The following is a 108177-nucleotide window of genomic DNA, read 5'->3' as shown; positions in this document are numbered from 1 at the left end:
TAGCTTGTAGTTATGAGATTCACTCCACAAAAGAATCAAATTTAACAAATAACCTTCAAACTTCAACCTTCCAAGCAGTCTAGAAGATCTTGTGTAATGTATGAGACCGTCTGACAAACAATCATCATTGTCCCTAAAGACATTTGTGTCGATTGAAAGTGAATTTTGCTAAAAGCAAGTTTGAGGGGTTAATGTGGATTTAATTTCTTATGATCTGTTGCAGAATTTTTGCACTATATAGTAGGGCAGTTACCCTTTATTTATTTGGGTCTTCTGACCATTAGGTATGGATTTTGCCATGGGGGGCTCTACAAAAAGGGATTTCAATCCAAACTTATTCAGTTGGAAGTGATTCACTCACTTTTAGCACAAGAAGAATAGGATCCACAACATGGGACAAGTGAGACTTGCTTGGATTTCAGTTTGGCAACCACAGTGATCAATATCTTAAATAATAGATTGCACTATTAGTGAAATAAGCATGTTAGTCTTGGAGGTGGGGTCATTTTACTAAACTTTATTTTGGTGGCGATCTCTATCTTTTATGAGGAAGTTGACGTAAGTTTGGAAGGTGATAGTCAGGTTACATAGGACCTTTCTTTGGGGTAGGCATGACAATGGGGGGGGGGGGGGGGGGGGGGGGGGCGGGGACGGGTTTTACCTTCCCCAAACTCAAACCCATCCCAAATTCGAGCGGGGATAAAAATGATAACCCAAACCCATACCCAACGGGGATCGGGTATCCCCATCGGGTTTCAAGTATCCCCATTACGCTTCTTTCCACATGAATTTAGATTATATTTTAGTATTTTTTTATTAAAAAAAAGTTAAATGTCCAAAATTATTTTTCTCTCAACAATATTTTTTAAATAAAGAAATAAAAAATAGAGAAAATGGTTTGTTTAATACTCAAATTAAAATAAAAAATAGGCTTAAATGCAGTTTTACCCCCTGTTTTGAAAAATGCGGAATTTTACCCCCCTAATTTATAATTTGTTGGATTTTGCCCCCCACCAAAATTCTGCACAAAATCTGCTTCTGAGCCTCAAGTTCAAAGCTTCGCACAGAACTCAATTTGGATCAATAATTCACAAAAACTATACCGAAACGACCGTAAACGAGTTAGCTTTCCACAGAATCAAACCCCACTAAATTTGGAGTTATAGAGAGAGATTAACTACCGTTTTAGTGAAGGTCTGTCCAATTACTAATTCTGCAGAAATCTACTTGTGACATTCAAATTCAATATCGTCTACCGAACGCATTGTAACTCCAAATTCGACGAAATTGAAATGCCAACAAGGATAATTTCGTTAGCTTTCCATAAATATAAATAGTATTAAAAAATGAGCTACAGAGTGAGAGACATGACGAAAATACCAGTAGTAGTTTCATACGATAATTAATTTGAACATACATTCACTAAAACGGTAATTAATCTCTCTCTTTAACTCCAAATTTAGTGGAGTTTGATTCTGTAGAAAACTAACTCGATTGCGGTCGTTTCGGTACTAGTTTGGTGAATTATTGATCCAAATTGAGTTATGTGCGAAGCTTTGAACTTGAGGTTCAGAAGCAGATTTTGTGCAGAATTTTGGTGGGGGGGCAAAATCCAACAAATTATAAAAATAGGGGGGGTAAAATTCCTCATTTTAAAATAGTGGGGGTAAAATTCCGCCTGCATTTAAGCCTAAAAAATAAATATATGAACGTAATTTAAGAGATTGTTTAAGCGTTTCAAATTTAAAAGAGGTGAAATCTAATTTTTAGTATAAGTGGGGCGGGTTCGGGGACGGGTTAGGGGTGGGTATCAATGTACCAATTACCCGCCTCAAACCCATCTTTTGAAATCGGGGAAAACCCAAACCCGAACCCAAACTCAGTCAACTCGGGTTTTCCCCGTCAAAACGGGTATGGTTTGGATGGGTACCCGCATGTATGGGTTTTATTGTCATGCCTACTTTGAGGTGGTGCGGAGGGAAATAAGAAAATCAATTGGATGGAATGAGGTGATATTTGTAGGCCAAAGAAGGAAGGGATCTTGGTGTCAAGGATTTGAGACTAATGAATTTGACCTTACGTGCTAAATGAAGATAAGTTTCCAGTCGATGGAGATCTCTTACGGAATAAAGTAATTTAGGCGATGGAGATCTCTTACGGAATAAAGTAATTTAGGCTAAGTATGGTGAATGTGTGGGGTTGAATCCGGATATTTCTAGCTTTGGGACTTTTTTGCAAGGTGTGGTGGTGGTAGAGGGACATGTGTAGGGAGAATATCAATTTTCTCTAACTTTTTGGTGGAAAAGTTATATAACTTTGAAACAGTCTCAACCACTTGATTATTTAGACGCACCAGATCTTGCCACATGTAAACATTTTTTTAATTAAAATCAGTATATATCCTTACAAATGCAAGCTTCCATCGCAGCACATTCTCATCCATCCCGCCAAGTTCTCAACGTCAATATCGTAGACCCACCGTCCACCATCGGTCGTCGGCGATCGAAAATGCGCCCTCTACCTCTGAACTGTCGCTGTTTATTGTCGTCAACCTCCCATACACGTGTTAACCCTAACTTTGCTGCCTTTTTCAATTAACTTGTAGTTGTGACTCATGATTATTTTGTTTTGGTTCAAGGTTTGTGTCGAAAATGAGATTTTTAAGAAAAACGTTGTAAGTAATTTGTAATTTTTGAGTTACTGAGTAAATGATCATTCATTCCCTACTTGATTTTTTTCCTCCTAATGAAATAAGACTGATTGTTTGTATTGTTACTATTACTGGTGAGGGACATAACTGGTGTGTGGCCTGCAAGTAATTAATTTGTGATTTTGGTAGCTGGATTTGCACAATGTAGATGTATCTGAAATTGATTTTTTTTTTTTGTACAAATCTAAAATTGATTTTAACGTGGCTTTCTTGTGTTGTAATAGTAGTATGTCTATTAATTAAAATGTACTAAAGTTTGTGTCTTGGACAGGTTGAATGGTTAAGAAGAAAATGATATGTACAATTTTTGTTTTTTAAAGTATAAGTATATACTGTTTAAAAAAAAAGTATTAGTATATACAACAAATACATGGTCTTCCACTGTTTTTTGAAATCATGTTCAATTGTTTTATGCATTTGTCAGGTTCCTTCATTTGATAAACTTGATCAAACATGACATCTTTAAATTTTGATTTGAAGTCAAAGGTTGGTATGTCATTTGAGAACTTAAATGAGGCTTATGAATTTTGGCGCGCATGTAAGGGTCGACTTTGGAGTTAGAAAACGTTATACAAACAAGAAAAAGAAAGACAACACTATATGATCGTTTAGGTTTATATGAATCAAGTGCATATATTTACATTAACATTTTAGGCTAAAGAATTATCAGTTCAATTGCTTGATGGAGTATCTTGTTCGGCACCTCCAACTTATGAGACCCCACAACACAAGATGGTCAATTTATTTTCACAACATATTTGATGGTAATTTCCTTCTTTCTTTTTTTTTTAAAGGAACAATTCTTACTTTTACACTTATCATAGTTTTTTTTTATTATTATGCCGGGCCCCCTTAATGATACAAATATTGGAGATATTGAAGTTGATCTTCTGTAATTTCATGCTTTTAAGTTTTTTGGAGTTGATTTTTTGTAACTTCATGCGAAAAATTGGAGCAAAATTTGAGATAATGTAAAAGATTTTTTGGAGCACAATTGAAGATATTGGAACTATAGTTATTTTGAATGTTGTAGATATTTTATACTAGTATTGTCTCTGGCATAACTATCTGCTAGCAGCTTTTGTTCTGTTATGTATTATGTATTTTGATCACAATACATGTAGTTTTGTTTTTGTCTTTGTACATTCACTTTGTATCTTGAACACACTACTTTTGGTACATCAATATGAACCAATATTTTACTACCTTTAATTATTATGTACATTTTGAATGAATAGTTTTATTATGTATCTTTTGAATAGTTTAATTAAATAGACAAAAAAATGATTGTAATGAAACAAAGAATCTCAATTATGTATGTTCTAAAATAGTTACAAACTTATGCAAAAAGAATATATTTTCTAGTCGAACTACAATTTGTAATATGCATTGTGTTAATACTACTTTCTTTTATACATTAAAAAATATTATTAAAACTCAACTTTGAGTATAAGACATACACAAAGAGAGAAAACAAAGGTACAACTTCGTGAAACAAATCAGGACAAGAAAACCAACACAGAAAAACAAAACTCTAAAAAACTATACCAACAAACACCCATACAAACAAGGCTCAAGATTGTCAAACGATAAGCCTCAAATTTCTCCTAATACTACTTAATGGAATTTTTGTCAGTCTCAAATGATAAGCTTCAAGTTTTGTCTTTAGATTGTCAATGTCATGATCTTTTACTTTGTGCTTTGTCTTTCATGCCTAATGATATCTCTTGAATCAATTTGAGTGTTCATATCTCCTTTAAATCCAATTTCAAAACACTCTAGTACATATATTGCACTTATTATGCATAAATCACCAAGCACTTATATATAACTAAACAATTATACGAGTAATAATATTAAAATTTTGGGGTGTCACAGTAACTTTATTCATTATATAAAAATTTATATTTATCTTAATACTCATATCTTATTCTTATACTTTTTACAAATGGATAAATTTTTACTCTTGGTCATCATCACTCTTCTCTCATTTATTCTATTATTTGTTGTTATTATCAAGGTTGAAGAAATATCTTATGTTCTACTAACAATAAACACAATTACTAATATTCCTTTGTTAATATAAGCATGGAATGTTGATTACATGTATCTAACTTGATTAAACTATTGTTATCACATTTATAATAATATTATTGATTATCATTATTGAAGAAATGAGTATTGATGGTTTTTTTTAACAAGGAGTATTAATATTGTTATTGAACAATATATGAAATAAAATCAAATCTTTGTAGTGTTTATTATATTCTCATGAATCTTATTATATTCTCTTTGATTTTATTCTTTTTATAATATCATTTGATTCTCACAAATTAATTATTAAATTAACGAGTTATGAAATTAATCATCCATTTTATCATTACTAATATTTTTAATAATATGATTGAAAATAAATGGATTTTAATTCAAAATGATATTTAAACCCGTGCATCAGCACGAGTTGAACACTATTACACTCACAAAGAAGCAAAAATACCGCCCACAATTTTAGTGTGGGTTGACACTTCATCAACAATATCACAACAAAATAATTTACTACATAACTTATAATTGGTACAGGGAGAAAAATATAAACTCTCATGTAATTTATTGTCATAACCTTCCAAAATAATTTACTACACAACTTGTAGCTAGAGAATCAAAAATTTACCACGACAAGCACACATGTAGCTAGATAATCAAAACATCATCATCAGTATGTAAAACCAAATTATAGACATGTCTGATTCAAAGCTGATTCGAGAACTCTATAGTAAACGAGTGGATGAGACCAATAGTAAGTTTGGAGCTGCTTCCAAAATAATTCTCAAATCGAATGATGAAATTGCATGATTCAATACTACAACAATATCCAATTGCAACAACAAGAACACAATCTCAATCAACAATAATGAATAACCAGTTTTGCAACCTGTTCTGGTAAAAAACAAGGGGGTTTGTATTATTGATCAAATGGTGTGAATACACTCAGTTCAATCCCCAACAACCCTGGGAGTTTAATCAGTCAGAATCCCCCCCTCTCTACAAATGAAAGTAAGGTGTTATTTATAGAGCTTCTAGTCTTCTTCTCCAAGCAAGGGCTCCTAAAAATCCGATCTTCAGCGCCTTTTCCGGTGATGCAGCGTGAAAGTAGGAATAAAACCTTGGTCTCCAAGCCATGGCAGTTTCAAGGAGTTGGTTTCTTCATTCCCAAGTTAATCGCTAAGGCAGAGAAGGATGAAGATATTTTGTTATCGTACGTAAATCCATCTTATGGGCGGTATCCTTACATCGCCAAATGGACACTTAGAATTTACTTGTTTTGGGCCTGTTTCCTTTCTCATAATAATTGGGCTAGTTTGATTTTGCCTTTAAGCCCATTGCCCAGTCCACAGCCCCCCAAGCATGAGATCCGTAGGAATGAAATGCTTAGGTACAATTCGAATTTCCCTCCATAATTCTTGGCGCGAAGTTACATCCTCTCCCACTCCCTGGCGCACGTTCCTCTGTTCGTGTATAATTCTCCTCAACCGTCTCCCCACTAGCTACTGCCACGATGAGATTTCTTTGTCTATAAATGAAGCGTTCAGTGCCCCGATTAACTCATTCCTTGTTGTTCGCTAACCTTTTAGACTTCTTTTCCACATTATGTCTCCCAAAAATCCTCCTTTTGAATGCGGTCAGTCTCCCGCCTCTCCGGTTATCAAGCGGCTCTGTCGCATGCTGACCATAAATACTGAAGACTTGATGGAAGATTTTGGCGAATTTTCTGAATTTGTCAAGGAGCTTAACGACTACTGCTGGAGGTTGACCAAAGAAGAGAAACGCTTTCTCGATAGTGTGCTTCGTCTGGAGAAGGAACTGAAGGATAGTGCCTCCTTTGTGATCGCTGTGGAAAATGTGAAGGAGTGCCACGCCGAAGTCACTGAAGCTGTTGACAGCCAGATAGAGATTACGAAGGAGACTATGGGTGTGCAAGAGGAGATCTTGGGGATATGCTTCAATGAGGAGCGCAGAGTGGATGATCGTTTGGCGATGCTGAATAAGGAGATGAAGCCGCTGGTGAAGAGGAAAAGGGCTCTTCAAGGCGAGATTAGGGATGACATTGCTAAGTTGATTTCCCGGCGCCATTCTTTGGTGGACCTTCTGGACAAACAAAGCGAACTAAGGGAGGATCTGAAGCCTATTGACGAGAATATGGTGAAGGCGAAGAGGGTGAAACGGGCATTGGAGGAAATGCACCGTATCGCCGTTGCCGATGCTGGTGAATTGGGGAGTTCTACCATGCCATGAAGCTTTTTGTTTGCTCATCTTTCCGTTTTGTGTTTTTCTTTCTAGTATTTGTAATTTGCTTTCGGATTTTGGGATCTTTGTTATTTTGCTTCTGTTTTCTTTGCTTCCGTTGTATTTCCTTTGTACGAATTTGAATATTTAAGCAATTTCCTTTCTTTCTGTGTTGCTCTTCTGTTCCTTTTAGTACCGCCTCTTTTTGCGGTCTTTCATAACTAAAATGGGTCAAATTTTGACTTCTGGGAAACGTAAAAATGGCATTTTTCGAGATAGTCAAAACTTGGTGGTTGCAACCGTCCAAGCATTTGCTACTATCGTTAATAACGATGTTAAGCTAAACACTGACTATAAATATCGCCTGCTGAAAACTCGAGTTTTTATCCTCTTGTTTTGAATCTTGATGATGGAAAATAATAATGCGAAAAAAACTGTTGCCAGAAATACTCCGCCTCAGCGGAGGAAGAAAAGAGTTGAGGTTTCAACCTCTAACTCCACTCGCTCCCGAAGGTCTAAGGATGTCAAAAAGGTGGAGGTTATCGTTCTTTCCTCGGATACCTCCGATTCTGGTAGTGGTGACGAGGATTACGTTTCGTTTCTGGAGACCTATGTTCCTCCTGAGCTTCGCGCTTCCTCGTCCGGTGAAGAAGAGGGGTCCCGGGTCACCGTGGAATCCAAGATGACTTTCCCTGAGCCTGTGCAAAAGGATTCGGAGTCTGATTGATAGGATTTTAGGATTTCTCCATGTAGCCTTGGTTTCTCCTCGTTGTACTTTCCATTTTCTGCTAATAATAAAGATTTCCTTTCTTGCTTTGAGTAGAATGCGTTACTTTGTGTCTTGTCTTTGCTTTTATTTTATGTCCTGCCTCTCCTTGATTTTTGGCTTTTTTCACGTTGGGCGTTGTTTTGGATATCCTCGCCGCGCCCCACGGGCGGATCGAACTTTTTCGGCGAGATAATTTGTCCTGGCGTGGCCTTCCCTTTAAAGGCGTTATAGTTAGACGTCTCGCCTATAGGCGTTGTATTTGAACATCTGACGATAAATCTTCTATGATTTACCCTTGGGATGTGCGCTTTGACACGTACTTGATCCGACGACCCGTATGACACTACTCGTTCGAACCTTATACCTTCGAATCGACGTTAGGACTAAGGTTTATAAATAGGGAGTTTTTGCTCTTTTCCTTCCTTCCATTCCTTTTGCGACTTCTAACCTAGTTCTGCCCACTTGTCTTGCTTTTCGTAACTTCGGTATAGCTTCATTTCTTCCTCTTCAAACTTCGGTAGGGCTTCTCAGTCGTTTTTGAAGACGTCCGTTTCTCTCGGCTTTGAAGTGTTACCCGTAAGGTATTTTATTTCGTACCTTTATTCTTTTTCTTGATTTAGTTTCGCTCAAAGGAGGAAAACCCTAATTCATAGGTTCAGAGGATGGTTATCCTGAGGGAGTTAGATGAGAATGAGGGGAGAATCTCGGCCTCTTCTCCTGGTTACTTTGAGTGGGCGCGACAAGTTCGCGCCCATTATACTAGGGCAAACGGCGTTCTTAATAGCCGGGGATTTTATTCGGAGTTGTGGGGTTTTGATGTTGGAAGCAGTAGCGATAGTGACAGTGATAGCGATAGTAGTAGCGGTAGTGATAGTGATTGTGTCATAATTTCCCCTTCCTCTTTCACAGGAAAGCGGAAAAACCCTTGCCGAGATTTGGTGGTTGCTGGCTATACTCCCGTCACCATGGAGGTTCCTTCAAAATACACTAGTGCGGAGATGGTGATGAGCTTTAGGAAAGCCGTCAGGCTTACAGAGTCCAGACATGAGGAGTCTATCATCACTGAGCCTGTCCGAGAAGATGAGTTTGTCTTTTTTAAGAACGGCACCCCGCCGGATTACTTTTATCTCTATACTGGCGTTATCCAACCTCTAAACCTCTGGCTTCCTTTTACTTCTTTCGAAGCGGAGATGTTGAGGGTTCTTAATGTCGCCCCCACTCAACTTCATCCTAACAGCTGGGCCTTCGTAAAAGCCTTCGAGGTGATGTGCCTAGGTTTTGAACTGGTACCCTCGATTGGTGTTTTCTTCTGTTTTTACCATATCAAAAACCTAAAACCCCAGACTATGGTTTCTCTTAGTAGTCAACCCAATCATCGCCTCATGAGTCTGTATGCCTCCAACTTCAAAGGCTTCAAGGACTCCTTCTTTAGGGTTCGCAGTAGCGACCAACTTCCTGATCTAATGCATGATGAGATAGGAGATCCCTTGTTCCCTTTCTACTGGACTGACAACCCTAGGCTTATAAAGGGAACCATCTTTGAAACTTTGAGTGACTTCGAGCAGGACATTGTCCACTTTCTTGATTCTTTTGCTCTTATGGACACTGCTGATATCCTTAGATGTGAGGGTAATAGCGAAGCTTTGACAGAGTATTTACGTAAGTGATGAACTTGGCATGTATGCATATTTCTTTTTATTTTAATGTTGATCTCGCCTTATTACTAACCTGTGTTTTTCTGATTCCTTTATTTTTCAGAAAGAATGAGGACCATTTCGAATGAAGAAAGACTGGCGTTCTTGGCGAAAGCTCGTCAACAAAAAACCAATCCTGCTGCTGGCGTTGCCGATCCTCTGAAGCAGCTACAAGTGGAGGAGGCTGGAGTTAAAGAGGGACGGAGTAAGAGAAAGCATGACGGGCGCATCCCTGTTGAGATTCCAGGAAAGGCTGCTGCTAAAGAGGGTGTCGTCCCGCCACCTAAAAAACAAAAAACTGAGAAGACTATCCAACCAGCTGGAGATGCCGACAAAGGCAAAGGCGTAGCTTCTAGTTCTTCTCAGCCCCCCTCCCAAGACGCCGATGCCGATGCTCCTCTTACCTGGAGCTCTTTTGATCCCTTTGATTTCATTGAAAGGGGAGTGACTATGGTTGGCGATATGACTCGCTTCACCAACACTCCTACCGCAGATCTTAGGAAGAAAGCTTTGGAATACGAGGTGAAGGGCACTCTTCTCAATTACTTGCTGACAAATCGCCAAGAACAAGAGGTCCAAGAGGCGAAGCAGAAGGTGAAGACCGTTGATGACAACCTTGCTGACATTGAGAAGAGATATACTGAGACCAAGACTAAGTTGGAGGCAGATATTAAGAAGCTGAAGGATAGCCAGGAGAGCGAGGCTGAGAGGTTGAAGAAGGAATATGAGGATAAGCTGGCGAAGGTGAAGGAAAGTTATGCCGCCTCCGAGACCAAGCTGAAAGAGAATGCTGCTGCTCAAGATGAGGTGATTTCTAAGCTTTCTAAAGAGAAAGATGCAGCGGTGTTCTCCGTGGGGAGCTTGGGCGAAGAAAAGGAGAGGTTGGAGACTGACGTGAAGGAGCTTCAACTGTATGCTGCCAACCAGTATGAGGAAGGCTTCGCCTATGCCCTTGAGCAAGTCAAGCTTCTTTTCCCAGACCTCGACGCCAAGCGCTTAGCTGAAGCTGATGCGATGAACCAGATTATTGACGGAAAGCTTGTTCCCTATGTACCTCCCAGTGAATGATATGACTTTGTTTGTAATGATTTTTGTTCTCGCCCTTCTGTGGCTTTTTGTAACTATTTTGTATGCCCTGTTGTGGCTTTGAACAATTTGCCCCTTGGCTGGGTCCTTTATAAATTTCTTTATTCGCCTGATTTCTTCTCTTTATAACTTTATGGATTACGTTGTGGGGTAACGCCTTCTGTTGTTCTCGTCTAGGAAACTTTGTTCTTGCTCCTGTGACATCTTCTACTTTCTATAATAATTGTAAATTGATACAAATAACTTTATACCTGTTGTCTTTTGGCGTTATAATGAATCGCCTGCTTTGGTTGTGTATAAGCTTCTTCTGGCGGTGTTGATAATCTCGCCTTTTTAATTTTTCTTTTTCTGACGTACCCAACTCGTAGGTGACGCCAAGGCACTGTAACCCTTGTTTAATAAAAATTTTTTTTCTGACGTACCCAACTCGTAGGTGACGCCAAGGCACTGTAACCCTTGTTTAATAATTTTTTTTTTTTTCTGACGTACCCAACTCGTAGGTGACGCCAAGGCACTGTAACCCCTGTTTAATAATTTTTTTTTTTCTGACGTACCCAACTCGTAGGTGACGCCAAGGCACTGTAACCCCTGTTTAATAATTTTTTTTTTTTCTGACGTACCCAACTCGTAGGTGACGCCAAGGCACTGTAACCCTTGTTTAATAAATTTTTTTTTTCTGACGTACCCAACTCGTAGGTGACGCCAAGGCACTGTAACCCTTGTTTAATAATATTTTTTTTTCTGACGTACCCAACTCGTAGGTGACGCCAAGGCACTGTAACCCCTGTTTAATAATTTTTTTTTTTCTGACGTACCCAACTCGTAGGTGACGCCAAGGCACTGTAACCCTTGTTTAATAATATTTTTTTTTTCTGACGTACCCAACTCGTAGGTGACGCCAAGGCACTGTAACCCCTGTTTAATAAAATTTTTTTTTTTTTTTTTGACGTACCCAACTCGTAGGTGACGCCAAGGCACTGTAACCCTTGTTTAATAAAATTTTTTTTTTTTTTTTTCTGACGTACCCAACTCGTAGGTGACGCCAAGGCACTGTAACCCTTGTTTAATAATTTTTTTTTTTTCTGACGTACCCAACTCGTAGGTGACGCCAAGGCACTGTAACCCTTGTTTTTGGTTCAGCGCTCACATCTGAGTTGATCTTTAAGTAAAGATTCAGAGCTCAAGTTTGAGGTAACCATTTTTGTTGGTTCAGAGCCCGTAACTTAATCAGGTTGACCTTTATTGACGCAAATATTTTGGGATATGCAGGAAGATATAAACTACTAGAATTTTGAAATTCAATGAGCCTCGATAAAAACCCCCGTTGAAACAGGGGAAAAGAGTGTCTCATTGTTTTTTATTCATTTATGAAAACGGTTCTTATACATCATTTGAAAATATTGCTAAAAGAAGAGAATGGTTTTACTTATTCTTCCACCGATAAAGTGATGCTCCGTGATTAGCTATAGTAGTACTTTAGGTTTGCTACGTTCCATGTCCTTGGGAGGATTTTTCCTTCCATGGTCTCTAGGCGATATGCTCCTCCTTCGAAAGCTTCTTGCACCCGAAAGGGGCCTTCCCAGTTTGCTGCGAACTTTCCTCCTTTATCCTTTCCCATAGGTCTTTTCAGCACCAGGTCGCCTTCTTGAAAACTCCTTTGTTTGACTCTCGTATTATAACGCCTAGCGGCTCTTTGCTTTATGGCGAATTCCCTGAAATGCGCTCTTTCTCTTCTTTCCTCGATCATGTCTAGGTTCTCTTCCAGAGCTCTGTCGTTCTCTTCCTGCGTCGTGGTTTCTCTGCGCCAACTAGGAGGATTTATTTCCACCGGGATCATCGCGTCCGAACCATAGACCATTGTAAATGGCGCTTCTCCTGTCGAGGATTGGGGAGTGGTGTGATACGACCAGAGGATGGGTGAGATGTGGGCTACCCAAGCTTCGCCTTTACTATCTAGCCTTCTTTTTAAGGCTCTTAGTATCACCTTATTTGCTGACTCTGCTTGTCCGTTAGCTTGTGGATGCTCCACTGATATAAAGGTGTTTTTGATTCCTTTGCTTCGACAGAATTCAACGACCTTTTCGCTGGCGAACTGTGTACCGTTGTCGGATACGATGTATTTGGGCAATCCAAATCTGCAGATGATTTTCTTCCAATAAAAGATTTTTACCTGTTCCGCCGAGATGCTGGATACCGGCTCTGCTTCAATCCATTTTGTAAAGTAGTCTACGGCGACGATGATCCATCGCGCTTGTTTATAGCCAACCGGAAATGGACCAACGATATCTACACCCCACATGAAAAAGGGCCAAGGGGATAATACTGACTTCAGTGGCTCCCCCGGAACGTGATGCAGGTTGGCGTGTCTTTGGCATTTGTCACAGTTTCTTACATACATGGCGGTATCATCATGTATATCTGGCCAATAAAATCCTGCTCTCAATATCTTTCCTGCTAATGCTCTTGAACCGATATGACTACCACATGATCCTTCGTGTACTTCATTCATGATGCGCTTGGCTTCTTCAGTACTGACGCATAAAAGGAGGGGGGACGCGAATCCTCTCTTATATAGCTTATCCCCTACCATTGAATACCATGCCGCCATTTTCCTTAATTTAAAAGCCTTTTCCCTTTCTTTCGGGAGCTCATCCTTTTGGAGGTACCGGATAATGGGCGATCTCCAGTCTTCTTCTTCTATTACCATCATTACCTCTTCCCCGTTGATGCTGGGAGTTTTTATGGTTTCTTGGATAACGGTTCTATGGCTTCCTGGTTTTTTGGTGCTCGCCAACTTTGACAATAGATCTGCTCTCATGTTTTGTTCGCGGGGAACGTAAACTAATTCGAACGAATCGAAATGCTTAGCTAGGTTTTGCACCTTCTCCACGTATTTGATTAACTGCGGCTCTTTCGTTTGAAACTTCCCTGATACTTGGTTGGTTACCAGCTGAGAATCACTCATGGCCTTTAGCTCTTTTACCTCCATATCGCTTGCCAACTTCATTCCTGCTATCAAAGCCTCGTATTCCGCTTGGTTGTTGCTAGCTTTGAAGGCGAAACGTAGTGATTGTTCTATCATCACGCCATCCGGTCCTTCCAGTACTATTCCGGCTCCACTTCCTCGCACATTGGAGGCCCCGTCAACTGAGAGTGTCCAAAACGCCGTTTTCTCTGTTGTTGGCGGAGTAGACATCTCCAATACAAAATCAGCTAGTCTTTGTGACTTAATGGCCCCTCTAGGTGAGAAGGTGATGTCAAATTCCGATAATTCCACGGACCACGCCACCATCCTTCCTGCCAAATCTGGCTTTCGGAGGACGTTCTTGATAGGGTAATCTGTTTTAACAACTACCTGGTGGCTTTGAAAATACTGCCTTAACTTTCTTGCTGTGACAACTACCGCGAGAGATAACCTCTCTATTCTTTGATACCTTGTTTCTGCTCCCCTTAAGGTTCTACTTACAAAATATATAGGTTTTTCTTCGCCCTCTATTTCTTGAACTAGAGCTGAACTCAAAGCTCTATCCGAGACTGCGAGATATAGATAAAGGGTGTTACCTGGTAATGGGCGTGTCAAGATGGGCGGTGATGCCAGGAACTCTTTTAGTTGTTTGAAGGCTTCTTCGCATTCTGGCGTCCAGGAAAATCTCTCATTTTTCCTAAGGGATGCGAAGAAGTGGAAACCCTTTTCGCCCGCACATGATAGGAATCTGGATAGTGCGGCTATTCTGCCTGTCAAGGTCTGTACTTCTTTCACGGATGTAGGGCTCCTCATGTCTATGATGGCTTGGCATTTTTCGGGGTTAGCCTCTATTCCTCTGCTGGTGAGCATAAACCCTAAGAATTTTCCGGCTTGTACCCCAAAGGAACACTTTGCTGGGTTTAGTCTCATGTTGTACTTTCTTACTGATCCCATGATGTCCAACAGATCATCATCATGGCGACTCCCCTCGGAAGTTTTTACTACCATGTCGTCGATATATACCTCTAAATTCTTCCCTATTTGCTCAGCAAAAACCCTGTCCATCAACCTTTGGTATGTTGCTCCCGCATTCTTCAGTCCAAAAGGCATGACGTTGTAAAAGTAGTTGCAGGTATTTGACATAAAGGCTGTATGGCGGGCGTCGGAGGGGTTCATCCTTATTTGATTGTATCCGGAGTAGGCGTCCATAAAACTCAGCATCTTACACCCCGAGGCGCCATCAATTAACCTGTCTATGTTAGGTAGGGGATATGGATCTTTGGGACACGCCTTGTTTAAGTCTGTGAAGTCCACGCACATTCTCCACTTCCCGTTGGCCTTTTTCACCATGACGACATTTGCCAACCATGAGGGGTATTTTATTTCTTCGATGAATCCTGCTTCCTTTAGTTTCTCTACTTCCTCTGCTATAGCGACTCGTCTTTCTTCTCCCACCTTCCTTTTTCTTTGGGAAACTGGTTTTGTGCTGGGTGATATTGAGAGTTTATGTGTTATCACCCCTTCGTCAATCCCTGGCATATCTGAAGGTTTCCATGCGAATAGGTCAGCGTTATCCTTCAGGATTTTGATGATTCGTCTCCTCTCCTCGCTGGGCAACGCTGTTCCCAAGCTAGTTGTCTGGTGAGGGTAATCGCCAATTTGAACCTGCTCCAGGTCTTCTATAGGGCTTACCCTTCGATCTTGGAATTCCTCCCTTGGATCCATATCTGCGCTCTCTATCATGTTTATGCCGCCTGGAGTTGCGGCTTGTCTTCTTTCGAATTTCCCGCTTGCGCTGGAAGTTCGGTGTCGTATCTTTAAGCTAGACTCGTAGCACTTCTTGGCGAGAATCTGATCGCCCCTTACTGTTCCTACTCCCCCATTCTCGAGGGGGTATTTTATTGCTAGGTATAAAGTGGACATGGCCGCCCCTAATGCGTTAAAGGCGGGTCTTCCTATAATAATATTATAGGAGGTAAAAGGAGTTTTAACTACCAGATATCGTACTTTGATAGTTTTGGCGTTGCTGCCTTCTCCAAACGTGGTAAGAAGGGAGGCGTAACCCATTACGTCCACTTGTTCGCCAGAGAACCCAACCAGGGTCCCGGAGTATGGTTGCAATTGCTCTTCTGCTAATTGCATGGCCTTGAAAGCTTCCCAGTACATAATGTCCGCTGAACTCCCCGAATCTATCAATACTCTTTTCACATCACAGTTTAAAATTTGGACTTGTATCACTAAGGGATCATCGTCATGGGGTGCTACCTCCAAACCATCCTTTGCCGTGAATGCCAAATCCGGTACGTCTAATGGCTGAGGTTGACTTACGAGGTATATCTCCGAGATGGCTCGGCGTACATACCTTTTCCTTGCTGAGCTTGATTCGCCCCCGCCTGAGAATCCCCCCGCTATTGTATTCACGGAGATCCTCCCCTTGGGAGGCTCTCTGTTTGGCCCAGGAGGGTCTCGTGGCTCCTGCCGGGGAACTTTTGGCACGACAACCCGTCCTTGGGCGGCGTCGTCAATAAATTTGCGAAGGTGTCCGCTTTTGATTAGTTCTTCGATTAAATCTCTTAAGCGGAAGCATTTCTCCGTGGAGTGACCTCTACACCTGTGATATGCGCACCAGGCGTTATCGTCCAGCCCCATGGGGATGTTACTGGTTTTCCTTGGGGGAAGGTTTGCCAAACCAGTGGCCAGAATCTCATTTAAGACGTAAACCTTTGAGGCGTTTAATGGCGTGAAGTCTTCATTGGCGGGATGATTCCTGAATTCTCTTCTGGGCGGTTGGCGGTAGGGCTTCCCATGGTGCCTCGGCCATGGGTCTCCTTGGTGGCCCCCCGATTTTGGTCGTGGGTGTTCGGGCGCTCTAGTGGCACGGCCCACGTATTCCTTCTCCTTAACGTCTCTTTGCCTTTTCTCGGCGTTACTTTCTTCGCCCTTAATATAACACTCCGCCCTCTTGTTCACCTCTTGCATCGACGAGGCTGGCTTTTGGGCTAAGGACTCATTGAAATGTCCCGCTCTTAGCCCATTGTGGAAGGCTGCCACAAACATCTCCTGATTTGGATTTGAGACTTTGATGGTGGCTTCGCTAAATCTGGCGAGGAAGTTACGCAATGACTCGCCAGGGTTTTGGCGGATGGAGAAAAGACTGGTTGATGTGACTTTCACGTGTTTCGATCCAGCGAACTGGTGAATAAATTTTTTATGAAAGTCAGCATAACTTTCAATTGAGTTTCTTGGAAGGTTCATGTACCAGCGCAGGGCGACATCCTTGAAGGTGCCGGCTAGTAATTTACACTTTAGATGTTCCGGGGCATTGATTATGGCAGTTTGTGTCCCAATTGCCATCAGGTGCTCCCTTGGATCCGTCTTTCCGTCGAAGGTAGGAAGGTGAGGAACCTTGATTGTTTCCACCACTTGGGCATCCCACAGGTGCTGTGCTAAGGGTTGTACGTCCATGACGCCCTCTCCCTCCTCCTCCTCCAAAATCAACTTCGCTTTCTCTTTCTCATTAGTTCTTTCGGCTTCTATGGCCGCAATCTGAGTTTGTAAGCGCCGAATCTCTACGACGGCGGCTTGCAGGGTGTTAACGTTAGAGTTGTCGTGGTTTTCGTGTTCTCCAGCCATGTGAAGATGTTTGATTTTTCGTCTAGTTGCTGTGATAGGCTGGAATCAAATGATTTTACCGCAGCCCCACGGTGGGCGCCAAAATGTTCTGGTAAAAAACAAGGGGGTTTGTATTATTGATCAAATGGTGTGAATACACTCAGTTCAATCCCCAACAACCCTGGGAGTTTAATCAGTCAGAATCCCCCCCTCTCTACAAATGAAAGTAAGGTGTTATTTATAGAGCTTCTAGTCTTCTTCTCCAAGCAAGGGCTCCTAAAAATCCGATCTTCAGCGCCTTTTCCGGTGATGCAGCGTGAAAGTAGGAATAAAACCTTGGTCTCCAAGCCATGGCAGTTTCAAGGAGTTGGTTTCTTCATTCCCAAGTTAATCGCTAAGGCAGAGAAGGATGAAGATATTTTGTTATCGTACGTAAATCCATCTTATGGGCGGTATCCTTACATCGCCAAATGGACACTTAGAATTTACTTGTTTTGGGCCTGTTTCCTTTCTCATAATAATTGGGCTAGTTTGATTTTGCCTTTAAGCCCATTGCCCAGTCCACAACCTAAACCATCATAACCACATGTAGGGAAAGGAAAGAAAATGGTTGAGATAGTAAAATACCCATAACAGAGACAAATTGATTTTGTACCTAGTTTCTTCAGTGATGAGAGTACCAACACGACTAATAGATGAATCCAAAACTCAAGAATCATCAAATGCGAACCCAATGCGAGATCAAAATCAACTACAATCTCACCAATAACTACTGTCAATGTTGTGGAACTCGAAAATCAAAGGAACAACGAAGCATCATAGAAAGAATCATCTAAAATGAAACTCTCAGCCTCGTCGTCTTGAATTGGTACCGAGAAATCATAAGTAAGAGAGATTCCAAAGATGTGAGGTCGGAAGCAGAAATGAATGAATCAATAAACTGAAATGCAGTCGCAAATGGAATTATAAACCCTATAATTTGAGGGAAAAGATGTGATTAAAAATTGCGATTAAAACAAAATCACAACAGAAAATGGAACATGTATCAAATAGAATAGAAATCAAGAAATTAGATCTAGAGCATGAATTGAAATAATGAAACAGAGTTGGATCGAACATGAATTGCAATAATCGTATACAAAACAAAGCAAAGACGAAAATTGAAACGGAAAAAGAATCAAACCAAAGTATAAATAAAATTTAGAGAACCGAATATAGAAGAAGATCTGAAATGAGCAAAGAACAAAATTGGAATTCAATCAATCATATATTAGAACCAAAATCGAACAACAACAATATGCAAATAGAGAAACTGAATCAAAATGTAAATTTGAAGCAAAGTCAGAAAATGCAGCGGGAAACTTCCATTCAAGGTGGATACCGATTTTGCTCTGATACCATATTAAGAAACATGTCATCTATGGAAATAAGAAAGAAAAACTTAAAATGCAATTGTATTGACTATGATGAAATTTTTACAGATGAGAAAAGCTACGTACTAATGAGTTGGTTACATCTACATAGACACTACTAAACACCAATTACTATTATCCCACTCCCACTAACATCATCTTATAACTAACCTATATCTTTAACAATATGGTTGATATGAATTGACAGAAGGTGTTTGATACAATGATACAATTTATCATTTTGGTACAATGATACTTTATTTGGTATAAATAAAAGCATTAAATTTAGTATGAATATTTTTCCGATTCATCTTTTTTGAGCAACATGTTAAAATTATTGAAAAATTACTTGAGACCGTCAATGTCACATGAAATGTCGAATGATCCAACCATTTTATATATTGAGAAAGATATGATAGAACATATTGATATAGGCACAATTATTAATAATTTTACATCTAACTTTTTATTAGTACTTCCGTGAACATTTGTTTCAATTTATTGTCAAATAAATTTTTGTCTTCATCCAATTTCTATCACAATAGTCTTTGATATTTACAAGTTACTCTTAAATTAGTCCTTTTTTTTTGTTTGGGTCATACATCAATCCATAACTTTACCCATGTTTATTAATTGTTTTTTTTTATAAGCAAAAATTGAATTATAAGGAGTACAAGAGTACCCAACCCTTACAATTCTTATAGCAACTATTACATGCTAATAATGCATTTTAAAGGATCCTTACAACAATCTGAAAAAACACAAGAAGACTTACTAACTATTTTACCTATAAACAAAAACCATGAAATATAAATAATCTTGTCTTCTAAGGCTTTCCAATTAATAGTTTCTCCTCTAAAAACCACATTGTTACGCGCACAAATAATAATTGTTTTAAATTGACCATTGACATTGTGAGATGTTTTTGTTCATGTGACACTCAACACTCCACATCAACACATTTAATACCGTTAGAAAATCAATGTCAACTGAAAGATCATACTGAGAAACATTTAATAGAGACTTCTCACAAATATTAAAAGAGTCAAAGACATACTTTAAAACAAATTACGAAGACAAACGAGTGGTTTACTTGATAGTCTTTTGTGAAGTATCAATATCATATTATTATTTTGTGGTGTATCAATTTCATATTATTAACATTACTAATTTAAAGACACGTTCGTTCGCACGATTTATTGACTTTTATTCGATATTTAAATTTGTCATTATATTATGGTAGAAATTTTATTTAGAATAAAATATTTAAAAATTTATTATATAATATTGTTAAAATATAAGTGAAACTATCGTGCTATTTTTCGTAAAACTTATTAAATAAATAAATTTGATTATAATTATCGATGATAAAATATAAAACTTGAAACGTGGTTAAAAAAATAAAACTAATCGATTGGACAAAACCCGAGGTGAAATTGGATATTTAGTCAAATTACTTTCACCTCACACAAAAAATATAAATAAAAATTGACTCTAAATTTTTTTTTGCTAAAATTATCTTGTGAAATCTTAATCCAATACACCCCCTAAAATCTCATAAAATCAATTAAATCTCACAAAATCTTTTAAAATCTTCAAGATTTTTTTTTCTAAAATTCTCTTGTGAAATCTTAATCCAATACAACCCCTAATATAAATATTCACACAACACCGTGTTCTTGATATATTGATTCTTCACTCGTTTTGTTTATTAGAAACTCGAAAACTCTCTCGCTTCGATTCATTTTTCTCATTCTGTATCCCAATCGCATTCATTCCATAACTGCATCGTTCGATTTCTCTTTCGCTACATCCAATTTTGCATTCTCTCTGCGTTTCAATCATGCCTAGAGGTGTAATTTCTGACGACGAAGGTGAACCCTAGAATTTCCCCCTATAAATTCTCATCTTCGATGCGTTTCTAGGTTTTTTGTTGGAACCCTAATTTTTTCGGTTATTCAATGTCTGCAGATGAGGTTGAGGTCGCTATGGAAGAGAGAGAGCCTGTTGATGGTGAAGAATTGGAGGAAGAAGGTCGTGAGATGGATGACGATGATGAGGATGAAGAAGAGGGTATGAATATGAACTTTGATTCAGTACAAATTTATGTGATTTTCGATGTTTGAGTTTTTTTTTTGTTTGGTTTTTTGGTTCGATATTTGCTTTTTTGTGCTCAGTGGCGGCGTTGTTTTGGTGATTTTTGAGAATATTAGGGTTTCGGCATTCAAATTAGGGTTTTCTTATGTTACATTGTTTGATGCTGGTACGGACTGTGGCTTTTGGTGAGTGCTGGAAAGTTGTTTTTGTTAGATTGGCGTGGTGTAAGTTTGGAAACGGAAGCAAATTTGCAATTTTGATGTTTTGTATGAAGAAAACTGAAAATACATGTAAAATGGATGCGGCTATGTTGGTTTTTTTTCTGTTGGGATGAGATTTGTTGTATCTGGCTATGAAAGGTGAAAGCTAAGTCTCATGCATTGTGCCAAGACTGGTTTGGTATGTGGGAACTTGTGGGAAACGAAGGGAATTGATTACTTCCATTGGAATCCTCTCTATTTTTCTCAACCATCAAAGTCAATCTCCATTTTTGTTAAAAATTGCATCTCTCTCTGTTTCATGTTTGAATGTTTGAGATATTTCATTTTGTTTTTGCTGCTGCTATATGAACTTTTATTCGGATGGTGTCTTTTTGTGTGGACTGTAGAGCTAGTCATGTGCATGGAATTATCTCTACATGGGGTTTATTTGATGCTATCTTATTGTGCTGATATTATTTTTTCTTTCCCCCCTCACTTCAGAAGGGCAGGATGAATATGAAAAGGATGGATTTATAGTTGATGACATTGAGGAAGAAGAGGAGCACGATGAAGAAGAAAGAGCAGAAAGTGACGAAGAGCGTCAGAAGAAGAAAAAGAGGAAGAAAAAGTTGGTTCTTTATCCTTTATGTTCTTTCCACCTATCCTAATGGTTGATATTAATAAACATGGTTTCAGAAAAAAGAACAATGCTTGATAATATGTAGATAGTTTTTATATTAATCTAGATAAGCTGTGAGTATAATCTCTCTTGCATCATGTAACTGATAACTCTTTTTCATCCAAACTTTTTCAAGTGTTTTTTGTATTATCTTATTCTTTGTTCTACTATTTATAAAATCATGGCATGCATGTCGATTGCAATGCGCATGGTCTGGCATCTGCTCTTGTTCTTTTTCTCTCTTTCCCTCTTGGAGCAGATGGACATGTGATTGACAAATGTTGGATGTATATTTTCATATGCACCTTTTGTTTAAAATTGTAACACATACATTTCATTTTCTAATCAAATTCGTTCCTGCTATTTTAGGGAGGAGTATGTCCTTGATGAAGATGATTATGAGTTGCTGGAGGACAATAATATCAATATTCATCGTCGAAAGGTTTTCTAACTTTTGTATATAGTTTTGTTATTTATTGATGTTGGCCTTTAAGTTGCTAATACTTTGCTTAATGAACATTTTATTGAAAACATTTTCCGTCTTGCCTTTATTAGGACAGCAAAAAGTTCAAGCGACTGAAAAAGGGCCAAAGGGACACTGAGGAGGGGCACTCTGGACAAGATGATGAAGAGGAGTTTTTTCGAAGTGGTAAAGTTGGGCGAACTGCCGAGGAGAAGCTTAAACACAGTTTATTTGGCGATGATGAAGGTATGTCCTAGTCCTGGTCTGTCCGTCTGTGTTATTGGCTTTTTATTGACATCATTCGATAGTTGGTGAAAATTAGTTCTGTGTTTGATTTGACTTGTGTAGCATAATTTTTAATGTGAAATTACTTAAAACACAATTAGTATAAATTTATTTTGAAATGCATTGTTGAAATTGTATGCTGAAAAATACACCAAAAAACAAACATGCTTTTCAGGATCTCATCTTGAAGACATTGCTGAAGAGGAGGAGCAAGTAGAAGAGGAGGAGGATGCCGACATCGGAGATGAAGATGAAATGGCCGACTTTATTGTGGATGAAGAAGAAGTTGATGAGAACGGAGCCCCTGTGAGGTATTTTAAATGCATGATTTATTCTTTATCATTAAGATTATCATCATTATTATTGAATGTTCTGTTACTGCAATTTTAGTAAGACTAGGAAGCCGAAGGGTGTAAGAAGGATTAGGCAGGCGCCTGGAGTCTCATCTTCAGCTTTACAAGAAGCTCAAGAATTATTTGGCGATGTCGACGAGTTGCTTGAGGCTCGCCATCAAAGTCGAGAAAAGAATGATTATAAAGAGACTAGACTTGAAGATGAATTTGAGCCTATTGTTCTCTCTGAGAAATACATGACAGAGAACGATGATCGGATTAGGGAGCTTGATATTCCAGAGAGAATGCAGGTCTTCTTAGATTTCTGTGGAATAAGATAAAAAATTCCGTGTTAATTAGGTGCGTTCTTGTTAGATGAGCTTTTATTTTTCCTTGTAGATATCGGAGGAGAGTACTGGTGCTCCTTCACTGGATGGAAGTAGTATAGATGAAGAGAGTCAGTGGATAGTTAATCAACTTAAAGATGGGGCAGTCCCTTGGATTGGCAAGAAAGATTCAAGCTCTCAAGATAAGGAGCTACCAATTGACAAGGATGATATTGTCAGATTTTTGGAACTGCATCACGTGCAAAAATTAGATGTCAGTATTATCTGATCCATGAGATTTGCATCTGTAGCTTACATTACCCTTATTTTCCTAACATGCAATTATTTTCTTCTTTTAGATTCCTTTTATTGCCATGTATCGGAAAGAGGAGTGTTTAAGCTTATTGAAAGACCTGGAGCGGCCTGAAGCTGGTGATGAGAATTCGGATAAGAATGACAAGACACCTACTCTAAAATGGCACAAGGTCTGTTATGATTTATTTTTCTGTCTATTATTTTATTAATATATATTTTTTTATACTTATAACATGATAATAACTCTTCAAATTGATTCCTTGTGCATTGTTCAGATACTTTGGGCTCTACAGGACCTGAACAGGAAGTGGTTGCTTCTTCAGAAGCGGAAGAATGCCCTCCAACAATACTACAATAAACGGTTTGAAGAAGAGTCTCGTCGTGTATACGATGAAACAAGACTAAACTTAAATAGGCAATTGTTTGAATCAGTTATGAGATCACTGAAAGAGGCAGAATCAGAGAGGGAGGTTGACGATGTTGACTCCAAGTTCAACTTACATTTCCCACCAGGTGAAGCTGGTGTTGATGAAGGACAGTACAAAAGGCCAAAACGGAAGTCAATGTACAGCTCTTTCAGTAAGGCGGGTCTGTGGGAGGTTGCAAGCAGGTTTGGCTGTAGTTCTGAGCAACTTGGATTATGTCTATCTGTAGTTCAGCTGGTAAGTATGCTTGAATTAAGAACTTCTCTTTTTTTTTTTTTGGTATAGAAATTAAGAACTGCTCTTTATTTTAACCATAAACTAAAGGTTTTGTCTGCCCTCTTTTGCAGCAAGAGTTGGAAGACCCAAAGGAAACACCAGAAGAGGTGGCTTCTAACTTCACATGTGCTATGTACAATACCCCTGAAGAAGTACTTAAATGTGCTAGACACATGGTATGTATCTGTGACTGTTTATAATACTAAAACGCGTCCATTGTCTGATGATATGGTTATTTTGTTCCAGGCAGCCGTTGAGATAAGTTGTGAGCCTAGCATAAAGAAACATGTCCGTAGCCACTTTATTGACCACGCTGTGGTGTCAACTTCCCCTACTGCCGATGGAAATATAACCATAGATTCATTCCATCAGTTTTCTGGGGTGAAGTGGCTGCGAGAGAAGCCTTTGTCTAAATTTCTGGATGCCCAATGGCTCCTTATACAGAAGGCAGAAGAGGACAAACTCATTCAAGTTACTATTAAGTTTCCTGAAGAGCATCTTAACAAGTTAATAGACCAATTCAATGAGTATTATGTTAGTGATAGTGTTAGCAGATCTGCTCAATTGTGGAATGAACAGAGGAAGCTGATACTTCAGGATGCAATTTTTCGATTTCTTTTACCATCAATGGAAAAAGAAGCAAGGGGCGTCTTAGCAAGCAAAGCAAAGCATTGGGTACTTATGGAGTATGGGAAGGCCTTTTGGAATAAGGTTTCTGTGGGGCCTTATCAACAGAAGGAAAATGATCTTAGCTCGGATGATGAGGCTGCTCCTAGGGTTATGGCTTGCTGTTGGGGCCCCGGAAAGCCACAAACAACTTTTGTTATGTTAGATTCTTCGGGAGAAGTGCAAGATGTGTTATACACTGGGTCACTTACTTTAAGGTCTCAGAACGTCCATGACCAACAAAGGAAGAAGAATGACCAGGAACGTGTCTTGAAGTTTATGACAGATCACCAACCACATGTTGTTGTTTTAGGAGCAGCTAACTTGTCTTGCACTCGTTTGAAAGAAGATATATATGAGGTATGAGGTTGTAGCTTGGTTTATATGTTTACATCTATATTATGGTAAATTTTGTGATGCAATTCCGGTACCTATAATTTTAGGAATGCTTACTTCTGTATCACCTTACCGAACATGGAAATGATATTTGATCAGCTGTCAGTCTTATTCCCATTTTCATCCCCATTCTGTTCCCTCCAATCTTTCTTTCACTTAGTAGTTTGGTATACTTCTGTGTTGAATTTCAAAATTACTTTTTGGGTTAGTATAGGAGTTGGTGTAAACTTATTTCATGAATAAAATCAGTGCATGTTTACTTTTTGCTGGGTAACATGTGATAGTTACTGTTAAGCTTTAGAAAATGGCCTGGTCATGGTGTCCTTAATCGGAATTATGATGATTTTTTTGCCCCCAGTGAAAACAACTTATGTTATTGTATTGTGGGTTTATCTAACATGTGAAATATTGTACATGTTAAAGTAACTAAAAGTAGTAACTTTTTATTGAAAAACAACAATCATCTATTAGAAAATTATACATTTAATATAAAATGCACAAGTTCCAATACAAACTTACTATTTTGAACTTCTTAATATGTGCAAATGTGCACATGATAGAAAACCCCTTGTATTGTGGGTCTCATCTGTTGGTTTGCTCTTCTATTAGGTTATTTATAAGATGATCGACGAAAACCCTAGAGATGTTGGGCATGATATGGATGGGCTCAGCATTGTGTATGGAGATGAATCTCTGCCCCGTCTTTATGAAAATTCTCGAATTTCCTCTGAACAGCTTCCTTCGCAGCAGCTAGGTAAATATTGTGTTGGGTGTATGCTGCCCCTCTTTAATGAATTCTGTACCTTATCCTGTTTTTGTTGCTTTGACAGGTATAGTGAGACGGGCTGTTGCTCTTGGTCGATTTCTCCAGAACCCATTGGCAATGGTTGCGACATTATGTGGGCCCAGAAAGGAAATATTATCATGGAAATTGAGCCCTTTGGAGAGTTTCCTCAACCCGGATGATAAAATTGGGATGGTTGAGCAGGTTATGGTAGATGTGACCAATCAGGCTGGCTTAGACATTAATTTAGCAATAAGCCACGAATGGTTATTTGCTCCGTTACAATTTATTTCGGGGCTTGGTCCACGAAAGGCTGCATCCTTGCAAAGATCACTGGTTAGAGCTGGCGGAATTTTTACCCGGAAGGACTTTTTGACAGAACATAAACTTGGTAAAAAGGTGTTTGTCAACGCGGTTGGTTTCTTGCGTGTCCGGCGAAGTGGATTGGCTGCTAGCAGCAGCCAATTTATTGACTTGTTGGATGATACACGAATTCATCCAGAATCGTATATTCTTGCACAGGAGTTGGCCAAAGATGTGTATGAGGAGGATGGCACAGGTGATGCAAATGATGACGATGATGCACTAGAGATGGCCATAGAACATGTGAGAGATCGACCTAGTTATTTGAAAAACCTGGATGTTGAGGCATACGCTGCTGCAAATAATCGTCAAGACAAAATTGAAACTTTCTATGATATTAAAAGAGAATTGATTCATGGTTTTCAAGATTGGCGTAAGCAATATGAAGAACCAAGTCAGGATGAGGAGTTCTATATGATATCAGGTGAGACTGAAGAGACTCTTGCTGAAGGTAAAATAGTCCAGGTTACAGTTCGCCGAGTGCAAGCTCAGAAAGCAATATGTGGTCTTGAATCGGGAATGACTGGAATCCTTATGAAAGAAGACTATACAGATGACTGGAGAGATATAATTGAATTATCTGATAGGCTACATGAAGGTGACATGCTCACGTGTAAAATCAAGTCAATTCAAAAGAACAGGTATCAAGTCTTCCTTGTTTGTAAAGATAGTGAAATGAGAAGTGATCGGTTACAGAGCAACCATGATTTCGATCCCTATTACCATGAAGACCGGAGCTCCTTACCGAGTGAGCAAGACAAAACCCGGAAAGAAAAGGAGCGTGCAAAGAAGCATTTCAAGCCAAGGATGATTGTTCATCCACGCTTTCAGAACATAACTGCAGACGAAGCAATGGAGGTTTGTTATTTTAGTAAATTTGTATGTTGTGAATTTTTCTTAACTCTGCATATACACATGCCAATCTGTCCTGCAATATTGCATTGAATCCTTGGTTACAAAAAACTTATTTGACTCCTAGACTCAATGGGTTGATTCATCTTTGTTTGTAGCACAATATTCTTTGGATACTTATTGGTTTGGATGTACCTACTTTCTATAGATTTATTTTGAGGAAGAAGCATACATACGGCACCTAGGACATTTGCCACTTATTTGTTGCTTGTATTGAAGAATAAGCTGCAATATTTGTTGCACCTAGGGAATTTTCTTCTCTTGAATCTTGTAATTAGATGCCTTAGATACCATAGTTCTAGTTCCTAAAGTTGGTATGTTCTTGGTGTTAGAACTATTATTGTTAATATATTAATCTAGATGATAAAAAATAACAAAACTTAGGAAAAACATTTATGCAATACTACGATTTTATCTCTAAAACACTGTCACTATCTTCTAAGCAGCATGTACTAATTACAAGGAAAAAGGTTAAATTGGTCATTGGATTTGTGTTTGATGATATGATTTTGTGCATGCTTAACTTTACCTCTGTCTTTATGCAGTTCTTGTCGGACAAGGATCCTGGTGAAAGTATTTTCCGTCCTAGTTCCCGGGGTCCTTCATACCTTACTTTGACTCTTAAAATTCACGATGGAGTATATGCCCATAAAGATATAGTTGAAGGTGGGAAGGAACTCAAGGATATCACAAGTTTACTTCGAATCGGAAAGACACTAAAAATTGGAGACGACACTTTTGAGGATTTAGATGAGGTAAGGTACTCCCCTGTATTTCTGGATACCTTTCTTGTGACACTATGAGTTACTCTTTCCTATTAATTATTTCCTAGGTTATGGACCGATATGTTGATCCCTTGGTGACTCACTTAAAAACAATGTTAAATTATCGCAAGTTCAGGACGGGTATGAAAACAGAAGTTGATGAACTTTTGAGGATTGAAAAGGCAGAGTATCCCATGCGCATAGTTTATAGTTTTGGCATCTCCCATGAACATCCTGGCACATTTATATTGACTTACATAAGAAGTACAAATCCACACCATGAGTACATTGGTCTTTATCCCAAAGGATTCAGGTTTCGCAAAAAGATGTTCGAGGATATTGACCGGCTTGTGGCATATTTTCAAAGGCACATTGATGATCCACAAAATGATTCAGCACCTTCCATTAGATCTGTAGCTGCAATGGTGCCAATGCGAAGCCCTGCAACTGGTGGCTCATCAGGGACATCTGTGGGTAGTGGCTGGGGTGGTTCCAACAGCGAGGGTGGCTGGAGAGGTCACTCGTATGATAGGGACCGATCTTCTACTCCTGGTTCCAGAACAGGTACATGGGATTTTAATTTAGCTCTAGTTTGTTGTTTTACTATATTATTGGTGAAAATAGTTGGGTGTTGAGCCACTGGGCGTATATGTGCTCTAGCAGCTTTGCGGCATGAAGTGAATTTATTTTTTTTGTTTGGATGTCATCTGCCAGTATTACACCTGCTTTGTTATTATATTATACATGATTAGTTATCACAAATCTTCTCTTGTTTATCAACATTACTGATTTCCTCTTCTGTGAATATTGTTTGTTGTACTTCTACCTTATGTCCTAGTCTGCAGTTTACATGTCATCCAACTAATTGCTTTCATTTGTCATTTCTCCAGTTCTTTTTATTCAAAATTTTACTCTGCTCGTTTCTTCATTTTTACAGGACGGCCTGATTACAGAAACAATGGGAGTCGAGATGAACACCCTAGTGGAGTGCCTCGTCCATATGGTGGTGGACGAGGGCGTGGTCGTGGTTCTTATAACAATAGCAGTAGAGGACACAACTCCAACAATGAAAGGCATGATGGTGCAACCAGATGGGGATCTGCTGCTACAAAAGACAGGGATGATAATTTGAGCAACTTTCCAGGGGCTAAGGTTCAAAATTCCCCCGGAAGGGAAGCATTTCCTGGTAGTTGGGGTGGAACCGGTGGCTGGGGAGGTGGAGCTAGTACTGGCGACAAAAGTGGCTGGGGTGCTGGTCCAAGCGATGCTGAACATGGAAGCTCTGGCTGGGGAACTGGTTCCAAGAAGGCTGCTGACATTGGATGGTCTGGAAACTGACTGACTGTGGCGGCTCTGGCTGGTGAACCTTCAGAACTTTGTTTAGCTTACAGGAAGGGGTTGTCGTTTGATTTGTAGTTTGATTCAAAGGAACAAGGTTGTCAGTATCTTTCTATAGTGGTTGGTTGGTCTTGAGTAAGCACTTGCTCAGACTTTCCAAGTCTCATTATTGTAACCAATATTCCACAAGGTTTTCAATATCTAGTTTTTACGTAATTTGTTTTGGCTTAGTAAAATCGAAATGTAGATTTAAGTCGTAAATGCGTAGAATTTATGTCAAATTAAAATAAATATATATAATATATATTTTAACTCGTTTAATTTTGAATGTAATATGAAATAAATAATTTTATTTTTAATTTAGAAATATAAGTGTTATGAATATTAATTAAAGAAAATATGACAATTAATATTTTATTAATTTTAAATATTAGAAAAAATCACTTGATTTTTTCTTTCTAATTTTAAATATTTTAATAATTTTATTTAAATATTAGACCTATCGATTTTTATTCGATATTTGAGTTTGTCACTATATTAATTAATATAGAAAATTTATTTTAAATTAAATATTTAAAAATTTGTTATATAATATCTTTGAAATTTAATTTGAGTTATTGTGGTAATTATTTCTTGTAAACTTTTTTATTCAATTTTTTATGTTTTAGTGACAAATATTGGTCATGTGTATATTTTTAATAAAAAAAATTAAAATTTTTATTAGGAATATTTAAGGTAATTTAGTAAGTTTGATACTAATTAATTTTATTATATTATTATTTATTTATTTTTCTTCCCATTTTTATGCATACGTTGTTATGTTTTGTTACTATATATATATATATTTTGTTTTTATTTTTAACCATATCATTTTTTATATTTTTCTATATATATTTTTTTTAATGAAATTATAATGAAGGATATAAAACTTGCAACGTGATTAAAAGTAATAAGGATAATATAGTAAAGTAATAGATTAGTATGACTATAGCTATGGATTTTAATTAATAACACAATATCTATATTGTCCATCAATATATTTTATAAAGAAATCATATTTAAATAAATTATTACAATAAATATATAATTAATTTTATAAATAATTTAAAAAAAAAATTAAAATTTTAATAATTCATATTTTTCATTGAACATTAATCCGTGCACGGGTGAGTTATACTAGTTTAATTAATAACACAATATTTATATGTCCATCAATATATTTTATAAAGAAATCATATTTCTCTTCTTATTTTTTTTATGTATTGAATATAACTCTTTTAATTATGCATGTACTATTGAATATTATATATGGTTTTTTTTTTAAAAAAAAAAATTTGTTTACAATGAGCTGGGAATCGATCCCATGACCTATAACATACTACCCAAACCCCTCACCACTAGACAAAACCTAATGGCTGAAATACTATATATAGTTGAAATACAAAGTGATAGTATATTTTAGTTTTATTTTATTTTATTTTTATGAAACCCATATTATATGGAATATTATATTTAAATATCCATAAATATATTTACATGTCCGCGTATTTGTTTTATTTTATTTTCATGAAACCCATATTATATGGAGTATTATATTTAAATATCCATAAATATATTTTCATGTCCACATATCTTCGTGCAACAAGCATAAATGTCAAAATTGCTAAGTCGGACGCAATTTCGTCTATCTACAATTTTTTTATTATATTTAAATAATTGCATAAAATTTTGCAATATTAATATTATTTTATCAAAATATAATTACTTTTTTTTTGTTTCTCATTTGTTTTCATTTTTTTTTTTGCATTAATAAAATGTCTACTAGATTTGAGAGTATATTTTAGATGTTTTTTGCATTAATAGGTATACCGGAATAATAAATAAAAAAAAACCTAAAATTGGTACATTCTTATATGTACCAATTTTAGGCTCCATGTCTTTTTGTGTGTCCTGCAAATTTATCAAAATATCTTGTTCGCAACTTAACTTGCGAATATAATTTGTACCTTAATTAGCGAACCTTATAAAAATGTATCGTTTTGTCCCCCCTCGTGGTTTTTATAAGGTTCCTTAATTAAAACACACAAAATTAGCTTATTGTAAAATACTTAATTGTGTGGTTACATTTTTTGTTTGGGAGTCACTCAAACATTGTCCGCCACTTAAGTAGCGGAGGTGTAAAAATAGGGCGCGCGAGTAACCAGTAGGGTGACAAAAGTAGCTCCCTTTTTCTTTTTGTGAATCGGATATGCTTTGCGCATAATTTTGAGATGTTTTCAATATAGTGTATTAAAATTACAAAAATATTTTCAAATGCGTCTTTTATTAGTAATGTTTTGGACAAATTGACCTACATTAAACACATTTGAGGAACAAACTTACGGATAGAGATACATTTGAGAATCAAAATGACTAACAAAAAATTACTTTTATATTTGCATTTATGAATATATTAATATTATTATAAAGATATACATTAGTTTTATTATATTCTTCTTTCCGGCCCTCCGTATAATAAGTTTTTGGATCTGTCCCAGGCTGCATTCTCAAGACTGTATTAAAGTCCAAAACCTCTAGTTAAACTTAAGGGTCATGCTAACCGGTGCCCCCGGGGCACCGGTTAAGGAAACCAAAAACAGAAAGTTTTGAAAAGAAAAATACATTTTTTAAACTTTCGAGGAGTTGACTGCACAAACTCCAATGCCAAATTACTATTTTTACATCCTTAACTAGTGCCCCGGGGGCACAGACTCTTATCATCTCATCCAAATGCTGATTAACAATACTTCCGCTTATCCTATATATGGGGACAATTTTTGTGACCTTTTGGAACTAATAATATAAGAAAAGTACTAAAAATGTTATCAATTTAATGGACTATTGGATTCAAAATTTTGAACGGTCTAAGAATATCAAAACTAGGAAGATTATTGTTGTTTGGAATGCATTTTCTCGACCAACTTCTGAGTTCTGAGGGGGCCGGGGTTGGCTTTGATCTATTAAAGCAATTAACCGAGCGAGCATTCTTAAATACAATTGAGATCTTGATGCATTTGATAGTAGTTTAGAGCATCAATTGGTTTCAACCTATTTTGGTTTAGAGATAATTCTGACATCAAGTAGTTTCAGTCATATTTTGATCACAATTGTGAGGATCGAACCGTGATCCTCCATACTAAGTCCAACGCCAACCATCACTTTATCAACTAACGATTAGTTGTGTTGTGGTTTTCACACCACTCTTTTTTTTTTGTTAAATTTCAATACCATGCCACTCTTGTTGTTGAGGTTATGAATGCAATTATGGCTACTGAAATAATCTTTAATAAAGGTCAACACAACCTATGATTAAAATGTTATTCTTAGTTGTTTATAGTTTGTTGAAGTTGTTTCATGACAATTGCACAATAAATGGAATAACGTCTTGCTGTTTAATAGAGAAATAGTCATTTTAGTATTTAAATTTGGTTCTTAAACCTTTTTTAATCAACCATTAGTAATATTTTTTTTATTAATCAATTTATCTATTAAATCACCTACAAAATATATACCAAAAATACATTTATAATTTTCATATATATATATATATATATATATATATATATATGAGTCAGGATCCGTTGACACCAACTAGTTTGACACCAAATGTTACACCTCTCAATAACGTTTTAACCGATATAAATTTTATAAAATCCACCGTTGGATTGAAAGTTTACATCATATAGATCATTTGTGTAAAATTTCAAATAAATCCAAAATCATTTGATATGTTATTGAGATACATCAAAATTAACGGTTTTTGTATTTTTTTAAATGCCGTTAATCTTTATGTGTCTCAATAGCATATCAAATGATTTTGGATTTGTCTGAAATTTTACACAAATGATCTATATGATGTAAACTTTCAATCCAACGGTGGATTTTATAAAATTTATATCGGTTAAAACGTTATTGAGAGGTGTAACATTTGGTGTCAAACTAGTTGGTGTCAACGGATCCTGACTCTATATATATATATATATATATATATATATATATATATATATATATATATATATATATATATATATATATGACCAAATGTTACACCTCTCAATAACGTTTTAACCGATATAAATTTTATAAAATCCACCGTTGGATTGAAAGTTTACATCATATAGATCATTTGTGTAAAATTTCAGACAAATCCAAAATCATTTGATATGCTATTGAGACACATAAAGATTAACGGCATTTAAAAAAATACAAAAACCGTTAATTTTGATGTATCTCAATAACATATCAAATGATTTTGGATTTATTTGAAATTTTACACAAATGATCTATATGATGTAAACTTTCAATCCAACGGTGGATTTTATAAAATTTATATCGGTTAAAACGTTATTGAGAGGTGTAACATTTGGTGTCAAACTAGTTGGTGTCAGCGGATCCTGACTCTATATATATATATATGGAGGAGAGATCCGTTGACTCAAGGCGTAAGTCTCCATTGACTTACTCCACTTAATAACACGATATCGACATTATATTTCTTCAATTCAACCGTTGAATTCAAAAATCTCATTGAGTAGATAAACTCCACAAATTTTTATAAAAATTCAAAAAATATAGTTATGTATTCAGACTATTGAAATTCGACGGTTTTTTTAAAAGTTTGTTGTACGTTCAATTGAAGTTATCAGAAAAAGTATCAAACGGTTTTGAATTCTTATAAAAATTTGTGGAGTTGATATACTCAATGAGATCTTTGAATTCAACGGTTAGATTAAAAAAATATAATGTCGTTATCGAAATATTAAGCGGAGTAAGTCAATGGGGACCTACTCAAGAGTCAACAGACCCTTCTTATATATATATATATAGTCAAAGACTAAAACACCGCTCTATCAAAAGACCAAAATATTTATAGGTTTTTTTGTTTTTTTTTTGAGGCAGTTTATAGGTTTTTTTATACGCAAAATAATCATAAGTTAAACAAAAATCTAAGTTTATAAAGTAAAATCTAAATTCCATAAAAAAATATTTTTTTTGACAGTCCTAAAAAAATTATATTACCAACTAAATACACTTTAATATATATTTTTTAACTTATTCTGTAAAACAATAGGGAATTCAATTTTTTTTTTTTTTTTTGGTAAAGTTTACGTATAAAAATAAAGCTGAATATATGCTAATATTTATTAGTTTTTTTTAATCAAAGAAAGGGTTTTTCCGTACGAATCGCATTGAAAAAACAGGACTGGGTATACAAGAAAGAACCGGGTTATAACCGGGCCAACCCAACTAGAGAGTATAAAAGCATCACCGTTCTCATTCTAGGGTTTTCAGTTTATTGCTTGTGCTGTGTTTGGATCTATTACCGCCCCAAAATCAACTTCTTACAGAATCATCACTATGACTGCTCAAACTCAAGAAGAGCTTCTCGCTGCTCATCTCGAACAACAAAAGATCCATGTAATTCACTATCTCTTTTTCATTTTCTAATTTTCTATTTTCAATTTTCTTTTTTTAATGTTGTTTTATTCATTTTTTGGTTGATTATAATTTGATTTCAAAGTAATTTGCTTTGTTTTTTGTTGTTTGTTATGTTTTGGGATTTAATTTTGTATTAAATGATTTAGGGTTTTAGATGTCACTGTGGTTTTATGATTTATATGTGGTTTACATGTTTTTGATATTAGGGTTTTTGGATTTGAATGATTTTTTTGTGATTGTTAGTGGTTGAACATTTTTTTATGCAACAAAATGAATGGTTTTGTTGGTATTTAATTAAATGTTGCTGCAATTTTGTGTAAATAACAAAAAGAGGCAATTTTTAAATTAAAAATGGAAGTAGAACTGGATTGTTAGAACACACATAATTCGTTATTATGACTATCAAGTAGTGAGCCGAACTCGATTGTTTTAAAAATGGGAGTCAATTTGTTATTATGATTATTAAGTAATAAAAGAGTAATTTTGAACACATGTAATTTGAACACATGTAATGTAATTTTGTGTAAATAATGAAAGAGTCCATTTTTTACTGTATTTACTAGTTTTGAACTTCCAAGTAATATCTTTTTGCAGCATGATGAGCCTGTAGTTGAAGATGATGATGACGAGGAGGATGAGGAAGATGATGAAGACGATGATGAGGAAGATGACAATGCAGAAGGTAAGCTTGAAAATAAGATTTATTGTTTCTGTGCTTGTGATTTTACTCCAATTTGTATTTGGTGATGGTTTAGTAGCATTCCTCCAATAATTTAGTATAGATTAGTTTTGCTTTGTTTGTTCTACACGTGATTTGTTTTGAAGTTTCAAATGTGCACTTTCAAATATTGGTCAGTGTTTTTTAATTTCATTCTTACATTTGGGTCTTTCTTTACAAAGTGATATTCATGGTTCAAAAATTTGTAAAATGTTGTTCAGAGTTCAGACTCAGCTGTTCTGTACTTAGAGCTCAGTTGAGAGTTGTGATAAGTCACACTAGTGTCATTAATAGGTTGTTGGAAATATGCAGACTAACCAAGATTATTATGATGCGTTGTTCTGTATGACTGTTCAATTTGCCATTGATTTTTACAAGAACCGAATCTACTATGATGGATACAATCTTTATGAACTTTTTTTGCTATTGCAGGTCTTGACGTTGATGCATCTGGTAGGTCCAAGCAGACCAGAAGTGAAAAGAAGAGTCGTAAGGCAATGCTTAAACTTGGAATGAAGTCTGTTACTGGTGTCAGTCGTGTGACAGTCAAGAAAAGCAAGAATGTTAGTATTGACATATTTATTTTGAGTTTATTTTCCATTGTATCACTGTTTACTATTTGAAAATGAATTTGGATTTCTATTTGTTCAGATCTTGTTCGTCATCTCAAAACCAGATGTTTTCAAGAGCCCAACTTCCGACACCTACATTATATTTGGAGAAGCTAAGATTGAAGACTTGAGCTCACAGCTACAAACTCAGGCAGCTGAGCAGTTTAAGGCTCCTAATTTGAGCAATGCAGGAGTGAAGCCAGAATCCTCGGGTATTGCTCCGGAAGAAGAAGATGTCGACGAGACTGGTGTAGACCCCAAGGATATTGAGTTGGTGGTGACTCAAGCTGGTGTGCCAAGATCAAGAGCTGTTAAAGCTCTCAAAGCTGCCAACGGAGACATTGTTGCCGCCATTATGGAGCTCACTAATTAATGGTAGTACTTTAGATTTTGGAATTTGGAGCTATTTTTCTTTGCTGGTCAATTTTTTTTGCTCTTGTTCGGTTTGAAATAGTGGTTTGCCAATCTTTACCTTTGCTTTGTTCTATTTTCTGTGTAATTGCACTTGCGAAATGAGAAAAAAACTAGACATTTGCTCTATTTTCTGTTTAATGCCAATCAATGCCAAGAATGACAGTCATAGTTGTCAATCAACTATTTATATTGGTTATTAATAGCACCCTATGTTGGTTTAATTAAGAAATGGGTAAAGGTAAAATGGTTTCCATGTTATGGTTATCGAGTTGGCATATCCATGGCCCAAAAAGTTCGAGTAGCTTGTAAATCGATGAGTTCACCCAAAATGTTTTTTTTTTACGCAAGTTTTACACAATGTTATGCTTTACATCTTTGGTTATTTAGATATATACGTGTACTACACTGCTGAAACGGATAATTCTGATAGGTTCAAAAATTAACTATCAGTGTTTGTGAACATATTTGAAAAATTAACTATCACTGTTTGTGAACATATTTGAATTATCCATCTCAGCATGTACTCTTACATATCCAAATAAATAAGATATGTGTACCGAATAAATCATCTTATAAAAATGGATGATTGTCCACTGATCTTGCCTATATTACATGAATATGTACTTGCCTGATTTATATTACATGAACATGAACAAAAAATCATGAAGATATGTACTTGCCTGATATTGTCTGTATATTACATGATCATGAACATAAATGTACTTGCCTGTCATTATGTAATTTCAAACTGAAGTACTCTTGAACTCATCTAAAATCTAAATACTCCTATATGAAACAATGTTAGTTTCAAAGAAAAAATAGTACTAATGCTTAAGGAAGAAAAACATGATTAAACATGTAAGATATTAGTTAGAAAAATAAAAATGAAAGTAAAGCGTGCCATAAGGTAAAGTGTGCAAGGTAGAGTGTAAATAAGTTAGATATCAACTTTTACTCTTTCTCCAAAATCACCTTCGCAATACAGCAGTGTTCTTGCATTAATCCGATTATATTGGAGACATGGAAACAATTGCCATTTGATATTAATATTTTTAAGTGGTTCGGAATAATTTTGGCGCTTTCTGAGAAATATGTTTAATTTGCTGCAAAGTGTCTACTCTTTGTTTTATTTGCAATGTCTCTATCAACTGAGTTATGTTCACGAGGACCTCACAAATAGTTATTATGCAAAATTAATATATTTTTTCTGTAGGTTAAATATGTTTTTAGTTCTCAAAATATTCTAAATTTTTTTGTAGTCCGTCCAAATTTTCATTTTTCAATTTTAGTTCTCTTTTTATACAAAAATAGTATGTTTCAAATCACTTATTTTGATGACATCTTTATTAAAATGTTAAAATATTGTTAGTTTAATTATTTCATCTTTAGCTTAACAATTTAATCTTTATTATAAAATTATAGATAAATTAACAGCAAATATATTAAATAGTTAATTTAAATTTATTAAATTAATAGTATTTTAATTCCCTCATATCAAAAAATAAAATAAAATAATAGTCTTTAAAAAAAGGAAAAAGCTAAATGATGCGAATGTGTGTTTCGTGAATTCAATGAATGAGTTATCGCCATTTGTTCATGGTTTGGTTGCTTGCGATATACTCTAATTTTTATTTATTTATTTTTAAAATGCCAATGGGCAATGGAGGACTAAAATTAGAAGGAATTTTTAGAAAGACTAAAAATAAAATTTGATACAGGAAAAAAAAATACATTTAACATTTTTTTTATACAATTTGAAGAATTTTTTTTAAAAAGTTAAATACAAAGTTCAATATATTATACATAAATTCATGACCAAAAATACATTTAACTTTTGTACATAAGTGAGAAATTACATTTTGGTCAAAAAAATAAGTTAGAAATTACATGGACTAGAGAACCTAAAAATAAAAAAACATGGACTCTTCTTATTAAAAAATAAAAAAGAAATTACATTGACACATTTTAAATTTCGGAACAAGCACATAGTACTCTGGAACTGTGAGCTCAACACCAATTGCAATGTTTTCAGAAGCATAGTAATTTTGACCCTTCAAAGCACGACATGTTGCGACCCTTCAAAGCATACTATGTCTGCTTTGTACATGGAGGTGTATCACTTGGTGACTTAACCATGGACTCAACCATAAACTCCTCCCCGGCCTCCATGTACCATCCTCTGAACATTCCAAATTTTCAAAACAAACCTCAACAGCTTGTGGAAGTATGGTTGGTTCAAATTTCAAGAGCTTTGCATATTCAGTCAATAGTTGTAACATATAATCATACACTAACTTCATCTTTACATTCTCTTCTATGAACCTTGTCCCTTCTCTGCCAATGCCTGTTGAATTATGCATAAAAAAACACTCAGCTACAATTAAAATATTAGAGTATGAAGGTGAAATTGAATACCTTCTCAGGATGTGTGTTTCCCCAATCTACAGCATACTTAATATCTTCACACATGTTTTGCTTGCTGATGGGCCAGAAGTGCTTATGAGGTACTAAGCTTCTTGTAAATATATCATAATATCTTGGCTTTATGAACAAGGTCATTGAGTCACATGCTATTATATATTTTTCACTCATAATAAAATCATTTCAAGTACACGGTACATATGTTTACCTTATAACTGCACATTTTATTTTTTATTTAGTACATGGTAGTGGTACATGTGTACCTTATATAGTGCAGGTTTATGAGCTTCCAGTGTCTACATAGTGCGAGAGATGAAAGTGTTGTTGGGTGGAGAATTATTCAAGAAATTCGTCGTCTACTTGCAATGGATTGGGAAGTCAATATTTGTTATTCTTATCGTAAGGCGAATGATTGTGCTGATGCTCTTGCTAATTTGGGTTGTGATCATGATCCAGGGCTACGTGTGTATGAGCAATGTCCGCCTAGTGTGAGTTCATTGATGTTAGCTGATGTTATGGGGATAATTACCCCTAAAATCATCTCTTTGTAGTTGTTTCCTTTTTCCGGGCTTTGGCCCCTTTTTGTATCCAAAAAAAAAAAGTATGCAATTAAGTTGCAAAGATCATTGTATGAGTTAAAACAATCCGGATGCATGTGGTATAATAAGCTAATTGAGTATTTATTTAAAGAAGGCTATGTGAATAATCCTATTTGCCCTTGTGCTTTTATTTTTTTGACACAGCAATTCATTCATAACAATAGTGACAATACAATTAGGAATTACATCAAAAGTGTTGCGAGAAGCATGAGATAAAGTTGCTCGTGCAAGAGCATGAGCGCTGCCGTTTGCTTGACGCCTAGCAAAAACAACTATAAAGTCGTTATAATAACGAAGCAAAGTAATGTTGAATAATTGAACCATACTCCGAAGGATTTGTTTGACATTTGTTAACATCATCCACAACCACCTTGCAATCCATCTCAAAGACTACCTTCCGGTAGCCCATATTAGCAACCCATTGGAGACCTTGATGCAAGCTCCAAGCTTCCGCTTCTGATCGCTGACAAATGACATCTTCCTTTGCTGTCATCGCTGAAATAAAAGTGCATGTCTCATCACGAAGGCAAGCTCACATACCCACCATATGTTCTGTCACAAACGTACATTGTCCCTACCAACTGAGCTAAGCTCTCAGACTCCTGCACATATGATACGATCTCTCTACCAACTAAACTAAGCTCACAGGGACTATATAACTCTCATTTAATTTCCTCTTTTTTCGTTTTCCAGGGAAAAAGAATTGTATTCTTTTCTTTACCCATGTATATACTATACAGAATTCTTAATGATTATAAAGAATATTTAAATTTGGCTTTTTTTGTATACTTTTCTTGACGTACTTAAAGATATATATACCTTAAGTGTAATAATATTTTAAGAATGTTTTTATCATTTTATTCCTTATTTTTACATCTCACATATATAATATTTGTATTAGTTTTATTCCTCAAGTGTGTGACTATATATTTAATGAATTTAGAATCATCTTTCCCCCTCAGACGTGAGAAGAACAAATTCCTTTCTTCTTTGTTTTGTTTTTCCTTTCTTTCTTTCTTTCTTTCTAGTAAAGTATACTTTTTTCCTTCTTATATATGACCATTGCATTCCAATTTATTAGCACTCTTCACATCAATTTATCCATTCAATCTTTACCTTCTTTAGCTATATCCTTGTAAAAAAAACACAATTTGCTGAGGGTCTCGTCATCACTTTTGCACACAAAAATTAATATAATCTCAATCTAAACTATATTATTTTTCTCTTGGGAAAGTTGTCAACATCTCTTATTCAATCAACAGCAGTGGAATATTTTTGCTTTCACACGAAGATCTGGTAAGTATTTCCAAATATTTTGGTTATTATAACTTTGCTATGTATTTTTGTCTTGTGTTAATATTTTTCCTTGTCTTTTATAGTATTTATATTTACTTTCCATTATTTGTATAAATATTTACGTTCTATTTAAATGAAGGTAGTAATTTAAAAAATAAAATAAAAAAGGTATTTTGTTATTTTTTTAATGGCAAATATAATTATATATAAATAAAAAAGAGCGGATACATCAAAAAAGTCTACATAAGGGATTACAAGAAGTATTTACCGAACCCGAAAAAAGAAAGAAAAAGTACAAAAAAACTCATATCTAGAAACCTCCTAAGGCGGCCTTGACTAGACTAGGCCTGAGCATCGGTCGGTTTCGGTCTGGTTCGGGCCGAAAATCACTAAATCGATAAAAATCGCAACCATTTAATTTGGACCCAATTCCGACTGTCTATATCTTCGATTTGTTCGGGTTCGGGTCATACGGGTGGCGGGTTGAACGGATCGGTTATTACGGGTTATATCGAAACTTTGTTTACATCTAAAACTCATCCATTATCCAAAAATTCCTAATTTTCGAATAGTTTAATACCTCGTCACACTGCAACAAAAGAGAGACGAAGTAAATTAAAAAACAAAGAGGGTTAGATGCAGTTACTTTCTTTCAATATGTAGATCTAAACACAATAAAATATCAAGTAGAAGAGACGTAGAAATTAAAATAGATCTAGAATATATATATATTATAATATTTTTCCCACCTTCTTCATCACCATATTATTAATTATAAGCTTTGTAAAATATAACATTTTTATCTTATATCAAAGATGGATAAAAATAACAAAGAGTAGAGTATATGAGATTGAGAGGGAGAGAGAAGGAAAAAAATTAATTTGCATCTAATGGTTGTTCGGTCGGTTTCGGTTATGGAGAGACTGAATTTTAGAGACCCGCACCCGCCCGTATGCAACCGTTCATGCCCGGTTTTTCGCAATTTGTTGACCCGTGACCCGACCGAATGCTTCAATATGTTGTCGGTTATATCAGTTTCGAGTCGGGTCTCGGGTTCATGCTCACCCCTAGACTAGACTGAGAGTCACCAAACCCCAAAAGCACCGGACGGTCCAAAAAAAAAGGGGTAAGAAGAAATCGATAAAACAAGACAAAAAGCAAGCTCACACCCGTTCAAGATGATCACCATATATAATAAAGCAGTTAAATCTAAGATAAATTATTTTTCGTTGAAAAAATATCTATACATAATTAAAAAATGTAAGTAAATTTGTCGTTACAACTCAATTAATAATTGTAAAGACGTTAATACGCAACAGTCTGTTTAAACTTGAATTTTCAACTTCTACACATGTGTGTGAGAAGTGGTCCGGGTCAAAGTTCGGTCACGAGGGATTAATCCCCTCCGTTGTGTGCTGGATATATATTTGGTATATAAAATATATAAGTTAATTTAAATATTTTTATTTTATTTAATAATAATATTGTTAAAATACAATTTAAATTTTATTATTTCTATTAAATCAATCTGAATCTAATAAATAAATTTATTATTACTAAATAACTTGAGAGATAATTTAGTTATTGAAGTTAATTTTAAAATGGGATTGGCAAAATATAAGTCTGCACCAAAGGTTTGAGTTTGGATCATGAGAGAATAAAATGTTATTTTTGCAAAAATTTATAGTAATTTATTATGATGTAATTACTTACATTATGAATAATGTTAAGGTCACACCCTCAAGCTCACACTCTTTAGACACACTTCAATTAAAACTAGTCATGTCATTCACTTTTTAAATTTATTTATCTGTTACCGTTTAACTATTGATTTTATATTTCTCAAAAAAAAAAAAAAACTATTGATTTTATATATTTTTTTTTTATAAATCCTTGAATTTTAACTTTTCATCTTCCCTAACCTTTCAACCATGCCTGTCTCTATCTTTCTCACGTTCAGCAAATTCTCCCATGTTAAACGAAGTTCTTTTACCCAAATTTACAACCATTATTTGCAAACTTCTACCAAAGAAACTTCCAGATCTAAATTGTTTTTCTCCAAATAATGCCATTGACAACATTTACTGGAATATCTTTCTCAAATTCCCATTCCAATCTAAAACAATCACCAAAAGAATGTTTATACTGGTTTCTATTTTCAGAACAAAAGAGAATGTCATTGTAGATGATGTTATTGTTCAATGAACCCAGGTTAAATAGTAACAACATTGGAAAAGAATTAGATCTGGAAGAAAAGAAAAAATGAAACCCAACAAAAATTAAAAATGGAACCATAAAGACGTGTCTAATACGACCACGAGAGACTAATTCATGAAACAGATCTGAAGTAGCCATGGACGGACAGTGCTGCAACGTTGAAGTTTTCTTTTTCCTTTCTATTTTTATTTTTTTAGGAAATGTTGTTTCTTTACCGGTTCAACCAGTTAGCAGGTAAATGAATTAAAAAAGTGAATGATGTGACTAATTTTTATTTGAGTGTGTCTAAAGAGTGTGCTAGAGGGTGTGACCCTAACATTATTCCTTACATTATATTAAATATGTTTTTGTCCCTATAAAATGAGAACTTTTAAGTTTAGATCTTACTTAATTTTGGTAATCTTTAGCAGCTTTGTACCTTGTGACTCCATGGTAAAAACATCAAACTTTTGAGTGGCTTTTCACTTGCATCTTTATCACCTCAAATTTCTTCAAAGCAACTGAATTTTCATGATCTTCTTTAAATTTAATTTTTTTTTTCTTCAACAATATCGAAAATTTTGTATTGTAAATTACTTTTTTTTATTTTTTTTATTTTTATATTTTAAAAATATTAACTACACAAAATTCAATATAACTTTACTAAATTATGTTTTGCTAACTAATGTTATTTTACTAAAAAAAATCCATTTATGTTTCGCCAACTAATGTCGTGTTACTAAAAAATATCTCATAAATAGAATATAGAAAGACGGAATTTGGATTCTCTGCATTCAAAGATCTTCCATTCACCCTTTTTTTTTTTTTTTCTTGCCATTTCTATCGCCATAAACGTGAAAATGGGTTTTTATGGTAACAAAAAACGCAAGGGTTTTGCGACCCTTCTTTTAGGGATGGCAAAAAAACCCAAACCCGAGAGACCCACCCGAACCCAAACCCAAGTCAACGGACGAAACCCGATTTGACTGGGTTTGGGTGACACCCGATAATATGGGTGTGAGTTTGGTATCAGTCATACCCACACCCGAAACCCATACACCCACCCGAAATATTTTATAATTACCTAATTACCCCCATAGTCTCCCTCAATTTCCTTGGAAGACCTTAAATTTTAGTTGTAATTTAATTTCTTGAAAGTATATGTTGTAATTTCTTGAAAGTCTATGTTTGAATTTCTTTGGAAGACCTTAATTTTAGTTGTAATTTAATTCAAAGTCTATGTTGGAATTTAATTTCTTAAATTTGCAAATTATTTTTAAATGTGTTGTGGGTTTGGGTGGAAAAAACCCGAACCCAATGGGTGTGGGCGTGAGTGTTGTTTTGCCACCCGAACAGTCTTTGGGTTTGGGTTTGAGTTTGGGTGATGATTTCGGGTGTGAGTTAGGTAAGTGTCAAACCCGCACCCATGGGCGCCCGTTGCCATCCCTACCTTCTTTTGCCGAGTTTTCTCCACCGGAGCCACCATAGATTACAATCGAAACATTTTTGTGAAACTGAGACTCAATCAGCTGAGTTTCTGCCTCAAATTCTTCTAATGCTGCTACCTTGGTATGTAGTAAATATATAACCCTTCCTTTGGTTTATTTATGCTATACACGTGCATTGTAGCTGCTTAATTGATTCACCAAATCTCATAGGGAAAAGTTTCTTGATTTTATAACCAGTATTATCAATTACATTACCAATACATGAATTACTATGATTATAAATTACTATGATTAACCAGATGCATAGTTATTTTTAGACACTACTCTTGCTTTTGATAATAACTGACCCCCGAACCAGATTAGGCGGTTCAGTAGACCGGATATTGGTGGTGAAAACAAAAAAATAAAAAATAAAGCACACTGTTTGTTACAAGAGACCTTGTTAGAGCTTTAAGTAAAATGTCTACTTATAATATATAGTATTATACTTTTATCTAATAATATATTAGATCTAACACATTATTCTCTACTTTGTTTGTTTTCCCTTTCATAATTCAAAGAACTTCCACTACTTAAGGCAAAGAAACATGGAGTTTCTTACTGAACTGTCAAAAGAAGCTATCCTAAATCTTGGAGAATTGGCACTGAAGTCTACGGTGAAGCAGTTTGCATATGTGATCCACCACAAAAAAATCATTGCCAACTTGAAGGAAGAACACAGTAAGTTGGAGGGTGTTAAAGAAGCACTACAAGGATGGGTGGACACAAAAAGAATGAATAGAGAAGGATTTGATCGAAACATACAACAGTGGCTCGACGACGTGGCATCTTTTGAAAATGACTTACAAAGTTTCGACGAAGAAGTAGTTAAGAAGAATGAGAAATGTTTTGGTGGAAAATGTCCAAATTTGACAAATAATTACTCTTTGGGAAAGCGGGCTGCTAAAGGCATTGAGTATATTAAAAAGTTGAAGGAGGAAAACAAAGAATTTCAGTTCATATCCTACCATAAAGGTCCACCACCTGTTGGATCTACCTTCACTGAAGATATTAAGAGCTTGGAGTCTTGGCGAACTATTATAAAAGACGTCATTGAGAAACTGAAGGATGATAAGTTCAAAAGAATAAGCATATGTGGAATGGGTGGAGTGGGGAAAAGCACACTGGTGAAAGAACTCATCAAATTTGTAGAAAACAAGTTATTTGATAAAGTTGTGATGGCAGTGGTATCCCAAAATCCTGATTACAAGAATATCCAAAGTAAGATTGCTGATTGTTTAGGCTTGAGTTTGAAAAGTGAAGATGTAGCAGGAAGAGGCAGAGAAATAAATCAGAGAATGAAGGAAATTGATGATGAAAAGACTAAACTCCTAGTTGTGCTCGATGATGTGTGGAGTGAGCTTAATTTTGATTGGGTGGGACTTCCATCTCGAGATAATCAAAAATGTAGCAAAATATTATTCACATCACGACATGAAAAAGAGTGTCAAAAGATGGGAAGCCAAGTGAGTTTTCATGTTTCTCATTTGCTCGAGGATGAAGCCTGGTATCTATTTCAAGCAATTACAGGTGATGTTGTATATGAACCTGCCATTTATCCAATAGCGAAACAAGTATCAAGGGAATGTGGAGGCTTACCTCTTGCAATTGTAATTGTTGGAAAAATGCTCGAGAATGAAAAAAAGCTTACTAGATGGGAGGTTGCATTTGAGGAATTGAAAAATTCTCAGTCATCTACTATCTCAGATGTGCACAAACTTGTCTACTCAAGCATTGAGCTTAGTTTAAATTTTTTGGGTAGCAGCACAGAACACAAGATGCTCCTTATGCTTTGTGCCTTGTTTCCAGAAGACTTTGATATACTTATTGAAAGTTTATTACGTCATGCAATGGGCTTGGGATTGTTCAAAGTTGTTGGTGAGACATGGAAAGCAAGAAATCGAGTGTATAGGTTGGTGGACGATCTGAAGAGATGCTGCTTGTTGTTGGATAGCAATGTGCCAGGGTGTGTGAAGATGCACGATATTGTACGTGATGTTGTCATCTTAGTTGCATATAAAACAGATCACCGGTTTATGGTGGAATATGACATTAAAAGGCTCAAAAAAGAGAGATTGAATGACATCAGTGCAATATCACTTATCTTGGATGAGACAAAATGGCTAGAAGACAACTTAGAGTTTCCTTCACTTCAACTTCTACAAGTGCAATCAAATGAAGAGGAGTTGCCTGAACATTTCTTTCGAGGGATGAAATCACTCAAAGTTGTGTCTCTTCAAAAATTGTATATTCCAAAAATTCCATCTCTATTTGAAGCTTCAACTTGCCTTCATACATTGCAAGTAGAATATTGCAATGTTGGAGATATATCTATAATTGGTAAGGAACTTTTACACCTGGAAGTTCTAAGTTTTGCACACTCTAATATTAAAGAACTCCCTGTTGAAATAGGCAACCTAAATGTTCTAAGATTATTGGATTTGACAAATTGCAATGATCTTAATGCCATTTCTGCTAATGTCTTTATAAGATTGTCTCAATTGGAAGAACTTTATTTTAGGGTGGACAATTTTCCTTGGAAAAGCAATGATGTTGCGATCAATGAGTTGACAAAGATATCTCATCAACTAAAGGTTGTTGAGATGAAAGTTAGATGGACTGAAATTTTTGTCAAGGATTTGGACTTCAACAACATACAAAAGTTTTCGATTTATGTGAATCCTTATTCTTATTTGAGGCACTCATATTTAGAGTCAAATATATTGCAAATTAGTGCTATAGATTATCAATCTATTAAGAGTATATTGATGATCTCACAACTGATTAAGAAATGTGAAATCCTCATAATAGAAAAGGTGGAAAACTTGAAAAATATTGTGAGCCAATTGTCAAGTGATTGCCCATACTTGAAACGTTTAAGGGTAGATTTATGTCCTCAATTGGAGTATCTGATAGATTGTACTGTTCATTGCAATCATTTTGCACAAATCGGTTCATTGTCTTTGGAAAATCTTCCAAATTTGAAAGAGATGTGCTATACACCAGATCACCATGAAGTCAAGGGAATGATGTTCTCATATTTGGTGAAATTTGAATTAAAAAATCTCCCAAGGTTTATTGGCTTAAACATTGCTATGGATTTGAATGAGCTTAATCACGTAAGTTAATATGTTTTTTGTTTGTTAATTTTATTTATTATTATTATTATTATTATTATTATTATTATTAATATTATTATTATTAAGAAAATGTTAAACAGTGCCCCGGACACTAGTTAAAGGCATGGCAATAAAACCCATACCCGCGGGTACCCGCCCAAATCATACCCGCTTTGACGGGGAAAACCCGAGTTGACTAGGTTTGGGTTCGGGTTTGGGTTTTCCCCGATTTCAAAAGATGGGTTTGGGGTTATCATTTTTATCCCCGCTAGAATTTGGGATGGGTTTGGGGAAACCCGAACTTTATGGGTTTGGGTTTGGGGAGGGAAAAACCCGTCCCCGCCCCATTGTCATGCCTAAGTTAAACATACTAATATGAAAGTTTTATCTTAAAAAGTTTTAATACCTTAAAAATATAAAAAGAAATCTTTCTAGCATTAACTTTATCTTTAATTTACGGTAAAAAAAAACCTTAACTTTAATTTCACTTTTTTTTTTTTATTATTATTATTATTATTATTATTATTATTATTATTCCCAATCTTATTGGGAATGGGAGACGCATGCCATGGATAAAAACGGATGGAGGGAATAGTGTTTATTATTTTTGTGTGATGTAAAATCCTAACAATTAGATTTGTTACACATTTTCAGGAATTGAGTGTTGCCACTGAAATAACTGATTCTTCAAACACAGTGAATGGCGAAAAAGCATCAAATGCCAAATTATTTTCATCTAATTGGATGAAACAATTTCCAAAATTGGAAACAATATTGTTAGAATTTTGCAGTTCTTTGGAGGTGGTGTTTGACTTGGATGGATATTTGAAATCTGGTTGGCAAGCACAAGATTTGTTGTTTCCTCAGCTAACAAAAATTGAGATATCATATCTCAAAAATCTTTCATATGTGTGGGGTATTGCTCCACATTGTGTCAAAGGCTTCCAAAATTTGAGATTTCTAACAATATCAAACTGTGCCTCTTTAAAATATGTATTCACTTCTGCCATTGTAAGTTCAATCACAAATCTCGAGAAATTACAAGTTTGGTCTTGTGATTTGATGGAAAGGATAGTGGTTTGGAGTAGAGATGAGGAAGATGATAATAAAGGACATGATGCGACAACTATTAGTTTCAATAAACTACATACATTATCACTTTCATGGCTTCCAAAGCTAGTGAGTATTTGTTCTGATCCACTTTGGTTAGAATGTCCATCCTTGATGAATTTTGAAATTGTTGTTTGTCCTATGTTGGAGATATATGTCATACCAACCCATAATGATGCAAAACATGAAAACTTCAATACCATGAATTCTACAAACACAAAAGATGTTGGTTTTCAAAGTTCCAAAGGAAACAACTCAAGGTCTTCTGGTTGGTATTCTGCTGGATGTATACCCAAATTTATTCATCAAGGAAACTCAAATAAGAGAAATAATAAGGTATGTAATCTCATTGTATATATTAATTTTCCACATGTTATACCTATAGTCTTCTATATAATATCAAGATATCATAAATCCATTTGGGGCTGGCATAGTGGTGTTGGCTTGGGTCCTTGTAGTATGCTCCTCTCAAGGTCTCAGGTTCGATTCCCCCTAGTGCCAATTTCGGTGGGCTAAGTCCATACAGAGCAAAAAAACCTCTGGCTTTAAATGGGGCCCCCGCAAGTGGGTGGTGAGATTGGTCCCATTGGATTAGTCGGTCCTAAGGCCGGATATCAAGTTTTAAAAAAAAATATCAAGATATCATATTGGAATAAATATAATGTTTAAATAATAATAATAATAACATTATAAACAATAATTGTGACAAGTATCTTATTCTATATTATTTTTTGTGCTTGCAGGAAGCATCGGTAACACGAGTGATTCAAGATCACATACCTTCTGTTTTTGAAATGAACAGGAAGGGAAAAAGTCACATGCCAAGTCTAGAAGATCTATGCATACAAAAATGTAACTTGTTGGATGCATTACTTTTTCTTGATGAAGAATGCAATTCCACCATTCTATCACACATGAAAACCATCAGAATCGGTTACTGTGACAAGTTAACGACCATAATAGCTAAAAGAGGAAAGAGAGAAGGCATGATAAACTCTTGCAGTCTACTAGAATCTCTTCAATTAACAGATTTACCAAATCTTGTGAGGTTTTGCTATTTTGAAACATATGAATCTTTGGATAAACCACAATACATGGTAAGTATCAAAATTAATTGTCACTAAATATTTTTGATTGTTTTACATACATATATATAATATACTTACAGTTGATAAAGAAAGTTATCATTGTTATTTTATCTTACAAATATATTTTTAGGCCATTCTCTCAACCAATTTAGGACTCTTAACATTTTGTTTCTTTGCTTAGATATATAACATAAGTAAGTGAAGAAATGAAATGTGTAGTACTGCATTTGCAAAATGAATTTTCTTAATTTTGTAGGATGAATCTATTGGAGATCACAAAAGCATAAGACGTCACTCACTCATAGACGAGTCCTTCTTTCCAAACTTAACTTCTTTGATTATACAAGCATGCAACAAAATCAATATATTGTTCTCTCATTCATCCATTAGCAGTCTTGAACATCTCCAGAAGCTAAAAGTAAGACATTGTGAAAACATGGAAGAAATAATATCTCATCAAGAAGAAATAGAAGCAAGTGCAAATAAGATTAGCATACCTGCATTACAACATCTTCTTCTAGAGGATCTACCTAATCTTAAGGACTTCTTCAAAGGTCACTCTAATCTTGATTTTCCATCACTTCAAGAAGTGGAAATTAGAAACTGTCCCAATATGGAATTGTTTTCAAGAGGATCTTCTAATACACCTAATCTTGAACATCTCACCATAGAGATTAATTCTCTCAACTACTATTGTGCACAGAAGAAAGACATCAACATTGTTATACAAGGATTGAAAGCATTTGTAAGTCTTATCTCTCAAAGTCTAAGGTGTTCATAGATAAATTATTACCTTCACCATGATTTGTTATATATAATAAATAATTTATTAGCAATCTAGGTAGTCAATTAAATAGCCAATCATCAATTTTTTGAATAATAGTAATGTGATATTTCTTGAAAATATGTTAATGAATGTTTAACAGGTAGCATCACAAGGATTCAAGATGTTGAACTGGACCAAACTACATAATGATAGATACTTCTTCAGAAACTCTGAAATAGATATCAATGAATTTCATAAATTGTTGATGCTTGTGCCGTACAATGAGATACATATGTTTCAACATGTGAAAAAACTTACTTTAAGTAATTGTGATTCACTAGTTGAGGTGTTTGGATCAGGAGGAGAAGATACAAAAGAAGGTGATGACATCACACATTATCAACTGCAGAAGATGACATTACAATATTTGCCAAAATTGAGTCACATATGGAAACACAATATTACAAAGGTTGTAAGCTTCCAGAATCTAAAAGATATTAGAGTTTCATATTGCCACAATTTGAAGAGTTTGCTCTCTCATTCCATGGCCAAAAGTCTTGTGCAACTTCAAAATTTAGTAGTTGAGGAATGTGAAATGATGGAAGAGATAATAACAAAGGGAGATGAATATATAAAAGAATGCAACAAAGTCAAAACTTTATTTCCTAAGCTGGAGACATTGAAACTTCATTATCTTCCAAAGCTGGAATGTGTTTGTTCAGGAGATTATGACTATGATATCCCTTTATTCACTGTTGAAGAGGATCATGTTCAAATTTCTTTTCCAGAATTAAAGAAATTAGAGTTTCGTGACGTACCAAAGCTCAAGTGTTTTTGTTCAGGAGTGTACAACTATGATATCAGGCTCTTATCAATTGAAGAATGTCCAAATATGAGAACCTTTCCCTATGGAAATGTTATCATAAACACCCCCAACCTTCATAAAATAGATTGGGATCGGGTAGATACACCCACACTTGGAGATCTTAATTTGACAATATATTATCGTCATAATTCCGAGAAATACAAGGTACATACTCAAACACAAGGTCTCCCAACTTGAACATTATATGAAAATATTCAATCAATTTTATGTTGTGCAGGTGGAGTTGCAAAAAATAGAGACATTTAGAGATGTCGATAAAGAGCTTCTTGGCTACATCAAAAGAGTAGCAAGGCTTGACATTGTAAACCGTCACAAGCTTAATTGCATTCCATCCAACATGATGGATTTATTCTCACATGTGAAGGATCTCAGAGTCGAAGAATGTAAGTGCATAGAAGAGATATTTGAATCAAATCAGAGCATGTTGCTGCATAACTTATATTTGTCTTCCCTTCCAAAACTGAAGCACCTTTGGAAAAATCATGGTCGCATTTTAGGATTCGAGTGTTTACAACTTATAATCATCAGACATTGCAATGATTTGGTACATGTGTTTCCGGATGTTTCCTTGGTTACAAGCCTTCCAAACTTGGATTTTATTGGTGTGTCTGCTTGCGAGAAGATGAAAGAGATCATTGGGAATAATTGTGCACAGCAAAAGGCTAAAATTAAATTCCCACATTTGACAGGAATTACACTAGAGAATCTTCCTAGCCTCGAATGTTTCCATCAAAGCTCTTTCCCTTGCTATGTTGAGATGCCACAATGTATGACGATAAGCATTACAAACTGCCCAGAGATGAAGACCTTTTGGCATGATGGAATCTTATACACACCAATTCTTTCGTATTCATCCGTGGACAACCATTTTGAAAATCAATGTAAAGATATAAATAGGATGATACTACGAGTAAATGAGGTATGAATTATTGCAATCGTCTGTCTCTTAATTTCTCCTTTCTTCTACCTAGCTATTATCAATGCACCTCAACATGTAAGTAATATTTGTGACAGGAATTATATCGGTAAAAAGGGAGATGCTCCTAAAGACAACATGCCATCTTTTCTCTAGCTAGGTTGGAAATCCTCTCATGTCTCAATCTTTTCCTTTACGAATTCTAAGACAGACACACTAATGCATTTTCTTTTGTAGCTCATGATTGTATAGACATACTACATAACTCACCAAGAAGCCATTGATCCAAATTGAATTATCTCTTCTGCTCAAATTAGATAATGGTAAGGCTATATATCTTAGATATTTGATGTTTCACTTGCAAGGTTGCATATTGAATATCACTATATTTATCATGTAATTTCCATACAAAAAAATTCAACTCTAAATTCCTTTTTATCATTGCTATTATAGATGGAAATTGAAAGTCTTGAAACACAGAGAACTAGCTTTGGACAAAGCAAAATAATGATCCTTTCAGAGAAGCAATTTCTTTTGAAGTCTTCATTCATCTACACAAAGGATGCTTCTATTTGTTAGAGAATTTCAAGGATGGTTTTTATAGAGAAATGTTTCTTCGTGCGTCTCGATAGGGGAATAAGGCATGGTTAGGGAGATTTTAATAATTGCAATAAAAGTGTAACAATTAGGACAAATGTGTTATGGCTACTTTTCTTTTGTTTGATTATCAAGGACACAAGACCCTGAATACAGTTTGATATTTTTATATTTTAAATTGTTTGGTATTAAAACAGTTTGATTATTTTTTAGAAATTTGTAATAACTTATGAGGCTGAGTATTATCAGTCATATATATACCAAGGGCTTTAATTTATGTATGTTATATTTAATGTATTCTAGCATCACAAAACTTTTGCTATTATAACTTCAAAACCGTTTGAATTATGCACACCGACATATTGAAATTGTTAAAAATCAGAGACGGCGATCATAGAGCAGAGATGGTGAATACATATCGGAGGTTACAATCAGAAACGACGAGTGATCAGTCATTTCAAACGCATAAGACCTCTTTATTGTAGTTTGATTTGGTGGAGATATTTTCCATACAATGGTGCCTACCATCTTCCATTGTTTGTAAGAGATTCACTTAATTTAGGGGCAAAACAAATCAAGTTCTTCCTCAAAAAACACATAAGATGCAATCATCTTGTATTTCTCGGAATTATGACGATAATATATTGTCAAATTATGACTATAATACAATAAGTGGTCAGCTTCAAAAGTGGTCCACCATGAACTTTTATCTATGGTCAGAATTCTTCGCAGACAACCCCTCACGAGAATTTAGCTAAGTACAAAGGGAGAGTCCAACCAAAAAGACTCGAATCCTCTAGTATTGCTCAGGATACTGTTTTGGAGCATAAGTATAAAGGAGGAATTTAACCACTTTCTTCGTAGTAAAATGTAATTGACTATTTATTTACCCAATAGTTTAACTGTTTTTTATAGATAACTTTGTTATTATGATTATTATTAAGTATTATACGTTTTGAACTTCTGAGTAATATATTTTTGCAGCAGGTAGTTGAAGATGATGATGAAGAGGAGGATGAGGATGATGATTAAGAGGAGGACAATGCAGAAGGTAAGCTTGCAAACAAGATTCATTGCTTGCTTCTGTGCTTCAAGTGACTTATTTTTATGCTTCAAATGGGCTCATGCAAATTCTGGTCAGTGTTTTTTAATTTCATTCTTACATTTGAGTCTTCCATTACAAAGGGATATTCATGGTTCACAAATTTGTAAAATATTGTTTAGACTTAGCTGTTCTGTATTTAGAGCTGAGTTGAGAGTTGTGATAAGTCAGGCTAGTTTCATTGATAGGTTGTTAAAAATTGTCATACCAGATTAAAATATGTTTTGAGTATAACCAAAAATATCATGATGCACCGTTCTGTATGACTGTTTAAGAAGAGTCGCAAGGCAATGCTTAAACTTGGAATGGAGTCTGTTACTGGTGCCAGTCGTGTGACGGTCAAGAAAAGCAAGAATCTTCGTACCGACATGTATGTATTTTGAGTTGTTTTTCCGTTGTATCACTGTTTAGTATGTGAAAATGAATTTGGATTTCTATTTGTTCAGATCTTATTCGTTATCTCAAAACCAGATGTTTTCAAGAGCCCAACTTACGAAACCTACATTATATTCGGAGAAGCTAAGATTGAAGACTTGAGCTCACAGCTACAAACTCAGGCAGCTGAGCAGTTTAAGGCTCCTAATTTGAGCAATGTGGGAGCAAAGCCAGAATCCTCAAGCTGGTGTGCGAAGGTCAAGAGCTGTTAAAGCTCCCAAAGTTGCCAATGGATACATTGTTGCTGCCATCATGAAGGTCAAACTGGACTTTTGCCAATCTTTACCTTTGCTTTGTTCTATTTTCTGTGTAATGCCAATCAACAAGAATGACAGTCATAATTGTCAATCAACTATTTATATTGGTTATTAATAGCACCCTATGTTGGTTTAATTAAGAAATGGGTAAAGGTAAAACCGGTTTCCATGTTATGGTTATTGATAAAAAGACAGACTCTAAATTTTGAGGTTTAAAAATATATGGATAAAAAAAAATATAGGTAAAATAAAAGATACATAAAGTCTTGTATTTGATTGATGATTTTGAAATAATTAAAATATTTAAATTTTAGGCTTAAATGCTGTTTTGGCCCCCCAAGTTTCACAATTGCTTGATTTTGGTCCCCCACATTTTAATTGCTTGATTTTAACCCCCTAAGTTTCACAATTGCTTGATTTTAGCCCTTCAAGTTTCAATTGCTCGATTTTGGCCCGCCAAGTTTACCCCCTTTTGCATTTGCTAGCCTCCCATTGAATATTTTGATTAAAAATTGGTTATGTGGCATTTTAAAATTAAATAAGTATTTAAAAATAAATAAATAAATTACAAACTGTTTTTTAAAAACTAAATTATAATTTTTTTTTATTATATGTAGTTTGTAAAATAATTTTGTTATATAAAAAAGTAAAAAAAAACATTTTATGAATTATTTTTTAAAAACTTTGTAAACTTTTTTTAAAATAAAAAATAATTATTAAACTTTTTATTAAAAAAACAATTTTTAATACATTTTTATAAAAACAAATATTATTATTTTTTAATTAAAACATATTTTTAATTTTTTTTAAATGTCACATAAGCAATTTATAGTCAAAAAAGTCAATGGGGGCTAGCAAATGCAAAAGGGGGTAAACTTGGGGGGCCAAAATCGAGCAATTGAAACTTGGAGGGCTAAAATCAAGCAATTGTGAAACTTAGAGGGTTAAAATCAAGCAATTGAAATGTGGGGGGCCAAAATCAAGCAATTGTGAAACTTGAGGGGCCAAAACTGCATTTAAGCCTAAATTTTATCAACGAGCCTTGCTTGCAACCTTTAATTAACCCAAACTAAGCATGTCTGCACTCCTGAAAGATAATGGCTAACCATCATAATGTTGGTAATTCTCAATATAATATTTAGATGATTGTTTTTGCTTTTAGCATTGCTCATACTAGAAAAAACATTATCGAAAGATATCTCTCGTTAGATGGGGTGACATGACATGGGAGGGGTCGATTCTAATCAATTTAGGGATTAAAAAATGGGATCGATCTGTTGGGTCAGCCATTCACCCTGTTGTTTTTGGCAGGATGGGTTGAGATTTTAAACTCGTCACTAATAATTGGTCCGCTCTACCTAACCTGTTAAAAAAACGGGCGGTGATGGGGCAGATTGACTCGCCAGGCTTATTAGTAATAATTTTTTTTTTGTTGCCACCCTTTTTATGTTTAAGTCACAACCAAATTTTAATTTCCTGTTATATTTATATTTGGCTCATAAAATAGAGAAAAAGCCTTTTAATTAAATTTTTCTTATATTTTCTTGTTTTTATATTTATAAATTTTATATTTGTCATTTAAAAATAAAAGAGTGTACCGGATACCAAGTTTTCAAAAAAAATAAAATAAAAGAGTGTAATTTAAACTTCTTTTAAAAGGATGGAAATGTAATTTAATTTACCCTTTTGCAAAAAATTCTTATATACAAGAAGGAAGACAGTTAAATTACTTAAGTTACCCATTCCCATATATCACTCTCATTTTATGGCCCGTTTGGTATGATGGAAAGAAAGTGGGAGGAAAAAAAATAACCCAAACCAATGCATGTCCAAGTTCATGCATTGCAGCATTGATTTACGTAATTTTCTTTCTTTCCTTTTTTTTTTGGTTATCCAGGGAAAAAGAATGGTATTCTTTTCTTTACTCATGTATATACTGTAACACTCAAACCCATTATTGCCTTTATTTGGCTTAATAAAAATTTCTCTTTCAAAAGCGATGCAGCGGATAAAATAAAATTCTAGACTTAAATCAATTGATTGATAAAATGTTGGTTCGAGATATTACATTCTTCTTCCAAAAATAATACTAATGTAATTAATTAGTAAAAATCGTTTATACAAAATAAATCATCTTTATAAAGATACATTTTCCAAAATAAATACAAATAATCATGAAAGACACCATCTACTAAATACAACCCTTTTCCCATATCATAATCAGAGCGGAGCTTCACCGACGACTCGACATCGATAAACACATAATATGTGAATTTGGACCCCCAAAGGTCCAGCACATAACACAAAGCAGAGAGTTAGAAAACATAATCAAAAGAATGCAAGTACAAGAGTATACTTAACATTTCAACATCATTCATCATAATCTAACTCGGAAGCATACATGCTCAATCTTAATTCAATTATAAGATTACATGGTATTAATACATAGAAGCATCATTTAGAAACAATATAAATCTAAACACTTCAACCGAGTATTAACACGCACACACAATTCATTAAGCAAGTCAAATTAATTCATGTTATAAACCATTAATTGCACTTAGAAACATCAACAAAATAAGTTCTAGTCTGTCATGGTGGCTGAGCGAAAGAAAGCCAGAGAAAGCCGGCAAGAACCCGCGGCTTCCTGGTTTCAGCTAGAGAAAGCCAGCTTCCTCGCTGCAAGGCTGGCCCAGCCAGCATGCCAGCCACAAGTGCCCTGTTTTCGGGTTTGAACATAAATCCACCCAAAAATCTCATTTTTTATGTTCCACATCCCAAAAGAGGTTATTTTCAAGTATATAACACATATATAAACGTGAGAAGAACAAATTCCTTTCTTCTTGTTTTTCTTTTCTTTCTAGTAAAGTATAATTTTTTTTCTTCTACAATAAGTTGCTTCCTTCTTATATATGGCCATTGCATTCCAATTTACTAGCACTCTTCACCTCAATTTATCCATTCAATCTTTACCTTCCTTTAGCTCCTTGTAAAAAAAAATCACAATTTGCTGAGGCTCTTGTCACTTTTGCACACAAAAATTAATATAATCTCAATCTAAACGATATTAAATTTTTCTCTTGGGAAAGTTGTCAACATCTCTTATTCAATCAAAAGTAGCGGTATATTTTTGCCTTCGCACGAAGATCTAGTAAGTATTTCCAAATATTTTGGTTATTATAACTTTGCTATGTATTTTTGTCTTCAGTTAATATTTTTCCTTGTCTTTTATAGTATTTATATTTACTTTCCAGTTTTTGTATAAATATTTACGTTCTAAAAATGATATTTTATTAATTTTTTTTAATGCAAATATAATTATATATAAATAAAAAAGAGCAGATACATGAAAAGAGTCTACAAAAGGAATTACAAGAAGTACTGAACCCCGAAAAAAAAAAGTACAAAGAACTCGTATCTAGAAACCTCCTAAGGCAGCCCTTGACTAGACTGAGAGTCACCAAACTGCAAAGCACTAGAGGGCCTAAAATAAGAGATGAAAGAAGAAATCGATAAAAAAGACAAAAAATAAGTTCACATCCGTTCAAGATGGCCATATATCATAAAGCATGTTAATTCTAAGATAAACTATTCTCTGTTGAAAAGTTATCGATCTATACCTAAATTCCAATAGTATCTTCTTAATTAAAAAATGTTGTGTCTAGGCTGACGAGTGATTTTAAAATATTGTGTTTAGTTCGACGCGAGAAATGGAGCAGTTTTAATGGGAAAAAAGTGTAGACTTATATTTTTCACCCTTAAAATCAAACATACAGTAGTTTGAAATTAGTATGATCATTCCTTAGATTATTATTCTTTTAGGAAAAAAAAAAACAGTTTGTTTAACTAAAAAAATTGTTACATTGGATTGCTTGAGATTTGAACTTAAAATCGCATGCATACATACTATTCAAATATCTCACCACAAAACCAAATATAGTGGCTTTAAAAAAAGAGTAAATTAAAAACTTCATGAACTCCTCTATATAATAAAATAAAATGTAAATATTGTCAATACAACTCAATTAATAATTGTAAAAACGTTAATATGCAGCAGTCTGAGTTTAAACTTGAATTCTTAACTTCTCCACAGGTGTGTGAGAAGAAGTAGTCCGGCTCAAAGTTCGGTCATGAGTGATTAATCGTCTCGGTTGTGTGTTGGACGTATTGGTTTATAAAATATATATTTAAATACTTTTATTTTATTTAATAATAATATTGTTAAAATACAATTTAAATTTTATTATTTCAATTAAGGCAATCTGAATATAATAAATAAATTTATTATTACTAAATAACTTGAAATAATTTAGACATTGAAGTTAATTTTAAAATGGGATTGGCAAAATAAAAGTCTGCACCAAAGGTTTGAATGTGTATACTGAAAAAGTTTAAAATGAGAGAATAAAATGCTATTTTTGCAAATTTATAGTAAATTATTATTATGTACTTACATTTGATTAAATATGTTTTTGTTCATATAAAATGGAGACCTTTTAAGTTTAGTTCTTATTTAATTTTGGTAAATTTTAGCATTTTTGTACCTTGTGGACTCCAAGGTAGAAACACCAAATCTGTTAAGACTTTTGAGTGGTTTTTCACTTTCATCTTTATTCACCTCCTCAACATGAAATTTCTTAAAAGCAATTGAATCTTCATGATATTATTTTTTTAAAATTTTATTTATTTTTCTCTTCAACAATATGGAAAAATTTGTATTGTAAATTATATATATTTTTTAAAAATATTAACCGCACAAAATTCAATATAACTTTACTAAATTATCTTTCGCTAACTAATGTCCTTATACTAAAAAAAAATCAAATAAATAGAATATAGAAAGAAGATATTTGGATTTCCTACGTTTAATTTTTTTTATTCACCTACATTATGTTAGAAGAGAGATTAGCGAGAGACAATATAGTAGACTGTAATGACAAAATTAAGCTGAAAAATAAATTAAATGAAAGTGAATGTACTCCCTCTAGTTCTAATTATAAGAAAACATTCACTTTTTAAATACATTCAAAATTTTATGTATTTAGACAATAATATAGACCATATACATCAAACTTTCAATATATCTAAAAAAAATGGATATTTTCTTATAATTAGGAAGATAAAGAGTATGATTTTTGAATTTGAAGAATCTAAATCCGAAAAGAATGTTGTTGACTTGGGTTGTACATAGGACACCAAATTCATTTTGATCATATCAACACCCTTTACTTCCTTAAGAGTTAAAATCGCACGGGGACAAAATTGCATTTAGGTTCGGGTGTAAAAATAAGCTATAAGCTGATAGTTAAAAAGTTAGCTTATAACTAAAAAGCTATCTGAAATAACATAACCTCTAAAAAACTCCCTTCTTTTGCCGAATTTTCTCCACCGGAACCACCATAAAGTACAATCGCCACCGTTAGTGCCGATCCTTAGTCGAATCCAAACATTTTTGTGAAATTGAGACTCAACCAGCTGAGTTTCTGCCTCAAATTCTTCTAATGCTGCTACCTTGGTATGTAGTAAATATATAACCCTTCTTTTGGTTTATGCTATACACATGCATTGTTGTAGCTGCTTAATTGATTCACCAAAACTCATAGGGAAAAGGTTCTTGATTTTAACCAGTATTATCAATTACTATGATTATAAATTACTATGATTAACTAGATGCACAGTTATTTTTAGACACTACTCTGGCTTTTGATAATAAATAAAGCACACTGAACTGACCCCCCCGAACAGATTAGGCGGTCCACTGGGCCGGATACAGGTTGTTCTTGCTTTCTTCTAGCTCTCTGTTCTTGCTTTATAGTTTGTGTTTGTTTGTTTTCTTGAATTTTATTACAATGTTTTGCTTAAGACTTATGTCTTTTATTGGTATTTGGATTTTGGAAAATATAATACTACCACTACTATAATATGTATTTGGATTTTGGAAAATATGCTGCTGCTACTACTACTACTACTACTATAATATATATTTGGATTTTGTAAGACATATGCTACTTTTATTGGTTTTAAACTTAATGTAGTATGTATTTTGATTATTGATATTTATTATTTAATTTTTATTGTCCGCGACACATCACTAAAATCGCGCCCGCGACGCCCCCCGCTACCGCACGCGTCAATTTTTGGGTTGTCCGCGCCACACCCATTTTCCGCTTTGACAACATAGGTGTACTTGTAATATAGTATAGTATTATACTTTTATCTAATAATATATTAGATCTAACACATTATTCTCTACTTTGTTTGTTTTCCCTTTCATAATTCAAAGAACTTCCACTACTGAAGGCAAAGAAACATGGAGTTTCTTACTGAACTGTCAAAAGAAGCTATCTCAAAACTTGGAGAATTGGCTTTGCAGTCTACGGTGAAGCAGTTTGCATATGTGATCCACCACAAAAAAATCATTGCCAACTTGAAGGAAGAACACAGTAAGTTGGAGGGTGTTAAAGAAGCACTACAAGCATGGGTGGACACAAAAAGAATGAATAGAGAAGGATTTGATCCAAACATACAACAGTGGCTCTACGACGTGGCAGCTTTTGAAAATGTCTTACAAAGTTTCGACGAAGAAGTAGTTAAGAAGAATGAGAAATGTTTTGGTGGAAAATGTCCAAATTTGAAAAATAATTACTCTTTGGGAAAGCGGGCTGCTAAAGGCATTGAGTATATTACAAAGTTGAAGGAGGAAAAAAAAGAATTTCAGCTCATATCCTACCATAAAGCTGCACCAACTCTTGGATCTACCTTCACGGAAGATATTAAGCGAACTATTATAAAAGAAGTCATTGAGAAACTGAAGGATGATAAGTTCAAAAGAATAAGCATATGTGGAATGGGTGGAGTGGGGAAAACCACACTGGTGAAAGAACTCATCAAATTCGTAGAAAACAAGTTATTTGATAAAGTTGTGATGGCAGTGGTATCCCAGAATCCTGATTACAAGAATATCCAAAGTCAGATTGCTGATTGTTTAGGCTTGAGTTTGAAAAGTGAAAGTGTGGAAGGAAGAGGCAGAGAAATAATTCAAAGAATGAAGGAAATTGATGATGGAAAGACTAAAGTCCTAGTCGTGCTTGATGATGTGTGGAGTGAGCTTAATTTTGATTGGGTAGGACTTCCATCTCGAGATAATCAAAAGTGTAGTAAAATATTATTCACATCACGACATGAAAAAGAGTGTCAAAAGATGGGAAGCCAAGTGAGTTTTCATGTTTCTGTTTTGCTCGAGGATGAAGCCTGGTATCTATTTCAAGAAATTACAGGAGATGTTGTATATGAACCTGACATTTATCCAATAGCGAAACAAGTATCAAGGGAATGTGGAGGCTTACCTCTTGCAATTGTAATTGTTGGAAAAGCGCTCGAGAATGAGAAAATCCTTACTACATGGGAGGTTGCATTTGAGCAATTAAAAAATTCCCAGTCATCTACTTTCTCAGATGTGCACAAATTTGTCTACTCGCGCATTGAGCTTAGTTTCAAATTTTTGGGTAGCACGGAACACAAGAAGCTCCTTATGCTTTGTGCCTTGTTTCCAGAAGACTTTGATATACCTATTGAAAGTTTATTACGTCATGCAATGGGCTTGGGGTTGTTCAAAGTTGCTGGTGAGCCTTTGAAAGCAAGAAATCGAGTACATAGTTTGGTGAACGATCTAAAGAGGTGTTGCTTGTTGTTGAATAGCGATGTACCAGGTTGTGTGAAGATGCACGATATTGTACGTGATGTTGTCATCTTAGTTGCATATAAAACAGAACACAAGTTTATGGTGAAATATGACATGAAGAGTCTGAAAGAAGAGAAATTGAATGACATCAATGCAATATCACTTATCTTGGATGAGACAATATGTTTAGAAGGCGACTTAGAGTTTCCTTCACTTCAACTTCTACAAGTGCAATCAAATGAAAAGAAACTGCCTGAACATTTCTTTCGAGGCATGAAATCAATCAAAGTGTTGTCTGTTCAAAAGTTTTATATTCCAAAAATTCCATCTCTATGTGAATCTTCAACTAGCCTCCATACGTTGCAAGTAGAATCTTGCAATGTTGGAGATATCTCTATAATTGGTAAGGAACTTATACACCTAGAAGTTCTAAGTTTCGCACATTCTAATATTAAAGAACTCCCAGTTGAAATAGGGAACTTGAGTGTTTTGCGATTACTAGATCTGACAAATTGCAACGATCTTAATGTCATTTCTGCTAATGTCTTGATAAGATTGTCTCGGTTGGAAGAACTTTATTTGAGGATGGACAATTTTCCTTGGAAGAAAAATGATGTTGCGATCAATGAGTTGAAAAAGATATCTCATCAACTAAAAGTTGTTGAGATGAAAGTTAGAGGGACTGAAGTTTTATTCAATGATTTGAACTTATACAACCTGCAAAAGTTTTGGATTTATGTGGATCCTTATACTTATTTGCAACGCTCTTCATATTTGGAGTCAAATTTATTGCAAGTTAGTACTATTAATTATCAATCTGTTAATAGCATATTGATGATCTCACAATTGATTAAGAAATGTGAAATCCTTGCAATAAGAAAAGTGAAAGACTTGAAAAATATTATGAGCCAGTTATTACGTGATTGTCCAAGTCCATACTTGAAAGATTTAAGGATTGATTCATGTCTTGATTTGGAGTGTCTGATAGACTGTACTGTTTACTACGATGGTTTGCCACATATTCAATCATTATCTTTGAAAAATCTTCCGAAATTTAAAGAGATGTGTTATACATCTGAGCATCCTGAAGTCAATGGATTGATGATTGAATTCTCATGTTTGGTGAAATTGAAATTAGAAAAGCTCCCAATGTTTATTGGCTTTAAACAAGCTATCAATTTGAAAGAGCCCAATCAAGAAGTAAGTAATTTATGTTTTTTAGTAGTTATGATTGTTGTTGTTATAATTTCATTGAAATGCATAGTAAGTTCATTTAAATTTAAATATGTATTACTAGACTTATGTTTTAAATTATCTATATTTTGATTTACAAGATCATTACACTAATATATGTTTACATTCAATACATGGTTAAATGTTTGTGTGTAATTAAATTAAGCATGCATATTTGATTAGCATATCAGTTATCTAATAGTGAATTGTATTGTACAGGTAAAAAGAAAGAGATCTTCTGAATCGGAACTAACTAAGGTCGAGGAAGGTGTGCTATCATCTGTTCCCCATTCAGAATCAGGTAGCTATACATCATTATCAATGAAGAACAAATTGTTTTCATCTGATTGGATGCAACAATTCCCAAAATTGGAAACAATCTCTGTAGAAGATTGTTCTTCCATTAATGTGGTGTTTGACACACAAAGATCTTCACATTTAGATGGCCAAGTATTTCCTCAATTGAAAGAAATCGAGATAGCTTCCCTTGATCAACTAACACATGTGTGGAGTACTAAAGCTATGCATTGTGTTCAAGGTTTTCAAAATTTGAAATCCTTGACAATATTAAGCTGTGACTCTTTGAGACATGTATTTACTCCAGCTATTATTAGAGCAATCACCAATATTGAGAAATTGGAGATACAATTTTGTAAGTTGATGGAGTCTTTAGTGAGTGATGATGAAGATGGCGAAGAAAAAGTAAATGTTATCTCATTTGAAAAATTATATTCCTTAAGACTTTCAGGGCTCCCAAGTATTGCACGCGTGTGTACAAACTCTTATGAGATACAATTTCCATCCTTAAGAAACTTGGTAATTGATGATTGTCCAAAACTAGATATATTGTTTTTGATCACTACAATGCACAACAATCATCCTGTTGTATCTTATTCAAACATTGGGGACACTGGTTTTAGCAATTTTGAAGGAAACAATTCAAGATCTTCTAATTGCCACTTTGGATGTACACCGTTGTGTTCTAAATTGATCCGTCAAAACAACACAAATAAAAAAATCAATAAGGTAAGTGTTCATCCCACAAATATTCAAATATTTCATTTTTGTTATATTTCCTAGCTATAACTTACGTATTTTATTACATGATCAGACTTCTTCCACTTCTGAAAGGAAAACCAATATAGAGTTTCGGGGTGCACCTCTTCTTCAAGAACTTTATGTAAACAATTGTAATTTGCATAAGTGTCTTGTTATAGACGACTACTTGTTTCCAAACATAAAATCACTAATCATGCGGGGCTTTGACAAAATAAGCGCCTTGTTATCATTTTCATCCATGAGAAGTCTTGAGCATCTAGAGAAGCTACACATATTGGAATGCAAAAACATATATGAGATAGTATCTCAAAAAGAATCAGAAGCAAATGGAGAAAAGATCATCTTCCCTGCATTGCAACATCTACGTCTTGCAACACTTCCGGACCTTAAGGCCTTCTTCCATGGCTCCTATAATCTTGATTTTCCATCACTGCAGAAATTGGACATCAAAGATTGTCCCAATATGGAAGTATTTTCACAAGGGTTTTCTAGTACACCTAAGCTTAAGGATGTCAACATAGAGATTGGATCACTCACCAGCAACTCCATACACAAGAATGATATAAATGTCACTTTACAACTATTTAAAGCATTTGTATGTCTCATCTTCATATATATATATATATATATATTCATAAATTTAATGATATATCTAGTACATTTAAGTAATTTGAGCAAAAAGAATTTTGTATACAAAGTCAGATGATACATTTAAATGAATATTTTGTAGGTGGCTTTACAAAGATCTGAGATGTTGAACATGAAGGAGCTATGTGATAAAGGCATGTTTGAATACTTTGTCAAAGAAAAAGTAATGAATATCACAAAATTTCATAGATTATCGATGCTTGTATCATTCAGTGAGATAAAAATACTTCAACATGTGAGGAAACTCAATGTAAATAATTGTGATGCATTGGTTGAGGTGTTTGAATCAGTTACAGAAAAAAGGGATGCCACCACACATTATCAGCTACAAGTGATGACATTGTATAGTTTGCCAAGATTAAGTCACATATGGAACCACAATATCACTAAGGTCATAAGTTTCAAGAATCTAACATTAATTACAGTTTTTGATTGCCAAAATTTGAAGAGTTTGTTCTCCCACTCTATGGCTAGAAGCCTTGTGCAGCTTCAAAAAATATTCGTTCATAAATGTGAGATGATGATGGAGAGGAATATATAGAAGGAGGCAACAAAGTCAAGACTCTATTTCCCAAGCTGGAGGAATTGAAACTTTTTTATCTTCCTCAGCTGGAATGTGTTTGTTCAGGAAATTTTGACTATGATATCCCTTTATGCACTGTTGAAGAGGACAAGGAATTCAATAATAGTGATCAGGTTCAAATTTCTTTTCCAGAATTAAAGGAATTAGAGTTTGGTGAAGTACCAAAGCTCAAGTGTTTTTGTTCAGGAGTGTACAACTATGATATCAGGCTCTTATCAATTGAAGAATGTCCAAATATGAGAACCTTTCCCTATGGAAATGTTATCATAAACACACCCAACCTTCATACACTACGTTGGGATATGATGGATACACACACATTTGGAGATCTTAATTTGATAATATATTATCTCCATAATTCAGAGAAATACAAGGTAGGTACAAACTCAAACACAAGGTCTTTCAACTCGAACATTATATAGAACTTTTTAATTGATTTTAAATTTAATCTAACTACATCAATTTTGTGTTGTGTAGGTGGAGTTGCAAAAATCGGAGACATTTAGAGATATTGTCGATGAAGAGCTACTTGGCTACATCAAAAGAGTAACTAAACTTGTCATTGTAAACTTTCACAAGCTACTGACTTGCATCCCATCGAACATGATGCACTTATTTTCGAATTTGAAGATTCTCAAAGTGGATGAATGTGAGTGCATAGAAGAGATATTTGAATCAAATCAGAGCATGTTGCATTGTGAACTAGAAAGTTTACGATTGTCTTCTCTTCCAAAACTGAAGCACATTTGGAAAAATTATGGTCAAATTTTAGGATTCGAGTATTTACGTGGGATAATCATCAAGCAGTGCAATGATTTGGAATATGTGCTTCCGGATGTTGGCGTTGTCACAAGCCTTCCAAATTTGTACTATCTCCATGTGTCTGAATGCGAGAAGATGAAAGAGATCATTGGGAATAATTGCAATCCTATTAATTGTGTACAACAGAAGAAGATTAAATTCCCAAAATTGTACGAAATGGGACTATTCAATCTTCCTAGCCTCGAATGTTTCAGTCATAGCTGTTTTCCTTGCTATATTGAGATGCCAAAATTTTTTAACGGAAGCATTAAAGACTGCCCAAAGATGAAGACTTTTTGGTGTGATGGAATCTTATACACACCGAATCTTTGGATTTTATATATGAATGAGGTGATACTGCGACATATGTAAGGTATGAATTATTAGATATGAATTTTGGAAGCAATATAATCCATAATATATACTCGCTTTGAACGTCTTCTTTTTAGTCTGTTTTAGCTTGATAGGATTCAAAAAGTAAGATGCCTTTTAAGAAATTGAAAGGAGCTACGCAAACAGAACTTTGCATACTGAAGACATCAAGTAAACATTGAGGTTAGGATAACTTTTCTTCTATGAAATGCTATTGATCAATTTGACAAAGAAACTCACTCTTTAAGCACTATGACAGTAAACATACTTAGAATGATTTTGAGCACACTTTAGTCAATATGAATGATATATATTATGCTTACATAAATAACATAACTACCAACACATTTTTCTGTGGAGTAGTTATCTTTGATATTTGAATATCTTTTCAATCTGCAAGGTTGCATTGCATTATCCCTTTATTTTTCCGAATGTTTCTATAGCCACAAGCCTTCCAAATTTGTCTTTGATTATAATCTTATTAATCGTGTACAAACCCAACAACAGATCCTAAGATCATATTCCCATAATTGTAGGTTATTGAACTACAGATCCTAAGATCATATTCCCATAATTGTAGGTTATTGATTATAATCGTATTAAGAATATGTCATAAATAGTCATATAGTTATTTTTATCTTGAAATCACATATATCCATTGTTATTGTTGTGAATTCGTCAATAAAATCACACCAATAAAAGAACTTGATGTGTGGAGCAATAGAACGACAACCAAATAACAAGCGGAATAAGCTATAATAATAATAACAACCGATAAAAGATAAATGAGAAGAAAGAACACAATATTTGTTTACCCAGTTCGGTCCAATAATGACCTAGTCTGGGGGAGAGAGCAGCCCCTCCGTTCCACTATATCAAACGAGTAACTTTACAAAGAGTTCCAATTGAGTTACAAGAATTAATCCTAATTCTACCCAAATCCCGAATCTCTTCCCGTGGCCAAGAGACTCAATTTGATAAGTGTTTCCCAAGGTGTAATCAATCCCCTTTGCCCAACCCTAGAGTTATACCAAGAGACAACCCCTCTTGTTTCTCTCTAAAACCCTAGCCTTGTGTCGGCGGCAAATCCTAATTGATTCCCTACATCTCTACTCTCTTGATTTTTCTATGAATAAAGTGATCCCTATTTATAGAAAAATATATGCCAAAAATTAGTAACAAATCTATTTTAAAATAAAACAAATCCAAGTCAAAGTGGCCTCCAAGGAAATATATTTTTTTTTCACAAAAATATATTTTTCCACAAAAAATATATTCTTTCACAAAATATATTTTTTCCAACTTTTTGTTACCGAGATTTCAAGGCATATCTAACAATTCTCCACCTTGCCTTTAAATCGATGGTGATCCCATATCAACCACTGTGCTGCTCTCTCCATCTTGAATCTTCTATTCAAGATCACCGGATTGTACCTCCCTCTTCATCCTCGGAATGCCTTCCGCTCTCATGAAGATCTTGCATCCCACTACCATAGGATTTTAGGTAGCCCCACAAGATTCACCGCACCCTCTTCAGACTCCGAAGTGGTCAACTTCGTACCTCCCTGAAGAAACACTTGTTCCCCACTATCATCGGCATTTTAGATAGCTCAACAAGCTCCACCATCCCTCTTCAGCCCCCGGATTGTGCCTTTTCCGTCCTCCTGAAGAATCGCTTGCCTCTGACTATCCATGGATTTTTGCGATAGCCCTACAAGCCTTCACCACTCTTTGACCCCGGAATGCCTTCCGTACTCTCGAAGTTTTGCTTGGCTCCAAACCAACCTTGGAATTTTAGGTGGTTCCACAAGCTGCAACATCAAACTCTCCTTGTATCCAACTACCTCCAGCAGTCTCACAAGTTACCAAGTCTGATCACCTGTTGCTTTCAATTGCCTCCCTGAAGATCCTCTCAAGGTCTTGCACTTCTTCAGCCACAATTGAAACATAACCCACAAGGTCTCCATGGTCATCCCCTTTGGTTCAACAATACCACTCTCCTCCCTATCTCCGATTAGATAGCCAAGAGCTAATGTTGACTGTCTACCACTATTGGAAGACTCCACCTCAAACTGAGTTTCCACCAAAGTATACCCACCATGATCTCCACCTTGTAACACGCAAGACCTCTTCAACTCCTCTGAAACATACTTCAAGCTATTGTTAGTCTCCAACAATTCCAGTTCAGTTCAACACCTAGTAAACCTTGTTCACTAGTCCAACTAAACTCATGTCACTAACAGGTCCACCCGAAGTCCCACAACTCAACTACATTATAAGAGTCACCACTAGTTATAGATACATGACCAACTATCTTTGCATCTAAGTTCAGAAACATACCTCACATCGTGTAAAGAAACTCACGATTGTCAAACTTCGTAAGACAAACTGAACCCATACCTTGAACCTTCAAGCTTTTCGTTTTCAAGATGAACGACTCCACCTTCAACTAGCTCTAGAGTCTCAAAGTATTCATTCTTTGACCACATGTGATAGGAGCATTCAACGTCCATGACTCAACACTCCACCGAATCTCAACTTCCACTAGCATCTCCGCATCCTCATAATAAAGTTGTTGTTTCAGAAGTAACCCGAGTATTCTTAGCACCGCCTCTCCAGGCTGATGTCGAGTATTATTACCACCGCCTCTCCAGGCCGACCTTCTTCTTCACCATCTCCATTAACTCGTTATCTTCAAGGCACCGGGTAACAACACTCCATGTTTTACCCATCATCGCGAACATTAAAATTGCTTCCATCTTCACTTTCCACAATTCCAAATTGCTTTCGGAAAGTCCCTCGATATCCCACTTAGAAACCATGGTGCTCACTTCAAATTATTCCGATTGCCCCACGGTGGGCGCCAATTGTTGTGAATTCGTCAATAAAATCACACCAATAAAAGAACTTGATGTGTGGAGCAATAGAACGACAACCAAATAACAAGCGGAATAAGCTATAATAATAATAACAACCGATAAAAGATAAATGAGAAGAAAGAACACAATATTTGTTTACCCAGTTCGGTCCAATAATGACCTAGTCTGGGGGAGAGAGCAGCCCCTCCGTTCCACTATATCAAACGAGTAACTTTACAAAGAGTTCCAATTGAGTTACAAGAATTAATCCTAATTCTACCCAAATCCCGAATCTCTTCCCGTGGCCAAGAGACTCAATTTGATAAGTGTTTCCCAAGGTGTAATCAATCCCCTTTGCCCAACCCTAGAGTTATACCAAGAGACAACCCCTCTTGTTTCTCTCTAAAACCCTAGCCTTGTGTCGGCGGCAAATCCTAATTGATTCCCTACATCTCTACTCTCTTGATTTTTCTATGAATAAAGTGATCCCTATTTATAGAAAAATATATGCCAAAAATTAGTAACAAATCTATTTTAAAATAAAACAAATCCAAGTCAAAGTGGCCTCCAAGGAAATATATTTTTTTTTCACAAAAATATATTTTTCCACAAAAAATATATTCTTTCACAAAATATATTTTTTCCAACTTTTTGTTACCGAGATTTCAAGGCATATCTAACAGTTATGTCTGCCTTTTGATCTCTCTTTTTTGAAGTCATTCAATCCATTCTGAAAGTAAATGACATTCAAGAGTTTAAAGGTGCTGCTACAAACAAAACATGGTATCCTGAAACAACATGCCAAGGTACATGACATTTGTTTGTGTCCTAATTATCTATAGCAATCTTTCATCCTGAAGTCTGAATGAATTCATGCATGTTAGTCCAGATATTTGCTTGAAACTTTGTACGAAGTAATTCATGTCACCCCACCGGAACTAATGAGAGTTCCAGCACGCAACATGTCGAATACAAACTCTGTCATGCTACACTAAGTGAATCCCTTGAGGTTAGTTACTTTTCATCTATGAGATACTATTCATCAACAATTTGACAAAGAAACACACCCTTTATGCACCATGGGAGTAAACATTCTTAGAATGATTTTCAGCAATTTTTGTTTTGTTGATATGAATGATATCTCTTCTAAATAAATTACAGAACTGCACACATTTTTTCTATGAAGTAGTTATCTTTAACACTTGATCTTTTCATCTGCAAGGTTGTATTGCATTATTCCTATATTATGATTTTAACTATGGTGTCTTTGATTCTAACTTCCTCTATCATTACTTTTATAGATGGAATATGAAAATCTCAAACACAAGAACAATCTTTGGCAAAAAAGCAATATGTTGAGGCTTAATTTCCTCTATCATTATCTAGTATCTACTCAAAGAATGTTTGTGGCACTTATGTAGGAACTGGTTATTGACAAACTCAAAGGATGTTAATTTTTTACAAAGAAATGCTGGCATGCTGCTGAGTAGCTTTGTTATGCTGTATGGTTACTCAAAACTACTTTGAATTCCTTTGTGTGTAATGCTTTGATATCATTAATGGGAAGCATGCTTACATTACAACAATCATCAATGAACCACAAAACATATAGAATGTGAAATTAATTTCTTTTTCTTATTTGACAAGATCAACTATTCTATCTAGTCTAGTAGTGAAATTTCTAAGATTACTACAATTCAACATTCACATGTCTGAATCAACCAAAGTAAATATACTGGTGAAAAGGTTTATAGTTGGAAAACAGATCCTCTTCAGTGGCATTTTTACTGGGTAGTGCATCCTCACTTTTTACTCTTCACACATAATAAAATGGATGGTTGTGATATCACTGTAAAAAGTTTACACAAGAGAATCTGCACCTGAAAGTTGTTAGTATTGATTCAACCCAATTAATAAGAAACCAATACGTGGCAATTAAGAATAAAACATATACCCAAAAACATTTAAATGAGATGGCGTGGATTTGTAAATTAACCAAGGTTTGTTTTCTGGTTTGGATATGTAGCAGCGTTGAAATCCTTAGTGCGAATTTTTCACTCATTTGAATCCTCCGAAGCGCGAGGAATTAGCTTATACAATTGCAAATTGAGGATACATAAGACATATACATCAATAGGTCAAGCCAATGTATATATATGAACTATGTTAAAAAACAGCTAGCTAGCTAACTACCTACCAAATAAGATAGAAAACATAAGAGTATACGTGGCTCCAAAATGAGTGCTTGCCAAAAGTGTAGTAATATTTTATTGCCGTGTTTATATTGGTTTCTATTTTTGTTTTGTTCTCCAATAGCTATATGTCAATAAGTGTCCCACATAAATCTATATGATATGATGATGTTTCTCCATGTATAAAATATGGAGAATGTTAAGGCACATGTTAAAGAAGCAAAAATAGAAATTATTAAATGTTAATTTGTGTATTTTGATTTTTGAAGCATTAAATTTCTTGTATCATTAAATATTAAATTTCTATTTTGGTATATCTTAACATGTGCCTTAAGGGCACATGTTAAGAAGACCCATAAAATATAAATGTTGTTTTAATCAAGTACTAGTACAAATATGACATATTACACAAGTAGTTTACATCTGACGAGCATATGTCAGATGTAAAACGCTATGTGGAGTAGTCTTTTCATCTGGTTTCAATATCCACAGATGTGAAAAATAAATAGACAAGACTTTTTACATCTGGTTTCAATGTACCAGAAGCATAACTAAACGCGGTGACAATCTTGTAATTATGGTGAAATATATCTAATAGTGATATCTCTCTCCCAAGACTAAAAAAAAAATGCAATAGCGCTGAGAAAAAAAAAAAACCAAAACGCAACCCTCAGCAGCAACCGTCCTCACCTGCGAAGATTGAACCGGCGATGCAAACCCTCAGCGCCGTCCTCTACCGGCGACAAGATTGAACCCTCCGCAAGCTTTAATCAACTCACCACCAGCGCTGTCCTCTCTCTCACTCGCAGTCGTCCTCTCTCTCACGAACCCTAACTCCAAATCGAAGCTTCTCTTTCTTTCTCCGGCCTCTACTCTCACGAATCGAAGCTTGTCCTCCTTTCTCCGGCCTCTACTCTCACGAATCGAAGCTTGTCTTTCTCTCTCACATCGATTCAGGTACTCTTCTTTCTTTTTTAATCCTTTTTAAATATTTTCCTTTTCGTGATTTCTTTGTGTTTTAGCTCTTAGAATTGTTACGGTGGTTATGTGGTTTTGATGGGAGATGGGGATGATTATGGTGGATGTTGAACTGTATTGTTAACAATAACTAATGTTAAACTTTATACTTTTTGAAACAGTATCGATTTTAAGTGTAATATATTATACAGAATAACATTCAAAGATTATCCAAATCCTAATTTACAAAACAGTACGGACAAGAGTATTGAATTTAAGTGTTTTATAGAAAATCTTTCATGTTTTGAAAATATATCCCCCAAATTTTAGCTATCAAACAAGAAAACATGATAAACTTGTTATACAAATATAAATAGGATTGACTATTGAGTACTAAAGTGCCTATAATATTAATTGTTTCCAAAAAGTTTGGTAGGTAAATATTGCTTATACGGACAAGAGTATTTAATTTAAGTTTTTAATAGAACATGAAAACACAATAAACTTGTTATACAGATATAAGTAGGGTTGAGTACTAAAGTGCCTATAATATTAATCATTTTCCCAAAATTTGGTAGGTGAATATTGCTTATACTTACCTGTTATGGGTGATTCTTTTGTATCCATTCAGTTTTGGGTCTAATTTTTATTTTAATGGGTCCGATGGTGGTATGTTATGCATTTTGCTAGAGGATAACTGTAATATAAAGGTCATTTTCTTGTTAAAAGTGTTCATTTTTGCCCCACCACCGGAAACTTCACTAGCCGTGATTATCGAGATATTACATCTAATTTGGGTTTGCCCACAGGGTCTGTTTATCCCACAAGGGTAATCTCAAGATCCTTGATTTCTAGCATTATTTTTATCATTACCAAAGGATAAAATTTACTGACTAAGTGTTTGTTGTAGGATGAAACTGGCAATTTACTTGTGACCGAGTATGGATTGTGCAAATACAAGGATCATCAAACCTTGTCCATGCAGGAAGTTCCTGAAAATTCTGCGCCTGGTCAGCTCCCAAGAACAGTGGATGTCATAGCAGAGGATGATCTTGTTGATTCTTGCAAGCCTGGAGATCGTGTGGCTATTGTCGGGATATATAAGGCTCTTCCAGGAAAAAGCAAAGGCAGTGTGAATGGTGTATTCAGGTAGCTTCAGAAAATAGACTGAACAATTCCTTTGCTCTTGCTTTATTGAATAGAAACTTGATTGATTAATGTGCATGCAGGACTGTGCTCATAGCCAACAATGTATCTCTTCTCAACAAAGAGGCTAATGCTCCAATCTACAGCCCTGAAGACCTTAAAAACATTAAAAAGATAGCTGAAAGAGAGGATACATTTGATCTTCTTGGTAATTCACTTGCACCTTCTATACATGGACATTCTTGGATAAAGAAAGCAGTGATGTTATTGATGCTTGGTGGAGTGGAGAAGAACTTAAAGAATGGCACTCATTTAAGAGGGTTAGTGCTTTCTCCTTGTATCCTTTTGTTTTGTTGGAAGATGGTATTATTGAAGTAGAACACATTCTTTGGCATTTATTTCTCTTACTGTTGTTTATGGAAGTTTTTAATACTGGCCTGCCTTTTTTTTAGTGACATTAACATGATGATGGTTGGTGATCCATCTGTTGCCAAGTCTCAACTCTTGAGAGCAACCATGAATATGACTTGGTAACTCTTTCGAACATGACTTGGTGGCTTTTGTCATTTGATTCTACAGTATGATCGTTCACTTACTCCAACTAAAAATATTGGACTCCCAGACTCTTTGCTTTCTCGATTTGATCTCTTGTTTATCGTGTTGGATCAAATGGATCCTGATATTGATCGCCAAATATCAGAGCACGTCCTTCGTATGCATCGATTTCGTTCTGCTATTGATGGAGGTATATAAGCAGTTTTCAGAAAATGTTGAAACATGCATTCACTAGAGAATTCAAATTAATGTACTTGCCAATACAGGTGAGGCAGCACATGATGGGAGTGTAATTCATAAGGACTTCTTGAGTACAAGAAGGTGCTATTGGTTGGCTTGCTTTGAAGAAAGCTTCTTTTTTTTTTGTTGAACTTAATAAACTGTCATGTCAGTCACTCTCCAAGTTCGTGTTCTATATGATGATCATTTGGATATAATGGAACTTCATGCAGAATTACGGATACCTGCAGACCAGAGGCAGATGCATATCCTGTCAACGAGGGTGCACAATCTTTTCCTGACGGGTCTAACAATAGTAAATCACTCTTCTTAACTCCATCTCTAAAATATTATGGATTTTAAAATTTTGACCCCAAATGACATTTATATATATTACTTTCAGATGTGTATATGAAGAATACTCCACTGTCATCAAACTGTATGGGTGGCCAGAATTCGTTGTTACAGGTCAGGTCATTGACATTTCCATGAAGGTTTTATAAACGGATATTTGACTGTCTTCTTCACCCTTGTTTTTTTAATACTGTAAATAAACGGTACATGTGAATTGTGATTAGTTATGATTTTGGATTTTCTTGCTTCAACATTATTTGCATTCAACCTTTGCATATCCAGTTTTGTGATTTGAAATATTCCTGTGCCATAGTCTCATATTTTACTTTTATATTTGTGAACCCAGCTGACCCTTAATAGGTTGAACTTGAAGGACATTAAAATTTGTTAAATTGCACAGCTGCTTTAAGCGACGCTGCATGGTTGATTCTTCAGCTAGCCTTATTTTTCCTTGCCTATTTTGATATTTATCTTTCATGCTCTGTCCTCATTGCTGAATTTTTAAACCTATGGACTGAGAACTAGTTACTTCATTTGGTGGTTTGAAATTATGAAAAGCATTGATTCTTCTAGTTGTAAATTGTCCAATATTCTCACATTATTGCTAATGTAGACCTCAGGATCACAACTTTTGGGAAGATCAGCTGCATCTCCTTCTGCTGCAACCAGCGCCACTTCTTTTGACAATACAACAGCTTCACCAATTCCATATTAGCACTTAGATGTGTGTGTGTGCTAGTTTCAGAAGGACACTAGTAAATTCTGAATGATCAAATGATAAAAAAGTAATAACTTGAGGATATAAATACATGCATGGACATATTAGCAGCTAACTATATTAGTCTTATTCATAGTATGTTTCTCTCCTCCACAGTTGCACGGGCAACATCAGATGCAATTTTCTCCACAACTTGGGCATCAACAATTTCAGAGTAGGCAGCTTTCTTCGGCACATATGCAGCATATGCTGAGCTCAGAAATGCAAATTCAAATGCAAAGGTTAGTATTAGGAAAGCTTATAGAAGCATATCTATAGTTATACATATTATTTTTTTTATTGATATCTTGCTGGATTTATGCAGACTGGAGGAACACTTCCAATAACTGCCAGAACTTTAGAAACCATAATACCTCTCTCAACTGCTCATGCCAAATTGAAGTTGAGCAGAAAGGTACTGTACTTGGCGTCTATCTTTCAGATATTTCTAATATACTAATATCATTATTTGTGATACATGTCCGTTTTGACACCAATCATAACATCTGCAGAGGCCATACCATATTAACCTCAATATTTTTTGTTACATTTGGATGTTTTGATTAGTACTAGTGATTAGTGAGAGTTTTACTTGAATCACTCCATATTTTGAGTTTTTTTTTTTTTTTTTTTGGCAAATGCTAAATAATGCCCGGGGGCATTTGTTAAGGATTCAAATTTAGAAAGTTTTACTTGGGAAAAAAAAATTAGTGAGAGTAGTTGTTAGAAGACTGGAAGATTTATTTTAATTGTACATGCGTGTATGAATAAGTTTCCTGCATTAGTTTACATCATTCTGTTTCCTGCATAAGTTTCCTGCATTCTGTTTGTTTGGATTATTGCATTTTTTTAGATCATGTAGTATGAATAAGTTGATCATGTATATGTATTGTAGGTGTTCGATGATCCCACGTCATTAACCGAGGAGGAGCTGTATGAATTGCGAAACAACTGGCAACTTGTTTTCTTGACCTATACAATCCCGAGGTAGATTATGATGTTGCCGATGATGAGGCTTAGGAGGTAGCTAGGTTAATTTGTGTGATGTTACAATGGATTCACATTAATTATGATGTTTTGAATTGTAATGACTTGTATTTTGCTTGAATGTTATAACATTTTGGATGAATGAGTTGGTATTTTGCTTGAATTGTAATGACTTGGTATTTTATTTGAATTGTAATGACTTGGTTGAATGTTGAATTGTAATGCTATTTTGGTTTTTTTTAATTACAAAATAGGATTTAAAATATAAAAAAAAAAAAAAAAACGCAGGATTTTGAAAAAAAATTAAATTAAATAAAGTTACTATTTCACATCTGGTGACTTGGTCAGATGTAAAAGGTCCAATTTAATTAAAAAAAAAAATTGGTCGGCTGAAACACGAGAACAGAGGTAAAAGGGGATAATTTTACATCTGGCGAATGTCAGATGTAAAAAGCGTAAACTTACTACTTCTTGTACGTCTACCTCTGACTGGGGTCAGATGTAAAATGAGGTTTTGGCCAGATGTAAAAAGTGTTTTCTGTACTAGTTCCATATTTAGTTACTCTTCATGGTTGGGCTATTCAACTGATTTAAGCTCATTTACCTGTGCTGGAAACAGAGTTGTGGGGATCTATTATGGGTTTAAGCTAGCCTGGGAGCGAGGATACCGTAAGATTAAAGTATACTTATTTACATTCTTTGGTTGCAATTTTGTTAAAATACGGGTGGCCGTTCACTCATCCACTTTGTATTTTCGTGGAAAATGTGCATCAGATTCATCATAATAAAATATCTGTAGATTGAATTCGTGTATTTCATGAAGCAAACCAAGTAGTGGACTGATTAGCGAAGCATGACTTATCTCTTATGGTCCGTTTGGTATGATGGAAAAAAAATCGGAGGAAAGAAAATTAATGAAGTTGGATTACCTTTTGTCAAGTTAATTTATTGGTTTGCGTAATATCATTTCCTCCCACTTTCTTTCCATCATATCAAATGGACCATTAATGTTGATATTTCAAAAAATTTAATATTGTTCTTAATTAATTTAATTTATTTGTTTCTTTGAACCGACTCTCTGTTTGTATTAGATTTCTGCGTGGTTTCTAGTTTGTTTTAGGGGACTACGCCCCTTTTGCCCTAAAAAAAATTCAACTAATTTAAACTCCATGTTAATGAATATCTAGATCAGACTCAAATTAAATATGGAATAATTTGTTTGTTTTAAAACTGTTATACAAATCATATTGTGAAGACTGTTGATCTTACTTGAATATTGTATACTGCTTGAACTTAAAAAACTAGTAGTACAGTACAGTACAGTAAATAAGAAAAAAGAGATTGGGAAGCAAGTTTACGCGTGAAGGAAGACAAGACAACGCGGCTTTGACAGTCAAAGTTGAAGAAAATCTCAAGAGTCAACAGCACTCTGCAGTACGTACGGACTTACGGTACCATAATACAGCTCAGCTCAACTCACCAAACTTGTTCTCTCTCATACCATATTAACTCACTCACTACTCACTAGCTAGTCATTATATTACTACTGCTACTGAAGAAGATTCTTAAACGAATGCTATTGCTTGCTGTTATCCATTTTGATTTCATACCCTTTGCTTGCTATAGCTTGCACCGTCCAAAAAAACCATCATACGTACTCTTCTACAATGCACTCAACTTCAAAATTACTATAATTTATAAAACTCACTATAACATAATAAGGAGAATGTAAGGACACGTGTTAACACAAATGTGGTAATTTTATATTCAAATTTGTGCATTCAACTTTCTAAATATTAAATTTGAATGGAGTCTTATAAAATGAGACAAAAAAAAAATCTCCATAAGATTTTATATTTAGGGGTAATATATCAATTTAGCCTCTAAATTATCCCTCACTCAATTGCTTAGGGACTAGTTTGATATGACTTTCACAAATTAAATGTAGATTTATTGAACAACTGATGTATCTAGCCAGATAGACTAGATACATCAGTTGTTCAATGAATCTAAAAAGTAATTTTTGTTTATAAATAAGGTCGAAGAGAGTATTTTTACTATTTTGATAAATTCAATGACGAAATTGATTAATGGATAAAAATTCAAGATTTAAATGCATTTGATCGGCTAAAAAACAGGGGATTAGACTGAACAATTTTTGTTGTACCTTATTTGATTTAGAAACTAGTTAGGAGACCAGACAAAATATATAGGTAGTAAGTGATAGGATAAAAACAAGAATTTGTGTCCATCACTGAACCACATGACAAATTTTTGTCCATAATACAACTTATTCTGGATCGGCTAAAGTCCAAACACATCAAAGCTCAACATAATGGGATAAAAATAACACGTGGCAGAAACGACCACAGAACCATGCAAACAAGCACGGATAAAGGACCTACACTCCTCACATCCAAACGTGCTCAGTAAAAAAGGACAATCCAGGTGTTATATATGGCTGATCCTCTACACATGGGGACCCACTATACTGTAAAACCGTAATATTCTCCTATATAAGCATTCATACATCAATCTCAATGTATGATATTTGCGCCTCCAATTAACACTCTCTTTACCTCATTCAAATACTGATTTAAACGTTGGAGTGCTAACATTTTTGCCGATAACTTTTCCCCCCATAATTAAAGAACCATGAATCATCAATCGTCAACAATCATGAACTCTACCAGCTAAATCATCATTGATGAAAGTTAATTATATGATGTTTTTAGTAGTACTCTTACATATCCAAATAAATAAGATATGTGTACCGAATAAATCATCTTATAAAAATGGATGATTGTCCACTGATCTTGCCTATATTACATGAATATGTACTTGCCTGATTTATATTACATGAACATGAACAAAAAATCATGAAGATATGTACTTGCCTGATATTGTCTGTATATTACATGATCATGAACATAAATGTACTTGCCTGTCATTATGTAATTTCAAACTGAAGTACTCTTGAACTCATCTAAAATCTAAATACTCCTATATGAAACAATGTTAGTTTCAAAGAAAAAATAGTACTAATGCTTAAGGAAGAAAAACATGATTAAACATGTAAGATATTAGTTAGAAAAATAAAAATGAAAGTAAAGCGTGCCATAAGGTAAAGTGTGCAAGGTAGAGTGTAAATAAGTTAGATATCAACTTTTACTCTTTCTCCAAAATCACCTTCGCAATACAGCAGTGTTCTTGCATTAATCCGATTATATTGGAGACATGGAAACAATTGCCATTTGATATTAATATTTTTAAGTGGTTCGGAATAATTTTGGCGCTTTCTGAGAAATATGTTTAATTTGCTGCAAAGTGTCTACTCTTTGTTTTATTTGCAATGTCTCTATTAACTGAGTTATGTTCACGAGGACCTCACAAATAGTTATTATGCAAAATTAATATATTTTTTCTGTAGGTTAAATATGTTTTTAGTTCTCAAAATATTCTAAATTTTTTTGTAGTCCGTCCAAATTTTCATTTTTCAATTTTAGTTCTCTTTTTATACAAAAATAGTATGTTTCAAATCACTTATTTTGATGACATCTTTATTAAAATGTTAAAATATTGTTAGTTTAATTATTTCATCTTTAGCTTAACAATTTAATCTTTATTATAAAATTATAGATAAATTAACAGCAAATATATTAAATAGTTAATTTAAATTTATTAAATTAATAGTATTTTAATTCCCTCATATCAAAAAATAAAATAAAATAATAGTTTTTAAAAAAAGGAAAAAGCTAAATGATGCGAATGTGTGTTTCGTGAATTCAATGAATGAGTTATCGCCATTTGTTCATGGTTTGGTTGCTTGCGATATACTCTAATTTTTATTTATTTATTTTTAAAATGCCAATGGGCAATGGAGGACTAAAATTAGAAGGAATTTTTAGAAAGACTAAAAATAAAATTTGATACAGGAAAAAAAAATACATTTAACATTTTTTTTATACAATTTGAAGAATTTTTTTTAAAAAGTTAAATACAAAGTTCAATATATTATACATAAATTCATGACCAAAAATACATTTAACTTTTGTACATAAGTGAGAAATTACATTTTGGTCAAAAAAATAAGTTAGAAATTACATGGACTAGAGAACCTAAAAATAAAAAAACATGGACTCTTCTTATTAAAAAATAAAAAAGAAATTACATTGACACATTTTAAATTTCGGAACAAGCACATAGTACTCTGGAACTGTGAGCTCAACACCAATTGCAATGTTTTCAGAAGCATAGTAATTTTGACCCTTCAAAGCACGACATGTTGTGACCCTTCAAAGCATACTATGTCTGCTTTGTACATGGAGGTGTATCACTTGGTGACTTAACCATGGACTCAACCATAAACTCCTCCCCGGCCTCCATGTACCATCCTCTGAACATTCCAAATTTTCAAAACAAACCTCAACAGCTTGTGGAAGTATGGTTGGTTCAAATTTCAAGAGCTTTGCATATTCAGTCAATAGTTGTAACATATAATCATACACTAACTTCATCTTTACATTCTCTTCTATGAACCTTGTCCCTTCTCTGCCAATGCCTGTTGAATTATGCATAAAAAAACACTCAGCTACAATTAAAATATTAGAGTATGAAGGTGAAATTGAATACCTTCTCAGGATGTGTGTTTCCCCAATCTACAGCATACTTAATATCTTCACACATGTTTTGCTTGCTGATGGGCCAGAAGTGCTTATGAGGTACTAAGCTTCTTGTAAATATATCATAATATCTTGGCTTTATGAACAAGGTCATTGAGTCACATGCTATTATATATTTTTCACTCATAATAAAATCATTTCAAGTACACGGTACATATGTTTACCTTATAACTGCACATTTTATTTTTTATTTAGTACATGGTAGTGGTACATGTGTACCTTATATAGTGCAGGTTTATGAGCTTCCAGTGTCTACATAGTGCGAGAGATGAAAGTGTTGTTGGGTGGAGAATTATTCAAGAAATTCGTCGTCTACTTGCAATGGATTGGGAAGTCAATATTTGTTATTCTTATCGTAAGGCGAATGATTGTGCTGATGCTCTTGCTAATTTGGGTTGTGATCATGATCCAGGGCTACGTGTGTATGAGCAATGTCCGCCTAGTGTGAGTTCATTGATGTTAGCTGATGTTATGGGGATAATTCGTCGTCTACTTGCAATGGATTGGGAAGTCAATATTTGTTATTCTTATCGTAAGGCGAATGATTGTGCTGATGCTCTTGCTAATTTGGGTTGTAATCATGATCCAGGGCTACGTGTGTATGAGCAATGTCCGCCTAGTGTGAGTTCATTGATGTTAGCTGATGTTATGGGGATAATTACCCCTAAAATCATCTCTTTGTAGTTGTTTCCTTTTTCCGGGCTTTGGCCCCTTTTTGTATCCAAAAAAAAAAGTATGCAATTAAGTTGCAAAGATCATTGTATGAGTTAAAACAATCCGGATGCATGTGGTATAATAAGCTAATTGAATATTTATTTAAAGAAGGCTATGTGAATAATCAAGGTTGTCAGAACCGGACCGGTCATCGAACCGGCGAGCTCACCGGTTCAAGGTTCAATTGGTCGGACCGGGTTCAATCGGGGTCGAACCGTTTTTAATTAAATATATATTTTAATTAATATATAAATAAATATATATATGAATATTGTTCAATATTTCATAATTTCACACATTAAAAAGATAAAATATCACAAGTCAAAATAAAATAAAATTTATAATTCAAACCAAATGAAGAATAGATGAAAAACAAAAATCTTTCCTATTCCTACGACGTCGTTGTTTTGTTTCATTTTTTTTTTAAAAAAAGAAGAAGTTAAAACGACGTCGTTTGCCCTATTTTTTTAAAAAAAAAATAAAAAATCTGCAAAACCGCTTGAACCGCCCGGTCGGTTCACCGGTCCGACCTGGTTCGACCCCGGTTCAAGCGGTTTTTTTGCCGGTCGGTTTCCTATCCGGTTTTTGCTCAAAACCGAACCATTTTCATGACCGGTTCACGGTCTGACCGGTCCAACCTACCGGTCCGGTCCGGTTTTGATAACCTTGTGAATAATCCTATTTGCCCTTGTGTTTTTATTTTTTTGACACAGCAATTCATTCATAACAATAGTGACAATACAATTAGGAATTACATCAAAAGTGTTGCGAGAAGCATGAGATAAAGTTGCTCGTACAAGAGCATGAGCGCTGCCGTTTGCTTGACGCCTAGCAAAAACAACTATAAAGTCGTTATAATAACGAAGCAAAGTAATGTTGAATAATTGAACCATACTCCGAAGGATTTGTTTGACATTTGTTAACATCATCCACAACCACCTTGCAATCCATCTCAAAGACTACCTTCCGGTAGCCCATATTAGCAACCCATTGGAGACCTTGATGCAAGCTCCAAGCTTCCGCTTCTGATCGCTGACAAATGACATCTTCCTTTGCTGTCATCGCTGAAATAAAAGTGCATGTCTCATCACGAAGGCAAGCTCACATACCCACCATATGTTCTGTCACAAACGTACATTGTCCCTACCAACTGAGCTAAGCTCTCAGACTCCTGCACATATGATATGATCTCTCTACCAACTAAACTAAGCTCACAGGGACTATATAACTCTCATTTAATTTCCTCTTTTTTCGTTATCCAGGGAAAAAGAATTGTATTCTTTTCTTTACCCATGTATATACTATACATAATTCTTAATGATTATAAAGAATATTTAAATTTGGCTTTTTTTTTGTATACTTTTCTTGACGTACTTAAAGATATATATATACCTTAAGTGTAATAATATTTTAAGAATGTTTTTATCATTTTATTCCTTATTTTTACATCTCACATATATAATATTTGTATTAGTTTTATTCCTCAAGTGTGTGACTATATATTTAATGAATTTAGAATCATCTTTCCCCCTCAAACGTGAGAAGAACAAATTCCTTTCTTCTTTGTTTTGTTTTTCCTTTCTTTCTTTCTTTCTTTCTTTCTTTCTTTCTTTCTTTCTTTCTTTCTTTCTTTCTTTCTTTCTTTCTTTCTTTCTTTCTAGTAAAGTATACTTTTTTCCTTCTTATATATGACCATTGCATTCCAATTTATTAGCACTCTTCACATCAATTTATCCATTCAATCTTTACCTTCTTTAGCTATATCCTTGTAAAAAAAATACAATTTGCTGAGGGTCTCGTCATCACTTTTGCACACAAAAATTAATATAATCTCAATCTAAACTATATTATTTTTCTCTTGGGAAAGTTGTCAACATCTCTTATTCAATCAACAGTAGTGGAATATTTTTGCTTTCACACGAAGATCTGGTAAGTATTTCCAAATATTTTGGTTATTATAACTTTGCTATGTATTTTTGTCTTGTGTTAATATTTTTCCTTGTCTTTTATAGTATTTATATTTACTTTCCATTATTTGTATAAATATTTACGTTCTATTTAAATGAAGGTAGTAATTTAAAAAATAAAATAAAAAAGGTATTTTGTTATTTTTTTAATGGCAAATATAATTATATATAAATAAAAAAGAGCGGATACATCAAAAGAGTCTACATAAGGGATTACAAGAAGTATTTACTGAACCCTAAAAAGAAAGAAAAAGTACAAAAAACTCATATCTAGAAACCTCCTAAGGCGGCCTTGACTAGACTGAGAGTCACCAAACCCCAAAAGCACCGGATGGTCCAAAAAAAAAAGTGGTAAGAAGAAATTGATAAAACAAGACAAAAAGCAAGCTTACACCCGTTCAAGATGATCACCATATATATAATAATGCAGTTAAATCTAAGATAAACTATTTTCTGTTGAAAAAATATCTATACATAATTAAAAAATGTAAGTAAATTTGTCGTTACAACTCAATTAATAATTGTAAAGACGTTAATACGCAGCAGTCTGTTTAAACTTGAATTTTCAACTTCTCCACATGTGTGTGAGAAGTGGTCCGGGTCAAAGTTCGGTCACGAGGGATTAATCCCCTCCGTTGTGTGCTGGATGTATATTTGGTATATAAAATATATAAGTTAATTTAAATATTTTTATTTTATTTAATAATAATATTGTTAAAATACAATTTAAATTTTATTATTTCTATTAAATCAATCTGAATCTAATAAATAAATTTATTATTACTAAATAACTTGAGAGATAATTTAGTTATTGAAGTTAATTTTAAAATGGGATTGGCAAAATATAAGTCTGCACCAAAGGTTTGAGTTTGTATCATGAAAAAGTTTATCATGAGAGAATAAAATGTTATTTTTGCAAAAATTTATAGTAATTTATTACGATGTAATTACTTACATTATGAATAATGTTAAGGTCACACCCTCAAGCACACTCTTTAGATACACTCCAATTGAAACTAGTCATGTCATTCACTTTTTAAATTTATTTATCTGCTACCGTTTAACTATTGATTTTATATTTTTTTTTTATAAATCCTTGAATTTTAACTTTTCATCTTCCCTAACCTTTCAACCATGTCTGTCTCTATCTTTCTCACGTTCGGACAAATTCTCCCAGGTTAAAAGAAGTTCTTTTACCCAAATTTACAACCATTATTTGCAAACTTCTGCCAAAGAAACTTCTAGATCTAAATTGTTTTTCTCCAAATAATGCCATTGACAACATTTAATGGAATATCTTTCTCAAATTCCCATTCCAATCTAAAACAATCACCAAAAGAATGTTTATACTGGTTTCTATTTTCAGAACAAAAGAGAATGTCATTGTAGATGATGTTATTGTTCAATGAACCCAGGTTAAATAGTAACAACATTGGAAAAGAATTAGATCTGGAAGAAAAGAAAAAATGAAACCCAACAAAAATTAAAAATGGAACCATAAAGACGTGTCTAATACGACCACGAGAGACTAATTCATGAAACAGATCTGAAGTAGCCATGGACGGACAGTGCTGCAACGTTGAAGTTTTCTTTTTCCTTTCTATTTTTATTTTTTTAGGAAGAATTTAATTTATATGCACCGTCGGTGTAAAGTTATTTTGCACATGCATCCAATAATATACCGACACATCATGTATGGTAATTAAAAACACATGATGTGTCACATTCATTAAATGATGTGGCAACGTGTTATTGGATGCATGTGTAAAAAAATATTACACTGACAGTGCACAGCAATTAAACTCTTTTAGGAAATGTTGTTTCTTTACCGGTTCAACCAGTTAGCAGGTAAATGAATTAAAAAAGTGAATGATGTGACTAATTTTTATTTGAGTGTGTCTAAAGAGTGTGCTAGAGGGTGTGACCCTAACATTATTCCTTACATTATATTAAATATGTTTTTGTCCCTATAAAATGAGAACTTTTAAGTTTAGATCTTACTTAATTTTGGTAATCTTTAGCAGCTTTGTACCTTGTGACTCCATGGTAAAAACATCAAACTTTTGAGTGGCTTTTCACTTGCATCTTTATCACCTCAAATTTCTTCAAAGCAACTGAATTTTCATGATCTTCTTTAAATTTAATTTTTTTTTTCTTCAACAATATCGAAAATTTTGTAATGTAAATTACTTTTTTTTATTTTTTTATTTTTTTTATTTTTATATTTTAAAAATATTAACTACACAAAATTCAATATAACTTTACTAAATTATGTTTTGCTAACTAATGTTATTTTACTAAAAAAAATCCATTTATGTTTCGCCAACTAATGTCGTGTTACTAAAAAATATCTCATAAATAGAATATAGAAAGACGGAATTTGGATTCTCTGCATTCAAAGATCTTCCATTCACCCTTTTTTTTTTTCTTGTCATTTCTATCGCCATAAACGTGAAAATGGGTTTTTATGGTAACAAAAAACGCAAGGGTTTTGCGACCCTTCTTTTAGGGATGGCAAAAAAACCCAAACCCGAGAGACCCACCCGAACCCAAACCCAAGTCAACGGGCGAAACCCGATTTGACTGGGTTTGGGTGACACCCGATAATATGGGTGTGAGTTTGGTATCAGTCATACCCACACCCGAAACCCATACACCCACCCGAAATATTTTATAATTACCTAATTACCCCCATAGTCTCCCTCAATTTCCTTGGAAGACCTTAAATTTTAGTTGTAATTTAATTTCTTGAAAGTATATGTTGTAATTTCTTGAAAGTCTATGTTTGAATTTCTTTGGAAGACCTTAATTTTAGTTGTAATTTAATTCAAAGTCTATGTTGGAATTTAATTTCTTAAATTTGCAAATTATTTTTAAATGTGTTGTGGGTTTGGGTTTGGGTGGAAAAAACCCGAACCCAATGGGTGTGGGCGTGAGTGTTGTTTTGCCACCCGAACAGTCTTTGGGTTTGGGTTTGAGTTTGGGTGATGATTTCGGGTGTGAGTTTGGTAAGTGTCAAACCCGCACCCATGGGCGCCCGTTGCCATCCCTACCTTCTTTTGCCGAGTTTTCTCCACCGGAGCCACCATAGATTACAATCGAAACATTTTTGTGAAATTGAGACTCAATCAGCTGAGTTTCTGCCTCAAATTCTTCTAATGCTGCTACCTTGGTATGTAGTAAATATATAACCCTTCCTTTGGTTTATTTATGCTATACACGTGCATTGTAGCTGCTTAATTGATTCACCAAATCTCATAGGGAAAAGTTTCTTGATTTTATAACCAGTATTATCAATTACATTACCAATACATGAATTACTATGATTATAAATTACTATGATTAACCAGATGCATAGTTATTTTTAGACACTACTCTTGCTTTTGATAATAACTGACCCCCGAACCAGATTAGGCGGTTTAGTAAACCGGATATTGGTGGTGAAAACAAAAAAATAAAAAATAAAGCACACTGTTTGTTACAAGAGACCTTGTTAGAGCTTTAAGTAAAATGTCTACTTATAATATATAGTATTATACTTTTTTCTAATAATATATTAGATCTAACACATTATTCTCTACTTTGTTTGTTTTCCCTTTCATAATTCAAAGAACTTCCACTACTTAAGGCAAAGAAACATGGAGTTTCTTACTGAACTGTCAAAAGAAGCTATCTCAAATCTTGGAGAATTGGCACTGAAGTATACGGTGAAGCAGTTTGCATATGCGATCCACCACAAAAAAATCATTGCCAACTTGAAGGAAGAACACAGTAAGTTGGAGGGTGTTAAAGAAGCACGACAAGGATGGGTGGACACAAAAAGAATGAATAGAGAAGGATTTGATCGAAACATACAACAGTGGCTCGACGACATGGCAGATTTTGAAAACAAAGAATTTCAGCTCATATCCTACCATAAAGATCCACCACCTGTTGGATCTACCTTCACTGAAGATATTAAGAGCTTGGAGTCTAGGCGAACTATTATAAAAGACGTCATTGAGAAACTGAAGGATGATAAGTTCAAAAGAATAAGCATATGTGGAATGGGTGGAGTGGGGAAAAGCACACTGGTGAAAGAACTCATCAAATTTGTAGAAAACAAGTTATTTGATAAAGTTGTGATGGCAGTGGTATCCCAAAATCCTGATTACAAGAATATCCAAAGTCAGATTGCTGATTGTTTAGGCTTGAGTTTGAAAAGTGAAGATGTAGCAGGAAGAGGCAGAGAAATAAATCAGAGAATGAAGGAAATTGATGATGAAAAGACTAAACTCCTAGTTGTGCTCGATGATGTGTGGAGTGAGCTTAATTTTGATTGGGTGGGACTTCCATCTCGAGATAATCAAAAATGTAGTAAAATATTATTCACATCACGACATGAAAAAGAGTGTCAAAAGATGGGAAGCCAAGCGAGTTTTCATGTTTCTGTTTTGCTCGAGGATGAAGCCTGGTATCTATTTCAAGCAATTACAGGTGATGTTGTATATGAACCTGCCATTTATCCAATAGCGAAACAAGTATCAAGGGAATGTGGAGGCTTACCTCTTGCAGTTGTAATTGTTGGAAAAGCGCTCGAGAATGAAAAAAAGCTTACTACATGGGAGGTTGCATTTGAGCAATTGAAAAATTCTCAGTCATCTACTTTCTCAGATGTGCACAAATTTGTCTACTCACGCATTGAGCTTAGTTTAAAATTTTTGGGTAGCAGCACAGAACACAAGATGCTCCTTATGCTTTGTGCCTTGTTTCCTGAAGACTTTGATATACTTATTGAAAGTTTATTACGTCATGCAATGGGCTTGGGATTGTTCAAAGTTGTTGGTGAGACATGGAAAGCAAGAAATCGAGTGTATAGTTTGGTGGACGATCTGAAGAGATGCTGCTTGTTGTTGGATAGCAATGTGCCAGGGTGTGTGAAGATGCACGATATTGTACGTGATGTTGTCATCTTAGTTACATTTAAAACAGATCACCGGTTTATGGTGGAATATGACATTAAAAGGCTCAAAAAAGAGAGATTGAATGACATCAGTGCAATATCACTTATCTTGGATGAGACAAGATGGCTAGAAGACAACTTAGAGTTTCCTTCACTTCAACTTCTACAAGTGCAATCAAATGAAGAGGAGTTGCCTGAACATTTCTTTCGAGGGATGAAATCACTCAAAGTTTTGTCTCTTCAAAAATTGTATATTCCAAAAATTCCATCTCTATTTGAAGCTTCAACTTGCCTTCATACATTGCAAGTAGAATATTGCAATGTTGGAGATATATCTATAATTGGTAAGGAACTTTTACACCTGGAAGTTCTAAGTTTTGCACACTCTAATATTAAAGAACTCCCTGTTGAAATAGGCAACCTAAATGTTCTAAGATTATTGGATTTGACAAATTGCAATGATCTTAATGCCATTTCTGATAATGTCTTTATAAGATTGTCTCAATTGGAAGAACTTTATTTTTGGGTGGACAATTTTCCTTGGAAAAGCAATGATGTTGCGATCAATGAGTTGACAAAGATATCTCATCAACTAAAGGTTGTTGAGATGAAAGTTAGAATGACTGAAATTTTTGTCAAGGATTTGGACTTCAACAACATACAAAAGTTTTCGATTTATGTGGGACCTGATACTTATTTGCAACGCTCTTCATATTTAGAGTCAAAAATATTGCAAATTAGTGCTATAGATTATCAATCTATTAAGAGTATATTGATGATCTCACAACTGATTAAGAAATGTCAAATCCTCATAATAGAAAGGGTGGAAAACTTGAAAAATATTGTGAGCCAATTGTTAAGTGATTGCCCATACTTGAAAGATTTAAGGGTATATTTATGTCCTCAATTGGAGTATCTGATAGATGGTACTGTTCATTGCAATCATTTTGCACAAATCTATTCATTGTCTTTGGAATATCTTCCAAATTTGAAAGAGATGTGCTATACACCAGATCACCATGAAGTCAAGGGAATGATGTTCTCATATTTGGTGAAATTTGAATTAAAAAATCTCCCAAGGTTTATTGGCTTAAACAATGCTACAAATTTGAATGAGCTCAATCAAGTAAGTTAATTTGTTTTTTTTTTTTTTTGTTGTTGTTGGTTTTATTATTATTATTATTATTATTATTATTATTATTATTATTATTATTATTATTATTATTATTATTATTAATTACTATTGTTTTATCAATTTCCTAACTTTATTGGGAGACGCATGCATGCCATGGGAATCGGATATCCTGCTGGAAATATTCCTGCTGTTTTCACGCTGTTTTTAATCAGAGCCGTCCGATCTAATTTTGATGGTTGTGATTGAATTGTACTGATTTTATTAAGAAGTAATAAGAACCGTCCGATTTGAAATGGATGGTTGAGATGCACTACAGCGTGTAACTGTGGGATTTATTACTGTAGTGCATCCTGATCCCATGCCATGGGTAGAAAACATGGAGGGAATAGTGTTTATTATTTTTGTGTGAAGTAAAATCCTAACAATTACACTACCAAAAAAAAAAAAAAAACCTAACAATTAGATTTGTTACACATTTTCAGGAATTGAGTGTTGCCACTGAAATAACTGATTCTTCGAACACAGTGAATGGCGAAAAAGCATCAAATGCCAAATTATTTTCATCTAATTGGATGAAACAATTTCCAAAATTGGAAACAATATTGTTAGAATGTTGCAGTTCTTTGGAGGTGGTGTTTGACTTGGATGGATATTTGAAATCTGGTTGGCAAGCACAAGATTTGTTGTTTCCTCAGCTAACAAAAATTGAGATATCAGATCTCAAAAATCTTTCATATGTGTGGGGTATTGCTCCACATTGTGTCAAAGGCTTCCAAAATTTGAGATTTCTAACAATATCAAACTGTGCCTCTTTAAAATATGTATTCACTTCTGCCATTGTAAGTTCAATCACAAATCTCGAGAAATTACAAGTTCGGTCTTGTGATTTGATGGAAAGGATAGTGGTTTGGAGTAGAGATGAGGAAGATGATAATAAAGGACATGATGCGACAACTATTAGTTTCAATAAACTACATACATTATCACTTTCATGGCTTCCAAAGCTAGTGAGTATTTGTTCTGATCCACTTTGGTTAGAATGTCCATCCTTGATGAATTTTGATATTCTTGATTGTCCTATGTTGGAGATATATGTCATACCAACCCATAATGATGCAAAACATGAAAACTTCAATACCATGAATTCTACAAACACAAAAGATGTTGGTTTTCAAAGTTCCAAAGGAAACAACTCAAGGTCTTCTGGTTGGTATTCTGCTGGATGTATACCCAAATTTATTCATCAAGGAAACTCAAATAAGAGAAATAATAAGGTATGTAATCTCATTGTATATATTAATTTTCCACATGTTATACCTATAGTCTTCTATATAATATCAAGATATCATAAATCCATTTGGGGCTGGTATAGTGGTGTTGGCTTGGGTCCTTGGAGTATGCTCTTATCAAGGTTTCGGGTTCGATTCCCCCTAGTGCCAATTTCGGTGGGCTAAGTCCATACGGAGCAAAAAAACCTCTGGCTTTAAATGGGGCCCCCCGCAAGTGGGTGGTGAGATTGGTCCCTTTGGATTAGTCGGTCTAAGACCGGATACCAAGTTTTCAAAAAAAAAATATCAAGATATCATATTGGAATAAATATAATGTTTAAATAATAATAATAATAATAATAATAATAATAATAATAATAATAACATTATAAACAATAATTGTGACAAGTATCTTATTCTATATTATTTTTTGTGCTTGCAGGAAGCATCGGTAACACGAGTGATTCAAGATCACATACCCTCTGTTTTTGAAATGAACAGGAAGGGAAAAAGTCACATGCCAAGTCTAGAAGATCTGTGCATAGTAAAATGTGACTTGTTGGATGCATTACTTTTTCTTGATGAAGAATGCAATTCCACCATTCTATCACACATGAAAACCATCACAATCGATAACTGTGACAAGTTAACGACCATAATAGCTAAAAGAGGAAAGAGAGAAGGCATGATAAACTCTTGCAGTCTACTAGAATCTCTTATATTAACAGATTTACCAAATCTTGTGAGGTTTTGCTATTTTGAAACATATGAATCTTTGGATAAACCACAATACATGGTAAGTATCAAAATTAATTGTCACTAAATATTTTTGATTGTTTTACATACATATATATAATATACTTACAGTTGATAAAGAAAGTTATCATTGTTATTTTATCTTACAAATATATTTTTAGGCCATTCTCTCAACCAATTTAGGACTCTTAACATTTTGTTTCTTTGCTTAGAAAGTGAAGAAATGAAATGTGTAGTACTGCATTTGCAAAATGAATTTTCTTAATTTTGTAGGATGAATCTATTGGAGATCACAAAAGCATAAGACGTCACTCACTCATAGACGAGTCCTTCTTTCCAAACTTAACTTCTTTGATTATACTAGCATGCAACAAAATCAATATATTGTTCTCTCATTCATCCATTAGCAGTCTTGAACATCTCCAGATGCTAGTAGTAAGAAATTGTGAAAACATGGAAGAAATAATATCTCATCAAGAAGAAATAGAAGCAAGTGCAAATAAGATTAGCATACCTGCATTACAACATCTTCATCTAGTGGATCTACCTAATCTTAAGGACTTCTTCAAAGGTCACTCTAATCTTGATTTTCCATCACTTCAAGAAGTGAATATTGGAAACTGTCCCAATATGGAATTGTTTTCAAGAGGATCTTCTAATACACCTAATCTTGAACATCTCACCATAGAGATTAATTCTCTCAACTACTATTGTGCACAGAAGAAAGACATCAACATTGTTATACAAGGATTTAAAGCATTTGTAAGTCTTATCTCTCAAAGTCTAAGGTGTTCATAGATAAATTATTACCTTCACCATGATTTGTTATATATAATAAATAATTTATTAGCAATCTAGGTAGTCAATTAAATAGCCAATCATCAATTTTTCGAATAATAGTAATGTGATATTTCTTGAAAATATGTTAATGAATGTTTAACAGGTAGCATCACAAGGATTCAAGATGTTGAACTGGACCAAACTACATAATGATAGATACTTCTTCAGAAACTCTGAAATAGATATCAATGAATTTCATAAATTGTTGATGCTTGTGCCGTACAATGAGATACATATGTTTCAACATGTGAAAAAACTTACTTTAAGTAATTGTGATTCACTAGTTGAGGTGTTTGGATCAGGAGGAGAAGATACAAAAGAAGGTGATGACACCACACATTATCAACTGCAGGAGATGACATTACAATATTTGCCAAAATTGAGTCACATATGGAAACACAATATTACAAAGGTTGTAAGCTTCCAGAATCTAAAAGATATTATAGTTTCAGATTGCCACAATTTGAAGAGTTTGCTCTCTCATTCCATGGCCAAAAGTCTTTTGCAACTTCAAAAATTAGTAGTTGAGGAATGTGAAATGATGGAAGAGATAATAACAAAGGGAGATGAATATATAAAAGAAGGCAAAAAAGTCAAAACTTTATTTCCTAAGCTGGAGAAATTGAAACTTCATCATCTTCCAAAGCTGGAATGTGTTTGTTTAGGAGATTATGACTATGATATCCCTTTATTCACTGTTGAAGAGGATCATGTTCAAATTTCTTTTCCAGAATTAAAGAAATTAGAGTTTCGTGACGTACCAAAGCTCAAGTGTTTTTGTTCAGGAGTGTACAACTATGATATCAGGCTCTTATCAATTGAAGAATGTCCAAATATGAGAACCTTTCCCTATGGAAATGTTATCATAAACACACCCAACCTTCATAAAATAAATTGGGATTGGGTAGATACACCCACACTTGGAGATCTTAATTTGACAATATATTATCGTCATAATTCCGAGAAATACAAGGTACATACTCAAACACAAGGTCTCCCAACTTGAACATTATATGAAAATATTCAATCAATTTTATGTTGTGCAGGTGGAGTTGCAAAAAATAGAGACATTTAGAGATGTCGATAAAGAGCTTCTTGGCTACATCAAAAGAGAAGCAAGGCTTGACATTGTAAACTGTCACAAGCTTAATTGCATTCCATCCAACATGATGGATTTATTCTCACATGTGAAGGATCTCAGAGTCGAAGAATGTAATTGCATAGAAGAGATATTTGAATCAAATCAGAGCATGTTGCTGCATAACTTATATTTGTCTTCCCTTCCAAAACTGAAGCACCTTTGGAAAAATCATGGTCACATTTTAGGATTCAAGTGTTTACGTGGGATAATCATCAAACATTGCAATGATTTGGTACATGTGTTTCCAGATGTTTCCTTGGTTACAAGCCTTCCAAACTTGGACCGTATTGATGTGTTTGCTTGCGAGAAGATGAAAGAGATCATTGGGAATAATTGTGCACAGCAAAAGGCTAAAATTAAATTCCCACATTTGACAGGAATTACACTAGAGAATCTTCCTAGCCTCGAATGTTTCCATCAAAGCTCTTTCCCTTGCTATGTTGAGATGCCACACTGTATGTCGATAAGCATTACAAACTGCCCAGAGATGAAGACCTTTTGGCATGATGGAATCTTATACACACCAATGCTTCCGTATTCATCCGTGGACAGCCATTTTGAATATGAATGTAAAGATATAAATGAGATGATACTACGAGTAAATGAGGTATGAATTATTGCAATCGTCTTTGTCTCTTAATTTCTCCTTTCTTCTACCTAGCTATTATCAATGCACCTCAACATGTAAGTAATATTTGTGACAGGAATTATATCGGTAAAAAGGGAGATGCTCCTGAAGACAACATGCCATCTTTTCTCTAGCTAGGTTGGAAATCCTCTCATGTCTCAATCTTTTCCTTTACGAATTCTAAGACAGGCACACTAATGGATTTTATTTTGTAGCTCATGATTGTATAGACATACTACATAACTCATCAAGAAGCCATTGATCCAAATTGAATTATCTCTTCTGCTCAAATTAGATAATGGTAAGGATATTATTCAGTGGCTATATATCTTTGATATTTGATGTTTCACCTGCAAGGTTGCATATTGAATATTTATCATGTAATTTCCATAAAAAATATTTCAACTCTAAATTCCTTTTTATCATTGCTATTATAGATGGAAATTGAAAGTCTTGAAACACAGAGAACTAGCTTTGCACAAAGCAAAATAACGATCCTTTCATTCATCTACACAAAGGATGCTTCTATTTGTTAGAGAATTTCAAGGATGGTTTTTATAGAGAAATGTTTCTTCGTGCGTCTCGATAGGGGAATAAGGCATGGTTAGGGAGATTTTAATAATTGCAATAAAAGTGTAACAATTAGGACAAATGTGTTATGGCTACTTTTCTTTTGTTTGATTATCAAGGACACAAGACCCTGAATACAGTTTGATATTTTTATATTTTAAATTGTTTGGTATTAAAACAGTTTGATTATTTTTTAGAAATTTGTAATAACTTATGAGGCTGAGTATTATCAGTCATATATATACCAAGGGCTTTAATTTATGTATGTTATATTTAATGTATTCTAGCATCACAAAACTTTTGCTATTATAACTTCAAAACCGTTTGAATTATGCACACCGACATATTGAAATTGTTAAAAATCAGAGACGGCGATCATAGAGCAGAGATGGTGAATACATATCGGAGGTTACAATCAGAAACGACGAGTGATCAGTCATTTCAAACGCATAAGACCTCTTTATTGTAGTTTGATTTGGTGGAGATATTTTCCATACAATGGTGCCTACCATCTTCCATTGTTTCTATGTCTGTAAGAGATTCACTTAATTTAGGGGCAAAACAAATCAAGTTCTTCCTCAAAAAACACATAAGATGCAATCATCTTGTATTTCTCGGAATTATAACGATAATATATTGTCAAATTATGACTATAATACAATAAGTGGTCAGCTTCAAAAGTGGTCCACCATGAACTTTTATCTATGGTCAGAATTCTTCGCAGACAACCCCTCACGAGAATTTAGCTAAGTACAAAGGGAGAGTCCAACCAAAAAGACTCGAATCCTCTAGTATTGCTCAGGATACTGTTTTGGAGCATAAGTATAAAGGAGGAATTTAACCACTTTCTTCGTAGTAAAATGTAATTGACTATTTATTTACCCAATAGTTTAACTGTTTTTTATAGATAACTTTGTTATTATGATTATTATTAAGTATTATACTAGTTTTGAACTTCTGAGTAATATATTTTTGCAGCAGGTAGTTGAAGATGATGATGAAGAGGAGGATGAGGATGATGATTAAGAGGAGGACAATGCAGAAGGTAAGCTTGCAAACAAGATTCATTGCTTGCTTCTGTGCTTCAAGTGACTTATTTTTATGCTTCAAATGGGCTCATGCAAATTCTGGTCAGTGTTTTTTAATTTCATTCTTACATTTGAGTCTTCCATTACAAAGGGATATTCATGGTTCACAAATTTGTAAAATATTGTTTAGACTCGGCTGTTCTGTATTTAGAGCTGAGTTGAGAGTTGTGATAAGTCAGGCTAGTTTCATTGATAGTGTTGGGTTTTTGTATATTGGCTACATTTTGCAAAAACATATTTTAGCCAAGTGTTGAGACAAATGTGCTGACCCCAAGTGTTGTGACAAATGTTGGTACACTTTGGAACAACACCTGTCTCTGTTCTGCGCGCGCCAGCTAGGTGTTTTTATTTTCTACTCAATCTTTTGAAGATCTGTTTGAAGAATTGTTTCATGGTTTCTTACAGAGGAAGGCGCACGTGTTTAATGTGTTTCAGGAGGCAGCCAAACCCTAGTTTTATTTTCCAAAAGGATTATATTTTTGGAAAATATATTTTTGCGGTTCAAAAATATAACTATTGTTTTCAAAAATATATCACTGCTGCCGCAATTCTAGAAGCCCTAATTTTGTCTTGAAGCCCAAGTCATTCTACTACTATAAATACGAAGGCAAGCATATGGTTTCAAGCATCTAAAATCGTGTCTTACAAAGCGTGTGTTTTTAGGGATTTTAGAGTGTTAATTGTGAGCCTTTCTTGTGTCTCATTGATGCAAGCTTAGGACCTGAGTGTTATTGAGTTGTAAGTGTGAACTTCTCCTAAGCTTTGAAGTACGGAGATTGTTCTATTGTGTTGTGTGGTTTACTCGCAAGCTTTTAAGCAAGAGTGAATCCTAGTTTCTTAGGAGTGTGTCTCCACCTGTTGTGATCGTGAAATTGAATAACAACACTGTCTGTGTTGTTAAGGTGGGAATTGGGACGGGGTCTCATATCTAGGAGTTCCTAGGTAGAAGTGTCATTGGGTAGTGATTAAGTGAGAAGTTGTAAACGGGTGAGTTTAGCTTCGAAGTAATACTGCTGATAGTGGACTTCATTCCTGGATTGGTATCCCCCAGAGTAGGCTTTAGGATGAACTGGGTTAACAACTCTCGTGTGTTATTTACTTTACTGTTTGTATTGTTTTATGTTATTTGCTCTGTTTATAGACAAGTGTTGGCGCACCGGTAACAACATCTGTCTACAACAGACAAGTGTTGACACACCTTGATCAACACCTGTCCACTGTGTGCCAAGAATTTCAATTGGCATCAGAGCAGGCACCCTGTTCTGAATTTTAGGGTGAGCTCCAGGGAAACTTTTTCTGGCAAGGATGGACAAAGAAGGAGGGTTTGTTACCAGACCACCTCTTCTGGTTGGTGCTTCAAACTATGACTATTGGAAGTCCCGCATGATGGCCTTTCTAAGACAAATTGATAGCAAGACATGGAAGGCAGTTCTGAGAGGGTGGACTCCACCTGTGAAGATGGACAAAGATGGTAAACCAACTCTTGAGTTGAAATCTGCTGAAGAATGGTCCAAAGAAGAGGATGAGCTTGCTCTTGCAAACTCAAAAGCATTATATGCACTATATAATGGTGTTGACAAGCACATATTCAGACTCATCAAAAAGTGTGTCTCTGCTAAGGAAGCTTGGACAATTCTTGAGACTGTTCATGAAGGTACCTCTAAAGTAAAGCTGTCAAAGCTACAACTTCTAACAACTAAGTTTGAGAATCTAAGAATGAATGATGATGAAACCATTCAGGATTTTCAGATGACCATACTTGATTTTGACAATCAATTTGATGCCTTGGGAGAAAAGATACCTGAAGAAAAGCTGGTAAGAAAAATGCTTAGGTCTTTACCTAAGAAGTTTGACATGAAAGTCACAGCTATAGAAGAAGCAAAGGATATCACAGATATGAAGCTAGATGAACTGGTTGGTTCACTACAAACCTATGAGGTAGCTATAAATGAGAAGATGGATAAGAAAAATAAAAGCATTGCTTTTGCCTCAAATGCTGAGGAAGAAGATCAACAGAGTGACACAGAGTCTGAACATAGCATCTCTGATGCAATGGTTCTTTTGGGAAAACAATTTAATAAGGTGCTGAAGAGAATGGACAAACGCCCTAAGACAGGTGCAGCTGACATTGGTCGCAACACTTACAGGAATTTCAGAAAACCTGTAACAGATGAGAAATCAGCTCCAAATAAAGGTGTTCAATGCCATGAATGTGAGGGGTATGGTCACATTAGAAGTGAATGTGGAACCTTCCTAAAGAAACAAAAGAAGGGGTTAATAGTAACTTGGTCAGATGAAGATTCTGAGGGAGAAGCCGATACTGCAAAGGCTATACATGTATTGACAAGTGTTTGCACATCTGACACTGAATCATGTGAAGAAGAACTGACCTTTGATGAGCTTGCTGAATCATATAAAAAACTGTGTCTGAAGAGTGCAGAAGTCTACAGAGTCTCTGAAGAGCAAAAAGAAACAATTACTAAGTTACAAACTGAGAGAGATGCTAATCTGTCAAGAATCTCTGAATTTAGTACTAAATGGGAAGATAGCTTAAAGATCATTGAGGAACAAAAGGCAATTATCATCAACTTAGAAGCAGACAAGATCAAACAACTGACAGAGATAGCCCATCTGAATGAAGAGGTAACTGATTTAAACTCTCATCTTGAGAATTTAAAGAAGCATGTTCTTAGGCTATTCAAAGGAAGTGATCTAGATGAAATCCTGGAAACTTTGCCTGCGCCTAGTAGATCCAAAACAGGCATTGGGTATGAATACAAAAATGTTAATAGGATTATGGATTACAACAAAGAAGGGAAATATATGCCTGAGATAAGTAAACAACCTTCTCCAAAAATACATGACAGGATGTCGCCACACTTGGCTCCTAGACAACAGAGACAAGTGTTACCACATGTGGCACAACATCAGCAAAGATGGCAGAGACCTAGATTTATACCTAGACCCAGAAGCAGGTACCACTCCTGGAGATGTCATCACTGTGGAAGAAAGGGACACATAAGGCCCTACTGCTACAAATTGTATGGGTATCCAAGTGAAATTCCTCAAGAGTCTGATCCATCCATTACTAAAACAAGGATGGAATGGAAGCAAAAAGATGATACAACCAATACCAAGGAGTATACAGCTGAAAGCAGTGAGAAAAGTCTGATTGCTCATACGTCACTCAGAGCCTCATCAAAAGAAGATTGATACTTTGATAGTGGTTGTTCCAGACACATGACTGGTGTTGAAAAGTATTTGAAGGAGGTAAAATCCTATGCCACAAGTTTTGTGACATTTGGAGATGGAGCAAAGGGTGAAATCAAAGGTATTGGAAGACTGATTGACCATGGTCTACCAAAACTTGAAAATGTTCTCCTTGTGAAAGGGCTAACTGCCAATCTAATCAGTATAAGCCAACTATGTGATCAAGGCATGAAAGTCAACTTTACAAAAAATGAATGTCTGGTCAGCAATAATGAAGGAGACATCCTTATGAGGGGTGTTAGATCAAAAGACAACTGCTACTTATGGATCCCTCTTGAAGAAGCTAATGTATCTACATGTCTCTTAACCAAAAATGAAGAGGTTAAGCTGTGGCATCAAAAATTAGGACACCTTAACATGAAAAGCATGAAGAGAGTCATATCTGAAGAAGCTATCAGAGGACTACCAAGTTTACAGATACATGAAGGCAATATCTGTGGTGAATGTCAGATTGGGAAGCAAACCAAAGTGTCGCACCAGAAGTTGCAACACTTGTCCACCTCTAGAGTTCTTGAGTTACTACATATGGATCTGATGGGGCCCATACAAGTTGAGAGTCTTGGAGGTAAGAAATATGTTCTTGTTGTTGTTGATGACTTCTCTAGATATACTTGGGTCAATTTCATTAGGGAAAAATCTGAGACTTTTGAAGAATTCAAAAATCTTTGCTTACAACTTCAAAAAGAGAAAGATTGTGGTATTGTAAGAATCAGAAGTGACCATGGTAAGGAGTTTGAAAACTCTAAATTTGCTGACTTTTGTGCTGCTGAAGGAATAACTCATGAATTTTCTTCACCAATTACACCTCAACAAAATGGTGTGGTTGAAAGAAAGAACAGAACCTTACAAGAATCTGCTAGAGTGATGTTGCATGCCAAAAATGTTCCTTACAAGTTCTGGGCTGAAGCCATGAATACAGCATGTTACATTCACAACAGAGTAACATTAAGAAAATGTACTGCTACAACACTGTATGAACTATGGAAGAATAGGAAGCCTACTGTGAAATATTTCCATGTGTTTGGGTCAAAATGTTACATTTTGGCAGATAGAGAACCTAGGAGAAAATTGGACCCCAAAAGTGATGAGGGGATATTTTTGGGTTACTCAACCAACAACAGAGCCTACAGAGTCTTTAACTCCAGAACAAGAACTATGATGGAATCAATTAATGTTGTTGTTGATGATAGTGATACAACAAGTGCAGATTCAGCAGAAGAGACAGATGTCATAACACCTGTCCCAACATCAGATGATGATCAAACTGAAACTGAGCCTGATCAACATTCTGAATCTACTACAGAGGCTACTAGACCAAACAAAGGACCATCTACTAGAATACAGAAGAATCATCCTCTGGAACTTGTCATTGGAAATCCAAATCAAGGAATTGCAACAAGAAGATCAAAAGAAGCAATCTCCAACTCATGCTTCATATCCAAGATTGAACCAAAGAATGTTAAAGAAGCCTTGACTGATGAATACTGGATCAATGCCATGCAGGAGGAACTAACTCAGTTCAAAAGAAGTGAGGTATGGGATCTAGTACCTAGACCAGATGGTATAAATGTTATTGGTACAAAGTGGGTCTACAAGAACAAAACTGATGAAAATGGTGACATTACCAGAAATAAAGCCAGACTTGTAGCACAAGGATACACCCAGATAGAAGGAGTAGACTTTGATGAGACTTTTACTCCAGTTGCTCGCTTAGAGTCCATAAGATTGCTCTTGGCTGTGGCATGCATCTTAAAATTCAAGTTATATCAAATGGATGTAAAGAGTGCATTCCTAAATGGATATCTACATGAAGAGGTATATGTTGAACAACCCAAAGGGTTTGTAGATCCAAGCTTTCCTAACCATGTCTACAAACTAAAGAAAGCTCTCTATGGATTAAAACAAGCCCCTAGAGCATGGTATGAAAGATTGACTGAATTCCTTGTCAGCCATGGATACAAGAAAGGTGGCAATGATAAAACTCTATTTGTAAGAGAGGAGAAAGGGAAGCTAATGATAGCTCAGATATATGTGGATGATATTGTATTTGGTTGAATGTCGCGACAAATGGTGGAACATTTTGTGCATCAAATGCAATCTGAATTTGAAATGAGTCTTGTAGGTGAGCTAACTTATTTTTTAGGTCTTCAGGTCAAACAAATGGAAGACACTATATTTATCTCTCAGGAAAAATATGCAAGAAACATTGTGAAAAAATTTGGAATGGAAGGTGGTAGTCACAAAAGGACACCTGCACCTACACATTTGAAGCTTACCAAAGATGAAAAAGGGATTGATGTGGATCAAAGTCTCTACAGAAGTATGATTGGAAGCTTGCTATATCTCACAGCTAGCAGACCTGATATCATGTTTGCAGTAGGTGTTTTTGCTAGATGTTGGGAAATCGTTTCATAAACACTTTTATAAACGCAGCGGAATTTTAAAATTAAAATTTCCCATCAATGGATTCTTGTGAATGAGCATGATCAGGTCTAGAATATTACCTTTGAAGAACAAATTCGTGGCCGCTTTTCTTGATCACAAGCACCGCACTTGCAGCACCTCCACTTAGTCCACACGAACAGGAACCTTCGATCTCACAGTGCTAGCTGTTCTTGGATGAAGGCTGAGGGAATTTTGTGCGGTTTAGGGTTTAAAGAAATTCAGAATTTCTCTAAATTCAGTTAGGGTTTGTAAAACGTGATTTCTGAACTTCATAAGGCTCTATTTATAGAGTTTCTTATGAGGTCTTTAGTTTACACGAAATTGGGCTTCTCAAGCCCAATAACCGTTTGTCACTAACTGCACCCCCGCAATAAGTCTTACTTATTTTTTTCCTTCTTAACTGTCCTTATGTGTGTGACCCTGTAGGTTCTTATGACGTTGGCAATAATATTAATCGTAATATTATAAACAGTGAGCGGTATCTAGCAACACATCACTGTTACCCAAGTCATAGGAATGTCACGTGATCTGACTAACCTTTTCGTGATAAATATCTTGTGCACAATTACCCTTTTGCCCTCATGTCTATATTGAACACAAGACATAGTATGTCATCCTTGTCTAGTTCAATATTGGGCCCATAGACATATCTCCCGTTATGTAGGAGGGACAAATTCCATCTAGGTCACTCATGTCCCTCATCATGATTCGTGATATACCCATCAACCAACTTTATAATGATCCAGTTACGGATAACGTTTGAATGGCAACAAGGTATTACACTCCTGCATCTAGGGTACATAGTGGTTTCAGGTCGAAGGGTGGAATACACCTTTTATCACTATGAGAAAACTTATGACATTTCATAACACTCTATGTAGTATTCTCATGGTGGGTCAATCCGATATAAAGTTACCCTTAACATTTATATCTATGTGAAGACTTGATAACTCATTATCCATGATCAGTGAGATATGATCATCAGTCTACCAACATAATAGTCTTTATGCTTTAACGTTATCCCATTTCACAATAAAGCTTGACTATGGATATGTTTAAGAATAGTGTTCTTATATTTAATGGAATCTCACGATTAAGTCATACTTAACGTTCCATACAATGAACTTACTATTCTAGGGACTCTATTATTATTTAACACATAAACATAATAAAGAAAAGCCTTTATTTAATAAGTAAATTATCCAATACAAGTATCATGCAATTATAAATAATTGGCCTCTAGGGCTTACACCAACAATCTCCCACTAGCACTAGAGCCAATCAGGCATACTCCTAATACCTATGCCCCTAGTGTGGCCCTCATGCTTCGGCTGAGCAAGAGGCTTTGTAAGTGGATCAGCAGCATTGTCAAGTGTTGGTACTCTGCATATTTTCACATCTCCTCTATCAATTATTTCTCGAATAAGATGATAGCGCCTGAGTATGTGTTTGGACTTTTGGTGAGATCTAGGTTCCTTAGCTTGTGCGATTGCACCATTGTTGTCACAAAATAATTCAATGGGATTCACAATGCTAGGGAATATGCCAAGTTCAGTAATGAACTTCTTTATCCAAACAGCTTCCTTTGCTGCATTTGATGCAGCGATGTACTCAGCTTCGGTTGTAGAATCAGCAACTGTATCTTGCTTTGAACTCTTCCAGCTCACAGCGCCACCATTTATGCAAAACACATAGCCTGATTGCGACCTAAAGTCATCCCTATCTGTTTGGAAGCTAGCATCAGTGTAACCAATTACATTTAGCTCTTCTTGGCCTCCATATATTAGAAATGAGTCTTTAGTCCTCCTTAAGTATTTAAGGATGTTCTTGACAGCCACCCAATGAGCCTCACCAGGATCAGACTGATAACGGCTTGTTGCGCTTAAGGCATATGAAACATCTGGTCGAGTACATATCATGGCATACATGATAGATCCTATAGCCGATGCATAAGGGATCTTACTCATGCGGTCTCTTTCTTCCTTAGATGAAGGAGACTGTGTCTTTGAAAGACATAGGCCATGTTGCATAGGAATGAATCCTTTCTTGGAATCATGTATATTAAAGCGTCTTAACACTTTATCTATGTATGTACTCTGGCTCAGGCCAAGCAGTTTTCGTGATCTATCTCTATAGATTCTTATTCCTAATATATAGGCTGCTTCACCCAGATCTTTCATAGAAAAGTAATTCCCTAACCAAGTTTTAATTTGTTGCAAGGTAGGGATGTCGTTTCCTATTAGTAATATGTCATCTACATATAATACTAGGAATGCGACTATGCTCCCACTAACCTTCTTGTAAACACAAGGCTCATCTTCATTTTGAATGAATCCGTACTGTTTTACAATTTCATCAAAACGAAGATTCCAACTTCTGGAAGCTTGCTTCAATCCGTAGATTGATCGCTGTAATTTGCATATCTTTTTGGCTTCTCCTGGAATGCAAAAGCCTTCAGGTTGTGTCATATACACATCCTCAAGGAGACTCCCATTAAGGAAGGCAGTTTTTACATCCATCTGCCAGATTTCATAATCATAGTATGCAGCGATGACAAGTAAGATCCGAATGGATTTGATCATCGCAACTGGTGAAAACGTTTCATCATAGTCTACCCCATGAATTTGTTTGAAACCTTTAGCAACCAATCACGTTTTGTAGGTCTGTACCTTTCCATCCATGTCAGTCTTCTTCTTGAAGACCCACTTGCATCCTATGGGTTTAATCCCATCAGGAGCTTCCACCAAGTTCCAAACTTGATTTGTGTACATGGAATCCATTTCAGATTTCATGGCTTCAAGCCACTTCTCAGATTCAGGGCCAGTAATGGCCTCTTGATAAGTCACAGGCTCATCTTGATCCATGAGTAATACATCACCTTGTTCCGATATGAGATATCCATATCTTTCAGGTTCTTGACGTATCCTGTTGGACCTACGTGGTTCTTGTGTTATATGAGCAGGATTCTCTGTCACAACATCTTGTGCGTCCTGCTCTTGTTCCTCCATTGGTGTGTCATTACTTTGTGGATCGTGAATTTCTTCAAGATCTACTTTCCTCCCACTGATTCCTTTGGAAACAAAGTCCTTTTCTAGGAATACTCCTGTTCGAGCGACAAACACTTTGCCCTCAGAAGGATTGTAGAAGTGATATCCTTTTGTCTGTTTTGGATATCCCACAAAGAAGCACTTGTCAGATTTAGGTTCAAGTTTAGTAGAAATTTGACGTTTTACATAAACTTCGCAACCCCAAATCTTTAAGTAAGACATATGTGGTTTCTTGCCACTCCACATCTCATATGGTGTCTTTTCAACCGTTTTAGAAGGAACACGGTTAAGTGTATAAGCTGCTGTTAATAGGGCGTGTCCCCAAAAGGAGTTTGGAAGATCAGCGTGACTCATCATAGACCGCACCATGTCCAACAAGGTTCGGTTTCTTCTCTCAGACACACCATTCCATTGTGGTGTTCCAGGAGGAGTGAGTTGGGATAAGATCCCACACTCTCTTAGATGGTCATCAAACTCTAGGCTTAAATACTCACCTCCTCGATCTGATCGAAGGATTTTGATTTTCTTTCCTAGTTGGTTTTGTACTTCATTTTTAAATTCTTTGAACTTTTCAAAGGATTCGGATTTATGCTTCATTAGATACACATATCCATATCTACTGTAGTCATCAGTAAATGTGATGAAGTATTGAAAACCTCCTCTAGCATGTGTGTTCAATGGTCCACATACATCAGTATGTATGAGAGCCAAGAGATCACTTGCCCTTTCACCTTTACCAGTGAATGGGGTCTTTGTCATTTTTCCCAATAAGCAAGATCTGCATGTTTCAAAAGATTCATAATCAAATGAATCCAAGAGCCCATCTTTATGGAGCTTGGAAATGCGTTTCTCATTTATATGGCCTAAACGACAGTGCAAAGGTATGTAGGATTTAACTCATTAGGTTTAATCCTTTTTGTATCAATGTTATATATTGGCATTTCAAGATCAAGAATATATAATCCATTACTCATTTGTGCTGTGGCATAAAAGATATCATTTAAATAAATGGAGCAACAATTGTTCTTTATTATAAATGAAAAGCCAAGTTTGTCCAAACAAGAAACAGAAATAATATTCCTGCTAATGGCAGGTACATAAAAACAGTTCTCTAACTGTATTATTAAACCAGAAGGTAAAGTCAAATTAAAAACTCCTACAGCTAATGCGGCAACTCTTGCTCCATTTCCCACTCGTAGGTCGACTTCACCTTTAGCCAATCCTCTACTCCTTTGCAGCCCCTGCACATTAGTACAAATGTGAGAACCACATCCGGTATCTAATACCCATGTAGAAGAAGTAGATAAATTAATTTCAATAACAAAGATACCTGCTGAATTAGAGCTCTTTACTCCATTCTTTTTATCTTCCAGGTATTTTGGGCAGTTCCTCTTCCAATGTCCAGTCTTGTTACAGTGGAAGTGTAACGCCCCGATATTTTATACACACATTTTATTAATTTATTATTTAATCAAATATAATTTGTTCCCTTATTTCTTGTTTGGTTAATTATTTTATGATCCATTTTAGTAAAATTATTTAAAGTGTTTTAAATCAATTGTTTTATTATTTTAGAATTAAGAGTGACCAAACCAAATTTGACTAGTTAGCCAAAAAATGCCATATTTGGTTCATCCTTAATAGTTATCACGTGAATAGTATGATAGTTAGCCAAAAATACTCCATGATTTCATTAACCATAAAGTCTATAGTATTTTCTTAATATAGCCTTCTATTTGCCAACCAAGTTACTGATAGAGGTGAAATAAATATTTCTGCTTCACCATTTTGATCGGGTGCATTATTTCCCATTCATTCAAATTCAATTGTCTTAATACCATATAATTAACCTATTAGTCATCAACCATTATATTCATACCATAAGTACCTTTAACCTATTATTATTGGTTTCAATGTTATGCCATGCGTTTTTAGTTACATCATTGACAAGGCATTATATATGCAACGGTAGATAACCAAGTCTATGAAACCAAACTCCTATTTCATCAATTTGGTCGTATATAGTCGGTTTAGCCATTCTTATTAATTTTAGTTTCCATTCCAACTAAAAGACTACCACACACAGTTTCCACCAATTATTCCAAGTTCTATAAATTTCTTCTCTCATAATTTCAAGTGATCGTCAAGCTTTGATTTCGTGAGCATCGTTTCGTCGGCTTTAGAGTTTCTTCAATTAGGAAGTAAAGCGCCTATAAGGTAAGGGCTTTTTCCCCATACATTCATGCTACATAGGGATTTGTTGTGAGATAATGGTAGAACCTTTACCATTTAAAATCAACCAAAGGAATCAATTCTATAAAGAAAAAGAGGATATATTAAATTGGCACTATTACTTGTTTTGATGAAATGATATCCATCAGTATGTGTATGCTTGTCTTAATCGTGTCAATTACATATGTATATATGTCATGCTTTGTGTGTATGTTAGTATTTATGGATGTTATTATTTGTTGCAAATCAACAAAAATTAAAGTAAATAAATGTGTTTCAGTTGAGCAGTACTATGGGATTGATGGTGGTATGGTAGTATGTTCGGGTTTTTAAAAGAGAAAGTTAGTGAGACATGCATCATATAGGATGTGTATAGCAGAGTCTGTATAGGTAGCCTTTGT

General features: G+C 34.8%; 4 protein-coding genes, 1 long non-coding RNA gene and 3 pseudogenes across 7 annotated transcripts; all 8 read left to right on the top strand.

Moving 5' to 3' along the window:
- Positions 1 to 20151: 20151 nt before the first annotated feature.
- Positions 20152 to 29369, top strand: LOC123888236 (transcription elongation factor SPT6 homolog). 2 transcript variants are annotated; one of them, XM_045937209.1, is made up of 17 exons: positions 20152 to 20406; positions 20504 to 20605; positions 21331 to 21457; positions 21878 to 21950; positions 22064 to 22217; positions 22432 to 22567; positions 22647 to 22899; positions 22988 to 23188; positions 23274 to 23399; positions 23505 to 23891; positions 24002 to 24106; positions 24177 to 24956; positions 25602 to 25746; positions 25823 to 26997; positions 27597 to 27806; positions 27884 to 28379; positions 28753 to 29369. In XM_045937209.1, the coding sequence occupies exons 1-17, from the start codon at positions 20376 to 20378 to the stop codon at positions 29151 to 29153; spliced, it is 4902 nt and encodes a 1633-aa protein (XP_045793165.1). In that variant the 5' UTR covers positions 20152 to 20375; the 3' UTR covers positions 29154 to 29369. The 2 variants fall into 2 exon arrangements, with proteins under 2 accessions (XP_045793165.1, XP_045793166.1); XM_045937210.1 differs by having other exon boundaries at positions 20174 to 20406; positions 21334 to 21457.
- Positions 29370 to 34452: 5083 nt separating this feature from the next.
- Positions 34453 to 36500, top strand: LOC123888235 (nascent polypeptide-associated complex subunit alpha-like protein 1). The gene is made up of 4 exons (XM_045937208.1): positions 34453 to 34610; positions 35226 to 35313; positions 35782 to 35912; positions 36001 to 36500. The coding sequence occupies exons 1-4, from the start codon at positions 34551 to 34553 to the stop codon at positions 36331 to 36333; spliced, it is 612 nt and encodes a 203-aa protein (XP_045793164.1). The 5' UTR covers positions 34453 to 34550; the 3' UTR covers positions 36334 to 36500.
- Positions 36501 to 40476: 3976 nt separating this feature from the next.
- LOC123888232 lies at positions 40477 to 53141 on the top strand (annotated as a pseudogene).
- A 756-nt stretch (positions 53142 to 53897) lies between these two features.
- On the top strand, positions 53898 to 54764 carry LOC123891782 (annotated as a pseudogene).
- A 2842-nt stretch (positions 54765 to 57606) lies between these two features.
- LOC123891781 lies at positions 57607 to 67026 on the top strand (annotated as a pseudogene).
- A 3578-nt stretch (positions 67027 to 70604) lies between these two features.
- LOC123888234 lies at positions 70605 to 71466 on the top strand. The gene is made up of 3 exons (XR_006802025.1): positions 70605 to 70690; positions 70774 to 70893; positions 71186 to 71466. It is a non-coding gene; the product is annotated as an uncharacterized LOC123888234 (long non-coding RNA).
- Positions 71467 to 73736: 2270 nt separating this feature from the next.
- LOC123891780 (DNA replication licensing factor MCM3 homolog 3-like) lies at positions 73737 to 77697 on the top strand (the record flags this gene model as incomplete). Its single annotated transcript, XM_045941671.1, has 14 exons — positions 73737 to 73862; positions 73944 to 74182; positions 74263 to 74499; positions 74632 to 74701; positions 74732 to 74924; positions 75001 to 75055; positions 75187 to 75269; positions 75357 to 75421; positions 75921 to 76021; positions 76182 to 76189; positions 76269 to 76306; positions 76390 to 76479; positions 76960 to 77025; positions 77671 to 77697. Coding segments are annotated over 14 exons (1398 nt in total), but the record flags the coding sequence as incomplete, so codon positions are not given.
- Positions 77698 to 84159: 6462 nt separating this feature from the next.
- Positions 84160 to 95964, top strand: LOC123888231. 2 transcript variants are annotated; one of them, XM_045937206.1, is made up of 10 exons: positions 84160 to 84376; positions 88026 to 90482; positions 90974 to 91765; positions 92202 to 92555; positions 92789 to 93277; positions 93459 to 94328; positions 94402 to 95103; positions 95201 to 95262; positions 95340 to 95425; positions 95562 to 95964. In XM_045937206.1, exons 2-8 carry the CDS (start codon positions 88053 to 88055, stop codon positions 95213 to 95215), a joined length of 5652 nt encoding a protein of 1883 aa, XP_045793162.1. In that variant the 5' UTR covers positions 84160 to 84376; positions 88026 to 88052; the 3' UTR covers positions 95216 to 95262; positions 95340 to 95425; positions 95562 to 95964. The 2 variants fall into 2 exon arrangements, with proteins under 2 accessions (XP_045793162.1, XP_045793163.1); XM_045937207.1 differs by having other exon boundaries at positions 84172 to 84376; positions 88891 to 90482.
- Positions 95965 to 108177: the final 12213 nt, after the last annotated feature.

This window comes from Trifolium pratense, linkage group LG6 (genome assembly GCF_020283565.1).
Source record: "Trifolium pratense cultivar HEN17-A07 linkage group LG6, ARS_RC_1.1, whole genome shotgun sequence".
Classification (NCBI taxonomy): Eukaryota; Viridiplantae; Streptophyta; class Magnoliopsida; order Fabales; family Fabaceae; genus Trifolium; species Trifolium pratense.
This window is presented reverse-complemented; position numbering and strand designations above follow the sequence as displayed.

Coding starts and splice junctions, on each gene's coding strand:
- LOC123888236 (XM_045937209.1), top strand. CDS start 20,376: ATGCCTAGAGGTGTAATTTCTGACGACGAAG. Junction 21,951..22,063: donor TCAATATTCATCGTCGAAAG/GTTTTCTAACTT, acceptor TGCCTTTATTAG/GACAGCAAAAAGTTCAAGCG. Junction 22,218..22,431: donor TTTATTTGGCGATGATGAAG/GTATGTCCTAGT, acceptor CATGCTTTTCAG/GATCTCATCTTGAAGACATT.
- LOC123888231 (XM_045937206.1), top strand. CDS start 88,053: ATGGAGTTTCTTACTGAACTGTCAAAAGAAGCTATCTCAAATCTTGGA. Junction 93,278..93,458: donor TACAAGGATTTAAAGCATTT/GTAAGTCTTATC, acceptor AATGTTTAACAG/GTAGCATCACAAGGATTCAA. Junction 94,329..94,401: donor ATAATTCCGAGAAATACAAG/GTACATACTCAA, acceptor TATGTTGTGCAG/GTGGAGTTGCAAAAAATAGA.
- LOC123888235 (XM_045937208.1), top strand. CDS start 34,551: ATGACTGCTCAAACTCAAGAAGAGCTTCTCGCTGCTCATCTCGAACAA. Junction 35,314..35,781: donor GGAAGATGACAATGCAGAAG/GTAAGCTTGAAA, acceptor TTGCTATTGCAG/GTCTTGACGTTGATGCATCT. Junction 35,913..36,000: donor CAGTCAAGAAAAGCAAGAAT/GTTAGTATTGAC, acceptor CTATTTGTTCAG/ATCTTGTTCGTCATCTCAAA.